The 144,179-nt window shown below is 34.1% G+C and overlaps 2 protein-coding genes across 7 annotated transcripts in view; one reads left to right on the top strand and one right to left on the bottom strand.

Moving 5' to 3' along the window:
* DDX4 (DEAD-box helicase 4) overlaps positions 1 to 45,613 on the bottom strand; it is a 57,745-nt gene extending 12,132 nt beyond the window's left edge. The window contains exons 1-16 of the mRNA XM_031445273.2: positions 45,542 to 45,613; positions 40,467 to 40,527; positions 27,918 to 27,995; positions 25,271 to 25,348; positions 23,502 to 23,552; positions 20,294 to 20,353; positions 11,918 to 12,019; positions 10,873 to 10,953; positions 9,813 to 9,860; positions 8,038 to 8,085; positions 7,885 to 7,932; positions 7,512 to 7,654; positions 6,714 to 6,866; positions 5,427 to 5,581; positions 2,396 to 2,525; positions 901 to 1,067 (exon numbers count right to left, since the gene is read on the bottom strand). Of these exons, the coding sequence (XP_031301133.2) occupies positions 901 to 1,067; positions 2,396 to 2,525; positions 5,427 to 5,581; positions 6,714 to 6,866; positions 7,512 to 7,654; positions 7,885 to 7,932; positions 8,038 to 8,085; positions 9,813 to 9,860; positions 10,873 to 10,953; positions 11,918 to 12,019; positions 20,294 to 20,353; positions 23,502 to 23,552; positions 25,271 to 25,348; positions 27,918 to 27,995; positions 40,467 to 40,527; positions 45,542 to 45,613 (1,475 nt within the window). The remainder of the gene's footprint in view (positions 1 to 900; positions 1,068 to 2,395; positions 2,526 to 5,426; positions 5,582 to 6,713; positions 6,867 to 7,511; positions 7,655 to 7,884; positions 7,933 to 8,037; positions 8,086 to 9,812; positions 9,861 to 10,872; positions 10,954 to 11,917; positions 12,020 to 20,293; positions 20,354 to 23,501; positions 23,553 to 25,270; positions 25,349 to 27,917; positions 27,996 to 40,466; positions 40,528 to 45,541) is intronic.
* A 9,679-nt stretch (positions 45,614 to 55,292) lies between these two features.
* SLC38A9 (solute carrier family 38 member 9) lies at positions 55,293 to 137,311 on the top strand. Of its 6 annotated transcripts, none has more exons than XM_010977761.3 (15): positions 55,293 to 55,709; positions 74,483 to 74,626; positions 93,392 to 93,524; positions 96,047 to 96,168; positions 96,304 to 96,367; positions 96,605 to 96,698; positions 98,034 to 98,204; positions 102,971 to 103,030; positions 105,650 to 105,844; positions 107,823 to 107,930; positions 119,831 to 119,937; positions 127,648 to 127,761; positions 129,309 to 129,457; positions 133,144 to 133,233; positions 134,538 to 137,311. In XM_010977761.3, exons 2-15 carry the CDS (start codon positions 74,514 to 74,516, stop codon positions 134,701 to 134,703), a joined length of 1,686 nt encoding a protein of 561 aa, XP_010976063.2. In that variant the 5' UTR covers positions 55,293 to 55,709; positions 74,483 to 74,513; the 3' UTR covers positions 134,704 to 137,311. The 6 variants fall into 6 exon arrangements, 5 of the variants coding, with proteins under 5 accessions (XP_010976063.2, XP_064336754.1, XP_064336740.1 ...); XR_004134447.2 differs by having other exon boundaries at positions 55,294 to 55,709; positions 129,309 to 129,516; positions 134,538 to 134,567; XM_064480670.1 differs by having other exon boundaries at positions 55,294 to 55,709; positions 133,144 to 133,242.
* Positions 137,312 to 144,179: the final 6,868 nt, after the last annotated feature.

Genomic DNA, 144,179 nt, shown 5'->3' with positions numbered 1-144,179 from the left:
AAAAACAACAAGGATTGGCGAGGATGTGGGGAAAAGTTACCCTTGTGCACTGCTGGTGAGAATGTAAATTGGTACAGCCACTATGGAAAACAGTACAGAGGTTCCTCAAAAAATTAAAAATTAACTACCATACAGAGCAATTCCACTCCAGGTATATACCCAAAGAAAATGAAAACACTAATTTGAAAAGATACATGTACTCTAATGTTCATAGTAGCATTATTAACAATAGCCAAGATAAGAAAACAACCTAAGTTTCCATCAACAGATGAATGGATAAAGAAGATGTGTATATATACATACACACACACACACACATAGATACATACCTACAATGGAATATTACTTGGCCATAAAAGAATGAAATTTTGCCATTTGTAACAACAAAGACGGACCTGGAGGGTATTATGCTTAGGAAATAAGTCACAAAAAAACAAATTCTGTATGTTTTCACAAACACAATGAAACAGAAACAGACTCATAGATACTGAAGACAAAACAGTGGTTAATAGAAGGGAGGAAGTTGAGGGAGGAGTAAAATAGGTCAAAAGGATTAAGAGTTATGAACTACTAGATATAAAATAAATTAAATTACAAGGATGTAATGTATAGCTCACTTGTGCTTTCTCTCACACTCTCGCTCATGTGCGAGTGCGAGCGCAGCGCACGCACACACACACTACTTAAATAAAATGTGACGCTAATGTGAAGCTGGGAATTCAGGTAAGATACAGAAAAATATGGCAAACTTTTTAGAAACATTTATACTTTTTAAACTACTTATGTTACAATCTTAAATCTTTTAAAAAGTAAATCACTCAAAAATGAATTCACATTGTTTCTCCTTCCATAAAAGAATCTATCTACATAGCAATTACTTTTAAAAAGAAAGAAATTTACCTCTGAATTTCCTCTGGAAAAGTTGCACTGAACATAAGGGTTTGACGTTGTTCTTTTGATGGCATTCCTGGGCAGGAAATTAACTTCTTCATTTCTGGTCCAAAACCCATATCCAGCATGCGATCAGCTTCATCCAAAACTAAATATTTGACCTGTCTTAGACCAATCTTTAAGCAGAAAAATGCATTCTAGTTAATATATTAAACCAAAATATTATCCACAATGCCAACTATTCATATGTTCTTAATGATGATTAGAAATCAATGCATAAAATGATGAGTCATTATGCATGTAATGCTACTGTTTATTTCAGTTCTGAATTTTCTCTTATGTTATAAAACATTTTATAAGATTAAAACTAAAACACCTGGGTTAGTACTACACAACAGACCTTTCTGCTAGTACGTAAAAAATTCTCTGTCTTCACTGTTAGCCACTGGCTACATGCAGCTATTAAGAACTTGAAATGTGGCTAGCATGCTTGAAGAAATAACCTTTAATTTTGTATTATTTTTAAACTTAAATAGTCACATGTGGTTAATGACTAGACTAGACTGTGTTATCTGACATGGTCAGACTCTTTAATGTAAGAAACAAAATTTCCTAACAGCATGACATATTCCAATGTCTTATAACTGGTAAATTTATTTCTAACTCCTTTAAACCCTTAATATATCCTCCACTCTCTAATAACTCGGGAACAACTAGGAAATTTTTCTTACCTACCACGAACACTTAGTGCTAAAAATAGAAGCACACATTTGCAAAAAATACCAAGTGACTTTGGTACCCCACAAAAGATGTTTAGCGGTAAATCAAGGTGGATTTCTCTAGATACTCTTAATAAGTATCCTAAGAAAAGTTCCTTTATGCAGAAAGAGCACGTTTTGAATAACCCTTTTAGAGAAGAGCCTAGAAAAGCAAAATCAGGGTCATAAAAGGAATTAAAAATACTGATACAGATGTAATAATGTAGTAATGTGAATACAAAAAATAAACACATACCCCTAAAATCTCTTTCTAAAGACAGAAAATTAACAACCCTGGGTAACATCACTCCCAGACTTAAATAGGAGACAAAATTACTGATGCCACAAAGGCTTTTTTCCAGGTAAAAAATTATTTCTTCAAGATATATATGAAACTAGATAAAAGCACTTATTGCATTTTTCTCCCAGAGTAGTGGGGTATAGGATATAGATTCCAGAATCAAATCCAGATTCTAACCCTAGCTCTACATTTACTAGAGCTATCTGATGGGTTTTAAGTAAATTACATAATCTCACTAAGTTTGTCTTCCCAAGTATAAAATGGAAAATACTATTTACCTCCCATTGGGATTAAGATTTATATGAAAACGTATTCAAAGAATCTGATGAGGGCCTAATACATAAATTGTGCTCTAATAATTGTATGTATATTTATACCATTCTCTTTCCCATACAAAATAAATTATTAATCAATCCCACAATTTTGTTATCCCTCTAGAGCCTACCTTTTCTTTACTTATGATATCCATCAGTCTCCCAGGAGTAGCACATAATATATTACAGCCTTGCACTATTTGTCGAATTGAATGCCCGAACTGGGTTCCCCCATACGTAACAACAGCTCTTACACAAGTCCTATTGACAAGAAAAAATATCATTTTCTAGTTACTTGAAAATTAGCCATTTTTTCTAACAAGATGTAAAAGAAAATCCATAATGAAAAAGCTAACACATTTAACCATCTTTAAAAAAATTAAATTCTTCCCAGAAAGTTGAAAAACTGTAGGGGAAAAAAATTTACAACTTGTCTGATAAAGGTCTCTTCAAACAACAATGATAAACATGACCGGCATCCACACAAGAATAGGCCAAAAACATTAACAAATGGCTCATAAAAAATACAAATGGCTTTTAAACACTGTAAGTTCAATATTATTTTTAAAAGCTAAACATATGACTAAAGACATTTTCCCTCAAGTATAATAATACCATGTTAGCCAGCGTGTAGAAAAATTGGCACTCAGGATGATAAACTGATACAACCCCTTTCACAATTTTAGTCTCTATAAAAATTTGAAAGCTTATCTTTTTCCCAGTAAATTCACATCTAGGAACTTACCCTTCAGTTATGTCCCCACAAATGGATAAATATGACTATACAGTAACAGTCACTGCCAATATTATTTTTAGTATCAAAAGATTATAAACTATCTGTCTAACAATAGAAGACTTAAAATTACAGTCCACCCATACAAAGGAATATTGTGCATTCATAAGGAATACAGTTCTGGAGTAAGTGTTAGCTCCAACATACACTATTTCTTAAAAATTGGGTGACAACAGGCCTAGTATGCCACCATTTGTTGAGAGGATGATTTAAGTGCATATATGTGCACCAGCTATTTCTACAATAATTCATACAAAACTGTTAATGGAGGGTAACTCTGAAGAAGAGAATTAAAGAACAGGGAGCCAAGGGTTTAAGAAAATTTTTGTTTCATTAAATAAATTCATTGCTTTAAATGGATTGTTTTCCACTATTGTGAGGACTAAATGAGTTCACATATATAAAACACTTATAACTTAGCATATTCAATAACTTAGTTATGATCATTATTATTCTAAATGTACCATAATTTAACCAGTCCTGGACTGACATTTAGATACTTTTCAGTCTTTTGCCACAACAATTTTGCAACAGATATCCATGTACAAATATTCATTTTGTGCATATATATTATCTGAATTTCCCATGTACATATTTTTGTTTTTTGAAAAATAAAGTTGTCATCTTTTGACTTTTAGATTTAAAAGCCTGAAGAGCAACATAATACACAGGGATCAGCAAGAAGTAAACACTGTTAAAAGCAATATTTATCTGTTTTTTCCAAAAGACCTATCAAGCTTGACATTAAAGGGATTTTAGTAGTTTTAGGGTTTTTTTCCTCTCATTTTAAATAAACTGACATACAAAAGGAAAGGTTAAGCTTCTACACAGAAGGTTCTAAAAAAAACTGTAGAGGAAAAAACACTAATATCCCAATAGATAAACTGGTAGATAACAAATGGATAATTCACAAGGGAAAACTTACTAAGCATTCAAAAAGTAGTTCAAACTCTCAATCAAATAAATGAAAATAAATGAAGATACCTGTGGTAGTTTTAAAATGTGTACACAAATTCTTAGATACTCCTTTCTTCTTTTAAATATAGATCCTAAATCCCTTCCCTCTAAGTGTGTGCAAGGTGGCTTCATAGGTGTGCAACCTGTGCAGTCAGACAGGGTCCCCCAAGCCTAGAAGAGCCTTGAACTTGGTTTTATGCTCCATTTGCTTCCTTAAAATTTATAATAATTTTTCTAAAAAGGACGCTGCATTTTCATTTTGCATTAGTCCTGGCAAATTACACAGCCAGTCCTGACTACAGGTCAGGCTTAGCGACTTGCTTATTTAGTAACACAGAATACGGCAAAAGTGACTACAGCTATTTTTTAAAAGCCACTGCAACCTCCCCCCTGCCCTTTCTCATTGATCAATCTAAAGAAGTCAGCTGCCATTTCCTAAGGACAACTAAGTATCCTTACAGAGATCCAGTCAAGCCTTCAGATGACTGCAATCCTAGTTGATATTCTGTTTGCAACTTCATAAGAGTCCCCTAAAGCCAGAAGCACCCAGCTAAACTGTTCCCCAATTTCTAACCCTCAGAAACTATAAGATAATATTTATTGTTCTGAGCAACCAGATTTTAGGGTAGGCAGCAACAGATAACTCATACAATATCAAATATTGGCAAAGTGTATAGTGAAAGTGGCATTCTTGTATATTGTTGGTAGAATGAAAGCTTTAAAGTAAGTCCATAGTCTAACATTAAATTTATAAAAATCTACTCTAAGAAAATACTCAAAACATAAAAATAGAAAAAGTTTATATAGCAGGCTGTTCATTACAGTAAGAATTATTTTTATTTACAGTAGTTCCAATTTAGAAACAACCTAAATCCCAAAACAGAGAAATAAAATACATACATACGTGCAATCATAAAGTCACTAAAAATTAGGTCTAATTGTCAAATAAACAATTGTCCATTTTATGAAGTTATATATAAAAGAACAAAAAATTATAATGAACACCCTAAGCTCATTTTTTAAACATGCATTAAAAACTATCCAAAAAACCAATATGTTCACTATTGTCTTATATTTCTACTTCTATTATCATTTCATATTTTTATGTGTTTGGTTTTTTTATTAATAGACTTCATTTTTTTTAGAGCAGTTTCAGGTTCACAGCAGAATTGAGCAGAAAACACAGAGTTCATCCCCTTCAAAAAACAAACAAAAATCCAATTTTTAATAAGCACGTTTCTTTTAAAAAATAAACAGCTTCTATAAACAAGATTATGAAAAAGTAAATTTCAATCAAGTAACATTAAATTACACGAGTGCCTTATTACTCATGCACTGAGTTATTCCCAAAATAAGTAAGAAAAATCTCTTAAGTAAAACTTATTTGTGAGTGGTATTCCAGATGCACTTACCCAAAAGAAAATTTTCTGGCTTCCAAATAGATCTGATTGATCAATTCTCGAGTTGGTGCTACAATAATACACTCTGGTTCCTGTAGCTCTTTAAAGCGACTGGCAGTTATTCCTTCACGCATCAGATGAGCCAAAATTGGCAAGAGAAAAGCTGCCTAAAAGTTAAATTGCTTAATTTATAAAACATCATCCTTCTCCCTATGGCAACCTATTGCTCATGTCCTTATACCTTTTAGATACTTCTTTCACCTTTTTGGTAAATATGAGAAAGGAAAACAGTTTTTATTTCAATTAGTTTTTAACATTTAGGTCTTTATGCTCAAAATATACAATATAAAATGTGTGATAAAGTTAATCTACCCTATCAAAATATTTTTTAGTTCTTTTTTTAAAAAGCACAGTCACAGATTCTAAATAAACATTAACTTATAAAGGTGAATGTAGCATTTAGTAGTTATTCTATTGGAGGTAGTAATAAAATTATCAATCAGAATTCATGACAAATGTGGCCCACAAGCAGAGCAAATATTGAAAAACCATTTATTTGGATTACTAAACATATCACCCTTATTAAAGTTACATGTGGCAAGAGAAATTTTGTGCTATAGTTTTCTCATTAAGCAAGTAAGACACTAAAATCTACCTCCAAAACCATATTTAAGTCACACACCAGCTGCTGTATTATACAAATCACCTATTTTCCCTTCTACTCTACTTTGGAGGCTAATTATTAAGACTAAAATAGTATGAACCAAGACTCTATGATCCTGAAAATGACAGTCTTTAAGACTCATCTCATGAAACCCTATTTAACAGACTAAACTCACAGTCTAGTCCTAAAACCAACCTGGTCTCACCCGAGTTGTTTTAGAATTAGTATAATCTGAGGTCACTTCATACTAAGGACCAGGTACAGCATATAGCTATTTCTCATTCTTTTGACTCCAAACTTGTATCAGCTATATTACACAAATTATTTTATCCCTTTCTCTGTTTCTTATAACCTCTGGTGCTTTGACCCTCAATCATTTTGTTTTAGATATTACCATGTTCCACAGAAGGAGCTGAACACAGAAAGAGATTAAACATCTATGAACTGCAACACTACTCCAGAAATAGTTGAAAATTCTTTCTTCCAAAGTACACAAACCCCAGTAAAGCCAGAAATCAGAAGCAAAAACACGAATGTTTATGACAGTTCACTAAAGTCATCTACTTGGGGAGAACCAAAGTTCAAAAAGTAACAGTTTGAATATGGGACAAAATACATGTAGGAAAACGACTTACAGTCTTTCCAGACCCTGTTTGAGCACAAGCCATCAAATCTCGTCCTCCTAGTATAATAGGAATACTGTATTTTTGCACAGGAGTAAGCTTAGTATAACCAGCTTTAGCAATGTTACTATTTAGTGTCTGACAGAGATTAGCTTCTTCAAAAGTCTTAGAAAAAAAAAAAAGAAGCAGGAGGTAGTGATTAAATTCCACATATCATATGCAAATCATTCCATAAACATATTCCATTTGAATTAGTTTCAAGTTGTTAATTCCACTTTATATACTGAAGTTAACTTTACAAATATGCCCCCACTCAAAAGTAATATCCAGAAACTTTGTTATTACTTGATAGAAATAAGAAATATTCCTTATAGACAGTGGTTCTAAAAACTTTTTCCACCCCTTAAAACCTGTGAGATACAAACAACTCTGATCAGTAACAACTGCTCATTATCAACAGGGGACTCAGGGCTCCCCCACTCCTTAGAAAATCAATCCCCTAAGACACACTTTCTTACATACTTAGGAAACAGAAATCTTGAATTTCTAAGAAAAGTATCCTTTTTAGTAAATTTAAATAAAGTTCTCATTCTGGTTGGGGGAGGTGGAGAAGAAATATAATATCCTTCCTTTCAACATAGCAATTAATCCTAACGTAGATGGTAGACAGGGTTCTAAATTTCCAACCTAAGATATTAGATATTCAATATGAAATGTTTGTAGTTTTTAATATCAACTTTAAAAGAGTACTAAATTTTTTTAAACCAAAGTTCGCTACATGGTTATTATAGGAATAATTATTATACTGACCAGAATTGCTGGTGGTGCATCATGTCCAGATACTTCTACAAGAATAGTATCATATTTGTCAAAGTTTATGCCTGTCTGATAATGAGCAAAGATGGAGTCCTCATCCTCAGGTGGAGGAGGTGGTATGTAGGTCACTTTTGGACCTTAGAATTTAAATAAAACAGAAAATTATATTCTACAAGTACTAGAATAAAAATAAAAAGGAAAACAAACAAAAACTGATAAACTCAAATTTTAAATACTGTAGAAATTCCCAATGTCTACCATTAAAGTTTTCATTTGAAATTTTTAAAAAGTTAACTGTTTTTAAATATTCTGCATTTGTATTAAAATGCAATATACATTCATGTGGATCACACAAAAATTAATATACCTTGAGTGTCACCACTTTCTCCTCCTTCAGCTTCTGACTTCCAAGAATCTTAAAAGGAATCAAATCCAAAAAAGAGATAAATATTTTTAAAAACTGAAGGGTAAAAGAACTCTCAATATAAAAATCAAATATCCTATCTAAAGTAAAACTTACTCTTTCCAGAGCCTGTAATTACTTCTTCATTTAAACCTTTGTAACCACCTATTAAAGAAATCCACAGTGAAAGTCAGTCAAGATACAAAGTTGTGCACATTTTTATTTTTATTGCTTGTCTTCAAAGAGAACAAGTTCTAAAAATGGAGACATATCTGTAAAGTCCCTTTGTACAAATGATACTTGAGGCAATTAAGACAAATAGAACCCTGAACATTTTTAAGCTTCCTCAGCATTCAAAATGCTGATTTTATGAAGATTACACTGTTACAATACATTGTTATTTTTTTTTGTTTAAGCTATTATGTCTCTTTCCTAATTCCTATATTCCTCAGCAAAGGAATATATTTTCTAAAAGGAACTGAAAATCTATTTGTATTGGGATGTCCTCAGTACAACCCATAGGTTTTATGATTTGCTAGGACTCAGAATATAATCATAATCACAGCTATGACTTACTACACAGAAAGGAGAGGGAGCAAAATCAGCAAAGGAAAAAGGTGTATGGGGAAAAGTCCACAGAAAACCAGGCATAAACTTCCAAGAGTCTCTCCCATGGTGTCACATAGGACAAGCTTAATTTCCCCTATATCAAGCTGTGGCAACACTTTGGAAATGCTGTTTACCCGAGAAGATTCAGTACCCAAAGTTTTTATGAGGGGTTGATAATGTAGGCACCTTCTGCTTGGCATATACCAAAATTCCAGACTCCCAGAAGAAAAGCAGGAATTCAGCATAATCCGCATTGTTATACAAACAGTTCAGGCACAGTGAGCCACTCATATCACTTAGAGTGGTGAGAACCCTTCCCAAATCCAAGTTCCCAGATGCCAGGCAAGGACCAACCTTATAAGCAGGACTTTCAAAGAATAGCCTGTCATGTAAACTCTTTACTATACACTATCTTTGTGATTTTTAGACAAGTGGTCATCTATTGTTGTCACTTTCGGGTACTATTACAAAAAAGAATAGGACCACATAGGATTTGAAAAGCTAACTAGATACAGCATTTTTACATGTGAGCTCTCTGATTTTTTCCTCCTTCAGGTCCACAGGTCTTGAAATCTTTTTTTCAAATGAGATATGAACATTTATAGAAGATATGGTTTCACCTTTAATAATCTCTTTCTATAATGAGGAATCCAAGAATCTGAGGGAGGTGAGGGGAGAAAGCACTCCAAGGGAGTTGCCACTTTGAATGCTCTCAGAATAATAATGATAACTGAGAATTGTTTCAGAGACATCAAACAATCTTCACTGTTTTACTAGTTTGGAAAACATTCTAACTTTTATATGGCATTTAAGTATTTATAACTCTGAAAAAGATGTTCATCGTAAAAAGTCATCTATACTAAACTGTATTCCCTATATGAAACCAAATAATTTTCTCATAAGAAAAAACATATTTTAACATAATAAGGATTTGTACATATAGATGTATCTCAACTTTAACACCTTCATGGTATCTCCCAATTTATGCTTATATTATTTATTCTTTATTGATGAATTTTATATAATTTTCAGTTTTTACTTATTATACATAAAGTTTTCTTTAGTGGACATCCTTGTACAAGTATTGAGCAAATACATCTACAATATGTAATTCCTATAATAGAAGTACTGGATTAAAGAGTATTAAGTAACTCCCCCAAACTGGCTATGCAATGTATACTCCTCAAAGTGTTAAAAGCAGCAACTGTTACATTTAACTTCAAAAATCAAATGTAGATTACAATCATTTTAACCACTGATAGATAAGTCAAACAAGAACTCACCTCGTCCACTTCCACTACCACTTCTACTTTGATAAGTATCACCATTACCTGTAAGGCATTGTTTTGCAGAATATTTAGAGCAAACACAGCTCCTCCTCAAGTACATAAATCATACAGCTATTTCTATTCAAATATTGAGTAATTAGGATTTCTAGTCCCTTATTCTACCCATCTCTTAATTCTGCACTTAGCTTAAACCGTTCTCTTATTTGAATATTTTGTTTAAAGACTTCATTTTTTTAGAGCAGTTTTAGGTCCACAGCAAAATTAAGGGGAAAGTTCAGAAATTTCCCATATACCTCCTTGTCCCCATACTTGCAGAGTCTCCCCCCATTATTAATAATCCCTAATGATCCTACACTGACACATCATAACCACCCAAAGTCCACAGTTTACATTATAGTTCACTCTCCATGTTGCACATTCATTACATTTGAACAAATGTATGAGATGTATCCACCATTACAGCATCATACAAAGTAACTGCACTGCTCTAGAAATCCTCCATGCTCTTCCTATTCATCCCTGCCTCCAACCCCTAACAACCACTGATTTTTTTTAACCCTTCTCCATATAGTTTTGCCTTTTCCAGAATGTCACACAGTATGTTGCCATTTCAGATTGGCTTCTTTCACTTAGAAATATGCATTTAAGATTCCTCCATGTCTTTTCATGGCTTGATAGATCATTTCTTTTTAGTACCACAGCTTATTTATCCACATTTGAACATTTTTCCATCAACAATTTTTTTCACTTTCTCCTCAAATTCCCTAATTCAGAATCCTTTCTCTGAAACCAATGCAAACTTCATTTTTCTTCCTCCAACTGAAAGTATAATTTATCTCTCAAATTAACTGGTAGATAAGAGAAGAAATAATTCACGGTGCACAAATTTTATAAGAAAGGTAAAATTGTCCTCGTATTTTTGCTTAAAAATCTAAAAAGCAGATAAAATCATGAGCCAATCTAATATATTTAAACATATCTATTAGGTTTACTAATCCCAGAGCTAAAAGCATACATGAATGATTAATATTCAGTAATAAATTCTATTTCTCACCTGTACCACTCAATGCTGATCTTCTAGAACCAAAAAGGCCACCAGGGCGCTGGGTCCCCTCATCCTGTTCATATTCACTATCTAGATTTATAGATAATGAAATTAGATTATGTTACTTTTAGGAAGATTTTAAATCATGCAATAAAGAGGAAAAAAATCAAGTTATGGCATCAGAAGTTAAAAAATGTGGGATAAAATAATTTAACTGGAATCACAGTATTTTTCTAAGTATCACACTGAAGGATTTCTCCACAAATTATTTTCAGTAATTACTAATTACTTCCTCAAATTTTTTTTCAAATTTTTTAATTTTATTAAAATTATTTTATAAAAGTAGTTAGGGTCAATGCTATGCCAAAATATGATACAGGCAAAAGTTAAACCACCTCTGAAAAGTAGTACTGTTACTGCTCCCAGGAACTTCACATTACACCATCTCACTGCTTATTCTCCAGAAGAGCACCCCTTGTTCCCACTGCTGCCAAATCAAACTTTATCAGCCTGAACAGCAACCCTCCAGATTCCTTCACTTTTTAAAAAGTGACAATTCACTAATCTGCTACACATCTATTGAATCATTATCATAAATTTATTTTTTTTAGCTTCCACTAATCTGTCCTCATCTGTTGAGACACATGCAATTGAAGAGTGACTTCAGAAGACCTTCACCAAAGAATTATGAGTGGAAGACTTTAGGTAGAAAGCCACATTGCTGAAAGAAGGTATACTGGGAGGTAGAGCCATAGAGAAGGCTATCTATTTATAAGGTCAGCCATCATTATCAAAGCTCAAACACTTCACCACAGTATATAACATTAAAGAACTGAGTCACACAAACTTCTAGAAAGATTTATATATTCCAACTGAACCAGTATGCAATTACACGTGCGCCTAAAAATAATATTTTACATAATATAAGTGATTATGTACCAGCCATTATGCTAAGCTATCCTCATATAAGCATCATAACAACCTTATGTGATAGATATTTTTTATCATTTCTTTCTTAATAGATTAAGCACACCATTTGCAATCCACTACTAACTTGAACTTCCTAGACCAAATCCTCCACGGCAACCTCGGAAACTACCTCTTCCACCTCTTCTAGATGACCCTGAGGCTTCTGAATCATTGCCATCTTGATAGCCTATAACAGTAAAATACACACACAAGAACAACACAAAACAACAAAGAAATCTTGGGGATTAGGTGACCAAGTTAATTTAAGCCTTGCATAATTCAATGACTGTATTTAAATATTGTAAGGCATTAACAGTTATAAAAGAACACCACAAACCTACAAATGTTCAACTTTACTAGTATAAATAGATATAGCTACAATTTTAAAAAAACTCATTGATTTGGGAATAAAAACTAAAAATGACTAAAAGGAAAAAGTGACACTTGTAAAAAAAAATACTAAAAGCTGTCACAACTGAATCATTAATAGGATTTCCACAAGCCACAGAAAAATTAAATAAATCCAGGCTTACATTTGTTCCCTGTAGGAAATAGCAAACATTTTACTCAAAACACAGACGTGGAAGTGCATACAATGTCTGTTCCTGTTATAAACAATGCGTTTTTAATTCAATTGAATACCAAAAAATCAGTATACAGTTCAGGTAATATTTGATCTCACCTAGAGCAGAATAAGATCAATTCAAAACAAAAGTGCCAACTGGGGAGGAAATTAAAAAACTATGATTATTTACTTTATGAACTTGTAACTATTACACCTAAATAAATTGATTAATAAAGGTAAAAAGTCTACATACGGTATTTCTTGATATCAGATTATATATACTTTTGAAAGCTTTATATAAAATGTGGCAGAACTAATTCAAAGTAGACTCATATGTATGCATCTAATATGTAAACCTTCCAGAGCACTCTTCAATCTGGCAATAATCTATTTGTCAGTACTTACATACTTACATCCACTTTTGTATTCTAAATTATTTGTGCCTCTTTATCTTTTAAGAAACCTTGTCAGGGTTTCTCTCTTTTCAAGAAAGTTTACTTTTTGATTTTTTTTTTTTTAGTGTAAAGTTACTTTTGTATGTGTGCAAATAAAATATATAAAATATATACACATAAGTTTAAAATATAGTGAACTGAAAATCTATGGACCCATCACCCAGCTGAAAACTACAATGTTCCCAATACAGTACCTCTGCAGCCTGTGTATCTTTCTGTCCTATCGTGTTTCCTTTCCTTTCTTCCCAGAGGAAACTACCCCCAATATCCTGAATTTTCATCTCTTTGCTCTTATTTTAATTTTACTAACTATGCACATATCTTTATGCAACATATTTTGGTTTTGAGCTTTATGTCATGGAATCATACATGATACGTATTCTTCCTCTTGCTTCTTTTATTTACCTTTTTGTTGATGTGTGAGATTGCATTTTATTCACTTTTAGTGCTGAATAAGCACTCCATTGTATCTGTTTCTATTTCATTTGTGTGTATCTTTTACTTTTTTCTGTAAGTTTTCTCTGTTCTTTTTTTAAGCCGAACACTTAGATTATTATTTTCTAATGAAATAATTTTATTAGGTCTTAATTTATTTTACTTTATTCTACTGTTTTGTATTATTTTACCATTATTTTATTTTACAAATGTAATCTCTTCCATATGTTCTCTAAATGTGTGTGTTATGGGAAGCTGTTAATTTCTGTATGCTGATTTCACAGCCTGACACTTTATTGCAATTATTTTCTGTGGTTGAAAATCCATGAATTCTTTGGGGTTTACAAATATATAATCAAATCATATGTTGTAACTTCTTTTCAAGTTCTTATGTCTTTAACTCCTTTTTCCTATCTAATTACAATAGTCTTCCACACCATGTTAAGCAGAAATGGAGATGGCAGACGTAGCAGGCACTGATGATGCCCTTTTTGGACCCCCTTCATTGGGCCAGTGCATTGTCCCCAGCTGCTGGTGGCTCATATTTTGCATACTGCTTTGGAGAACTGCACTCAACCAATGGGAGTGGCATCCATTGAATGGCTGGGAGGTGGTGCACACCCCGTGAGGTAGGCTGTAGCCACGACAGACATGTAACCCATAAATTTTGATACACTCTGTTTTTATTGTCATTCAGTTCTAAATATTTCATTATTTCCATATAAATTACTATTCATAAACTGAGAAATTCTGTTTCCAAACCACAAGAGTTAGACTTGTTATTGATTTCTACTTTTATTGTACTTTAACAAGAGGACCTGGTCTATGATACAAATACTATAGTGTATTTCGGGAATTCCTTTGGAGCTAAAAGATGGTCAAATGGTGTTTATTTCCCATGTGCCAGAAAAGAACGTGTAATTTGTAACTTGGGGGTGTATTATTGCAAACAGAACTATTAAATCAGGCTTAGTAACTTGTATTCAAATCCTCTATAGTCTTACTCATTTCTAGGCTGCTCAATCTAACAGTTTCTAGGGGAAAATGGTTTAAAAACCTAAGATTAATGGTTTAACTAGGATCTGCAAATTTCTCCTTATGTCTATTTTTGCTTTATATATAAGAATATGTTGTTAGACTCAAACTATGTTCCAAACTGTAATGTCTTCCCAGTGAACACACATTTTATCATTAAGTAACTATTTCTTTATCCCTAATATGTCTGCCTCAGTCTATTTTTGTCTATTTCTATATCAGTTTTGTTTGGTTAATACTGTACTGACATCTTTTCTCTTTATTTTCAATACTGCATTGAAGTACGTTTACATATATTGTAGTTACTGATACACAGATTTTTATTCCTACCATCTTACTTTGTGTTTTCTCTGAGTTTTTTCAATGCTTTTTGTTCTCCTTTCTGACCATCTATTAGATTTCTCCAAAGGCTATATTTTATGCTTTTATTGATGTTCTTCAATTTTACCATAGATATTTAAGAAATACTTATTTTCAACCTAGTCTCCTTCCTATGAAGTGCTCTCCTCCTTCTACTGTATTTCTTCCACTAGAAAGTTATCCATGTTATCATTTTTATGATTACCCTTCAATTTTACCATATTTAAGAAATCTTTAAATTAGTTTCAATCTACAAAGCTGACAAAGAACTTAAATGTTTTCATTTGCTAGTATTTTATTTCCAAAACCCCTAAATTAGTCATTATTATTACTAGCCTGTACAGTCAATACTTAGTTTATCAATGTTTACCAATTATAAAATTTGTATTATTTTAGCTCATCATTGCTTCCTACTCCTTTCTTTCTGAATTCAGTTTTCTTCTTAGTAATACATATGATTTAATAGTTCTTTCCTCAATGATCTGAAAGTATTAAACATCATCTTTATCTGAATGGTATTATTTCTGACATCTAAATTATCTGACTATAGCAGTTTGGGTTCAGAGCTATTCTTCCTCAGCATTCTGAATTCTACTATACTTTGACCTCTACCCTTACTGAAAAAAAATGTTCCTGCTATTAATCTATTGTTCTTTTCCAGGTGGATCTGCCTTTCTTCCTCTGGTGGTTATACAGGATTTTTGCTTTTTTCTAATCTTTGTAATACTCTAGTTTCAGTACATGCAAATGGGAGCGAATCTGCTTTTATTTAGTTTGCTCAGGACTCCTGTACCTCTTTTACTCTGGAAAAGTCTGATCTATTATCTTTGAGTAGTCTCCTTTGCCTCCTCCCATTTTTTTTCTGTTCTTTCCTCAAGAGACATTTAGACATATGTTGGAGTAACAGGGCTTCTTATTCTATTTTTTGTATCTGTTAACAGTTTTCATGCCTTCCATTTCCAGATTTTAGAGAACTTCTTCAGATCTATCTTTGGATTCATTTATTCTATTCATTTGTGTTTAATCTGTTTAATCCATCATGTTTTTAATCACTCTTCTTTTCTATAAATTCAATTTGGTTCCTTTTCAAATCTACCTTCCCTAATGAAACAACAGTTGCAATAATGCCTCAGTACGTCTCGTATCTATAGCTTAATGATTCCATACATAACAGAAACTCAAACATTTAAATGATCAAGCTTTTTTTCTCATAGTTGATACCAACTGCAAGTTATATAAGGAGTATAATAACTAGAGATGAAAAGAATATGGATGTTACGTAGAATGAAAAGATTGTGCAACCTTCCTGTTTGAAGGTAGGGGCAGAAACTTCACCTAACCTACATGGTCTTAAAAAATGTTTACCTCTGGGAAGGGGAAGATGTAAAATATAAAGGGAGAATGGGTCTCCAACAACTGTAAATTTTTTTTTCTGTATTGAAGTAAATATGACAAAATGATCCTGTTAAACCCAGTTAGTAATATATGTGTTTCTATTATAGAGTTATTTTGTGCTTTTCTGAGTTATTGAAATATTTCAAAATTCACCACTCAAAATGTAACTTTTCATAATATAACAGGAATACATTTTTAAAGGTGACATAAGTCCTTCTATGAGATATATTCTGCATTCCATAAGGAAGAGTTGACAATTTCTTGCAGTTCTTAAACATGTCTAGTGACAATCTTCAGAAAGAAATAAGTTTATAAATCATTTAAACTTTGGTAAAAGAAACACGAGCAACTTTTTTTCATTAAAAAAGTACTTACCATAAGTTTAGTGAGGTCACCGAAACGTCAATATACAAAAGTCAACTGTATTTCTACATACTAGCAAACAAAACGAAAATTTTTAAATGGTATGTATCACTGACATCAGTGAAAATGGCAAAATAAGGGACTCCAAATTCTGCTACTCCAAAAAGGAAAAGAAAAAAACTGACAAACTGTCAGTATTAACATTTTCTAAACTGAAAATTAATCAAGGACTTGCAGCAACCCAAAGAAGATTTTTTTTTTAAAGAGGCTGATTCTCAGTAAGAACAGTGACTTTGTGGCACATTTTAATTTACCCCAGTCCCATATCCTGATAATTCCACTCTAGACATAAACCCAAAAGATGCAAAACCAGTGACTCAAACAGGTATATGAATTCCATTGGAGCATTATTCACAACAGCCAAAAGGAGTAAAAACCCCAAGTGTACATCAACAGATGAACAGATTTTTTAAAATGTATACATACAATGGAATAGTATTCCACCATAAAAAGGAATGTAGCTCTGATACACGTGAAAAAAAATAGATGAACATTGAAAATGTTAGGCTAAGTGAAGTAAACCAAACACAAAACAGCAATGAACACGAATAAAGTACTATCACATGCTACAACATGAACAAACCTTGAAAACATCATGCTAAGTGAAAGAAGTCAGACACAAAAGACCACATATTATATAATTTCATTTATATGAGATATCAGAATCAGCAAATCCATAGCTACAGAAAGTAGATTACTAATTGCCAGAGGATGGGGAGAGGAGGAAAAAATGAGACCAACTGCTAATAGGCACAAGGTTTCTTTTTAGGGAAAAGGAAATGTTCTCAAATTAGATACTGGTGATGATCACACAACACTGACTATATTTTAAACCACTGAAGAGCATACTTTAAAACAGTGGAGTTTACATTATATGAAGTATTAGCTCAATAAAAAAAATACACATCACAAATATCAAACACTCAAGTACAGAAAGACGTATAAGGACTCTACTGATAGATACAAAACATAGCTAAGAAAAATTAAAGGCCTAAATAAATGGGGATATTCATGGATTGGAAGACTCAATATTGTAAAGGTATTCATTCTCCCCACAATAATCTACAAATTCAATGCAATCCCAATAAAAATCCCATTAGGTTTTTCCTTGAAAACTGTTAAACTGATTCTAAAAATCACATGGAAACTGCAAAGGACTAAGAATAACCCAGGTAATCTTGAAGAACAAACTTGGAGGACTAAAACTATCAGATATCTGGACTATTATGTAACTACAGTAACTGGACTATATGGCAATGGTGCAAAAATAGAGTAAGTGACCAATGAAATGGAACCAAGTCCAGAAACAGTTCCATAAGTCTACTGCCACCTACTTTAGGACAAAGGCAGCCTTGCAGTGTAGAGTGGTAGGGACAATCTTTTCAATAAGTGATACTGGATCAACTAGATATCGTTATGGGGAAAAAATGTACTTTCACCCCTACCTTAAACCATATACAAAAATAAATTGTAACAATTCATCTGGGTGAATTACAATCTGAATGTGGAAGCTAAAAAGATAAAGTTTTAAAAGGAAAACAGAAGAGAATATCTCCATGACTTTAGAAGAAGCAAATAGCTCTTGAACAGGACAAAAAAGCAAGCACTAATTATAAAAGACTGGTAAATTGAACTTGATTAAAATGAACAACTTCATTTCATCAAAAGACTCCAAATATAAATGTCATAAAGAAGCAATCTGTACTATTCTTGCAAATTTTCTGTAAGTTTCACATTATTTATAAATAAAAAATAAAAATAAATACACTCACAGAAGAGTAAGCTAAAGACTTAAACAGGCATGACACAAAAGATGTCCAAATGGCTGATAAACATATGAAGCCTGCACATTTCATTAGTCCATCAATGAAATGCAAGCTAAAACCACAATGGGATTCACCACTACCCACTCAAAAAATGGTTAAAATGAAAGAAAAAGAAAATAGTAAGTGTTGGTAGGAATGTGGGAGTGTATCTTACTGTATCTACTTTGAAAACATTTGACAACAGCTACAAAAGCCAAAAATAAACAGAATCTATGACCCAGCAATTCTACTTTGGAATATATACCAATGTCACAGAAACAAATATACTAGAATGTTCAGAGCAGCAGTTTCAAAACAAGAAATCTATAATACCCATCATTAGCAGAACAGTAAAACAAAAGAACACTATAGAGCAATGATAATGATCTACAGCTACAACCAACAAGAATGAATCTCACAATTACATGAAGAAAAAGCCAGACACAAAAGAGTACATACTATATGATTCCATTTATATTAAGTACAAAACAGACCAAAAAACCTATGCTGCTAGAAGTCAGAATAGAGATTAACTGGGGGAGGGGATGCTAGTGATTGAAAATGAGCACGAAAGGGGCTTCTGAGGTGCTAGTGATTTCTATTCCTTGATCTGGATGCTTGTGAACACACAGAACCCAGATGTGTTCAGTTAGTGATCTACTAGTGTTCAGCTATATACATTTATGATATATGCACCTATCTGTTGCTGTATCATGCCATGCTTCAATATATACTCAGATATACTTATATTTTCACATACATATTTATATTTACTGAGTGACCACCATGTGCAAATTTCCAACCTCAAATGTATATATCTAAAGAGAATAGCAATCAGGTATACCCTGAAAAAATGACTGTTTCTGCTAGTCACCCTACACTAGTCAATAAACCAGGATCAAGAACACAGAGCTACAACTGGCTTTTGACTGCCTTATTTAAATATAAATTAAACTGATTTAAAGAAAATTTAATAGTAAGGAAGACATCAACTGTTCTGCAGAAAACAACCAAACATTTTCAAATACGAGCTATGTTTTAGGAACATTAGTGTCAAAACTGAGTAAGGGGGGTGAGGGGAACAATGCTAAAAAGGAGTCTTTCTTAGCTAAATTTCCTCCCCACCATTGCATGGCCCCCTGCAATTGTCATAACATTTTTCAACCTGTGAGGTTAATAAGCCATCCCCCCATTCACCACCAAATTCCTCCCTACCTCACAGCCCAGCCAAGCCTACACTGAAATCCACAGCAAGTCTCAGCTTCATGAAGGAGGGCCTGCTATTCAATGAGCTGACCACCTAACGCACAAGGGAAAAGGATATTCCCAAGTTGCAGCAAAAGCAATGAGGTACCTATTATGCAGTTCTGAACAATAAACTCTTCTCAGAAATAGATTTGCTCATAACACTGATGTATCTAATTACTATGCAGTTCCAAACAATAAACTTATCATAAACAGATTTGTACATTTGTAGCAATTTTATTAGTTCACTGTGGTTTTTTGTGGGTTTTTTGTTGTTGCTATTTTAACATGTCTGCCTATAAACAATCAAAAATTGGGCATAATTTTTATACCACCTCATCTCAAATTCATTAGAGGCAGGATTAGAAGAGTATTGCAGAGTACTGATAGACCTGAATAAAAAGTAACCTACAATTTCTTCCCTCCCCCATATCTTCAATAATCCTATTCAGAGAAAGACATTCTAGTTCATCTATATTGTGACTGACCAAGATTCACAGTCTCTCTTTTGTACTTCATAGCACACTCTGGAAGTCTTAGAAAAAAAATCCAGTGACATTAGAAAGTAGAAGAAGGGATAGCTACTGAATATTAACTCAAATATTAATAGCATAAAACATATGCCAAAGTATTCTGCTTTAAAGGTTTTCACCACCAAAATTTTTCTTTTAGTTCTTCCAAAATCAGTTTTGTCAGGTTAGTATCTCTGTCAAGTACAAATTGCTGCAAAACGTGGTCCTTACCGCCTCTCTTGGAAAACCTTCTGTTCCGTGTTTGATTATCTTCACAGTCATTATTAGACTCTTGAATAAAAATTTAACATGTGAATAGCATCTAAATAACTACTTTAAAACTTAGATTAATGTAGTATCTAAAGAATAGCACTGTCACAAAAGAAATTAACTTTATGTTAAATTATAAACATTTTAATTCTTGAAATAATTATAACAGAAATATAGATATTTATTCACTCATTTCTCTATATAAATCACCTAATATATCTAAGTATTAAATGTTAAGTGTATAACTTGCCAAATACTGAGCACAAGCCAAAAAACAAGAATTTCATAAATGTCAGTTTAACTAAAAATGGTTTCAGAATTAAGTAGTCAAAGTGTTCTCAGATGTGGTCCACAAACCACCACAAACGCATGACTTCTTTTTACAATGTCATCGTTATGTCTGTAACTTGCCTTTCTTAATAAATCTGAGATATTACTGTGTTTTTTAATATACGCAAACTTTTCCTCATTCATCCTAATGGGAGAATTTGGGAATATACTGATTTTCTGTTTTTAGTGACTTTATCAAGTAACATTACCAGGGTTTCTAAATAGTAATATGAAGATCACTACACTGAAGGCTGCCTAAGAATTATCTGGAAAGTTGGTTAAAAATAAATTCCCAGAACGCACCCGCAAAGATGTTTATTTTGAATGTGTAGAGTAACAGCAAGAAATGAGTAATTTTTCTGAATTAAAAAACTACGTATTATTAATATGACTTTTAATAGTAACGTTAAGCTTTCTAGAAGATTCCAACAAAGCCATGTTTGGGGAAATAGAGAGATGTTTCAAGGGATCTTTGAGCATGATATTATTTAATATGTGAGAACTTTAGGTCCCAGTGATGATATCAAGTGGCTAAACAGAAGCTATCAGTTAACTTTCCACGTAAAAGTACTAATCTACTTAATTAACATTGTTTTATAACAAACAATGACCCAGAGCTCTTGTTGCAGGCTCCATCTGAGCTGATGTCAACAACAGACAAATATTCCTAAAGAGCCATCTAACATCAAGATAACTTTCTTTTCTTGGAAAGAAGGTTTGCCCTGGAACAACGACAGTGATAGCTAACATTTATTGCTTTATAGGAAAAAAAAATCTATAAATTAATTTGGGACCTGGCAAGGAGAAAGAGGTCTCACATGACCTTTGGCCGATTATTTCCCTAAAGCAAATTCAGAGTTATTTTGACCACAACAGGAATTAAAACACGCAACATTAGGAGGATGTGGGTGAAGGGTACAATTACATTAGGAAAAGAAGGGTGAAGGAAACCCTCTGCACTATTTTTGAAACTTCTTTTGGTCATAAATTATTTAAAAATAAAGTTATTTAAAAAAATAACCTCTGTAGAGCTAACAAATAAAGCCAAGCACAAACAAAAAGATGATCCCACGATTACTTATCGCCTCTTAATTATATTAAAATAATAGTAATAACAACACATGTACAACTTAGTATGTGTCTGGCACTATTCTAAATGAATTATACTTTAACTTTTTAAATCCTCCAAAAAACTTATGAGGTGGGTATTATCCTCATTTTATAAATAGAGAAAAACACAGAGAAGTTAACACATTTTCCAAGATATACAACTGAGAGGAAGATGATGATACAGGTCTCAAGCTCAGGGGGTACAACTCCAAAATCTGAGCTCCTTATTGCTATTCTATATCAGCTAGGGGACATAGACGGCAGGGAAAATAACCACAAAATACGCCATACACTGGTGTGCAGAGAAGAAGCTTCTATCATGACATCAAAATCTGCTCTGGGGCTTGCCAGTAATAACTGTGAGAGTGAAAGAATTTAATCCATACATATATACACATACACAAATTTGTAGTTTAGGGGAACTAAAAATGAGAACAGAAGAAAGCAGATTAAAGGGGGAAAAGTAGACCCATTTTCGAGGAAAGAAGTTCTCTTAGGTGCTGTGAGAACTGGAATTAGTGCTCAAAAGCACTCTGGCCCACCAGTGAAAAGTCATGTGGGGAGGAATGTCTTTGATGACTAGAAATGATCTTGAATATTAAATAAAAGTGAGATAATTACAATAAGGAGAAATGGGAAAGAATGAACATAATGATGTTTTTCTTCCCTCAAATATTATTTCTATGTCAAGTATGTTCCATTTGAATCGGACAGGAGAAAAAAACAGACAGAAGCAGGGAGAATGAGACTGGCAATAGTTTGGGGAAACAGTCCTAATTGATATATTAAAACTCCACCTTTTTCCAAAAGGGTTTTAATTTGATCAAGTCTAGGTTTGGTTTTGATTTTGAGAGTCACTGTTAAGATCAAGTCCTAAATATTTAATGAAGATAGATGATGTATATTGTTTATTATGAATAAAGCTTACTGGTACTAAGCTTCATGCTTTAATCCCCATACTCATTCAGTGTGCCTAACAGTATATAAAATGGATGGCCTCCATTCTACACAATAGGAAAATGTGGCTCTGAGAAATTAAGCAACTTGTTTAAGTCTTTCAACTAGCAGACAGCAGAGCAGAGACATGAAACAATGTCTGTAATTCCAAAGTATATTATGTTATAAAGACTGCATAGATTAGTGGTTACCAAACAAAAGCAGCATCTGAATCACCAGGGATGCTTTTTAAATACATGTTCCAGGGCCTTACCCAAATCTACTCAACCAGGGTCTCCTGGGAAAGCACTGTCAATTATTGTATTCTATCTTCTGGTAACACTACTCTAGTCTCATTCTTCTTGGTATTCCTCCAAACCAGAGTGTCAGTACCTTTCACAGAAATACCTTTGATTTCAGCAGTGATTCACATTCTCATGAATCTTTTTCTACCATCAATACTTAATTGAATCTGAATAAGGACCTACATGTCCCAAACTGTGTATATGGAAGTGGAGCTTTGATTTTTGACTTGCTCTTTCTACAGTCCCCTTCTTCTCAAGGTAGCACAGCATTCAAAAGCTGCACTTCATAGATTAACTAAGGCAGGTGAAAAAAGGCCAAAAATTAGGATGCCTGAATTCTTCACTAAGGCTCTGGCTATAGCTTCTTTATAAAACTAGTTTTAAACAAATTAGAATTGGAACAGATTAAGATACTTAATCTTAGTTTCTCTTTAACATGTACTCTGGACATTAAATTTTTAAGTCACTACAAAAAACACTGAACTTACCTCTCCAGGAACCAGAGCTATCACCTTCTTCAAACTTGTTATTTGGAAAACCTATATAAAATATAAAATTAAACTTGCAAATTTCTCAAAACAACAATTACCTGTACTTCTGCAGTGGAAGGAAGAAAGGAAGGGAGGGAGGGAGGAAGAGAAGGAAGGAGGGAGGCAGAGAGGGAGAGAACACCTTACAGGGACTTCTAGTCACAATGCCCCTTTACAATAGGATAAACCACATACAATTTTATATAAAAATACTGAATTAGAACTCACAAAAGTTGTATTAAAATTTCTGCCTTATGTCAGTTCATTCAGGTTAAAATCTCAGCCAATGTTATATTACCTCAAGTGTTGTATATTCCTCTATATGTACATGGGTAAAACATGGGTATAAATATCACTATAACCCCTATGTACTTTCTATTCAAAATACCAAAATTTTTAAAAATTTTATAAATTAACTTGCAGTCTCTTCATCTGCTAGAGGATAATACAACTAAATTGTAATTCAATGTTCAGTAGTTTTTCCCATCTCAGTAACAAGGATATTCTTCCTACTTCTAGTTACAAAAAAAAAAAAAAAAAAAAAAAAACCTCTCATCAGGCTCTGCTTTCAAATTTCTCATTTAATAAAAGCCTGTATCTAGATTTATGCATCTCTGGGCATACAGATATGTCTCTAAAATTAAAAGTATCCATTAGTAATATTTCATAAAATTTTTAAATGTTGAGAGTTAATAAAATAATCTTTACTGGAGAGATATTCAGGGAATAGTATAACTTAAAATTAAATGTCAATATACAATGCCTATCAATTAGTATCTAATCTAAATAATATTAAATATTGGCTTTCAGTACTATAGAGACTAATCAATTACTGTTTGACAGATGTTTGATTTATATGCAAATATCTACATATCAAGTCACTTAACATCTCAGGTTCAACAAAGCCTAATGTCCCTTCCAGCGTTAAACTCTATAGAAATTTAATACACAATTAGCATATAAAAAGTATCCTATAGCCTCAATATATGATTGGATGACAGTTTTTCCCTTGAGCAGATACTAATTTCAAAATAAAGATATTCCCTACAGAAAGAGTATGTATCACAAAACCTAGGTTTTGAGTTATTTTATCCATTTAATTTGCAGTCTTTCAAGTTGGTTCAGAAAAGGATTATATTCTACTGCCCCCTACAATTGCCTCTTCCCCTCCATACATCTCTCCTAAAAAAGGTAAGTGCCAGGTTTCCAAAATGCTTGGGAAAATCTTCCACTTACACACTATTGGTCTTGATCTTAAACTCTGTTTAAGTTCTAATCTACAATTTTTAAAGTTTTTATGGAAAAAAATGTAATTTCAAAGCATCTACTGGTTCTTTGTTCAAGGGAAGATGAAGACTCAAATGCACCCTTGCAATTATAAGACAGATCTCTTGTTTGGGTGGCAGGCAAGGGAAGGAAGTCATGAGTACACAAGAAAAGAACTGGGGGTCACCTGCGGGGTAAATCAGTTTGAAGAGATGCTGCAGCAAGTAGCATGGCTATTTAAAAAGAGGAAAAAAAGCTAAACAGAATAGCAAATAGGCCCAAAGTAGCATAAACTACTGCTCTAAACTATGACAAGGAAAGTGAAAGCATTCCCTTGTGATCCGTATAAATTCTCAGGAAAGGCACACACTTTCTATGTACATTCAAGGGACATAGAATTCAGACACTATAAAACTTGAGGTCATTCAATTTTTGACTGTAAGATATCATAAGCAGATTACCTCTGTTTCCAAAACTCTTTCCAATTCCAAAACCCCCCACTGTAGACGTGTTTTCTCTTTTATTAGACTCGCCAGGATCTGAAAAAGTTCAGATAGAGTTAAAACTCTTTTACATATAAAATTAAGTGTATCATCAAAAACTACAAAAATTAGGAATTAAATGAATCTTTGGAGTAAGGGGACTTCCAAGGATGGAGAGAGAGTAGTAAAGGAACTTATTAAGATATAATATACCTGCAACTTCTTTTCAAAAATTATAAAATTATAATATCAAGGTAAAAACAAATTGACTATTGGTGAAATGCAGCCATCTACTAGTTATTTTTCTAGTGACCTTTAATCAAGAAATTTAACTCTCTGATTTTCTGTATTCTGAAACTTTACCCTGATAGAATCAATTATTTACATTACACCCCTGTGTGAAAGTCACAGCTATTGAAAATGTTATACTCTTGTACTATTTTTTAAATTATTCTATTTATTATTTATTCATTTTTCCAATACTTAAACTGCTCTCAATCTTTCCACTTATCAAATTAAAATTAGGAAGGGACTACATAATAAAGGGAAAAAGGCTATGAATACCATTCCCCTTCACCTCCCACCCCTCACAGTATTTCCCCACATTAGCCTTCTTAGCTTTAGCTTCCACTACACAACTCTGAACACCCAACATTTTAATTCATACCAAACAACTTCCCACACATTGTGAACTTACAGTATTTTCTACCTTCCTACATGCTGTTCCTTCAGACTGACATTCCCTACTTTCATATTTTTCCTAGCAAAATTCTTTTCACTCTTCCAAAGCCCAGTTCAAAAGTCACCTCCTTTGTGAAGTCCTACTTCTGTCCTCCAGCCATTATCAATCCTTCAGCCACATTCTGACAGCACACTATGTATTTCCCCTTTTTACGAATATTTCTATGTGTTTCTATAGCATTAAATTAAGAACTTTGAGAGCAGACACTACAGCAAAGAGCATGGTTAATTTAAAACAAAAAATTAGAAAAGACATCCAAAACATCATAAACTGCTCCTTTAAACTATCACTGAGAAAAATTAAAACACTGTCTTATAATCCTCATGAATTGTCTTACCTATAACACAGAGAAGTTAAAAAATCTGTAAAACTGCTAAAGCCATGTGCAAAAAATGTGTATAAGCAACTATCAGTATTTTCATCAGATTCTAAAGAAGTGTGTGATTCAAGAAGTTAATGCTTTTTAGGTAATACTTCATAGAACATGAAAAGCTAATCAATGTTAAACAATCTAGAATCAATTTTAAAACCACATTACTTGATACGGCAAGTTCTGAGAAAAAAATATCGTAGATATTGAAACTGTTAGATGAATTATACAGGAAAAATATTCATGAGTTTATGAATTTCCTGGATTATACATAAAGTACTAACATTTTTAAAGTACTAATATTCAACAAAGAGCTTTGATCAGAAGTTTAATGTAATTCAACCTACAACATATGGAATTAACAATCTGTAGTAAAATCTGTCTCAGTGATGGTTTTCTCATTTAAAAAGGTTTTATTCAACAATGTTTACAAGTCTACATCAAAAAGTATCACATAACCCATTCTAAAATAAGATTTTAAAATATATCTAAATATTAATGATTTCCCTGAATATAATATTAAGATATTTATTATTTCTAACATTAGTTGTAGCAAACAAAATCCATACTTGAATCTCTTAGCACAACTCTACGGTCCAAATAATCAATGCCTCTTACTTAATAAGCAGCTTAAAAAACAAAATATATATGCATATTTAAAGAATAAATTATTTCCATTAGTAGTAGGAACATGTTAAAATATAAAATTCACATTTGTGTTAATTGTATCTAAAAAATTAAGTTTTCCAAATATCAAATGAAATACCACACAGCAACTTTTTTCCAATGAATAAAAAACTGAGAAAATATCAATAAAGTTAAAAAAATAAGTTATTAAATTCAAGAATAAATATCATGTATATTTAAAACTACCAATTAACCCTAGTTTATGGCATCCCATGTAAGAAATAAATGGATTTTTAAATAAATTTAATATGAGGTTCTAATAATAATTATTCTGTTGCACTATAATAAAACATAGTACAGAACAGTTTCAGCATTTTAATATCAAATCTAAAAATGGACTGTAGGAAGGTATTCTGCTGTGTCATTATCTGCCAAATCTAGTGCTGGTTGTTCTAAAAATAACAATAAGAAATTCCAAGTTTGGGAAATGACCTCTTAATACAAATGAGCTAACAGAACTGCTTCTCATATTGCCTTTTCTTGAGAAACATAAAATTAGGAAAGAGGTCCTTTGCACCCTAATATCTGAAGCTTTTACAAACATTCTCCCATGCCAACTATTGGAAATCAATAATCAACACATTAAGAAGTAGCTCTGTGAAGCAACTATCTATAATCAATCTATCTAATCAATTTAACTATTTCTTATTGTCCCAAAAAAGTAAAACAGCAAAAAGACTGATATTTTTAAAAAAATGAATTCATTATTCCCAAAGTCTATTGTACACAAAGTTGTAATAGTTTAAGCTTTGCACTAAATAACCATAAATGCCTCTATTCATTCTACTATTCAACTATTTGACAGAAGATTAAGGAAAGATAATTACCTCTGTTTCCCAAACTCCTTCCAGAGGCAAACCCACTTCTCATGAAATGATCTCTTCGAGAAGATCCGTCATCCATTTCTAAAATAAATAACATCTGAAGCAAGTCAAAATAACAAAAAATATCTTGGTGGTATGCAAACTTTAAGCCTTTTCAATGTGCCATCCATATGGCAAAGGAGGGATTTTATATAGCAGTAAGGAAAATAAACATCCTACCAGAAAAATGGGCTATGAATAAAAATAGGTAGTTCTCCAAAAGAAAAAATGACTAAACCTCACTTACAATTAAAGAAATTGGAAATCAAAAGAAGGATATAACTTTTCTCAACCACGACTTACTGGAAAACAGTTTGCTAATACTGAGAACAGTCAGCTACAGAAAACAAACTAGTGGTTTCCAGATGGGAGACGGGAGGGGATAGTTATGAAATATGTGAAGGGGATTAAAAGATACAAACTACAAGTTATAAAATAAATAAGTTACAGAGATGTAACTTACATCATAGGGAATAGAGTCAATATTTTATACTAACTTAGTATGGTTTGTAATCTATAAAAACATCAAATTGCTGTTATGAACCTGAAACTAACATTGTAAGCCAACTATGCTTCAACTTTCAAAAAATTAGAAATTATTAAATACCAAAAAAACTTGTTTAAAACCCTCTTATATCTGGAAATACACTTTTAAAACACTTATCTATAACAAAGCTCAAAGAAAAAAACTGCAGTGGAACTTTAGAAATACCTAGAATTCAATAATAAAAATGTTCTACATCAGAACTTAAATTTCTATGTAAGAAAGAACTCAAAATTAATGAGCTAATAAGCAGCCATCTCAACTAGTAAGAATGTTAGAAAAACAACAAAATAAATCACACAAGAGTAAAGATGGAAAAAAAATGGTTAAGAGCAGAAATTAATAAAACAGGAAACAAATATATAATAGTGGCTCAACAAAGCCAAAATCTAGTCCTTTAAGATATCAATAAAGACTTGCCAGAGTGACAAATCACTAGAAGTCTGATGGGGGTGGGAGGAAGGAAGAGAAAGAAACAAAACAAAACAAAACAAAACAATGGGAGTTGCTGTTCTGTGGGTAGAAAGTTTTGGTTACCTAAGATAAAAAAAAGTTTCTAGAGTTCTGCTGTACAACATTGTGGTTGTATTTAATAACAACACTGTACTGTACACTTAAAAGTTTGAGAATAACTCTCATGCTCTGAGCTTTTTATAAAAAAAAAAATCATCATAAACTACCTTGTACTACTACATTCAAAACTTAAACAGAAAAGTTCCAAGAAAATTAACTTACCAAAACTGATTCAAGAAACAATAAAAACAAACCAAACTGTCCTATAGAAACTGAACCACTACTTACATCTCTGGATCATATGTAAATACAGTTTCACAGGTGAGTTTTACCACACTCTCATAGAACAAATCATTCCAATGTCATAAATTTCTACCAGGAAATAGGAAGAGAAATTATTCCCTAACTCATTCCACAGGACCAATGAAACTGGAGTCTACAAAAACAGATGGAAAGATATATCATGCTGCTGGACTGAAAGAAATCAATATTGTTAAAATGACCATACTACCCAAGGCAATCTACAGACTCAATGAAAAATCTAACAAAATATCAAGGGCATTTTTCACAGAACAAAAACAAAGAATTTTAAAATTTGTATGGAAAAACAAAAGATCCCAAAGAGCCAAAACAATCTTGAGAAAGAATAACAGAGCTGGAGGAATCACACTCCCTGACTTCAGACTATACTACAAAGCTAGAGTAACCAAAACAGTGTGGTACTGGTACAAAAACAGACATATAGGTCAATGCAACAGGATAGAGAGCCCAGAAATAAACCTACACACTTATGGTCAATTAATCTACAACAAAGAAGTCAAGACTATACAGCGGAGAAAAGATGGTACCTTCAATAAGTGGTCCTAGGAAAACCGGTCGGCTACATGTAAAAGAATGAAATTAGAACATTCTCTAATACCATATACAAAAAAAAAACTCAAAATGTATTAAAGGTCTAAATGTAAGACAGGATACTATAAAACTCTTATTAGAGGAAAATATATCCAAAGCATTCTTTGACATTTATCACAGCAATATTTTTTGGATTCATCTCCTAGAGTAATGGAAATAAAAACAAAAACAACAAATGGGACCTAATTAAAATTAAAAGCTTTTGCACAGTCAAGGAAACCATAAACAAAACAAAAAGACAATCTATGGAATGGGAGAAAATATTGCAAATGATGTGACTGACAAGGGCTTAATTTTCAAAATATACAAACAGCTCATACAGTTCAATATCAAAAAGCAAACAACCCAATCAAAAAATGGACAGAAGACCTAAACAAACATTTCTCCAAAGAAGACATAATTGGCCAACAGGCACATGAAAAGATGCTCAACATTGTTAATTATTAGAGAAATACAAATCAAAACTACTAGGTATCTCCTAACACTGGTGAGAATAGCCATATCAAAAATTCTACAAATAATAAATACTATGGAAAGTGTGGAGAAAACAGAACCCTCCTTCACTGTTGGTGGGAATGTAAATTGGTGTAGTCACTATGTAGAATAGTATGGAGGTTCCTTAAAAAAAACTAAAAATAGAGGTACCATATCATCCAGCAATTCCATTCCTGGGCATATATCTGGAAAAAAATGAAAACTCTAATTTGAAAAGATACATGTACCCCAATGGTCATAGCAGCACTATTTACAATAGTGAAGACACAGACAGAATGAATGGGTAAAGAAGATGTGGTATCTATCTATATATATATTATATATTTACTTATATATTATTTATCATATTTATTTACATAATTTATTTATATATTATATATATAAATACACACACTGGAATATTACTCAGCCATAAAAAATGAAATAATGCCACCTGCAGCAACATGGATGGATCTAGAGAGTATCATACTAAGTGAAGTCAGTCAGACAAAGACAGTTATCATATGATATCACTTACATGTGGTTTCTTAAAAAATGACACAAATGACCTTATTTACAAAACAAATAGATTCACAGACATAGAAAATAAACTTATGGTTACCAAAGGGGAAAAAAAGAAGGATAAATTAAGGAGTTTGAGATTAACAGATACACACTACTATACACAAAATAGATAAACAACAAAAACAGAAACAACAAAGATCTACTGTATAGCACAGAGAACTATATTCAGCATCTTATAATAATCTATAATGGAAAAGAATCTGAAAAGAATATATATATGTATAACTGAATCACTTTGCTGTACACCTGAAACTAATATAACATTGTAAATCAACTATACTTCAATAAAATAAAGGCAAGATCTTAGAATCAACAGCAATTGTTTTAAGCTCAAGAAACAGACTAACATATCCTTTACTCAACAAACTGAAGTTTCTGTATACTCTTCCCAAGATTTCCTGTCTCTGTTAGAAATCAGAATACTCCTGAATAGAGGATTGGTGCCTTGAAGGGAGAGACAGGAGAGCTTGTAGGTTTCTGCTTCAATGTACTGTTTATTGATCTGGGTACTGGTAAAGGAGTGTTCAACTCATGAAAATCCAGAGCTATGTATGTTTATGATGTGTAATTACTCAATTAAAAATACTGAATCTGTGTATACACTATGCTTCAATAAAAAAAAAAATTTAAAAAGAAGAACCTGGCCTGGCCTAGACATTTCTGTGGACAAATTCTACTGAACTTGCAATAAGTAGGTAATTTTCATATTCCAGAGCTTATCTTTTAAAAAGATGAAATGCTTGAAAACAAAATCAAATGAGAACAACATGAGAAAAGAAAACAACAATCTTACTGCATCATTGAAAAAGTGCTAACACCTAATTTCATCCAATATTGCAATAAAATAGCTATGTTCATCCTAGGAACAAACTTATCCTAGGAATACAAAGTTAGTTCAAGTCTAAAAAAAAAAAATTATTTCCCTACATTAACAAGTTTAAAGAAGAGAGATAACAGAAATCAGTAATTCCAAAAAAAGCACTGGCTAACCTTCAACTGCCATTCTGGTACAAAACTAATATCCAAGCAGAAATGAAAAGAAACTCTTAGCATGGTAAAAACAAACAAACAAACAAAAAACAAAAGCCCACAATTAACAGAAACCTAAAGCAAACATCATCCTTTAATTATAAAAATTGTGGATTATTCCCACTGAAATGAGGAAAAGCCTATACTGCTGGTTATTTCCACTACTATTCAATGAATGGTAGATTTATCCAGTGCTTTAAGACAAAAAAAAAAAAAAAAAAAAAAAAAAAAGAACAAAATTGTGTAAGAGATGAAATCCACATCACACATCAAGAAGGAAAAGAGACTGCTTAACAGATGGTGCTGGGAAAATTGGGTTACTATCTGCAGAAAAAAGTCTCTATTTCACACCATATTCAAAAGGATAGATTCAGCTTTACATTTAAAAATTGTTAAGATGAGGGAACTTACTGAACTTCATAAAGAATAGCTACAAAAACCCTACAACTAACATCATACTTAGTAGGGAGAAACTCAAAGTTTTCTCACTAAGATCAGGTATAAAGCAAAGATGTGCCATCTCATCACTCATTTTCAACATCATACTGGAAATTCTAGTTAATGTAATAAGGCAATAGAAGAAAATAGAAGGTATACATATTGGGAAGGAAGACATAAGACATAAAACTGTCTCTTTTCACAAATGACATGATCATCTATGTAGAAAATCCAAAAGAACTAACAAAAAAAAACCTCCTGGAATTAATATGTAATTTTAGCAGGATACAAGGTTAATATCCAAAGTTAACCGCATTCCTATACACCATCAATGAACAAGTAGAACTGAAATTTAAAACACATTACCATTTACATTACACACCAAAAATGGAATTATTAGGCATAAATATTTAACAAAATATATAGATCTATATGAGGGAAACTTGAAAACTCTAGTGAATAAAATCAAAGAACTAAATAAATTGAGAAATAATTAAACATTCATAGACAGGAAGACTCAAAATTGTCAAGGTGTTAAGTTCTTCCCAACTTGATCTATAGATCCCACAGGATCCAAACAAAATTTCAGCAAGTTATATATTTTGTGGATTATCAATAAATTGATTCTAAAGTTTATATGGAGTGACAAAAGCCCCAGAATAACCAACACAATAGTGAAGAAGAACAAAGTTGGAGGACTGACACTATTCAACTTCAAGACTTACTATAAAGCTGTAGTAATCAAGACAGTTGTGTTGGCAAAAGAACAAACAGATCAACAGTATAGAATCGCCTAGAAATAGACCCATACAAATATTGTCAATTGATCTTTGACAAAAAGCAAAGGCAATACAATGGGGCAAAGAAAGCCTTTTCAACAAATGGTGCTGGAATAACTAAACATCCACATGATAAAAAAAATTGAATCTAGAATAGACAGTCCTTATATCCTTCACAAAAATTAACTCAAAATGGATCACAGACCTAAATGTAAATGCAGAACTAGATAACTTCTAGAAGATAACACATGAGAAAACCTAGATGACCTTGAATATGCTAATGACTTTCAGATACAACACCAAAGGCATAATCCATGAAAGAAACAGATAAGCTGAATTTCACTAAAATTAAAAACTTCTCTGTGAAAGACAATGTCAAGAGAATGAGAGAACAAGCCAAACACCGGGAGAAAAATATTTGCAAAAGACACATCTGATAAAAGACTGTTATCCAAAATAAACAACTCTTAAAACTCAACAATAGGAAAATCCAATTGAAAAATGAGCCAAAGACCTAAGAGACACCTCACCAAAGATATAGAGTAAATAAGCATATGGAAAGATGCTCCATATGACTTGTCAGAGAAATGTAAATTCAAACAATGAGATATCACTATATACCTATGAAAATGGCCAAAATTCGTAACACTAACAACATCAAATGCTGGTGAGGATGTGCAGCAATAAGAACTCTCATTTATTGTTGGTGTAAATGCAAAACGGTACAGACACACTTTGGATGACAGTCTGGTTGTTTCTTACAAAATTAAACATACTCTTAACCATACTATCCTGCGCTCCCTGGTATCCACCCAAATGAGTTGAAAACATATCCACACAAAAACTGAACATGGGATGTTTACAGTAGTTTAATTCCTAATTGCCAAAACTGGGGTACAATCAAGATGTCCATCAGTATGAATGAACTTTTTAAAAAACTGTAGTACATTCAGACAATGGAATATTATCCATTACCAAAAAAAGGGCTATCAAGCCATGAAAAGACTTGGAGGAATCTTAAATGCATATTACTAAGTCAAAGAAGCCAATCTTAAAAGGCTACACACCATATGATTCTAACCATATAACAATCTGGAAAAGGCAAAAAATACAGAGACAGTAAAAAGATCAATAGTTCCTAGAGTTCAGGAGAAAGCAGGGAAGAATGAGCTGAGAGCACAGAGGATTTTTCAAGGCATTGAAAATATTCTGTATGATACTATAATGATGGATACATGTCATTACACATTTGTCCAAACCCACAGAATATACAACACCATGTATCAATGTAGGTTCATCAATTGTAACAAATGTACTACTCTGGTGCTAGATGTTGATAGAAGGGGAAGCTGAGCATGTTGGGGGCAGGGAGTTTATGGGAAATCTCTATACCTTCCTTTCAATGTTGCTGTGAACCTATAATTTCTCTAAAAATATTCAGTATTTTTTTATTTTAAAAAATGATTAAGATGGTAAATTTTATGTTTATTTTTACCACAATTCAAAAAAACCCCAAAAAACAAAAAACCACCTCTCCACTATAATTGAAGACCTATAGGCCAGGTGGACCAGAAAAACACTAATGTCAAAGAATCTTTTCGGGGAGCCCTGTATGTACACTCATACTGCATACATTATGTCCTGATCTTGAACTCAAATAAATATGGCCACCATGAATTAAAAAAAAAAAAAAGACAAGTTCAGAAGAATAAAAGCTAAATATGAAAGGTGAAACTAAAGATAACTTAGGTGGTTACTTTTTTGACACAGAAGTAGGGAAGAGCTTCTTAACTGAAACTGTAAAAGCAAATCAGAAAGCAAAAAAATTAGTTTAGTTTAAAGGCTTCAAACTAAAAATTCAATAAGGAATATCAAATTAAAATTTTTGATCAGTAAGGAATGTTATGGGCCAAGTTAAGAGATAATAAATGGAAGGAAATATTCACAAAATCTAAATCAGAAAAAAGTGTAAAATCTAGAACATCAGAAGAATGCTTACCAACCAACAAGAGAAAGAAAGCAAGCCCAACAGAAAAAATGGTCAAAAAGATGAATAAGCAACATACATAAGTGGAAACCCAAAAGGGTAACAAGCATATGAAAAGACAGTTCAGCTCATAAGTAATCCAATAAATGCATACTGAAACAATGAGATTTTACTATATACTCAACAGAGTGGCTAAAAGTAAAAGATTGAATAATATTTTTGAAGAAGAATTAAAATGGCCTCACTTAGGCTAACAGATTGCTTACTTTAATGCTTGCCCTTGAAACAGTCAACTAACCGGACTGACTACTCACAGCTCCAGGCCCACTGTTAAAACTAAAGGTATTAATTTTAATGTTTCTACTTTATTCCAGTAATCGAAAGTAATAATCATGCTTAGTTTCTGAGCTGTTTTCCAAGGAGAAGGTCATGGAACTATAACCTTACAAAATATATCAAATTACCAAAAAGACCACGCCGTGGATAATTCCAAGATAAAAAGATTGAAAAAGTGACAACCGCTAGCCTCTATAGAATTGGTCGCCTGGAGACATCATGACACCACTCTAAGTCTTATGACAAGAAAATGATTCTGTTGATTGTTATCAATGTTTTATTGTTTGAGCTATGGCTATATAATCACCCTACCCCATCCCCAAGGTGGGTTCACAGTTTTGAAGGCACTAGCCTGCTGTGAGTCCTCTTTGCCTGGCAAAGCAATAAAGCTGTCTCTTTTCTTCTATGCTCTAAGACCCTGTCTCTGAGTTTCAGTTTGGCTCATCAGGGACAGAGGCTGATCTTTCGGCAACAATATCAATTGTCAGTGGGACTATAAGAACTCTCATGTTCTACTGATGGGCATATAGATTGATAAAGCTATTCTGGAAAACAATTATTAAATATTTAGTCAAATTAAGTACATATACACCTGATGACCCTGTAATTCCTCTACTGAATCCATTACCCAAAGAAATTCTCATTCAGACCCATAAAGTGATATGTGCAAGACTGCTCATTCTTGTGGTGGTGGAGGGGAACAGGAAATATAATCACAATGTTCATCATGAGGATAAGGAGGTAGACAAAACTTGGTGGTACTACATGCAGTAGTTAGAAATAATGCAATCAATTATCAGTTAGTAATATATCTTAAACATAGTAGGAGGCAAGAAACAAGAATGAGATCTTTAGCAAAGCAACATTTTTCAAATTAAAAATATAAGCACACAAAAAATACACACACATAACAACATATCTTTTAAAACACACAAAAAGAATGGCTCCTTCAGGGAAGCAGAGGAGTAAGAATTCCCTGACAGTTCTCTCTCACAAATAGCTAGCCTAGGAAGAATTCAAATCATTCAAAAATGGGTAAGAAAGAAATCAGCACAGGCAGCACAGGATCCGTACAATACAATGAGGAAAGAGAGAGGGAAGGATGAAACATGAAATGAAACAGAAAGCAGTTCAAAAAATTTAAATCCTCTAGAAAAGAACTAGATGATTCCTCTCTAAGGAAACTGCTCTCCCCAACAAAACAGCCTAGTCTGGCTCAATCACTTAATAGTAGAACCCATTAGTCAACAAGCTGTGTCCAGGCAGAGTTAGTTTCCTGTCAGCAATTTAATGTTCCACTCTTGAATACAAAAAGGCAGGCAAGGATCACCAGACTTTTCACGAAAGTCATCTATACAAAACATATACAGGAAAAAAAGTCTAAGAAGCAATAAAGGGAACAGAGACAACATTCAAATTAAATTATAATAATCCTCAGAGGAAAAAATAAGAAAATTTCTCATCTGAGTGTCTTCTACAATAAATATAGAAAGTCCCATATCAAGGTACATAATCATAAAATTTTCAAAATACGTAAGACAAAATAAGGTCCCAAAATCTTTAGAAGAGTTTAGAAAAACAGTAACATACAATGGGCCAGGATTCAGATAATTGAACTCAGCAGCATCACCAGAATTTCATGTACAATGAAGCAGTTATAGTTTGGGGAGAGAACTATTTCCAACCTAGTTTTACTCTTAACTATGAATTAAGTATGAAGGTAAAGACATTTGCAATCTCTTAAATTTATTTCCTATGCTTCCCTTCTCAAGATGCTGTAGAAAAATGGGTTCCTTCAGTGGGGAGGTGGAGGAATCAAGATAGAAACATGGGATTCAAGGAAAGTGGAATGTGACACAGGAATGTGAAGGATAATTCTTAAGATGAGACCCTAGAAAGCAGCAAGCCTCTACTGGAGAGGATGGAGGAATCAAAGAAAATGAAACTGATCACTGCGTATGTGATAAAAACTAACTATGAAGGTAGTTTGATGGATATCCATGCTTAGAAAGATGTGTCAAAAATCATAAACATAAATAGTTACGAATGGATAGCTGTGTATCTGGCAGAGGGTTTGGAAGTGAATTAGCAATAGAAACACAGATCAATTAAACAAAACAAAGTAATGATTAACCCTAGTAAAAAACAAAACAGAAGACTGAATAATAACGGAAATGTAACCATAATATATTATATAGTTCTTATGTGAGTTATACAAAACCATGATATAAAAACTGAATACAGATTTTTATGCAAAAAGTGTGATAACTATAGGAGAATGGGAAGGGAAAGATGTGTGAGTGGTGTATACAGGGGGAAGGGGAGGAGCTAAATATTGGAATTGGAGTGGGATTGGATCCAGGACCCACCAAACCCCTAATCCCTTCCACTTACCGCTACCCCCAGGATACCAAAATCTCTGGATTTACAGTTTCCTTACATAAAATGGGGTAGTCTTTGCATATAACCTAACATCCTCCGCATACTTTTAAAATCATCTCTAATCACACATAACACCTAAAACAATGTAAATGCTATGTAAATAGTTGCCAGTGAAGGGCAAATACAAGTTTTGCTTTTTGGAACTTTCTGGAATTTTTTTTCCCAAGTATTTTTTATCCAGAGTTGGTTGATTCCACAGATGTGGAACTCGTGAATATGGGTACTCATGCTAAGTACCATGCTAAGAAGTTAAATGAATAAGAAAGGGGGATTAAATGTCTTCAATTATAAGGAATGAAGTTATCACTTTACATTTTAAAACCAGGTAATGTCAATTCTCTACACTGAATTTTGGAAAGAATTACGTTATACCAATTGATTTAGAATGGTTTCCACAACTGTCATTAAAAGATGTAGTATTCCAGGGTTCCATTTCCGTGAACAGATGATGAAAAGGAGTATCTCTAAATACAATCATAAGATCATAGAAAGAGTGTGGAAGACAAGGGCAGGTAAGGAAAGGAAAAGCAAGACAGGTATTTATGAATACTTGTATATATATAAATACCTATGTGAAAAGGACCATGTATAAGTATGCCAGTGAAATACAACTATATATATGGCAATACCTGCAGAAATCCAAAAAATCAGTCAAACTGTCAATGGTGGCTGAACCTGGGAGCCAAGATTTCAGATAATTTTCTTTCTTTCTACCTCTGTCTTAAAGGTTTTTACTTTTTTTGGTTTTTTGCCGTAACAATACTTAGGTATTGGCTTAGTAGAGCATTCATTGGCGTAGTTTGTATTTCTGCAATAAGAAAATCTATTTTCATGAAAAAAATTTACCTAAAAAAAGGGTTACCACAGTATTTGTTACTCAGGAAGTAAGTAGGCAATCTATATTTTTCATTACTTGATTTTATTTCATTAGTCTGAATATTCAAGATCTAATGATAAGAAAATTCTGGCTTTTAGTTGGTGGTTATTTCAATCTAGCTTCTTTAAGATTTCATCTAAAGGTAATGTTATACCTTAATATACCAAACTTCCATTCCTTTATAAAAATTGTCTTTGACACCTCACAGAACAAAGCTGAAAAAAAATGATCTATGCATATAGATGTGTTAGAAGTATGAATTCCTTTTACCTACTTGTCTTTTTGAATATTTCAAGTACACACATGCATGTGGTTAGCCTTTTGTGGGGGTTTCAGCAGGCAGCAATTTCATAAACTTTTGAGAATCTGAATATTCAACATGTAACCACTGCATTTACATGTTTACTAAAGGTAAATGCATCTTGACAATAGCAAAAGCATCTCTTCTAAACTTAACTTCTTTCTATCAAGAGAATTACTCTGAACTTAAGGTGAACATGGGAATTAAATTTGTTTCAACATGATGAACTCTCACTCTCAAACTTCCCTTCACATTTTAGAAACTACATCTCCATAGGTTTTTTTTCCACTTTGGGATAGGCTTCAGTGAGCCAGTAGCTCTCTTGACTACAGAGTTTTACCTCATCCACTGATTTTTGATGACAGAAATGATGAAACTACCTGATGTCACCAGGCCTTCTGTTCTTGCACTAGAGTAAGACTTTACAAAAGTAGTAGTTACTCAAATTCATAGAGACTAATAGTAAAATCACAGGAACTCAAATTTATGGAAAGTACATGGTGGTTGCCAAGAGCTGCAGAGAGGTGCTGTCGGGGAGTTATTTAATGGATATGAAGTTTCAGTTTGGGAAGATGAAAAAATTCTAGAAGTAGATGGTGGTAATGGCTGCACAGCAATGTGAATATACTTAATGTCACTGAACTGTACACTTAAAAATGGTTAAAATGGTAAATTTTGTGTTAGCTGTTTTACCACAATGAAAACATTGTAGAAATAGTATTTCAGCCTGCTTTGGACTTCAACAAAATGAAAGACTACTGCCATGAGTTTAACTTCCTAGCCCAAGTCCTATCACTTACACTCATTCACATCAACTCTATAAAATACTTAGGCAACTCAGATAAAAACAAGTGATGGGGAAAAACAGCAGCTCCTTTATCTTGATTTATTTCTCTTATTTGCCTAGGACTTCTCCTAAATTAGTTTCCAAATCCCAAAGAAACTCATATCTTGAGGCTATGGCAGGTTGAGTTACCACCGCTGCAAACTTACAGTCCGATTTCCTACTGTCTATGTCAGGAACCCTGAGAATTCCCTAGCAGCCTGAAAACCAAACATGCAACTTCCAGTCTGGGCAAAGGTTTTACAGAAAAATCACTAGATCTAATGACACACTCTATAGCACTACTCACTCTCCACTCTCCCTTTCTCTAGCCTGAGGTGACCCCCATCCTAAAATACTCAAATCAGAATGAATTCCCACTAGGAAATTTTTAAAATATCCTCTACAAGATGTCTACTAGTCTGTTCCTCATCCAGTGGGAAGCCCTTTCACCTTTTTGCCTTAACACATACCTGATGATGAAGCTGGAGTCTTGTTAAAAGAGTCTCCATTTGGTCCAGAAGAATACCTATCCTGCAAGAAGGAAGAAAAGACTAGTTTTCTACTTTGAATAGTAAAAATGCACCATGTATTTCACAAATACTAGAAAATTTTAACTGGACTTTGTTCAGAACAATTATAGAATGTAAGATTTTTCTGAGTCACTGAATGTTCCTTTATTAATTACTCCAAAACATCTTCACTTGGAACATTATATGTAAAGCATAGTAATGTATCACTTAAAACAGTGGTCAACAAACTTCAGCCACAAGCCAAATTTGGCGGGCCACCAAATAAAGTTTTATTGGAACACAGCTGCTCTCATTTATCTAGGTACATCTATTGCTGCTTTTGTCTTTTTGAAGTAGGGTTCCTTTTGGATACATGTCCAGGAGTGGGACTACTGGGCCAAATGGTAAGTCTATTCCTAGTCTTTTGAAGAATCTAGTATGGAGATTTCTTTAAAAAACTAAAAATAGTTGTCATATGATCCAGCAATCCCACTCCTGGCCATAAACCTGGAGAAAACTCCAATTCAAAAAGATACATACACCCCAGTGTTCATAGCACTATTTACAGTAGCCAAGACATGGAAGCAACCTAAATGTCAATCAACAAATGAATGGATAAAGAAGTTGTGATATATATGTATACAAAAGAATATTACTCATCCATAAAAAAGAATGAAATAATGTCATTTGCAGCAACCTGGTTGGACCTAGATATGACCATGCTAAGTGAAGTAAGTCAGAGAAAGGCAAAAATCATACTATATCATTTATAAAAATGTGGAATCTAAAATGACACAAATGAACTTACTTACAAAACAGAAATAGACCCACAGACACACAAAACAAACAAACTTATGGTTACCCAAGGGGAAGGGGGAAGAGATAAATAAGGAGTTCAGGATTAGCAGCTATAAGCTTCTATATCCAGAATAGATAAACAAGATCCTATTATATAGCACAGGGAAGTATATTTAACACCTTGTAATAACCTATAATGAAAAAGAATATACATGTGTGTAACTGAATCAAGGACTCCTATAACCACCAGAAGCTGGAAGAGGCATAGATTCCCTCCTAGAGCCTACAGAAGGAGGAAGCACTGCTGACACCTTGATTGTAGCTTCTGGCCTTCAGAACCGAAGAGAAAATTTTCTGTTGCTTTAAGCCACCTAGTTTGTGGTAAATTGTTAAAGCAGTCATAGGAAACTAATACACTGTACTTCTCCCTGTTGCCCTGATACCCTAAGTTTGCTCCCTCCTCAGAATCTTTGCACATGATATCCTTCTGGGACTCCTTTAGGTCTCCAGCTCATGAGTCATTTGTCTCAGGTAAGCTTTTCCTCTCCACCTGATCTAAATCCCAACACACTTTCCTGATTTTTTTTCCACAGTACTTCTATTTATATTTTATTCTCGATGTGCTTATTCTGTCTCCTCCAGTAAAATACAACTTCCATGATCACAAGCCCCTATCAATCATGTACACTACTATCTCCAGCACCTGGTAAGGCTCAATAAAAATTTACTGAATGAATCACAGGTCATCACATTAGTTATTTTTAGAACACTTAGCTATAAACAATTTATAACCTCTACCCACCCAAATGAATCAATTTAGACATTTCAAATATTTTAAACATAAAGGTTCTCATATACAACTACAAATAACCTGTTTGCATTCTGGTGAACACATTTCTTTTTATCTTGTATGTACACTTATTATTTTTCAATTCTGGAACACCATACTTTTATTTTTTAGGCCTTTCATCTATTTAAAAAATGAATACTTCTATTAACATGGTAAGTTGTGGTTGTTGCTGTTGTTGTTAAATATGGTAGAGTTCTGATCTCAAATACTTGTCAGTTTGCTACTCAAATGAACTTTTATCAGGATAACTTATGAACTCTGCAGATGCTTCTTTCCTGTCCAGTTTAGGGTCCTAAGCAGACAGTTCCATGTGTTCCTTCCCCAGTACTTTAAGGGCCTTTGCAAATATCTTCCATTTTATGCCCAGAATCCCCTGAACTGCATCAGAGTATTACATCAACTTGTATAGAATACAATGATCTCATTTCCTATTTTAGTTTCAAATAAATGATTTCAAATAAAACTGAGACAAACTGTCCAAGTAAACTGACCAGATTGATTACATCAGATAGTGCCACCTAATATTTAAATTTTGAACAAAATACATCACTTCTCCTTTGATCTAAAACAAAAATTAAAGTCCCAAAATACAGACAATACCATCTTCCATCCCTTTTTCTGATTCATAAGTCTAAGCCAGATCAGCCCATTCACATTCCCAGGTGAAGTCTGGTCCCTTCCTCAGTTTATCCAGCAACAGTTGCCTGGAGTCATCTTCAAGAATTAATGCAGCTTCTTCGGCACCTCCAGAGCTAGAAAACTCCAATTCTGAGTGACACGTACCACATACAGACCTAAAGTTTCAGTGACCTACCAGGTCACACAAGAAAGAGCAAAACACCTCAAAATTTTCAACCATCAAAGCCCAGGAACAAATGTGTCTGTGGCAAGCACTTATAATCTAAGCCCTAATTCCTGTATGTGAGGGAATTTTCCAAATAAAAGTTACTTCCCCAAACAAGAACATTTAACAATCCAAACTCATATTGAAGTTATCAAGTGCAGACTATACCAGAAACCTACTCTCAGGACAGGGTATATACAGAGGAAAAAAGGAGAAAACAAAAGGCTCTCTGGTTTTAGCTCCTCCTGCCAATCTCCATCAGTTGATTAGAATCCTTCAGCCATAACTGCAGATCCTCCCTCAAAAGGATTCATTTTTCTCTATCCTCTGGGCTAGCATGACCAACATGTCTGCCATCTCTGCAATCTCTTTAGCCTTCTCGCATCTTTTTGTCACTGTGCCCTTGACACCATCATTTAGATTCTGAAGATGAGTCAGAGCACTTCCCTGGGCTTTTTTTTGGATGAACAAATTGTCCATCTCTCACAACTTGCTCCTATTCAGTACATACGAATTAACATGCTCTCAAGTAAGAAACACAGTATCTTCCTACATCTCCTTTATGTCTAGCAGCAGAAATTGCTGGAAATTTTTCTCATGCTCCAGCACTTCAACTTCCTTAGATATGCCAACCCAACGACGTCCAAGCCATTTTCCCCTGCTTTTTCAGAAACTACTGTATGAATGTGAACAAAGATTCCACAAATTTTCTTATCTAAACAATTATTAGAAAATCTGCTATTATTGCTTAATAAAATTATAATTGTAGATGGATTAATTATCTCAAGCTGTTCCCTCTTTAATCACATTGTGAAATGTGCCACAAAAAGAGGCAAATAGATTAGACAGAAGTGATCACTGGGTAAACTCACTCCCATGATCATCTAACAAAAAGCATTACAGCTAACAAGCAAACCCAATATCCTATTACAGTCACCATACTCATCCATTTCAACACTCATCCCAACAAGTTTGCATGCAATGCACAAATGTCTAACCACTGAGATTTATGCACTATCTAACTGCTAGATTATCAAATTTCTCTTAACCTCACATCTTTTACTGTTCTATCCCCAGGTGGTACACTCACTTCAAAAACCAGAATTGGGAAGTTCTAAGAGCTACCAGAATAGTAGCCTATTAGTTCAAAATTATATAAGCTTGTGTCAACATTAAATTCCAAATAAAGATCCTGATAAATACTGAGAAAAGGCTGATCACAGATATTGCTACCAATCCAAGATGGTGTCAGAACCAATATAAATTTAACAAAAGGGAAGTCTAACTGTCTCTTGAAATAGAAATTCAGTTAGAACAACCAATCAGAATAGTGACTTAAAAAGAAAATAGGCTATAGAAAAGACCTCAGATTTCTCCTACATGAAAATGTCATTGTATTCATCCTTAGTTTCTACAGTTCTTATTCAACCACGGCAGTGAAATAAAGCCACTGATTGCGTCACATTCCGTCAAGTCAACTAGGCCAAATAACTAATTGCACAACCAGTACCAGGTGTTAAGTTTTCAGACTAATACAAAAGTATACTACAAATTGGCCCCACACAAATATGTACTAAGAATCATAAGGTAGAATTGTTAACATAAATTAATATTCAATTTAGTATGCTCAATATCAAGAAACAAGATATGCTACTGAGTAGCAGAAAGATTCTGAAAAGATAAATTTGAAAGACTGACAGTCAACTATCCCCAATTTCAGACACTCTATACAATAAATATGCACATGCTACAGTGCACTATACTGTCTGAAGAACACTTAATGAAGACAAAATCTCAGACTAAGAAAAAATTAAAATTAGGTGACTATTAAAATCCAAGTGGAAGAAAGTCTGTACCTGTGAATCAGGCTTTGTATTAGAACAAATCTATTGAAAACCAGGGGGGAAAAGAGCCATAAAATATCCTTTGATCAAGTAATTCTGTTTTTGAAAAAATCTCTTAAGTCAATTTCATTTTTAAGTCAATTTTTCAAATCAAAACTGAAACCCAAGAACCCACTTCATGATTCCTTCTTCTGAATTAATAGTGTAACTCTTCAAAGGTCATTGAAGAAAAATATCTGATGATTTGTACATTTGAAGATCAAGCTGATGTTACCATCTCAATCACCTTAATGTTTTTATCCTGAGACTCTTCCTCGTATAAAATCAATTTTCAGAATTCAAAATGTCACCCAAAACCAAATTATATTTTTCAATTTTCTATATAAGTCTCTCTCAGAGACATTCAACATTAGCATAGGCTTGCTTTCACCCATAGTTAAGTCCCAAATCACTGAGATTTAAATTAGGTTGTTAATAATATTACATATATTTTTAATTAGCAAATTACCTCAGAATACTGTATTCTATTTGAGGCTTACCATGCTTCTTCATCATTCCCCATAAGATAGTTAATAACAACCACATGGAGATAAGCACAGCATAATGAAATAGATTGTGTAATCTGGAACTTTCCCAACAGTGATTTTCAACTCGATAAAATCTGTAGCATTTAATAACTGCAAACTTTAAATTTTACTACCTTCTCAAACACAGGAACATAGTAAGACATACGAGGTTTGATTATTTCTGCTTCCCAATCTTCATCTCCCATGGTGGCTTCAAGTTCTAATTTTATAAAAATACAAACACACGTATTTGGCCTTAATTAGGTCAGAATCGTATCTTTAAAAGCATACACCCTCATCATTTCACATACACTCCTTGAAACTACTCAATTAGGTGTTGATCCTCCCCAAAAGTTTTTGCAAAAGGGGCAATTAAGCTTTGTTTCTTACCTAGAGACAGCATTTACATCCATCCATTTTTTTCATTAAAAATTAGTTGAACCACTTACCTAATCATTAGCAATCGCCATGTCCCCACTGACGCTTAGGCTTTCCCCCCAAATCTGTTCTCCATCGAAGGGTTCCCAAACCTCTTAGTGGATATTAAAAGCAGGGGAAATTTTTTTTTCAGATATTACTCAAAGTTTCTCCCTTCACACACCTACCTTCAAAAGTAGGTAAGAGATTTGGTTTGGCGTTTTCGATATAGTTTCTTGGTAAGGGGGGCCGGGGGGCAGGGGGGCCCAGGGGCCCGGGAGCCCAAGGCCTTGAAATGTGGCTGGGACTGGAGCGGGGTTAGGTGGCCCGAATGCCTCCAACAAGGGACTAGTTTTGCCAAGGAGCGTTTATACACAAATGGTACTACAACCATCCTTGTTCAGAGAAGAAGCCGCGCAGGGGCTGCTCAGAAAGCTTCCTCCGCCTCATCTGCAGGCCTCGACCCCAGAATTCAGGCACCCACGGTTCTTTTGGACCCTCAGGCAGGAGTCAGAAAGACCCCAAAGGATGGCTTCACACCTCTGCACACACCGTCCATTCTTCGCTTGGCCCAAAGTCCAGCTATTGGGAATCCCCCAAGGTTAGGAGGAGACCGGAGCGGTGAAGAGAGCCCCCAGCACACTCACCTCTTCACTGTTTCCTCTGCTGGGGTCCTCGCAGGCGCCGACGCCGCTTAAACGGCTGCACGTGCACGACACAGGCTGCGTCATGTGCGCAGCTCCAACAACAAATGGCACCTGGCGAGTAGCGCCATCAGCCAATCAGCGCTCAGGCAACCCGCGTCGTCCCGCCCTCATCTCCAGCCACTCCTACCCTGTTTGCTCGCAAGGCTGCAGTGGCCAGAACCACTAGTTTACTCAGAGTGGTCCGTTAAGCCTGGAGGTACGAGGCTGGCTGTGGGCCTCTTGTCTCTGGACTTTTGGGTGGGGTCCTCACTCTGAAAAGGCGATAGATTTTTCCCTGTGCAAGCACTGCAAGCCAAAGGAAAACATAAGAGTAGAGGGGTAAAATGCCCTCCCACCTACTACCTCCTTAACTTTCTCTCGTTTCTTACTGCAGTCCCTGGCAGTTGGCCGCTCCGGCTCTTCATTTCTGGGGGATTCCCGGGTGCCTCAACGAATGGCTGAGGCCAGTGGAGGTGTTGCATTTCTCTTTTCCTCTTAATGAGGGCGGGGATGAGACTCTGTCGCACTGATGCTCCAGGAAGCTGTAAAGAAATTAGCTTACTCATACATTTGGGGATCCAACTTTGGGAAGGAAATGCCCCATGATCCAGAATAAGGAAATTGTGCTGGCATAGGTCTTTTATCAAGGATTGGATTTGTGATCCAACTGTTTTCTATATCCCTAGGGGTACTGGCCAAACCTAAGGGTGATATAAGGTTATATTATTACTTACGCCCTCATTAATCAGGTATGCTTTTTCTGCCCCGCAAAAAGTCAGGGAAACCCTCCATATTTTCCCATCCCTCCAAAAGCATAACAACGGACAACTTAAAATGTGTAGTTTTCGTTTTTGGTTTTATTACCAATATTTTCCGTTCTTTAGATCTTTGAATAAATTCTTGAATATTTCATTCAATCTGGCACTCAGGTACAGAGGTTGAAGCACTGTATAAACTCACCTCATAATTTTCAGCTCTAGAACCACCATTATTGGTCTGTCTCTTCCATCAAGAATATGTCAGGACATAGAAAACAAACTTCTCGTTACCAGCGGGGAAAGTGGGTAGGAGGGATAAATTAGGAGATTGGAATTAGCAGGTACAAACTCCTATATGTAAAACAGATAAACAACAAGATCTTACTGCATAGCACAAGGCACTATATTCGATATCTTGTAATAACCTACATAGAAAAAGAATATTAAAAGGAATATATATATATATATATATATATATATATATATATATGTATAACTGAATCACTATGCTGTACGCCAGAAACTAAGACAATATTGTAAATCAACTATACTTCAATTAAAAAATTGAAAATAAAGAATATGTCAGGATTTATTTTTTTAGCACCAAACTTTGTCAGACTCTTGTCAAGGTGAATTGTTTTTGAAAGATTTTATTAAACAATGGTCAATCCAGAATATACTTTTAAATAATTGTCATTTTTAATAATTTCTATTCTTAAACATTTTTATATCATACCCTTGAGGGGCTAATACCTTCAATCACTGTATACGTGGGGTGGGGGGAGACCACCAATACTCCTTTGTATTTGAATTTGTATATAGGATTCTCTGAAAAATTCACTTTGAATTGAATGTTGTTCTTTCAAAAATTTTTATGTCATGGGAGAATATGTATTAAGTGAAAAGAGCAAAATATGAAATTGTGTAGATAGAATGATAACCCGCTAGATTTTTTTAAGTATGGAAAATTTGAAGATATTTTCTAAAATGGACATATATTTTAAGACACTTAGCAAAGGAGGAGGGTATAGCTCAGAGGTAGAGTAAAGCCTAGCTTGCACAAGGTCCTGAGTTCAATCCCCAGTATCTCCATTAAAATAACTAAATAAATAAATAAACCTAATTACCACCCCCCCAAAAAAAAAACACTTAGCAAATATTCTCTGCTATTCACTTTTGGGAAGAACAGATTTTTGTTTATTTCAGGTATTGCAATGAAATGATTCTTTGAGAAACATTCAATGACATAATTTTCGAGAGCTAACCGTAGTTAAGAAAAAGTGAACTCTGATGAGAACTGAAGGCCAATACTGAGGAAAGGATGAACAATGGATGAAAATAATATAATTCAATAATTCAACATAAACAGTGAAAAAGGACAGCAATTCAGTAAATACTTGCTCCTTAATGTGTCCCAAGAAAGTAAAGCCACTATATTCTATTCTCTGGTTCCCTCTAACAGATTTTAAATTAATAGTGGAAATAAATCACAACATAGGGGAAAAGCAGGAATTCATTAAGTTGTTAAATAGGCTTTAAGTGAGCATCTACTGTATGCCAGGTGCTATGCTAAGTGCTACAAGTAAAATTAGTCTATCTCTCAAGGAGCAATCTAGTAAAAACAATGGCAGTGGCTAATGAAATTTAAAACTTTAAAATTCCTGTCTCAGAAGTTTTTCTGGAAAGTTTAGAGTTTCTCCAAATTCTCTAAATCCCTTGTAATCAGGTAGGACAAGAGTTTCCTCAAAGATGGCTCTCAGTTGGAATCAATGTTTGTAGTTAAGTTCAAAGTAATGCAGATAAAGAGAACTGATTTTTTTTTACATTTTTTTATTGAGTAATAGTCATTTTACAATGTTGTGTCAAATTCCAGTGTTGAGCACAACTCTTTAGTCACACATGAACATATATATATTCATTGTCACTTTTTTTCGCTATGAGCTACCACAAGATCCTGTATACACTTCCCTGTGCTGTATAGTACAATCCTGTCCATCTATTCTGCATTTTAAAATCCCAGTCTGTCCCTTCCCACCCCCCCCAGAGAACTGATTTTTTTTTTAATTGAAGTATAGTCATTTTACAATGTTGTATCAACTTCTGATGTACAGAATAATGTTTCAGTCATATATATATACATACATATATTCCTTTTCATATTCTTTTTCATTATAGGTTACTATAAGATATTGAATATAGTTTCCTATGCTATACAGTAGAAACTTGTTGTTTATCTATTTTATATATAATAGTCAGTACCTGCAAAACTCAAACTCCCAATTTATCCCTTCCCACCTCCTTTCCCCCCTGGTAACCATAAGTTTGTTTTCTATGTCTGTCAGTCTGTTTCTGTTTTGTAACTAAGTTCATTTGTGTCATTTTTTTTAGAATCCACATATAAGTGATATCATATGGTATTTTTATTTCTCTTTCTGACTTACTTAACTTAGTGTGATGATCTTCAGGTCTATCTATGTTGCTGCAAATGGCATTATTTTATTCTTTCCTATGGCTGAGTTGTAGTCCATTGTATGTGTATGTATGTATATATATATATCACAACTTCTTTATCCAGTCATCTGTCAATGGACATTTAGGTTGTGAAAACTGATATTTTAGACAACAATTTTGTATAGTGTGACTATGTACAGATTAAAATATAAGAATTTCATGACAAAAAAATATAACAAAGACAAATGACAAACTGGGAAAAATATTTCCAACATAATCCAGAAAAAGGGTTAACATCTGTAATATAGAGAGCAACTACAAACAAAAAAAAGAAAAGATCAACAAATCTAAAGAAAAATAGCAGAAGATATAAACATAACAAGTCACAGAAAAAGGAAAACAAACAGCCATTAAATACATGAAGAAATATTCGATTTTATTCATTTTATGAGCAGTGCAAATTAAAACTATATTAAAATGCACTTTTTCACCTATTAAAATGGTGAACATTTGACTTGGTAAGTGGAGTGCAGGCTGAGTTTAGCTTCTTCTTGCCTTTTGGCTAGGCCCCTTTGTGCAGAGCCAGCCTCCAGAGCTGTATCTGGTGGCCCTGGCTAACCCCATTTTACAGAGAGAGAAAGATGAAATAACTTGCCCAAGTTCACATTATTAATAAGTGGACAACCTGAGATTACCAACGCTGACTTCTCAGCCAATTGCTAAGGTTTCTCCCTCTAACTTTTTGAAAGCACCAACCCTTCAGTCTCAGGAGGGGTAGAAAAGAAGAGATTCATTCTTCATCTAGATTCATGGACAGGACCTGGTTACTACTACTCTTGAGGTGAAATACTTCCTTTTTCATACCTAGGATGACTGACAGCAGTGACATCCACAAATCACTTTTCTTTTGCCATTTGGGACACGAGAAATCAGCTTTCTTTGCTAGGTATAGCTAACATCTAGTGGAAATGTAAAGGGTTAGACGTTGGTACACTATGCTTTCCTAGTGACTGTTTATCAAATTCCCCATGATTCACTGATGATACATTGTTTTGCAGCAAAGGGCCAAGAAGACACCTTAGTCTTAGAAAGAATTGTCCAAGATTCCCTAACACAGTATTTGACTTCTTATCCTTCACTTTAAGTTCTCATTAAATTTACTCGTAAGAGTGCTTCAGGGCTGCTGAATGCATTATGTCATCTAGGAGGTCTGGTTGATTACAAGCAGGATCTCTCTCAGGAATGCTAGTTACACTCAAGACTGATTTCTAAACCAGAATCTCAATGTATGTATTCATAATGGGGAGCAAGTAAGGCTTGTATGTCTTATTCACTGCACCTCCTTTCTCAGTATCAAAACACTGGGAGTATTTGAATTATTAATCAGGAAGTTGCTAAGTGAGCATGGAATCAGAACAAGTGTTGATGAAATATCTTTACTTCACAATAGAGAAAACCTCTCTAGTCACCAGTGCCCAGACCCAGTCTTCTCCATTTGTACCAGTTTCCCACACTTGAGTCATTTGAATACCACATTCATGATACTTGCCATTGGTTGCATACTATTAATACTTAGTGTTTCTCTAATCGAATAAACTGTTTAAACTTGAATATTAGCCTCATCTAAGCAATTATACTTCTGAAATCATAAGTTTTATGATTTCTAATACATTAAAATAAATATTAAATATAAACACTAAAATGATTATCAAAATAAAAATTGTGCATGAATTGCCTAAAATTAGTGGTATATGTACCACACTTTGATCAATATTGCCTTAGCCATTACTGGAAAAATATGGGTATTTTTTAGCTCTCAGAACCCTACTTGGTATGCTGAAAACCCTTTCTGGTTACTTTCTTCCTCAGATGTTTTACTAGCACAATAGTATCTTGGAGACATTATAATCCACCACCCCCCTTCTTTTTGTGTTGATTCACAGGGCTCCAAGCTACAGTATTTAATTTCTTAATATTTTGTATGGTTATGTGCATAGTAGGAGATTCTCAAATATTTATAATACTTAAGAATGAACGTTACCTATTTAAGGTAATCCATTTTTGGACTACTAGTAGATTAAAACAACTTTTTCATAGCCTTGACATGGTGCTAGGCACAGACCACATCAATCAAAAATGATTATTTGAATAATGTGAAGATAATGCTGAAAACATAAAGTTCCCATCGTGGGAGCACCTTCAAAATACTTAGATAACTGGGATCCTGTTTCCTAGTCTTTCCTCTGTAGTAAACAACAATTTTTGAACGGTTTAAACAACTTACAGCACAAGTGGTTTAATTCAAACAGCTTGCAAAGCAATCCCAGCTTGTCTTAAGGAAACAGCTTGGTCTCTGAGGAGCCAGGACAAAGGTTTTTTAATTTTTTAATTTTTGTCAGTCTCCAGGAGAGGTTAAAACAGCAGAGGTTCATTTGAAGCAGCCCCTTCCCAAAGGAACTGGGCCAAAGTAATTTTCAGCCAGCTTCAGTTGAAACATTCTGATCTTCAGATCAGACCAAAGTGCCTAACAAGTACTCAGAACAAGGCCATAACTAGAAAGATGAAACCTTTAAATAGATCCTGAATAAAGTCAGGAAAGCTTCAAATGTAAAAAAGGGAGTGAGCTTGCATGGGGGAGAAAAAGGGAAAAGTCCTTTCCTTGGAAGAATTTCAGTTAAAAAATGAAAATCTCCACTCCGTACTCTCTAGGCCAGGGGTCAGGAAACCACAGTCCTAGGAATAAATCCAGTCCAAAACCTGTTTCTATAAATAAATAAGAATATAGCCACCCCATTGGTTTACATATTGCCTGTGTTGGCTGCATTTACACTATAAAGGCGGAGCTGGGTAACTGCTGAAAGAGACTATATGGCCACAAAGCCTAAAATATTTGCTACTGGGTGCTTTACACAGAAAGTTTGTCAAATCTTGCTGTAGACCAAGAAAATAATTGCTAGTGACTTGTAGTTCCTAAACTATGAGGTCACTACAGAGAACACAGGGACATCACAGAGCATTTTAAATTTTTGAGGAAGACATAGCAACATCTGTTAGATACCATGTGAGCCAGCTTGAAATACTGCACAGTTTCAACACTAGATCAAGTTATTTTTTTGGATAACATCATATCTTTGCAAAGCTGAGTTTTCAGCAGTTGCTATGATCTCAAGCAAGTATACAAAATCCAGTGTGGAACAGGAAGTGAAGATCATGATGTCCCATCTGATACTAAGGTTTGAGAAATTATGCAGTGCCCAATAGGTGTACACATCTAATTAGTAAGCAACTGTGCTCATTTATGAATAAAATATTTTTCTTTCAATTTATACACATATTTAAATGGCTACTAAGTTGTTAGGGTATAAACATGCATTAATTTGTTTAGACCTAACTACTTAGTAAACAGAAACTAAGGACACTGAGAAAAATTTACTCAGACACTAAAGGTGACATGCACCTTTGCTCTAGCAGATGATCATCAATAGCTACCGATCATCAATGACTGGTGCAGAGCTGAAGGGGAATTTTGGAAGAGATGATATCTGAGCCCACTGAATAGTCTTAATATCACAAATGAAAGACCTCCAGAAATCATATGCTTCCTGATGTGATGGGAAGTATAAAACACCACCTATAAAGGCTTGATTTAAAAAATCAAGTTCAAGTATGATCAAGCTTCTAGACTTAATTACCAGTCTACTAATTCTATAAAGCCTATATTCTTTGTTGTGTGACCACTCTATTCCATTAGCTTAGTGGTCAGCTATTGATTTAACAGAGATGTCTTAATTTAATGACTGGAAACAAAAATTTAAAAAACAGCCAAAATGCAAAAAAACCTTTCTGTCTTTGCCAATTAGCTGTGTGTTGTTGGGGCATTCCTTCATCGCTTAGCAAGATGCTTTACTGTTTTGCATTAGCCTTCACGTTCTGCTTGCACAGACTCTGAAGGTCAGCCAGAAATGAAAGCTTAGAGTATTCTCAGGTCTTTTCTGACCATGTGTTCAGACCAAGGCATGCATGTGGCATTCTAGATTTCCCAGAATAAGAGGAAGCTTTTCAAAACCCTTATTCCCCAAGTATCTTCTTCCCCAACCTCTTCCTTCCTAGGCTGTTTGGTCTGTTTATTGCTTGCACCAACTGTAATACCTTGTCCTGGTGGCAGTGGCTAATACATTTGCTTTATATTCTTTTGACCAACACTGCCTAGGAAGCTGCCTCTGCCCAGGGGAAGCTCCAAGGCAGGCAAAATAAAGGTAAGCCCTTGAACCAAACCTTCAGGGAACCACTAGACAGGTCAAAACACACAATTAGAATTCCTTTAGAATAAGGTCCATATTGCCCCCTCTGCTACCAGCAATCTACACCAAGAATGTGGGCTGTTGTCTTCAATGCCACTGCCAAGCTGGAGATGATCACTGAGCTCTCTTGTCAAAATTCAGCAGTCTTTCTTAAGTGTTCCCCTGGTTGTTGGTTTTTATTACATTCTAGAGCTCAAAAAAAAAAAAAAGTTTATTCTGACAGTTTCACCAGCTTATTTGTTGCTTTTATAAAGGAACGGTTTTCAAGTTCCCTATTCTGCCATTTTTGCTGATGTCATTCCATACCATTTACTTTTGTGTTTCTCAGCCTTGCTAAAAATATTTTCTCAGCTTGTAAAGTGGAGAAAGAAGAAATTTTTGCTATCACTGGCACTGTCAAAAGAATGTACTGCTGATTTGAAGGCAGGCTAAAGAGCAGTTGCAAAAGCTTTTTAACAAGGATACCACTAGCGAAATAACTTTTATCTGCCTTAAAGGCAATGTTCATCATATCCCCTGCCTTGCATTTGTCAAACCTTCAATAATAGAGGTAGTGTTTGATGGTGTTTGAGAGCACAGGCTTTGGAATAAGACCTCAGTTTGAATTAGACCTCAGTTTCAGCTCTACTGCCACTTGATAGTTGCTTGGCCTTGAGTGTTCCTTTTCTGTAAAATAGGGATAATACATACTTTGAAAATCACAGTAAAGACTTAAAGAAATAGTGTATGTAAAATGCTTGGCACTCAATATTAGCTACATGTTAAACTTGGGTTGTTTAATTTGGGGTTCTTAACACATTACAGTACATTGTCAGTTTCTTCCTGGTTGTTTTGTCAAAAAAAAAAAAAAAAAAAGCCACTGGCTTCCTACCTAAGAGGGGCTTAGGTATTGTCATACGCTTTTCAGGAGACTTACCTTGAGCTGACTTTTTATAACAAGCACACTAATTCTACTTAGATTGTATGTTTATTTGGGGTGGATTTGGGAGAAATTGTTAGGGATGGGGAGAAAGTGCTAAAGCCCTCCCAAAGCCCCTCCTTTAGCCTAATGACTAATTGTCAACACGTAAAAAATAAAAACAAACAATCTAAGTGTCTAGACAAGGGAGGAAAAATGTCAATACAACACTTCTTTTTTTTTCAAGCCAGCATCACTTGGTATTCGCAGGCTTCAAGCACGTGACGAGAGTACAGAGCACCAGCCAGAAAAGCCTCATAAGAGAGACAGATAATGGGAAATTAGCCCTAGATGGAGATGTCACATCAGCCCTTTCTCATGTGGCCTCCAGGGCTGTAAGGACGGCAGGAGATCGCGTCTCTCCTCCTAGGTATCTTAAGGGCAGCAGGCGGGGAACCGACTCTGTCGCAAATGTCAGGCGGCAGATGAGATGCGGTCTACCCACTTGGCTGTCCTCCCTTCCAAGGCCGGAGGGCTGGGCTCTGCGGCGGGAGGTGCGCTGGCTGTCGCAGAGCCCTCTGGGAGTTGTAGTCCACGGCGGCGGGAGGTTTGACGGCGGAGGCCGGCTTAGCGCTCTCGGAACTCCATCCCCCGCCGGCCCCCGCGACCTAGGCCGTTCCCTTTTCCTGTTCAGGAGACGAGGAGCCTCGCTGCAGCAAGTTGAGAAGATTGGGGAAGGGGTGTTCGCCTTCCCGCCGAGTTCTCTGAGAGTGAGGGCTTGGCCTGCTCAGGTAGAGCACGTTCCGGGGTTTGCAAATTCACCTCTCGGGAGTGGGGAGGTGCGGGGAGCCTAGGGAACAGAGGGGAAGCGGCGGAGCGGGAAGAACGGAAGTTCTTCGGTGAAATGCGTCGGAATAGCAGCTTATTGCGGGAGCGGTGAGGCCAAAGCCGGGGCCCGCGGAGACCCCTCTGGAGAGGCGGCGCGCGCTCCTCACACGGCGAGCGTGCTAGCAAGTCAGGGCCTCCTTCCGGGGCTCAGTAAGCTCGAGGGGCTGTGGGGGTCGATGTCTGCTGGAGCCTTAGGGAAAAGGCAGGTTTGCCGTAGGTGAACACTGGAATGAGAGAAGGACGGAGGAGGAGAATTGGGGGAATTGCGGGAATGGGAGCGCTCTTCTCTGTCCAGAGTAGGAAAGACCTAGAGAGGGGAGATGGGGAGGGACCCCCATGGTGCCTTAAGCTTGGACCACAGATGGAGTGAGGGCCGAGACGAGTCCTCGCCACGCTCTTCCCCTTTCAATTGTGAAAGCCAGTGTCCCGATAGTAGATTGCTTGACATCTTCCTATCTTAGAATAATAAAGCTGGAAAGGGCCTTTGACAGCAGCAAGTCAAGCGAATTCTCTCACTTTACAAATGAGAAAACTGAGGTCTACTGAATTGAAGAAACTGGCTCGTTCACCACCAGACAACCAGTTAATGGCCAGCTTGACTAAAACTTTTTTCATGTTTCTCAAGCAACACGTTACTTCATTGATGAGATCAGTAGATTAGCAAACTCTAACCGGTTCCCCCTCCTTTTTATCTTTTTACTGCTGTCATACGCAGGATAAACTTTTCTACAGGTCAGGGAAACCCTTGTCTTAACTTGAGCAAAGATCTCCTTGCCTCACAAACAACTACGAACTTCATATTAAGACGAAAGGTTGATCACAAACTAAGATGTCACCTATAGTTTCTTTGCCTTGAAGAAAATAAACTTCACCTTTTCTTTCCCAGTGTTTGCCTACTTAGAGCTCTGAGAACAGTTAGCCTTAGGTTTCTTCTCTCAATCTTAAGTGCTGCATATTCTCAGTTACATACATAAAAATAGTATGCTGTTTATTGTGATTTTTATAATACCCTAAATATTTACAATAAAGGGTAAACAGCATAGGAGGATGAGAATACCAATGTGAACTACAAATTAAAATTATAATTTATAATATTTTTTAAAAAAGGAGATACGGGCATAAAAGTTAAAAAGAAAAATCATTAAGAGGTTAAACATTTCTTCCAGGCCTGAATTTTATAATACACCTAAGTTTCAGTTCTCTGTCAGTATTTTCTTTCTACTGTCTAAACTTCACTTGAGAGAGCACTTGAGAGTGTTCCTAGTTTCGGAGGAGAGGTTCTTTGGTGCCATTGCATTGTTTTGACTGGTAATTTCTTCATTAGATCACATTATCCTCCAGCACTGTCAAATTTAACACCTTTTGAAGATTTATTGATCAAATTGGAAGCATGTTCCAACTGTCACATGAGAATTTGGGCATTACAGCTCCTCTTGGCTGACCATTAAGCACCTCGTAAGGAAGAGGTTTAGATGTGTTACTGGACTTCATAGCAGATGCAGACTTATACAGAAGAACATACATGTACATAACATAACTGCTTTCACCAGAGTACCGTTTAACAATATGGTTCCATTTGCTTTTATATGTATAGCATTGGCATACTACAGAGGTGGGTAAACTATGTCCAAATTTGACCTGCTGCCAAATGTATTTACTTTTTATATAGTTTTATTGGAACACAGCCATGCTCACTCATTTATTTATTGTCTTTTGTGCTGCAAGGCAGAGTGGAGTAGTTGCAGAGACCATGTGGCTAGCAAAGCCTAAAATATTTACTATCAGGTCCTTTACAGAAAAAAAAAGTCAATCCCTGGCCTAGTAAACTGAATGTAAATATAGTATCTAAAGTGCTACCATATGCAGAAGTATTAAGTAATAGTAATTTTTACTCATAAAAAACTTGTATGGTGGGTCCATAATACATTTCTTTGGCCAAAAGGTAGTGCCTCCTATTGCAGATTGATGCTGGCATCTTGGCATAGATACTATAGATTTGCTTTTGCAAAGAAAGTTTCTGAACCTAGTGTGAAAAGGGCTGACATTCTTTGAGATATATTGATATTCACAGTTAATACCTTTTAAACATAACATTATACAAGCTTCCTTTGGTTATTCTCTGTTTTCTTTTTATGGCGATGAGTGCTTCAGCATAGGTACCAGCAAGCAAGTCAATAAGCTGTTTTCATATTGAGACCCCATACTAAAACCAATCTTCAAGTAAATGATTTAGGGATGCATTATTAAATGACTTATCTTTTGACGTCTTGCATTTGGGACTTTGTTTTAAAGGTCGGAGGATTGAATGAGATGTTGGAAGTGAATATATCTGTTTATATCAACTTGTTTATTTAGCTCCCTAAGTTAGTGTCATGTCTATGGCAAATTAATGCCATAGGAATATTTAACATTTTAGTCATTGATAGCGCTCTTTTGTGTTATCACTTTTATAATATTAGATGGAATTCCAATTCACCTCTCAACCTACTTCATCAAACTTCAGGATATCTTATAGTTCTCATCAAGACTTTCAAAGAGGTATTAAATTTCCTTTGAAACAGCATTCTTGAAGAATTTGAAGTTCAGGCTAGTTGACTAATTGAGGTAACTGAAAAATTACCAATTTCCTTACATTTATTCATATTTACTTGAATATTAAATCTTTGATTGAAAGGCAGTAGAAACTTTGGACTCATTTACAATTTATTTTAAATCATTGAACTATCAATTTTCTGCTTGTTTGGAATAAATAGCTAATTTGACAATGCCACAGAATTTCATGTTTGTTTGGAACAAATACAGGTATGTGATTAAAGTGGAAACTTTATATCAATAAGTGAATGTTCCTCATATTTTCCCCAACATTGATTATCACTTTTTGTTAAGGCTGACCAAATTCCGAGGGCCTTTCTAGATTTTCCTCTTTTCTGGTGTCTACTGAAAAAAATATGCACAACCTAAAACTAGAGGGTTATGTTTTATTCGGCTGACTTTCTGAAGGCTCGAGCCTGGGAGGCCTCTCAGATCACTCTAAGAGACTGCTCCAAAGAGGCAGGTGAGGAGCCAGGATATATGGGAGTTTTGTCACAAAGACCAGGTGGTCGGAACTCCGAACTCGAAAGATTACTGTTGATTAAAGAAAGCCAGACATCTCAAGTTAAGGAATTTAGCACTTTTCTATGTATGGGAGGGTACAAAACCCTGGGCTTACTGAAATCATTCCTTTGATATGCACATAGCTTTCTAGGGCCAATCCTGTTCTTTCCCATCTTGAGTTCCCTCAGGGTGCACTTTTGGGGGTGGCAGCAGAGGCCAGGCTGCCTCCTTGTCTGCATCCTGAGTTCCCGTCGCTCACTGTTGGCTGCCACTGTTGGCTGTGGTAGCGGCTGATGAATTGATGGCCATAGCCTTTGTTTACTGATACGGCCGGCAGTAATTTTCATCCACACTGGTTTCCTAACATTCAATATTGAGTGACAGTTAATCTCTAGGAGTTAAAAGAATCCTGAGTTTCTAAACTTAGCCATATTCTCAGTTTAGTTTAGGAACTTTATAGTGGAGGGTATTGGTTAACAAAGTCAGTCAGGAAAGTAAGTCAGGAAGTGTAGCCATATATTGATGCCTTTGTTTAAACAGATATTTTTTCCTACTCTGACTTGGCTGTTGACCTTTCCTCTGTTTCACGCCTCTGGAAGGATTATTGCTGGCTAAAGAAATATCTAGCCTTGAGACAAAGCAGTTTCATCAAGAGAAACAAATTTATGTAAGCTACTTTGCTTCAAGAAGAACATGTGTTAAATTTGTAATCCAGATGCTTGGGTGCACATTTTCACTCTTTCTAGTCCTAGGTTTGTTTTAAAGAGTTTAAGGCCATTTGGCACTCTAGGTATTATTGCTTTTTTGCTTATAAATCTCAACAAGACCTGATTTTTCTGATGCTTCTTCTGTCTTCCCAATAGCCTGCCTCCTTCTTTAAGGCAGACATCACAGTATAGTGGAAACAGCATTTGGAATCAAAGTGACCTGGTTTCATTCCCAACTGTGGCTTTATCAGCTAAGTAGTTTAGGACAAGTTACTTCTGGGCTTCAATTTCTTTTTTTTTTATAATTTGAAGGTAATACCTATTTCCCAAACTCTAAAGGATTAATTGAAATTAAACAACATGTGAAACATTAGGCCAGAAGTAGGTGTTTAATAAATGTTAGTTGCATCAGCCACTACCTTTCTATTGACTTACCTTTTTCTCTGAGTTTTTCTCCAAAGTGACACCCCATTTTCTTCTTCAGAAATGAATTATTTCCCTTTCAGTCTTTTCTTTTTGTGACAGTTCAGTAATTCTATGATGCTCAACTTCTTTATCTTTTTTACCTCACCAAGTTTACTCACTTTATGCTAAAGACATGTAGGTATATCAGCTGATTTTATTCAGGCCACTAAATTAAACTAAGATATATTTTTGCTCGTTACTTCTAAGAGCCAAATTCATAGTAAAAATTTTAGCTATGTGTTTTTTGAGCGCTCACTGTGGGCCAGGTACATTTTTATGTGCATTATCTCATTTAAATCTTAAACCCTGTAAAACTAGTACTTTTATTATCCCTAAAACTCGTGAATCTTAGGGAACTTAAGTTTCCCAAAGTATAACCAAAACACTGCTGTACGCCTGAAACTAACACAGAATTGTAAATCAACTGCAGTTCAATAAAAATAAGAATAAAATAAAAATTAAGTTGCCCAAAGTCACACATTAAATCCATGCTTCAAATCCAAGCAGTCTTACACATGAGCTATCAACCACCACATTCTACTTAATAGAGCCAGAATAGGCCATATCCCAAATTAACCATTGCGTGTAATTCAAAAAAAGGATACATTCTGAAGGTGTTTTCATCAGTTTTTGGAGATTTAGAAGCAATAAGGTTCTGCCTACTTACTGATATTAAAAATTTTCTCTAGAGGAGAGGGTATAGCTCAGTGGTAGAATGTATGCTTAGCATGCATGTGGTCCTAGGTTCAGTCCCCAGTACTTTTGTTAAAGTGAACAAAAAAATAAATAAATAAACCTAATTACCACCTCCCGAAAAATAAAAATTAAAAATAAATAAAAAATAAAAAGCTATTAAAAATTTTTTCTGTAGCATTTCTGTTGATAATGTTTTCCTTCCACAATATAAGTTTCATTAAGCACATTTTATTAATTTTATTAAGTTCACACACACAAAAAATAGCACATTCCTATGTAAAGCTTGGAATGGTTTTAAATGCTTACACATACTAACTTATAGATTTATATTATGTGCTTTAGATTTTCTTGAATAAATTTCCCCCAAATTCTGTATGTTACTCTTCTTGATGAAAGAATACTAGCTTTCTGACAGTCATATTTTCAATTTCTAAGGTATTTTATTTTTTTAATTGAGAGAATGTTTTAAAAACTCTATAAAGCTAATAACTTCTCTATAATATGTTTATTTCTTTTCCAAGCTTTTAATTCCTATGCTGTATTCACCTTATTAATTTTTCTTTACTTTTTAAAAAAATTGAGATATAGTTGATATGCAATATTATATAAGTTACAGATATACAACATAGTGATTCACAATTTTTAAAAGTTATACTCCATTTATAGTTGTTATAAATTATTGGCTATATTTGCTGTATTGTACACTTGTTGCTTATTTATTTCATACATAATGGTTTGTATCCCTTAATCCCCTGCCCATATCTTGCCCCTCCCCAATTCCCTCTCCACTGGGAAGTTTGTTCTCTCCATTAGTTTGTTCTCTATATCTGTGAGTCTGTTTCTTTTTTGTTGTATTCACTAGTTGGTTTCAGTTTTTAGATTTCACTTATAAATGGTATCTTATAGTATTTGCCTTTCTCTGTCTGACTTACTTCGCTTAGCTTAATACCCTCCAAGTCGATCCATGTTGTTGCAGATGGCAAAATTTCATTCTTTTTTAAGGCTGAGTAACATTCCATTATAAATATATACCATATCTTTATCCACTCATCTATTGATGGACTCTTGGAAGCTTCCATATCTTGCAAATAATGCTAACGTGAATGCTGGGTTGCCTGTATCTTTTTGTTTTTTTCAGATCTATACAAAGGAGTGGAATTGTTAGGTGATATGACAGGTCTATTTTTAGTATTTTTGAGAAACCTCTGTATTGGTTTCCATAGTGGTTGCTCCAGTTTACATTCCCACCAACAGTGTTCAAAGGTTCCCTTTTTTCCATATCGTTGCCAACATTATTATTTGTGGTCTTTTTGTTGATAGCCATTCTGACAAGTGTGAGGTGATATCTCATTGTGGTTTTAATTTGTATTTCCCTGATTAACAGTGTTGAACATGTTTTCATGTGCTTCTTGGCCATACGTATGTCTTCTTTGGAAAAATGTCTGTTCAGGTCTTCTGCTCATTTTTAAATCAGGTTGTTTGTTTTGTTTGTTGTTGTTGTTGTTGTTGTTGTTGTTGAGTTGTATGAGCTGTTTATATATTTTGGACATTAATCCCTTATTGGTCATATCATTAGCAAATATTTCTTCCCATTCAGTAGATTGTCTTTTCATTTTGTCGATGGTTTCCTTTGCTATACAAAAGCTTTTAAGTTTAATTAGGTCCCATTTGTTTATTTTTGTTTTTATTTCCTTTGCTTTAGGAGACAGATCCAAAAAAAATGTTGCTACAATACATGTCAAAGAGAGTTCTGCCTATGTTTTATTCAAGGAGTTTTATAGTTTCTGGTCTTACATTTAGATCTTTAATCCATTTTGAGTTTGTTTTTGTACATGGTGTGAGACAGTGTTCTAATTTCATTCTCTACATGTAGCTGTCCAGTTTTTCCAGCACCACTTATTGAAAAGACTATGTTTTCTCCATTGTATATTCTTACCTCCTTTGTTGTAGATTAATTGACCGTAAGTGTGTGGGTTTATTTCTGGGTTTTCTGTTCTGTTTCATTGATCTATGTGTCTGTTTTTGTGCCAGTACCATACTGTTTTTGATTACAGTAGCTTTCTAGTATAGTCTGAAGTCAGGGAACATGATTTCTCCAGCTCTGTTCTTCTTTCTCAAGATTGTTTTGGCTTTTCAAGGTCTTTTGTATTTTCATACAAATTCTAAAATTATTTGTTCTAGTTCTGTGAAAAATGCCTTTGGTATTTTGTTAGGGATTGCATTGAATCTGTATATTACTTTGGGTAGTATGGTGATTTTTAATAATATTAATTCTTCCAATTAATGAACAGTATATCTTTCTATCTGTTTGTGTCATCTTCAGTTTCTTTCATCAGTGTCTTACAGTTTTCCAAGTATGGGTCTTTTACCTCCTTAGGTGGATTTATTCCTAGATACTTTGTTCTTTTTTGCTGCATTAGTAAATGATACTGTTTCCTTAATTTCTTTTTCTGATAGTTTGTTGTTATTGTCTAGAAATGGGACAGGTTTCTGTGTATTAATTTTGTATCCTGCAACTTTACCAAATTCATTGATGAGCTCTAATAGTTTTTGGTGGTATTTTTAGGATTTTCTATGTATAGTGTCATGTCATCTGCAAACAATGACAGTTTTACTTCTTCCTTTTCAATTTCAGTTCCTTTTGTTTCTTTTTCTTGTCTGATTGATGAAGGTAGGACTTTTAATACTATTTTGAATAAAAGTGGCAGGAGTGGGCATCTTGTCTTTTAACTGATCTTAGATGTCCACTTTAATTTAAAATGTGTTTCTCACTGATATTTTATATAGAATGTTTTTACTCATTACATAAAAGGGATACTTTTTTCAAGTTATTTAGTCAAATTGACAGTCTTAAACTAAGGACATTTAATAGGATTATCAATTCTAGTTTTATAAATTAGTGGGTCAAAGTAATCTTGAAAAATCCTGCCTTTAGTTTTAGAATGTAAGACCAAAGAAGTCAACTGAAATAATAATCAATTTTATTACATAAAGAAAGGAACTGAAAGCTCAGGCTTCTGTTTTTTCATATCAACCACAATGATGAAATTACTCAATCTCAGTTCCTTCATCTTAATGAACGGTGTACACTTAATATTCAAGACCACTTCTGATGTTCTATGTTTGAATATATACAATACATTATATGAATCTATGTTTCAAAAGATCAACTACACTTTTTACCTTAAAATAATAAATCTTGCACTAATCTATTACAGAGCTAATTTGGGAGCTAGAACCAGCAGTTGGTGTAGATTAGAGCTAAAAGTGAAATGATAAACTGAAAATCAGAATTGGTTATTAGCATCCTACTAGGTTTTATTATTTAAGTGATTTAGGAAAAGTTACCTGACTTCTGGGCTTCATAAATTATATTTTTTAAGTTTGTTGAAGATAGAGACCATGAGTTTTTAAGATTTTTTTTTCCTATTTTTCTCAGTATCTCAGCTCATTGAGAACTTGTAGAATAAATATATTCTTGGAAGTTTACTATTATTCAGTATTTTAGTTGTCTCATCTTAAAATGGATAATTATTTTTATGTTCATACTCTTAATAAGGCCCTTCTTGACTGAAAATGGTAGTACAATTGACTTTGAACAACATAGGTTTGAATGCACAGGTCTACTTATATGTGGATTTTTTCAATGAATGTATTACGGTACTACATCATCTGCGCCTGGTTGAATCCATGAACTGCAGATACAAGGGCCAATTGTAAAATTAGACATTGATTTTCAACCGTGCACACAGTAAGGCACTCTTAACACCTCCCACCCCCATGTTATTCAGGGGTCAAATGTATTTTGGTTTGGCTTTTTTTTTAAACTTACTATCATAAGGTAATACTTTTATTTTTTTTAACATTATTTATTCATCTTCAGTAGAACTAAGTTAATGAAAGCTTTGGCTTAAATGTCAAACAGAAGAGCAGAAGAGGGAAATGGAAAGGAAAGAAACAGAAAAGGAAACACATGTATTTGGGGAATAGAACATGTTACCAACATCTCTGTCACATGACAGTGGCATGTTGACAATATTTGCCTAGCTCTTTGTTACTAAAAATTTTTTCTTTAAAAAAATAGGAAAAACCTCATGAGACTGCATATGTTAAAAATATAAGTATTTTCATTTGGTTTTTGAAAGGAATGGTAGTACATTTGAACATTCCTTTTTGCGTTACAAAGTACTAAGTATAATATGCATCATATTGTCTAATTCTCAAACACCCCAGTGAAGAGGATGTTATTGTTTCCATTTTGCAAGCGGGAAAATAATCTTATGGAGGTTAGATGGTTAGTCTTAAATTACACAGGTAGTAAGTGGCAGATTCAGGATTTCTCTTCAGAAACCTCATTTTCTTCCTACTCTGCCATTAATGATGCGCTTAGAAAATAAGAACAGTGGACATAAGACTCCATTAAACAAATACAGCAATAATACAATACTTATAAAGTAGTCTGGACTGTAACAAGAAGCAGAAGAAAAGGTGAAAGATAAAAGAGAGGAAGATAGGGCAAAGAATAGGAAAGACAGCACAGCATAGCGGCAAAGAATACAGGCTCTGGACTTTAACTGCTTAGTTTTGAATTTCAGTTTTGCATTTTACTAACTTTGTAATCAGTTACTTAACATCTTTGTGCTTTGTATCCTTAACTATAAAATGAGGACAATAATATGTAACTTACAGTTAAGGATAAAAGATAAAGCACTTGGCTTTAAGTGTTAAAATCTATTTACTTCATTTTATGGAGTTCCCTTTTAAAAAAATTGTGAAATATAACATCTATGCAGAAAAGTGCATACAACATGTGTATATTGAATAATTATAAAGCAAATGGCCATATAACCACAATCAAGTTGAAGAAATAGAACACTGCCATTACTACATTGGGTCCCGTCCTATCCTTCCCTAACACAGCTTCCTATACCTAGAGCAGATTTCTAAACCTCAGAACTATTGACATTTTGGTCTGGATAATTCTTTGTTGTAGGAAGCTGTCTCGTGCATTGTAGAATGTTTAGCAGCATCCCTAGTCTCTACTCACTGAGTGCATTATAATAGCACTTCCCTCAGTTACAACAACCAATTGGTGAGACCAAATTCCTAACTATACCCCTCTATAACTCTACCTGCTTGTGTAGAGAGTAGACGGTAAGGGTACAAGCAGAGAGCTCCACTAGCAAACTCTTGTAGAAATCTTGGTAAGAAATGATAGTGGTCAGATTCTAGATGTATCTGAAGGATATCTGAAGGAAAGCCAGCAAGATTTCCTAATAGGTTGAACATAGACTGAGAAAAAGAAGTCGTGGGTGATTCCAAAGATTTCAGCCAGAGCAACAAGAAAGATGGCAATACTGTTAGTTGAAATAAGGAAAACAATGCATGGCATAGTTTTTTTTAGAAAAAATCAAAAGTTTAGACAGGTTTGAGCTGTCTATTAAATCCAAGTAAAGACGTTAAGTACGATATATACATATATCAAATCATGTTGTACATCTAAAACTAATATGTTATATGTCAGTTGTATATCAATTTTTTAAAAGGCATCAAGTAGGCAGTTGGATATGCAAGTCTGAAATTCAAGAGAGGAGTTTTGGCTAGAAATACAATGTGGAATTTGTTATTATCTAGATCAGTAGAATTTTCTACAATGATGGAAATGTTTTACATCTATACTTTACGATACAGTGGCCAATAGTCACATGTGGCTTGAGTGACTCGGGTACTGAATTTTTTAAAATTTAATTTAAGTATTCACTAGTGGCTACTGTATTGTATATCACAAATAATGATATTAAAACCACGAGATCGTTACCTAGCCATTGGGTGTAGAGAAGAGTACCAAGACTGACCCTTGAGATGCTACAAGTTTAAGACATCTGGAAACAAGGAGCAAACAGTAAATAAATGCAACAGAGAAGGAGGATGGACCAGAGAGATACTGAGAAAACCTGGAGCCCTAATGAATTTAGTTTATTAAGAAGGAGTGTGGTCACAAATATTTCTGAAAGGGCAGGTAAGTTAAAGATCGAGTAACTGAGTTTACCAATGTGGAGGTCTTTGGTGGTCTAATAAGAGCAGTATTTGTGTAGTGATTAGGAAGATAGCCTGATTAGCATGAGTTTAAGAAAGAGTGGGAGGATCTTATCTATTTTATGCTTTCTATTTGTCCTACCTTTTTTTTTCTCCTTACTTGCCTTGTTTTGGGTAAATTATTTTTTAACATTTTCTTTTCTTCATCTCCTAGATTTTAAGTTATACACTGTTTTCTGTTAACTGTTAAGGTAGTTACCTATAAAATTATAATATACATCATATCAAAGTTTAATGTTTTAAAAAAAATTTTATTGACATAGTTGATTTATAATTTGTTAGTTTCTGGTGTACAGGGTTTTTTTTTCATTTTTTATTGACAATTAAGTAGAAATTAAGTTGAAAATTAAGTTGATTTGCAATGTTGCAAAGTATAATGTTGATCTGGACGATACAAAAACTTTAGATTTCTAATCCACAGAACTTCAGTTGACTTTTTTTCCCCTTTGCTTTGGAATTTTAGTTCTTCTTTTCCCCAATTCTGTGATATATTGTTTATTAATTCTGCTTGAATTCATTAAACTTCTTGAATCTGCAGATTGTCACAGATGGCAATATTTCATCTTTTTTATGGCTGAGTAGTGTTCCATTGTATGTATATTCCACATCTTCTTTAACCATTCATCTATTGATGTGCAGTTAGGTTGTTTCTGTATCTTGGCTTTTGTAAATAATGCTGCTATGAACATTGGGGTGCTTATATCTTTTTTAATTTGTGTTTTTGTTTTCTTTGGATAAATGCCAAGTAGTGGGATAGCTGGATCATATGGTACTTCCATTCTTAACTTTTTGAGGACTCTTACTGTTTTCCATAGTGGCTGCACCAATTTATATTACCACCAACAGTGTATGAGGGTTTACTTATATCCACAGCCTCACCAATGCTTATTATTTCTTGCCTTTTTGATAATAACCATTCTAATGGACATACAGTGATATCTCATTTTGGGTTTGACTTGAATTTCCCTAATAATTAGTGATTTTGAACATCTTTTTATGTGTCTTTTGGCCACCTATATGTATTCTTTTTACAATGTTCAGCTCCTCAGCCCACTTTTAATTGTGTTGTTTTGTTGTTGTTGTTGAGTTATAAGAGTTCTTTATATATTTTGCATATTAACCCCTTATCAGACATATGATATGCAGATATCTTCTTTCATTTGGTATGTTGTCTTTTCAACTTGTTGATGGTTTTCTTTGTTGTACAGAAGCTTTTTAGTTTGATGTAGTCCCATTTGTTTCCCTTACCTGCAGGGACATATCTGCTAAGCCTGTTGTCAAAAAGTGTACTGCCTATGTTTTCTTCTAGGAGTTTTATGCTTTCAGGTCTTACATTCAGTCTAATCCATTTTGACTTGATTTTTGTGTATGGTGTGAAATAGTAACCTAGTTTGTTTTATTTATTAATTTGTTTGTTTGTTTCTAGTGGTTGTCCAGTTTTCCAACACCATTTATTGAAGAAACTGTCTTTCTTCACTGTATGTTCTTTGCTCCTTTGTCGCATATTGTCCGTATATATAAATGTGGGTTTATTTCTGGGCTTTCAATTCTGTTCCATTGATCTATGCATTTTTCTACCAACACCATGCTGTTTTTGATTACTATGACTTTGTAATATAGTTTGAAATCAGAGAGTGTGATACCTCCACCTTTGTTCTTTTTTCTTAGGATTTCTTTGGCTGTTGGAGTCCTTTGTGCTTCCATATGAATTTTAGATTTTTGTTGTTATTGTTTTATTATATTTTTGTGAGAAGTGTCCTTGGGATTTTGATAGGGATTGCATTGAATTTGCAGATTGCTTTAGGTATTATGAACATTTTAATAATGTTAATTCTTCCAATCTATGATCACAGGATATCTTTCCATTTATTTGTGTCTTCTTTAATTTTTTAAGTGATGTCTTATAGTTTTCAGTGTTCAGGTCTTTCAACTCCTTGGTTAAATTTATTGCTAGATATTTTATTCTTTCTGTAGCAATTATAAATGGAATTGTTTGCTTAATTTCTCTTTCCGGTAGTTAGTGTATGGAAAGACAGCAGATTTCTGTGTATTAATTTTTTATCTTGTGACTTTACTGAATGCATTGATGAGTTCTAATAGTTTTTGGTGGTGTCTTTAGGATTTTCTCTATATAAAATCACATCATCTGCAAACCATTACAGTTTTACTTCTTCCTTTCCAGTTCGGATTCTTTTTATTTCTTTTTCTTGCTAATTGCTCTGGATAGAACTTCCAATACTATGTTGAATAAGAATGGTGAGAGTGGGCATCCTTGTCTTGCTCTTGATTTTACAGGATAGCTTTCAGTTTTTCACCACTGAGTATGATGTTAGCTGCTGGGTTTGTCATATGTAGCCTTTATTATATTGAGGTACATTCCTTCTGTACCCACTTTATTGAGGGTTTTTATCATAAATGGGTATTGAATCTATCAAATGCTTTTTCTGCATTTGTTGAGATGACCATATGGATTTTATCCTTCATTTTGTTAATGTGGTATATCACATTGATTGATTTGCCAGTATTAAACCATCCTTGCATCCTTGGAATAAATCCCACCTGATCATGGTGTATGTTCCTTTTCATGTATTATTGTGTTTGGTTTGCTAATATTTTGTTGAGGACTTTTGCATCCATGGTCATCAGAGATTCTGGCTTGTAATTTTTTTTTTTTTTTTTATGTTGTCTTCGTCTAGTTTTGGTATCAGAGTGATATTGGCCCTGTAAAATGAGTTAGGAAGCATTTCCTTGTCTTCAGTATTTTGAAAGAATTTGAGAAGGATAGGTATTAAATCTTTGAATGTTTGATAGAATTCACCTGTAAAGCCATCTGGTCCTGGACTTTTTTTCTTTTTTTTGGAAGCTTTTTGACACTGTTTCAATCTCTGTACTAGTGACTGGTTTTTCCAAATTTTCTATTTCTTCATGATTCAGTCTTGGAATATTGTGTGCTTCTTCTAAGAATTGATCCCTTCTAGGTTGACCAATTTGTTGGTGTATGGCTTTTCATAATATTCTCTTATAATTGTTTTTATTTTTATGGTGTGTGTTGTTATTTCTCCTCTTTCATTTGTAATTTTATTTTTCAGAACCTTTTTTTCTCACCAAGTCTAACTAAAAGTTTGTCTATTTCATGTTTTCAAAGAACCAGCTCTTAGCTTCACTAATCTTTTCTATTGCTTTTTTTTTTAGTCTATTTCACTTATTTCTGCTCTGATCTTTATTATTTCCTTCTACTGACTTTGGGTTTTGTTTGTTCCTTTTTTTCTAGTTCCTTTAGGTGTAAAGTTAGATTGTTTAGTTGGATTTTTCTTATTTCTTGAGGTAGCTCTATATTGCTATAAACTTCCCTCTTAGTACCACATTTGCTGCATCCCAAAGATTTTGGTATAATATATTTTCATTTTCATTTGTCTTCAGATTTTTGATTTCTCCTTTGATTTCCTCTTTGACCCAGTAGTTGTTCAGTAGCATGTTGTTCAGTCTCCACAAATTTGTATTTTTTCATCTTTCTTTATATAGTTGATTTCTAGTTTCATATCATGATGACTGGAAAACATGATTGACATAATTTCAATCTTAGATTTATTGAGACTTATTTTGTGTCCCACCGTAAGTTCTATCATTGAGAAAGTTCCATGTGCACTTGAGAAGAATGTCTATTCTGCAGCATTTGGATGGAATGTTCTTTACAAATCTATCAAATCCATCTGGTCTAATGTTTCATTTGAGGCCATTGTTTCCCTCTTGACTTTCTGTCTGAATGATCTATCCCCTGTTGTAAGTGTAGTGTTAAAGTCCTTATTGTCATTGTGTTGCTCTCAATTTCTCCCTTTAGGTCAGTTAATCATTGCTTTACATATTTTGATGCTCCTATGTTAGGTACATATGTATTAATAACTGTAATGTCTTCTTGACAAATTGTCCCATCCAGCCACATTGAGTCTTTTGATTGGTGAATTCAGTCAGTTTATATTTAGGTTATTATTGATAGATGAGGACTTAGTACTGCCATTTATCTTTTGTTTTCTGGTTGTTCTATATCTCTATTGTTTCTTTTTTCCTTGTGTTTCTGTCTGCCATTCTGTTTTGGTGGTATTCTATGATGTTCTTCTCAGTTTCATCATGTTTTATGTGTCATGTGTCTGCTCTTGATTTATATTTTGTGGTTACCATGGCATTTTAATGTAATGTGTCTTGGAGAAGTTATTTTTGCATTGAGGTAATTAGATGTTCTCAGCTTTATGGACCAAGCTTGGGAATTTTGCAGCTATTATTTCTTTAAATAAACTTTCTGTTCCCTTCTTTCTCTCTCCTAGGATACCCATTACCCTAATGTTGCCCTTCCTGAAAGAATCAGATAGCTCTTGTAGGATTTCCTCATTTTTAAAATATCTTTTGTCTCTTTCCTCTTCTACTTGTATTATTTTGAGATTTCCAGCTTTGAGCTTGCTAATTCTTCCGTTTGATCTGCTCTATTTCTGGTGCTTTCTAATTTATTATTCATCTCATTTTTTGAGTTCTTCAACTCTAGAATTTGTTTTGTTCTTTTTGTAGGGTTTCATTCTCTTTGTTAAAATATTCCTTCTGTTCGTTAATTTTATTCCTTAGCTCCTTGAAACTGCCTTTCTGAGTTTTTCTTGCAGCTTGTCAAGTTTCTTCATGTGAGCTATTTTGAATTCTCTATCAATTGGTTAACAATATTCCTAGACTTTAAGTTTGGTTTCTGGAGACTTGTCATTTTCTTTTTGTAGTGCAGTGTTACTGTGGCTTTTCATGGTGCTTGATGAGTTATTCCTCTGCAGGCCCATTTGAAGTGACAACCATCTTTTTGTTTGATTCTAACATGTTCAACAGATTAAAATTTTGAGGCCTTTTGTTTTCCACTAGGTGGCACTATAGCACAAGCTTTTAGTTTCTCTTATCTGAGCTGCCACTGCTTATATTTGAGAGTCTAAACTTTCCACCCTCCATCGCCTCTGTTAGAGAAGTTGTCCTGGGCCCTCATTATTGCTTCTTGTGCCTCCAGGTGCCTTGGTTGTTGGTGCCTTGTTTCTGCCACTGTCACTGGCATCACCACCTGGTTTACTGAGATGGGCTCTTCCTTTGCATCCAGTGTCCCTTGTTCTTCAAGGGGAGGGAGCAGAGATCTGGGAGGAGCTGGTATTTTGCTGGTTCTTCTGCTGTATTGTAAGTTTCTCCGGTTCTGCCTCTGTGGCCACAGAGACTGCTGCAGTAGAAGTCATGTGCCCTACCTCCCCTGTTGCTACTAGGTTCTCTGGCACTGTGGTCTCAGCTGCTGCAGCCAGAGGGCTAGGATTACAGGCACCAGCTTTGCTGTTGCCTTGGTTCCCCCTCCTTCACTGCCCCCTCCTTTATGTATTCCAGTCCACCCACTTTTAGATGTACAGATGTGTGGAATTCTCCAGCATCCTAATGTACTGGGCAGGGGCACCTTTGTTGTGTTGAGGATGTTTTACAGGTTGTAGATTGAAGGGGAGAGATAAAGGTAGCTTTTCACTCCACCATGTTGCTAACGTCCTCTCTTCAACTTTAAACACATCCATTGAGTTTTCCATTTTGGTTATTGTATTTTGTTTTATTTATTTTGGTGTAAACATTCCCTCTGGTCCTTTTCAAACGTGCTAAGTTATTTTTTAAAAATGTCCACCTTTTCCTTTATTTAAACATAGGAAGCATTATTGTTTTGTGATTTCATTCTGATAATGCCTATAGTTGAAGCCTTTGGGGATCTATTTCTACTGTTTCTTTTAGTTCTGATAGTACTTTATTTCTTATATGCTAGGTTATTTTTGTGTACTGTTCCTTATTCTTGAAAGATTGTTAGCAAGTCTTTTTTTGAGGCTTAGGATGAAACTTTTCTGTGTCCTCATAGATAAGATTTATATTTGCTTCTGTCACTTTCCTGGAAGCTCTACCAAGCAAGTTAACCTGAAATTACATTTACAACTTTAAGTGTTCTTTGACCACCTTGCATCCACATGAGGTGCAGTTTGTGGTATATAATATTTCCTCCTACATACACACACACATACAGAGGCTGTGGTCAGTGTCAAGAAAACTTGTTTGTCGTTCCCTTGTGAGGGATGAGGCACTTTTACCTGTGAACTCCTAATCTTATGGTAAAGCTCTTTGTACTCCCAGCTGTGTTATGGGAAGCAGGGAGAGGGGATGATTTCTTCCTACAATCATTCCTTATTTTGGGTGAGTCCTGGGTTGTCTTCTATTTCCCTAATACTTCACAAGGCCTTGAAAATCTCAGCCCAGTTGCTCCTAGCACAGCAAATACCCTTAGAGCAGAAGCAACTTCCTTGAGCTATTTACTTTGTAGGCTCCTCAACTTCACCTACAAATGGCCTGATTTTCCTTACTGTTTTCAAAAAGGTATTTTTCATAAAAATATATTTTTTAAAGATACTTTTCAAAAAGATATTTTTTATATTTTATCCAGTATTTTTAATTGTTTTCTGCAGATAAGTGGATCCAAATAGCCTAATCTGTTTATATTATTGGAAATGAACTGCTCTATTTCTTTTTTATTCAGCTGAAAAATAAGTAGTAACTCCATTTCAACTTAGCAAGTTTGTCATAATATAAATATTTTAGGCATAAAATCAAAACTATAATGAAGTATCATTTCCCAGCAGTCGGAATGTCTCCCATCATCAAAAAGCCTACAAATAATGAATGTTGGAGAGGGTATTTAGAAAAAGGAACTCTCCTACACTGTTGGTGGTAATGCAAATTGATGTAGCCATAATGAAGAATAGTATGGAGGGTCCTTAAAAAACCAAAAAATAGACTTACCATTTGTCCCAGCAATCCTACTCCTGGGCATATATCTGAGAAACTCTAATTTAAGAAGATGCATCACCCCAGTGTTCATAACACCATTTACGATAGCCAAGACATGGAAGCAACCTATATGTCCATTGACAGATGAATGGTTAAAGAAGTTATGGTGTATATATGTACAGTGGAATACTACTCAGCCATAAAAAAGGAACAAAATGATGTCATTTTGCAGCAACATGGATAGACTGAGAGATTATTATACTGAGGGAAGTCAGTCAGGGAAAGACAAATATCATATGATATCACTTATATGTGGAATCTAAAAAAGTAATATAAATGAACTTATTTACAAAACAGAAAGAGACTCACATAGAAAACAAACTTATGGTTACCAGAGGGGAAAGGTGGGAGGGAGGGATAAATTGGGAGTTTGGGATTGGCAGATACAAATTACTATGTTATGTACTATGTACAGAAAAGATAAACAACAAAGTCCTACTGTATAGAACAGCCAACTATATTCAATGGCTTGTAGTAACCTGTGAAAAAGAATATGTATATATTTGTATAACTGAATCACTATGCTATATACCAGAAACTAATATAACATTGTAAATCAACTATGTACTTCAAGTTTAAAAAATGGGAAAAAGATATTTTAGGCATATATCTCATTAAGATATCTTCAGCAAATTCTTATATTTTTTCAATTTCTTATGCATGCAAATGTATTACCTATTAATAGAAAAATAATTTTTAAAGTAATCTTTAAATTATTTCTCTTTTCTGATTTATTATAGGACTGACTTCAGTGCTTAGAGTCTGAGAAAAATGGCAAATATGGATGGTGATTCTAGGCATCTTCTCATCCCTGAGGTAAATCATGAAATAAACCCTGGACCTATGAATATCCAGTTTGATTCATCAGATCTAAGATCCAAAAGGTAAGTGTTTAAAATAAAATACTTCATAATTAAGGTTTTTAAGATAGAACTAATTATAACTAAACATACATAGATTTGATTATAAAATATCCAGTTTCTTATGGGATCTGTATATTTGTATGTGGGAGGGAATAAATATGAATATTTCTTCGTTTATTGTTGACTTCTTTGACTAAACATCTCTGTCACGGGTGGTTGGGGCAAGTTTTGTGAAGTAAGATGCGTTCATATAATCCATTTAACAAATATATATTGATCATCTGCTTTGTGCAAGGTAATATGGAAAGTGCTGGGGATAGAACAGTAAAAGTAACACGGTAAAAAATAATATACAATGCTTAATCAAAATGGAGCAAGTCTCAGCTTATTTTGTTAACTGAAAAAACTGAAGTGCAGAGCAGTGTGTATAGTGTACCACCATTTTGATTAAAAAAAATCAACAAGTTATATATAAAATATAAATATGTATAAATGACTCTGAGGGAATAAATAAACTGTAAGAGTGATTGCCTCCTCAGAAGGAAACTGAGTGCTTGAATTGAGAGGTGTGGCAGATACTGTTAGGTAAATACTCATATAGTCAACAACCCCACCTATTTGTTGCCAGCAACATCCTAATTTTGTTAAGAGTTCGAAGTAGTTTCTGGTTCAGGAGATGAAGGAGTGTTGCTTTAAGCTAGTCTTGATAATCCTGTTTCCATTTTCCAGATACTTAATTTTTTAGTCTATTTTTCAGCTAGAGGTGGCGATGTGAAATTTATCACATGAGAAATTTATCACTGTCATTTAAAGTGGGCATCAGAGAAGATAATGAAATGAATCTTGTAATTTTCACTTGTTTATTCCAACATCAGTGAATACAAGAACTAATGAATGCTGATTAAATGCTCAGGGTTTTCCTGAACCCTCTAAATTCTATGATAAATAATTGACCACTGTGACAATAGAACATAGGTCAGTAAAGTGCATTCCATTGCAATCAATTGGCAGGAGCTCAAACAGTTCTCTGAAAATTTGTTTAACTGTGTAGATTAAATGGAAATGTATTTTCTGTAATGAAACTTGTCAAAATAAGAGGGAATCAACTATTTACAATCATGGGATTACTATCTAGGTAAGCATGTTTAAGCAAGGCAAATATTTACAGGGATTTAGCAGTATTGAATGCTAATTTGTTTGCGAAATAAATTTTAGCAAGTATTTGATGAGAAAACAATAGGATTACCTTAAAACATTGTTATTTCTACTAAAATGTGGGTTATTTCACTTTATATACACAAATAAAACTCAGACACATTGAGGGAAAGGTGTCTTTGATTAGAAGAGCCAGCTTAGACAACTATTTCCCAAACCTCAGCCATTTTAGAGTCACCCTGTAACTTTGGTAATATCCCATTACCACCTGTATATTATTGTAATTTAATATATGTTTTTAAAATTTATTAACTTTTAAAAATTAGGGTTAGTTTAACCTTTACTTCACATTTTTGTGAAATAATGGATTTGAAGTATTATTTACACTTTTTTCTCATATATATTGCAATAAATACTAAGTAGTGAAAATAGCGTTCATCCTTTTGCTACCTAAAATCTTCTTACAAATAACCACACTTTCAGAAACTATCTTCAGCTGTCAGAGTATAGAAAACAATATTTAATACTTTTAGATTGCTTATCCTGTTTAGCTTGTGGTTAATTCTGTCTCTTCCACTAGGTGGCAATCAAAATCATGTATCAGTTCAGATACAAGAATTTTAAGAACTACTCTGGACTGAAAAGATAGTGTGTTGGATCTGCTTATCATTTTCATGGGACTGGAGTCTAATTAGACTTAGGCAAAGGAAGGAACTTGTCACTGTAGAGTAAGGATGCATGTCATAATCATTTGGATCATTTGGGGAACTTTTGCAGACTACACAAATCTACTTTTCTCTCTGCGTACCTCCCCTCCCCTCCCACATTTGTTTTCCACCTGGTTTGGGGTGGAGTGAAGAATGTGGGTGGAGGGACAGAAAGGTTTAAAAATCTGCTGTACTGTATTTGATATATTCCACTGGCAATTACTGGTCTTAGAGATTGTTTTTCTGCTGTTTCCAGACTTTCTGGTAACCAAAGATTAGACCTGGTATTCATGATTGCATCATGCTCTGCTGCTGCTCTGGGATTATGCCCTTTGGGAGTTGACCATTCCAGCCAGCCTGAAACCAAATTATGAAGTGGTTTATTTGGTTTTGAAATTCCCATTTTCAGTTTTCTCAAACTCTGTTTCCTCTTCCATTTTCCCAGGACCTACGTCTTTTATGCCCCTCTCTCTGTGCTCTTCCTAAGGGAATTCACTCAAAAGTTCCCTGTAGATAGTGCTTTGTAAACCATACTTTCTCTTCTTCCCCTTATTCACCAGTGCTTATCTCTCCTATTCTTGTAGGGCTCTGTTGTCTGTTTAGTGTTATAATGGCAAACAATCTGAGGTATCAAAGACCTAGTCTATTACTTTTCCTTGGCTATTTGCATTTTAATATGGAGAATTCTAGAAATATAAAAGCCTAACCTAAAGGTTAGATTTTTCTAATTGATAACATTTCAAGAGCTCTGGTTAGCCAGTGGGGTAGAGGTAAACACATTTAAAACAGGCAGCTTTCCTGGTGCCCTTCAAATGTACTAAGCATGCTTATGGACCCTGGCTTTTTAGAATGTCTACTTGTCTGCACATCTGTAACTGACCTCTCTCACTTTCATCTGTCAATAATATTATCACTGAACAGCAGCCCAAAGTGACTCTTTTTGGTACTTGTAGTCCTAGGAGAGAGAGGGCTAACAAAGTGAAGAATTTATTTATTAATGTGTCCTGGACCAGTAACAGTGATTGGAAGTTTATTGAGGCTTGGTAGTTTCATAGTTTCATATACAGATAGACAACAAAAGATAGAAAAGTAGTTTTCCCAGGAGTGTTGGTTTCCAGAGCTGCATAAATTACATTTTGAGGAGCTCGCCATCCATGTTAAATAGATGGGACCAGGGCCTTGACCATTTATCAGTGCCCTGGAGCTGATGGGCAAGCTGCTGATAGTATGACTACTTCTGTACCCTTCCCTCTCTTCCTTCCTTTTCTTCCTACTCTCTTCTCTCACCATTTTTCTCTCCCTTTTTAGTCCACTTCATTCACTTCTCATCTCCCCACCATTATTTTTCCCCAGGGGGACTCTTTTTGCTAAGTGCTTAAAGAGGACAATCCTGGCCATAGAGTTAGAGATGCTTTAAATCTAAATATGGACTTTGTTAGAATGAGATCTTATTTCTAATCTCATCAGAATCTTTTTATTCTCTCAAATTCATAGGTTCTTTTACTTCTACCTCCCTTTCCAAATATCTTTCTTTGCTTAACTATCCTCTTGTACCAATATCTGCTTGCCTAAGTTGTTTCCATTTTCTTTCCTTAGATCTGTCTGTTCTATTTGGTTTTGCTGTTTCTTTCATTGCCTATAAACTAGCTGTGCTTTGTTTTCTTCCCTTTCTTTCTCCCTCATTAAGATTATTTGTAGAAGCCTAAATAAGGAAGGAGCCTAATGGGGTTTGACTGGTGCTCATTAGGGCCAATCAGGTGTATTTTGTTGGGAGGAAAGGCTGTAAAGAATTGGGCTAACATCTTTTTCTGTCTACTCAGTTCTACTTAGTATTTTAATGTCTCTAAGTATATAGTCAAAAAAAGTTTTAGTGTGTCAACCAAAAAAATAATGCAGAAGGATGCAAATAAGAAAAGAGTTTATTTGGGGGTCTTAAAAATTGCAATTCGGGAGACACAAGTTCAGATAACCCCGAAAGAGTGTTCTGAGGAAGAGAAAGAATCAGGGGCTTATAAAGACAGAAAGCCATTGTTGTTAAAAGTTGCCTGGAAAGAATTGTGATTTGTCCTTAAGGAATCACAAGTTGATTTAGGATAGGAGTCCTATAAGTAGATAGACTGTCACTAGTTATTTTAGAGTAAGGGTCCAGTAAGGATCTTGAGTTTCTGGCAGATGTTCTGGATGACTTGCCTACCATGTCAAAGGTCAGAGTCCATCCAGGCTGAGACATGCATAGGCCATATTTCTTTAATGGCTTCCCAGCACCACTTTGGAGAGTTCTCTTAGTAATACCAACTCCATTTTGATTTTCTTTTCACAGATGCAATAGTATAATTACTGCAAAAACAATGAAACTAATTGCAAGTGTACAACAAGGGAATTGAAACTCCTTTTGAAAAACAGACTTAAACCCAAATATTTTTAAATTATGAAGGCACATGAAATTCAGGGATCTTGTTAAAAGCCCAGTGGATGACTGTAGCCTGAAAATAAGGAATTGATGTTGTAACAATAACATATTGATATATTGAAATTATGTGTCTTTGGCTTGCCTGTTATTTTTTAGTCTTAGTCTGAAATTGACTCCAAAAGTCTACTACATAATTTTTCTATGGCTTCTTGTTTTAAGATTTATTCTTGCAATCTATTCTCTATTCCTTTCTCACAAGATACGGTTTCCAAGATCTTTTAAATATTAGAAAAATGAATGCCTCAACATTTCAAGTTAGGAAATATGCTTTCTTGTAAAGTAACATAGGAAATTACTTTGGTGCTATATTTATTAAAAAAAAAAAAAGGCCCGACTTGTTTGCAGCATCATACTTCCTCATTTTTTCTATTTCAATTAGTTTGTAATTGAACTTTGTCTTGGCATGTTATCACTACTTCAGTTAAGATTATTTCTCTCTTTCATCAAATTTATATCTGATTTGTTATTATTTATTCCAACACTAGTTTTTATGTCTTCCAATACCTCTGATTTTTTATTTTCTTATATTTCATCTGTAGAAGAGTTTCTAATCTTCTCTTAAATTCTGGCTTGTTTATTATAAATTGATACAGGCACTGGTCTTCATATCTTTAAGTGTAGTTGTGCCCAAGCACTTGCATATTAAAATTTACATTAATTTATTTTGTTATTTTATTTTGTTTCTCCTTCATTATAGTTAGAATTATTTTTATTTTTATATAGATACATATTTTCTACTTTATTTATTTCAACTTTATTGAGGTAAAATTGATCTATTTTAATTTACTAAATTTGGATGTTAATTCCTTAAAAAGAGGGCATGGTCTTTAAACATTGCTAGTGAGATTGAAGCATGGTATGGCCACTTCTTTTTCCTTCCAGTCTTACTGAGAATAATTGACATCCAGCATTGTGTAAGTTTAAGGTGTACACCATAATGATTTGACTTAATAAATCATGAAATGTTTATCACAATAAGTTTATTGAACATCCATTATCTCTTATAGATAAAAATTTTTAAAATAGAAAAAAAAATTTTCTTGTGATGAGAACTCCTAGGATTTACTCTCTTAACAACTTTCAGATATAATATACAGCAGTGTTAATTGTATTATCATGTTGTACATTACATCCCAAGAACTTATTTATCTTACAACTGGAAGTTTGTATCTTTTGACTGCCTTCATCCATTCCCCTGCCACTGTCCTGCCAGCCTCTTGTAACTGCAAATCCAATCTGTCTTTCTGTGAATTTGTTTGTTTTTGAAGTATAACTTACCTATAGCCCTGTGTTAGTTCCTGTTACACAACATAGTAATTTGATATTTCTATGCATTTGAAAATGATCATCATGATAAGTTTGGTTATGGTCTGTCACCATGCAAAGATACTATGTTATTGACTATATTTCCCATACTATTCATTTCATAACCCATGGCTCCTTTTGCAACTGGTATAACCACTTTTAAAAACCAGTTTGACAACTAGAATTGTTAAATATAGAGTTACCATCATGACCTAACAGTTCCACTCCTACATATATACCCAAGAGAATTGAAAACATGTCTACACAAATACTTATAAACAAATGGTCATAACATTAGTAATAGCCAAAAGTGGAAACAATCCAAATTTCCATCAGTTGATGTACGGATAAACCAAATGTGATATATTCATACAATTGAATATTATTTGACCATAAAAAAGGGTTAAAGTATCAATATATGCTACAATGTGTATGAACCGTGAAACATGCTGTGTAAAAAGCCACAGGAAAAAGGACACATATTGTATGATTCAGTTTATATGAACTGTCTAAATTAGGTAAAGTCATAGAGAGAAAGCAGATTAACAGTTGCCAAGAGCTGACGAGAGGGAAGAGTAGAATCTGGGATTGCTCTGAGGAGTGATGAAAATGTTCTAATTGATTATGATGATGGAGGCACAATTCCAAACTATTAATTAAAAACTATTGAATGTTACACTTCAAAGAGTAAATTTTATGGTATGTGAATTAATATCTTAATAACTATTATTTAAAAAAAAGAAAAGAGGCCATGGGGATTTCTGCTTATGACAAGGGCAGACTGAAGAATTTGGATCAACCAACTTGCTGAGAATAACTAGAAAAGCTGACAAAAAAAATTTTTTTAATCTATGTAAAGACCTTGGAGCACTAATAAGATAATGAAGAATAATGAGATCTGGATCAAGGAGAAGGAAGAAACCAAGAAAGGGGAGTCCAGCATTTCCTCAAGAATATCTGCCAGTTCCATTTTACTAGCTGAGAGGCCAATAAATTGATAGAGCTTTTGACAGCTAGAGGGAGAAACATTGAAATCCAGGGTTCACTGAGAGTAGGTAGGCCCCATGGTAACTTTCTGTTGGAAGCCCTGAGACCTATAAGCCTAGAAATATGAGTGAACTGGAAATAGAATGGCCTTCTTGCAGAGACTGTAGCTCAACTTTAACTCATCCAATTCCTAAAACTGGATTAAGGTGATCTAGGATTGCTAAGTGTCTCAGATTGGCTCTCAAAAGCAAATGTAAACCCTTTCTAAAGAAAATAATGTTACTTTAGGCTTGAACTTATTTGTACTGTTTTCCATATACTAGAATTCCAGTAAGTACAATTCCAAGTTCTTAATCAAAAATAGCTAGGCATAAGAGAAGACAAGACACCATGACTGGAAATTGAGACCTGATACACAATAGAGACTGACAGGTGATCCAGATAATGGAGTTATCAGAAACAGATTTAAAGACTATGTTTAATATGTTCAAGGAACTTGAAATAAGGCTGAGAATTTTGGCACTGGCTAGAAATATAAAAAAGAACCAAATTTATGAAAAATGTTTGTTGAATAAAGAAAGACCCAGATGGAAATTCTGGAACTAAGAACTAAAACTGAAAAACAAACAAAAAACCCAGTAAGCTAAGGTAAAAAATCAGCCAATGAGGAAAACAAATGTTGGCAAGGATGTAGGACAATGGGAATGATCATGCAGTACTAGAGTAGGTGTAAATTAGCACAACTGCTTTGGAAAAGAGTTTGTAATTGTCTACTAACGTTGAGTATACACTGTTTGTAATCAATAGAGCGTGTGTGCATTTCAACAAGAGATATATACAAAACTATAGATTACAACTTACTCATAACAGTGCCAGACTGGAAACAACCCAGATACCCACCAATAGGAATGTTTAAATAAATTGTGTTTTCATGTAATGGAATATTATACAGCTATGAAAGTGAACAGTCTACAGCTGCAACCAAAAATATGGATGAATCTCAGAAAGATAATGTTGACAAAAGAAGCTGGATGGAAAAATACATATTGTGTGATTCCACTTTACATAAAGTTCAAAATTCAGTAAAACTAGTTTCATCTGTACCTACGTGCATGTATGTGGGTCTGCACTCATTTGGAAATGTATTAAAATGTCAACTGATTGGTTCTAATGGGTGATTTTTTACTTTCTTCTATAACTTCTATATTATCCTCAATATAAATGATGTACTACTTTTATAAAAAGAAAAAAGCTATTCAGAAAATATAGCATTCCTGCAATTTAGGATAAAAATAGTATATGAAAAACCCATTTTCTTACAAACATTGTTTAAATCACCTGTGCTTCTAGAAATACAAATTAAAGACACAAATTATCTTTTTTCTCTACTTAAGGAAGGTTTTATTTTGTTTTGTTTTTGATGTATAAAGAAGGTTCTGGAAAAAAAAGAAGCATAAAGAAATATAATCCTATCACATAAAGGCAAGTGTTGTTAAAACATTTTGGTATATTTTCTCCTATCCTTTTCTATGATTTTTTAATGTGAGATTACATGCTATATACGATTTAATGTGCTGCTTTTTCAATTTAAATTTCTGTTACATGCTGTTGTTACTTATCCAAGTTATTCCCTAGTTATCTCCCTGCCCGTTTCTCTTCTCTGCTTCTGTCCCTTCCTCTCTACTCCCTCCCTCCCTTTCTTTCCTTCTTCTGTTTCTTCCTTTTGTCAGTAAACATTCACTAAGCTCCTGTTGGTGCCAGACACTTTGGGGAGGGAGATAGATACTCAGGTTAAAAAGAAAAAAGCACTATGATGAGGGGTTATAAATATTTGATTTATATATACATATTTTTTTCTTTTTAACTCAGTACTCATTTTTCATTAGGAAAGAAATTACTGATTTATCCCATCCTGATCCAGCATTACCAAGAACCCAGGGGATCATATCCCTATGAGTAATTATGCTGTAAGGTCTGGCTAAACCCAGCCAGGAGTAGAATGAGGTCATTTGTGGTACTGATGGCTAGGTGCTTTGGAGGTTTCTGTTCAGGCATTGCTCTGTGTAAGAACATTCAGTGGTCTAGGGCAGGAATTAGCAAACTTTTTTCTGTGAAGGGCCAGATAGTAAGTATTTTAGGCTTTGTGGGCATATAGACTCTGTTTTGCCATTGTGACATGAAAGCAGCCATAGACAATACATAATTGCATGAGCCTGGCTGTGTTCCAATGAAATTTTATTTATCAAAACAGACCATGGATTAGATTTGTCCCATCTGGCTGTAACCAGCTTCTGGTCTGCAGGGACTGGTGATTCAGGTGTCAGCAACCACAGGAACTGGTAAATCCTGCTGCTGTGGCCCCTAGAGATACCTCTTGTCTTGCTTCTGGAAAAGTTAAAAAAATAAGGCCCACTGACCTTAATTTCATTCTACCTCGGAGTTGCTTCTAATATTGTTCTAATCAAAATGGCCTTTTGGCTAACAAAACAATCTTGTCTTTCCCTGAACCTCATGCCCCTGCAGCATACCTAGAGTTCTTTGGCAAGGTCATCCAAGGATTTTAACTGCTGTAAATGCTAGGGATAGTGACTGAGTCTAAGAATGGTAAATAAGGGGAAAGTACCAGGTTTCAAGGAATAGTAAAAAGTTTTACAGTAAAAATTATCCTTAAGAATCACTGAAATGTGCCAAAAAGCTACATTATAAGAATTTTTCCATCTTAAGAATTCTTTCTAAATATCATTTGATATAAATATGTATTATTTAAATGTATAGTAATTTAACAATGTTTAATTATTAAGCTATTTACCGTTTTTATTATTCTAAATGATGTTTTGATTAGCAGCTTTCTACATACTGTATTTATACCATATTTTTATTTCTTCTAATAGAGTTTCAAAAATACAATCATTAAAATGAAGGATGTAAGCACAGTTAAGTCTCTTGATACCTACAGCCAAATTATTTTCTGGAAAGATTGTGCCACTTTATACTTCTACCAGCAATGTGTGGAAGTTTCTGTTTCAAAATCCCTTTTCTCTCGCCGTTTTTCTTTTTCACTAAAGTATCTCTTATATTTTGTTTATAAAACTTTCCTATATGTAAAAGTTAGTTGGTAAGAGTCAGTTGGCAGCAGGTTTCATGTCGGACCCTTGCCTTTACAGTCTATTCTGTTATTCTGGGATTTGTCTGCTGAGTAACATGCCATTCAACCAGCAATGGATTCTAGTCAGGCTACTGCAGTATTTGCCATCTGGGTTGAAAATACAGCCGTCGTCACCTTAGAGATCAATTTGTGTAGACCATTTGTTGCTAGTGTCTTTCCAGTGGCAAAGCAGTTTTCTTAGCCCATCTGCCTTTCTTGAGAGACATGATAAAGATTTCTAAGGCTTGATAAGTAATATCCCTTTAAGTTATGGGAGAGGAATAAGAAAGAGGCTTTTTTTTAATTTTTGGCGATCTGTTTAAAGAGTAGTTGAGTTTTGGTTTTTGTGTTTTCAATTTCTACGTAACAGAACTAAGATAATGAAGAGAGCAATTTTAGTATTCAGCTAAAGAATCACATTTATATATTAAAAAATCAGACTTACCTCAATATATATACTTAATGAAATCTTTACTTTCTTTCATTACCTTTCTCATTTTTGAGAAAAATAAATTTTAATTAAAATGCTGACCTGGGAATTTCTTCTTCCCTGCCCCTCACCTTTAAAAATGGGGAATAATTAGGTTTTGAAGCTGGAAATTTCATTTCTTTTCCAGAAATTCTTTTGGTAGTTTTGTGTAAGAAGGAGAGTAATAATTAGCATAACATTGCAGGTTGAAGCCTACAATGTCTTTATATATAAATATATTAGTATTTATTTATAATTAACATAAATAATTATATTATTTATAACCAAGTATGTAATTAAGCTTATCTTAATTATATTTTATAATTAAGACAAGCTGTTTACTTCAAAATAGTAAGGTAATAATACTCTTACTTTATTGCGCTTAAATAAATTGAGACAATTTGTGATTTATTTTGGCATTCTCATAAAGTAGATAAAAGAAGGAGCTTCTTGAAGAACTACCCTCTTGGGATTTTTTTCCCACATTCCTACTCTTTCTTTATGAAATTTCACACACTGTGTTCCATTGGAACTGCTTTTTCTAGGTGGAAGATAGGGGTGATGATGGTGGTGATTTATATCAACCTAAAGAAAAACTGAAGAACTATTATATTTGTGTTTACTTGTAGGTGCTTCTAGCATCTTGACTTGGTTGAAATGTTCCTGGTGTTTATATAATTCTTTTAGCCTCATACCAGTGCTGATACTAAAAGTGAAACAAACAAACAAAAAAACTCTTGCGTTTCTGTTAATGATCATTTTGTAACCAAAAAAGAAGAGATTATTTGTTTTCAGGTTAGTAGAATTAAAACAATTTATGGATTTTTTAAAAACCAAATTTTGAAAGCATGAATTTCATTGAAATAATTTATAAATTCATTCTTAGCAGAATCTATATTTAATTAAGTTATATGTAGGCCTGAGAATTAATTTTCAGGTCAAGTTTTTGGTCCATATGTTGTTGATGAAGATGTCTACTTGTGGCTAAATAACAGCTTAGAATTCTAAAATAAATAATCCATAACCTTCAGCCAGGCGTTTGTTAATATTTACTTTTTTCATCATATCACCCCTATCAGTTAAAAAAAAAAATAGTAATCTAAAAAATTGGGACTGTATATATTTATATGTGTACATTCAGTTGCAAATTATATACATATACTTCTGTACTTATGTATTATGTACATTATAAAACATAAAAATAGAAATTTTTAGATTATAAGATGTAATCATCTTGATAAAATTAACTTTAAAGTTTATTAACAGTACATTAAAATTTTTGTTTTTACTTTATAATGTTAGCAATAACAAGAGAACATGCTTTATTATTTTTGAAAATCTTTCAACACCTTGGCACATAGTAACTCAAACTGATTTGAAATTCATTTCAGTCTCATCTAATAATTATGTAAAAAATTTCGTTGAAATTTGCCTGGTAAATTTTCATCCTCCCTGATATGACCCAATTCTTGCATTTAGTGATTGCTGCACTACTTTGTATATTCTGGTATCCCATGCTGTTTTAAAGTCTAACATACTCCTGTTTTTGTTGGTTTAAATACTGTTAATTTGGAAACAACCAGTAGCTTTGTTCACCTTTCTTGGCTTTCTCTCCAGTCTATCCTCTGATCTCTCCTCTCCTTCGACCTTGTCATCCTCGTACCTTCACCACTCAGTTCTAGCAGTTACACACACACATCCAGGATAATGGAGAGAAAAAGCACTGATTTCGAGAAAGCCTTCAGAAAGCGACTAATCCCTGGAGGAAGAAGAGGAGTTAATAGACAGAACTATCCTTTCCAGGTTAACTGGGAGTAAAATTAAAACTGCTACAACCTGGTAGCTTCTGACCAGAATTGGAGGAGTTGCCTGGCTGGTCTGAAAACTCCATTGGAAGGGAGCTAAACACTTCAGGAAAGTCCTTGTTTTTCTCAACCAATTATTTCAGGGGTGTCCATTTGGAAAGTACCCTGGTCAGAATAAAAGGGGAAAGAATCATTAGATACAGTCAAATCTAATAATTTACATTAGAGTTATAACTTTTTAATGTTTATGTTTTGATACTTTATAAATTTCCATATTTTGAAATAAGTTGAATGTTTAATTTCGCTAATTTTGAAACATTTTATACTCTGAAGACTTTTTAGTGAAAATATTGGTACTAATACTTGTATTTACATGGGATAAATACCAAGATACTAGTATTATCATTTGCTTCATTATTACAATTATTACTTTTATGTTTTTATGTTTAATAACAGGTTCAAAGACCATTTACACTCTTTATTTGAAAGTTCTTAAATGTTAGAAAAATTTTAATCCATGTCTATAAGATTGCAGTTGTGAGTTTTTATTGGTAACAGACATTATTCTCAGCGATAAAATCATACAACAATGGAAACATTTCTAAACATCCATTATCAGAATATTCTCTGTATGTCTTTAATAGCAGCTTCTTTCTCAGTCATTGTTAAAATATCTTTACTTTGAAGGGAGACAGATTAGGTATGTGGGGGCTTTTGGTTTTTGATACCTGCTGTGTACCTATGTAGTATACTGTTGACAGCCACATGCCATCATTGAAGAGGTCAATAAATTTGGAACAATTGTCTTTTTATGGAAGAAAAGTAGGTAATCCATTTTTACGTTTGATGAACCTTTAAGATATTTGCCACAAGATAACCAGCAAATTTCTGTGTGGTACAAAAGATTTTTTTTCAGTCCCTCTTGATATCATTACTAAATTTTGAATGAATATGTTACTTTAAAATCTGTTTTTAGTTGGGGGAGGGTATAGCTTAGTGGTAGAGTACATGCTTAGCATGCAAGAGGTCCTGGGTTCAATCCCCAGTACATCTATTAAAATAAAACAAACAAACAAACACACAAACCTAAACAAACAAGAATACCAAAAACAAAAGACCTGTTTTTAAAGTTCTTTTATCACATGCTGTATCATGTAGAGAAGAGTGCGTAATACATCTATATAGTTTAAAATATAATTATAAAGGCAGCACCCATCCAACCAACAGCAAAGTCTAGAAATTAGCCACATTTGAGAAATTCCCCATGTGTCCTTCACCAAACACATCCCTCTTTCTCCCTATAGGTAACCATTCTCATGACATTTATACGATCATTTTCCTACTTTTCTTTATAATTTATTGTCTGCATATCCCTAAATACTGAATTCACTTTTACCTGTTTTTGCATCTCATGTAAATGAAATCTGTATGCATTCTTTTGTGACTTTTATTTAGCACTGTAATTTTCATCCACATGTATATAACTCTTTCATTGACAGTGGTTTCTAGCATTTTATTCTATAAGTATCTGCAGTTTATTTATCCATTCTACTTTTGAACATTTGGGATGTTTCCAATGTGGGACTCTTAAAAAGAATGCTTCCATAAGCATTATTATATGTGTCTCCTGCCATTCATATGCAAGAATTTTTCTGGATATATACTTGCGCATGGACTTGCTTGGTGGTAGTGTATGCATATATTCAACTTGACTGGGTAATGCCCAGCTATTTTGCACAGGGGTTATACCATCTTACATTGCCACTGTAATGTGTAAGAGTGTGTATTGTTCTACCTCCTACTGGTGCTTGATATGTCAGGTTTTTAAATTTTTGCCTTCTGATGAACATATAGTGGAATTATGTTTTTTCCAAGAGATTGAGGTTTATAGAATGTTATTAATGATTACTGGTTGCTGGTTGTAGGATTATCGGTGATTTTTCTATTTTTTATGCTTTTTAAGTATTTCCAATAGTATTTACACTTAACTCCTTTAGCTACCACTTCATTGCTCTCATTCCTTTTTGTAGAAAACTTGCAAGGATTATTTGTACTCACCATATCCAGTTCTCTTGAACCCAGTTCAGAAAGGCTTTTGCTCTAACCACTCCACCGAAACTGCCCACATGCAGGTCACCAGTGGTCATTTCATTGATCAGTCTTCAGCTTACTTGACTTAGCAGAAGCACTTGAGACAGTCATTCTCTAACCCTGAGAAGTCTTTAACTGGCTTGAGGATACCACACTAAATTGATTGTCTTATGGGTTACTGCTTCTCATTTCATAGAGAATTTGATACTTTGATTATTCCCTCCATCATTTCTCCCCCAAGTATTTATTTAAAAAATTTTAAACCTACAGAAAAGTTGAAAGCATTATCCTCATAATTTTCCCTTACTTTTTTTTCTAATTATAAAAGTAATATAAGTTTTAATGATCATACTATGATTATATAAGATACCACCATTGGGGGAACCTGCGTGAAGTGTATATGGGGAACTCTTTGTACTATTTTTTCCAATTTCTGTGTGAGTCTAAAATTATTTCAGAATACATTTATTCACCATATTTATTCAGCCTTTATGATATGCCAGGTACTATTCTAGGCCCTGGGAATGTAGTAGTGATCAAATTGACGAAAATCCCTGCCCTCACAAAGCTTCTATTTATTGGAGGTGATCAATAATAAATAAATTAAAAGTATGTATTAAGTTACATAGTATAAATGCTAAAGAGAAAATGTAAGGCAGAAAAGCAGAGATGGTAGACAGAAAATGACAACGATGGAGAAGAGGGGTTAAAATTTTTTAAGTGGTGACAAAGATAGCTAAATGCCTCATTGAGAAAGGAGACCTTGAGGAAGGACTTGAAAGAATTAAAGAAGTAAGCCATGCAAATATTTAGGGGAAAGGCCTTCAGAGCCTTTGTTGCTACCTGAAGTTGATAACAAAGGTCCTGAAGTAGGTACATGCTTGCAGTGTTCAGGACTGGTGAGAAAGGCCGGTGTGGTGAGTGTGGTAGACAATAAAGTTCTAGAGAGGGGGTAGGGATGGGGTGGCAGAGAGCAGTTTGGTATATGAATCAGGAATTCAGGCTGGAGATGCTAGTTTGAGTGCCATTAGCATATACATTATATTTAAAGTTATGTGATTAGATGTATCCACCGAGAGACTGAGTATAGACAGAAAAGAGAAAATGTCTGGATTAAACTCTGGGTTATTCTGACATTTAAGGGTTTGAGGTTTGAGAGGAAACAGCAAAGGAGACTGAGACTGAGAGTTCTTCCCTTTAGGATTATGTCCTTTGTTGGCACGTGAGGTTCTCCAGGTCCTAGCCCAGATTTACCTCGTCTGTTACTACTGCTCTTCTTATAGTTTTAAAAAATATATCATGCTCTCTTTCTGGGTTCTTTCTACATGCTTTTCCAACTTTTGAAGCACTCCTTCTTTCCTCCTTTTCCCCTTCCCCGATTAACTCCTTTGTATATTTTAGGCTTCACCTCTATTACAGTTTCCTCAGTGGTCTGCCAGACATGATGTAGCTTCCCTTTCTGTGTTCCTTGCACGTACCCAGCATCACACAGCCTTCTTGCTCCCACTGTTGCTCATAAGCACTTTCTCTCTTTTTCAATTTATCTCTCTGGATTGGAATTGTTTACTTCCTACCTCCTCCAGTAGATTATGATCCTTGAGGCTCTGTGTCCTATTAATCATTTAATATTTAGCACAATGCTTAATACTTGGTTGGTACTTAAATAATATTTAATAAATTTGAGAACCAATTAATTAATTAGCCATAATAAAAAGAGAAGAGCCTTATATAGGCCCAGCCTTTGGAGACAGTGAGTAAAGTTGAAGTATAGAGCACGGTTTCTGTGAAAGAGGATGTTGTTTAGGCATCAGAGGAAGCAAAAAAAAAAAAAAAAAAAATGTCAGCAAGCCAGAAGTTACCAGTATTTTTCTTGTAGCAGTAAGGAATTTCTAGGTACAATGACTTGATTAACTTCTTCTCTGTCTTTACTAAAACACTGCCTGGCAGACATAGTGTTTTACCAAGCAGGTAGAAACAAGTACAGTGAGTTCATTATTTCGAGTGTTTATTTGCATGAGATTTTTTGAATACTTGATCCCCTTTTCGTTTTCTAACAAACTACCCAAACCTGGCAGGTGTTTGAGTGCTTCACCTTTCACAGAGAAGTGAATAAAGGAATAGTTTTAAATCAAGAGTCTTTGCATTGAGTATGAACCTTCCTAAGAGTTGAAATTGTTATTACATTTCAGAGAAGCATAACTGGTCAGTTGAAGGGTGGAGACAGATTTAAAAGCCAAAAATTTTTAAGGAATTTAAGGAGTGGAACCTAGAAAAGGTGTTAGGTAGAAATAAGGTTTCTTTGTTTATAAGAGTATTAAATGAAAATATAGGGCTCTGAGTCACATTTTAGAATATTTTTAAAATTTTGCTGAATGTTAAAAGCATTTTTTCTGTAGCATGACCATAAATATTCATAAGGTAAGACAAATATAACTTCTACATGAAATACCATAATTTATTTTCAGTGTGGCACAGCTCAGTGTGGCACAGTTCAAATGGAAAGTAACATTGATAGGGAGCAGTCATGTGAAACTGTTCAAAAGAAAGTTTTTTTATTCTGAATATTGTTCTCTGTATAGTATTAATTTTAAAAGATCCAACTAAAGTTCAGTTTAGAAATATAATTTATATTTTTTGCTTTCTCAGATGAAGCTTTAAGCATATGTTTCTAATAATTCAGTTAAAATATGCTGAGTTGTGTATTTTTAAATAGAATCTGTATTGAAAAGATTCCAAAATATTTGTTTGAACAGGCACTCAGCATCTCGATGAAAACTGTTGGAAAAGAAAAATTTTCAGAGTCATTCTGCTCTCTTGAGTACCCAAGCCAACTAAACTGGTACAGTTAACACTTCTGTAAGAGGCCAGGAGCCAAGAAATGTAGCGCTTCCTGGACTGCTTTTCAACAGGCCTTCAAGCCAACTTAGTGGTTGATATTAATACCGTTGAGTTTTCAGAGTAATAAGCTACAAGTAGAACATCTATATCTCTTTCTATCAATATTGTACTTATTAGTCTCTGTTAGTAATCCTTGATTAGTTTAAATCTCTGCTTTATATTGGCATTAAAGATGTGGGTTTGTTTTTTTTTTTTAATTTTATGGGGTATCATTCTTACAAAACAAGAAGAGAATTGCCCTGTAGAGTATGACCTCAAACTGTTTCCCAGAAGTAAATATTTTTTACATTACTTTTTAGTACTAGTGAGTGTCACAGTAGAGATGTAAGTTACATAGACTACCTTAATGCTTTGGGAGAAGTGTTAGTTATCTCAGACCATCCAATTTGTAAGTAGGGTTAGTTTATTCAGTCTCTGACCCTTTTGTTTTCATTGTATTCCCTTGAGATTTATTGACGCCACTGAATTCATTTAGCAGTTATATGCTTAATATAGATAGTATGTCACATTGATCTCTATGTCCACGTGTTTGCTGTAGTAAGTGCTCTTCGATACTTGTGTTGAACTAGAAAGTACCCACCATATTTAGGTGTTGTGGTGAAGAGTAAATAATGAAAGAAAGATTAATAGATTCTGTATGCTAACTAGGACTAGACTAAATTTAACATCTATACTACCATTTCGCTAATGTCACAGAGTTACTTGGAGAAACAGCAGAAAGTAAAATTCCAGTCACTTGGTTTTTCAAGTGCTTCCCACAAGATTAGATTAATTGTCTCCAAAAACAGTTACCATACTTAAATTTTAAGCTTCTTTCAGAAACATAAATGTAGAGGATTTATATGGACTCAATGATAAATCTCCTGGTTTTTCTTCTGTTTATTATTTGGATCTATGTATAATCTGAAATAGCAAATTATATACAGTGTGGGACACAGTGTCATTTGTGACTTCAAGGGATGCGAGAAATAGCAGAGGAATGCAGTCATTTCATGCACCTCTGTCTCATCTTTCCATTTGAGGTAGTTTATTACTGGAAAGAAAACAAATGGAAGGAGTTTCAATAAGGAACTGAAGGGGTAAATGACTGCAAATGTGGTAGAAAACCAGAATCTGCAGTTGATTGAGACACAGTTATGAGAAGGAAGCATACAAATAAATAGTAGCATTTTAGGGTATGTTTCTGAAATTTGAGAAAAGTAAAATAAGGCAAAATATATTTAGTGTCTTGAAGTTCCATTTGATAGTTCTTTGGGTAAGTTTCACAAAAGATATGGTTGAGATCACTAACCCTTAGTACATGAACCAAGAAATAGGAATTGGCCCATAAAGAAGTAGAGCCTCTTTAGTAGAGGAACGTTTTTGTCTAATTTCTCTGATTTAGTGCCAGATGCTTTTTGAGAGAATATTCAAAGCTGTGTCTGTCTAAATTTCATTGTTGAAAACTGACAGCTGCTATATTTCTTTTTAATAACTGATTAAAGCTTTTTCTGTTATTATGTCTCCTCTATTGCCAAATTCCTTAAGTTTAAAACAGTGTTTAAAGTAATAGCATCATGAAACAAAAGCTTTATTCTGTGGATTAGATAATACTTCTTTTGTGACATTTTCTTTTCCCACCAAAAGTGAGAAGTGAATGCCTTGCCTTGGTACATCCCATTTCTAATGAAGGACAAGAAGTTATTTTCTTCAATGGCTGACTTCCAGAATTTCTGGCTGAACGTTCTTTGTCAAGCGTATATTCCCTTCTCTAGGCCTTTCCATATAGAGCCCACAAACATCGTCAATGTGAATGATGTCATTCAGAGAGTTAGCGACCATGCCTCTGCCTTGAACAAGAGGATTCATTACTACAGCCGGCTCACTGCTCCTGCAGACAAGGCACTGGTAAGGGGCAAAGCATTGCTAATTGTCTAAGGTTAAGTTGAAACTAACAATGAACAACATAAGCCAGGGCAATTCCCAGTGGTTGAACTCTTTGCTGGCCATATTCCAAGGACAGCATCATGGAAGGTCAAAGACATTAATTAGTACATGTTCTACATCTTAGGCTAGTTCATTCCTATTAGCCTGGCATAGAGAGATTTGAAACAATCTATGTTGAAACAGCCTAGAGATTTCTTGGATTAAATTCTTCTAATCCACAATCCTAAAGAATTATTGAAGTAGTTTAGGTTGTTGATTAATAACAGATTCTACTTAGTCCATTCAACTTTTAATTTTGAAGCTACAAGGGAAAAATGTTTTTAGAAATTTTCTACAGGAGTGGGAAACTGAAATATATATATATATACATATATAATATTTCCTTATTTAGCAGTGACATTTTATAGATCAAAAACAAGAGTCAAAGGGCAGATAGTAAACATTTTAGGTTTTGTGGGCCACATACTATCATATATTCTTTTCCACCTTTGTTTTATAATCATTAAAAATATAAAAACCATCCTTAGCAAAAGAGTTGTGAAAAATCAGGTTTAAGGTCAGATTTGGCCTATCAGCCATAGTTTTTTCACTCTTGATCTTACAAAATCTGTATTATTATCTTAAGATCAAAAATATGTAAGTAATTTTGTTACTTATGAGAATTACCATGTATGAGAAATTCAGAAATTTGAAAGTTTAAAGAAAAATGAAACATTCTGGGAGAAAAAAATAATGATTTTTTTAATAGGTAACAGTAAAAAGGGAGAAGGGATTCAGTATCCTTTAGATATTTACTGAGGGGCAAGGACTGGATTAGTTACTTGAACACAGATGAGTCATTTTATGCCCTGTGAATGATTAAAATCTCCTTTTGTGTAGTCAAAATAGGGACTTCCAAAATATTCTGGGTGGGATAATTGTTTTTCCCGAATTTTTTCACTTTTTCCTCTCCTGCGTCTTTACATCAGTAGTTGTGGTAAAGTCTTGGTTCCATAACAGAATTACCTAAGCCCCTGGGGAGTGGAAGTAATCCAGTATCTCCAGGTCTAGTTCAGACATCCTACAGGCTGTACTTGTGGAAACAAACTTTGGAGATACCCAGCGGGCCAGTCTAGGCCTGAGTGTACGTTGTTTGCCTGGAAATTGAGTCAGCATTCTACACTTTTGTTAACTGCCAGTGAGATGACTCTAATTAATCAAAATATATAAACAGTGATCTATGATTAACAAAGTGATATGACCATTTTTAATGAATGTGTGTGTATATCCACACTCATTTTCTGAGAATCTCAAAATTATTTTTCCTAAAAGATTTTTAAGGGAAGAACAATATGAACCACGTATCAGGTCTTTGCAGAGTTATACCTTTTTATTTCTGAAAATTTCCCTTTTTACCTTAATCTTTTAATTCTAAATTGAAGAAGTACAGTATGTTATTTGGCTGTCAACATCTCTTAGATTCTTACCAGTAAAAAGCGTGGCCTGCCCAGCAGCATCAGCATCACTGAGAGCATGTTAGAAATGCAGACTCAGTCCTTATACCAGACCTACTGAATCAAAATCTGTATTTTGGCACATTCTCTGTATGAATCACAAGAACATTCAAGTTTGAAAAGCACTGTCCCAGGCCACTGACAGACTGTAGGATCCAATCCTCCAATTTTTCTGTATCTCCTAAGAATTTATCCTCCAGCCTCTAATCCTATTCCCTATAATTTTCAATTTTCACTCTTCCTGAACTTGCTTTGTTAGATGTCATGATTTATCTCCTGCCTGATGCAGATATGGTCTGGTCCCTTTTTAGTTTTTTACTCCATGGTAGAAGACAGCAGAACTCAGACCCATGAGGGTTGGGGGTAAAAAGAAGATAGCAGTTCTCTTTCCATGTATGCTTTTGTATCCCTAGGAAATAGTTGTTTCCAAAGCCACACCAGTCATAGTATTCAAGACGTTCTTTGCCTACAAGACAGCACCAGTCATATACATGAATAGAGAAGGATTTGACACTTTTTCTTTTTGTACAAGTTTATATCCAGTCTATGTACTGAGGCCAAATGTTCCATCACTTCCTTGAAGTTTTTCCCAACTCTTCCCCTCACTTAAGGCCCAACTCTCCTTCATCTAGAATTACTTAATCTCAGTCTTTCTGGCTCTTCTTTCTTCTAGCTCATGAATGAAAATAAAAGTATTCTGACATTTGCACATTCTGAGAATTCATTCTCATTTCAGATGAACAATTTTTTATTGATAGTCTTTAAACTCTTTCTCCTTTAGATCTTCTAATTTTAGATCTGCTATATTTGAAAAGTAATTTTCATGTTCATTAATCAGGAATACAAGTTTATTTGTTGTATAATACAAAGTTTATTTGTTCATGATATTTGGAAATGCGTTTAGAGTCAGATACTTTGATGTATTGAAAATATCCTGTTTTGAACATTTACTGGTTCTAACATTTCTCTACTTTTTCTCTTTTTCACCAGATTGCCCCAGATCATGTAGTTCCAGCTCCAGAAGAATGTTATGTATATAGTCCTTTAGGTTCTGCTTATAAACTTCAAAGTTACACTGAAGGATATGGTAAAAACACCAGTTTAGTAACCATGTGAGTAAAACTACTTTTTGGAGCATAACTTAAACTTTATGTAAGTGAAAATTATTAATTATTTAAATTTTTGCCTTAAAAAATGTTTGAAAAGTCAAACTTCATATTTTTACTCCTATTACTCTGTGTTTTCAGTTTTATGATTTGGAATACCATGATGGGAACATCTATACTAAGTATTCCTTGGGGCATAAAACAGGTAATATAATTTTCAGCACAATTTTTGACAGAATTTTTTTCTCTTTGTATTATAAGTTTTACAGTAGAGGTTTTAATAAATCTATATAAAATTTATTAAAGAAAATATATGATTATGTTTAATTTTACATTAGTTGTCAGAGTTTTGCCATAATTGTTTAGGATAATGTATTATGAACCATATGAATTTATTCTAACATGACAATATATGTTGTTCTGTATTTTTATTTTTAAACAGGCTGGGTTTACTACTGGAATATGTGTCATCATGCTGATGGGCCTTTTAACACTTTATTGCTGCTACAGAGTAGTGAAATCACGAGCTATGATATGTAAGAATTTGCCACAGTAAAAATACATTAGTGATATTCATATTAATATATAATATGTTTATGTAGAATTTCCTGTTGCAGTAGATCACTAATGTGTACATTTCACAAGTGTGTTAACTATCTATTTTGTGCCTAAAGATTTACTTCTCTAATTTATAGCACTTGGTTGAACTGATCTGTTAATAAATTTAGTTAGTGGTTACTTTTGATATTCTGAGAGGCTAGAAGTTCTCTGCAGAATGCATTTATTTTAGTGCTAATTTCCTCTTAAGAGTAATTTTAAAACTCATATTTTAAAAATAAGGTCTTTGCCAGAACTAAATTGATAATTCTATGATTCTTATCGGTTAGTGATAACTTGTTCTGTCCTATCCTGCCCAAAAGATCTAAATGTTGGAATCTCCTGAAAGTAGAAATTGTAAATACGAAAATGTGAGCAATATGTCCTTTGTCATGAACTCTCAGAGTTGTACCGACACATTTCTTCCACTCACCTCTATAAATTTTGGATCATTTTAGATTCTTTTAAAGTGGTTTATGACCTAAATAGACATACATTATTTCATTAAATCTTAGCAAGTATGAATCAACAGACCAAGCTTTGCCTCCAATTTTCTTCTGCCTCTACTAAGAAATGGTATATTTTCTCTTAATTGTACTATTTATTCATGTCCCTTTCCCATTATCCACAAGTCCCTTGGTGCTCTTACAGATCTGCTAAATTCTATATATGATATAGGCAGTTAGCCCTTACTTTATTATTTCTTGTCAATTTCTTTCCCATTCACTGTTTGAATGAATTTTACATCATGTTAGTTTGTTTGTATCTGCCTATATTTTCCATTGTAATTTCAGTTGATTGTAAAGGATAACCTTTCAGGTTCTGTTTTTACATGTCTTCTCAATTTTCTGTTATTTAACTTTTAAATTCTTGACTCATTTGAAATTGAAATTGGCATTTCATATGAAGTATGACTCAAGAAAATTTCCTTCATATTGTTATAAGTATAATAAATATTATTGGATAATGTCTTCTGTCCCTTATAATTTTGTCTAGCCTTGGTTAATCACTTGTTTTTATTAATTACAAAATTTTGTGATACTACAAATCTACTTCTCATATTATCTCTACTATTGCATTGATGTACATTTTTTTAAAGTATTTGTTCTATAATGTTTTACTTACTGTTATTTCATAATATGGTCTAATATTTGGTGGTGGGATAACTATAATCTTTTGCTAAATATTTTGAGTTAATTTGGAGAACACAAATTATGAATATGGAATATATGATTAGCATCTAATTTTATTCTTTCTCTTTCATTTTCATCTAGCATCAGTGGATACCACTACATGGGAATATCCAGATGTCTGCAGATACTATTTTGGTTCCTTTGGGCAGTGGTCGAGTCTCCTTTTCTCCTTGGTATCTCTTATTGGAGCAATGATAGTTTATTGGGTTCTTATGTCTAATTTTCTTTTTAATACTGGAAAGTTTATTTTTAGTAAGTATCCATCATATACTTTAATACAGTTACTTTCAGATACAATAATGTTTTGGTTTCAGCCTTAAATCCTGGATTTGGGATTAATAAAGTAGAAAGTAATATTTGCAATTCTGGGAGATGTACTTGATTCAGTTTGTTTTCTGTGATTATGATCTCAAATATAATGTGTATGTTCATTTCCAAAAATTAATTGTTTTAAGCATTTCTTTCAATCTTTACCACAAAATGTTAGTCTAACGGAAACACTTAGGAAGTTCATTGTTATTTGTTGCTAAAGAATTTGATCTGTAGAATCTCAAGGAAACAAATTTCAGTCACTTATTTTCAAAATATTAAGATCTAAAATTAGGAAACAATAGAATAATGGAATTTACGTGGTAAATATATTCCTTACATACCGCAGAATTGTTCTTTGCCCAAATCAGCTACTTGAATTCTAAAAGGAGTCAGAAAGTTCTTAGAAATTCATACCAGATACTTTTTATAATATTTTTAAATTGGATAGAGAAAGTTTATTTTATATTAAATTAAGAGTTCACATTTTTTTCCCCACTCATAGGCTTAAAGTTTAATATATGTTTAGCTGGGTTTAAATAAGCCCTGTATATTTAAACATCTAGATTTGCATGAAAACCAAATTTCAAAATAAATTCTAACATAATTACAATAGCTAATTTCCCTAAGAGCTTTTGAGGGGCAGATGAGTGAGGGGAATAAATTCTATTTTTATTGTATGAAAGATTTTGAAATATTTCAATCTACCAAAAAAATGCAGAGGCTAATATAAACACAAGTGTACCCACTAATGAGTTTTCACGTCTTAACATTTTGCCAAATTTACATTAGTTCTTTATTCTTACAGGCATAATTGAAGCCTCAGTTGTACTCCTCAATTTTGTTTTCCTTCTTCCCTAAATTTGGTACAAAATATGGTACATACATGGCTTTTGTTCTCTTACTGTATAAACATATAAGCAACATATAGTATTATTTTGCATGCTTTTAATCTGTATAAATGCTTTTGCAACTTGCTTTTTTTCTGTCATCTTCTTTAATAATACATTGTTCTCATTCATTTTAACTGCTTTATTCCGTAATATAAATGTGCCATGACTTTGTCCATTCTCTTGCTGATACTTGTTTTCAGTTACTTTGCTGTTCAAACGAGACTTTGTTAAACATCATTGTTTGTCTCCTTGGGTTCGTGTGGGAGAGTTTCTTCAAACTGTATACCTATAATACAAATTTCTGAAACAAAATATCCGCATTTTCAACTTTACTAGAAATTACCAAATTGTTCTTTATGATTCTTATACTAGTTACACTCCTGCCAACAGTTTATGAAAATTCCCCTTTTTCCACACCCTCATCCACACTTGGTATTATCAGACTTAAATTTTACCAATTGGGATATGGTTTTTGCATTTCATGAAGTGACATTAGACATCTTTTCTTAGTTATATTTGAACATTAGATAGCCTTTTCATATCCTTTACCCATTTTCAAACTATTGGATTGTTGGTCTTTTTCTTATTTATTTATTGGAGCTCTTTGTAAACTTTGGATACTAATATTTTATTTATTTTTACATGCAAATATCTTCTAGTTAGTGGCTTATCTTTACTTTGTATGTGGTAGCTCTGTTGTTCAGAAGTCTTTTTTTTTTTTTTACTTTCCAATTGCTCATTCTTTTCCATTATAATTTATAACTCGTCCATATATATTTTAGAGTCAACTTGTCAAATTCCACAGAAAAATGCCAATCAGAATTTGACTGAAATTGTATTGAATTTATCAATCAGTGTACCATAATGTATTAAACACTACCATATTTGATGTCATTAGGGTACTGAGTTTAAGGTTTGATTGGAATTGCTTTGGACTTATGAGTGTGGAGAAAATAATATCATTAGGATACTGAGTCTTACTATCCATGGCATGGAATAGTTTTCCATTTATTTTGGTCTTTTAAAATATCTTTTAAATTTTTATTGATAAAGTTCTTGCATATCTTCTTTTTAGAGTTATTTTATTCTCTGTACCTTAATTTTTTTCTTTTTGGTAAAGCAGTTTTAGTTTAATATACAAGCACACTTACTTTTTATTATAGAAAATTTCAAACATGTACAAATAAACAGGACAGTATAAGAAATCCTCATGTTCTTCTCACCGATTTTCAACCATTATCAACATTCTCCCATTCTTGAATCAGATGATACCAGTGTTTCTCAAATACCAGTGTTTTTTCAGTATTGCCTTAAGAAGGCTGTTTTAGACATTTTTATTTCCTAATTGCCTTCCCATGAAATTTTAATATCACAGATATATTGTATATGCATTTATAAACTATATATGTATCTGTGTTTTATATGTAAAAAGAGTAAGTTTTTCTTTCATCCCTTAGGAGTGAATTTTCCCCCTTAAGTAATATAGTATCCATTGAGAAAACATGATTTATGTACCCACTCCCCACCCCAATTAATATGGTTATTATATATAATAATATATAGATTATATTATTATACAATAATAAATACAGTTCTCTTTTTTAGATTGAATTTATATTCATTGAAGTACACAAATCCTGGCCATACAATTTTGACAGATGGATACATCCATGTAACCCACACCCCACCCACTTCGTGAAACATTTCCATCTTCCCAGAAAGTAGTGATGCGTTTTTTAATTATAAAAAATTCAGATTATTTGTTGCTGTTATAAAGAAACCTAATTCATTTTTTAACATCTTTATCTTGAATCTAGGAAACATGTTGAACTCTCATTGATTATAATTATGTAGATTCACTTTGAATTTTCTATGTAGATAGTTATGTCATCCATGAATAATGAAAATTTCTTTTTATCTAGTTATTATTTTTATAATAATATGTATATACACACATATTTAGTATATACATACACATATTCACACAGACACATACACCATATATATGTTTATATATGCACATATACATATTTATCTTTTTTAAACTGAAGTTGTATAGACACAGTGCTGGAAGACATCCTTACATTGTTTCTAAGGAAATCTAATGTTTTACCATTAAATTTTATGTTAGTTGTGGGTTATTGGTTGTATCCTTTAATAATTTTAAGATGTTCCAGCCTATTGTTTTCTAAAGCGTTTTTATTAATGTATGCTGGATTTTACCAAATATTTAATCTACATCTCTTGAAACGATTGTAAAGCTTTTCTCCTTTAAATTGTTAATATGGTGAATTAAATGAATACATTTTGTAGTGTTTAAATCATTCTTATATTCTGGGATAAACTTAATTTATAAGTCATGATGCATATTTTAAAATTTCTTCCTGGATTCAGTTTACTCTGTGGGTGAGTGGGGCTCATATTTTATTTAGAACTTTTGTGTCTTTTCATAAGAGATACTGACCTAGAATTTTTCTTTTCCTACTGTCCTTGTTGAGCCTTGGTGTATTAGGGCTGCTGTAACAAATTACTGTAAACTGTTTGGCTTAAAACAAGAGAAATTTATTTTCCCACAATCCTGGAAACTCAAAGTCCAAAATCAAAGTGTCTGTGGAGCTCTCTGCTCCCTCTGAAGCCTTTAGGGAAGAAACCTTCCTTGCCTCTTCCTAGTTTCTGGTGGCTGGCAATCTTTGGCATTCCTTGACTTGTAGCTGTGTGTGTCTTCACTGGCCATCTCCTCTCAGTGTCTTTTTTTCCTGTTCTTATTAAGGACACCACTCACTGAATTTAGGGCCTACCCTAATCCAGTATAATCTAATCTTAACTGATTATATTTGCAAAGACTGATTACAAATAAGGCCACATTCTAAGGTTCCTGATGGACATGGATTTGGGGAGAACACATTATACTTGGTGTAAAGGTTTTACTAGCCTTATGTAAGTCTTTGGCATCAGGAATTATATAAAGATTCATAACTTCCAATTTTAAATCACTAATAACCCTTGAAGATACTGTAAAAACCTAGAGAACTAGACTACTTCTTTAATTCTATCTTGAGAAACATACAACGGAGGTGAATGATTCACATATTTAACTTACTTTATGACCTTTAAATCTAATCCAACATTTTTTACTATCTTATTTAACTTTTACATCACTGTTATGAATGCTTACTAAGGGTACAAAAGGTTAACATCAAACAGAATAAAGTAAATTCCCTCAGGCAAGTAAGAAAACATTCTTTACCCATTCTCTTATTCACTATAGAATAATATGAATGCTCAGGTATCTGCATATACTTTTTATTTTGCTATAAGTGTAACTTAGTGGTGCTTGTGAGCAATAATTACTATGTAGCCTTCAGTTTATAAAAGCATGGCCTATACTTTGTGAAAACTTTAAGTATTTTCCAGATAAATTCAACTGGTATAATTGTTGGCTTTCCCCCTTTTACAGACTTTAGAACAGTACTACGTAAGACATTTATATAAATTAGTGTGAGTATGGGGGGGGGTTATATACATTATCTTTATCCCAGGGATTTTAACTAAATTCAGCCTTGTAGATTTTTTTTTTATCTTCAATTGTGTAAAAATTTTCACAGTGAGACTGTGACACCAGTAACATCATTCCTATAAGTCAAAAAGCTGCAGAAGGTAAAGCTATGTTAACAATGAAGTAATCTTGGTTCAGTGTACTAGATAATGTTACCACACATTAGTCTTAAAAGATTTTTATAGATAAAAGACTTTAGAGGATGATTGATTTAGCATCTTTCACTCAGTATTAAACTATATGTTCCCCTTAACTTTTAGATTTTATTCATCACATTAATGACACAGACGCTATACTGAGTACCAATGATAGCAACCCTGGTAAGTAGTTTGGAATTGAAAGTTTGGCTTATTTCTTTATTCACCATCTTGCTTCAAAAAGGATTTAAGGTAGAATATCATTTTATTTTAGGTAAATAACCAGCACAAAATCATTATCTTTACATTAAGCCACTAAGTTGTTAGCAGTCAGTATGTAAAAAACAAAACAAAACTCCACAAAAGTTTGTATTAATGTGAGCTAAACAATATTTAGTTCATATTATACAATTCACAATTATAGCTCACATCTATAGTATCCATATTTGCCTATGAATGATCAGTACATATTTTCAAGGACCTCTATCACTGCTAATTGTTTTGGAAGTATAGAAGCATAGTTCTTAGTTTGTTAACTTAGTTTTTGACATTTATTGTTTTAGTTACTAATATTTAAGGTATACAAATCTGTGTCCTAAATTTCCTAATAATGAACCAAACTTATTAAACATGGAAAAATAAATTGAAAATATGACCCAAAACAGTCTTAATTTCTTAGAAAAGTTTCCTTTAATCAATTCGTTAAAAATAAACTTTCACGCCTATGGGTTTATCCAACATGGCAGTCACAGAAAAAGTGGATGGAAGAGCTAATGTAACCTTAACAGTCATACTGTTAACCTTGAACATCACCTAAAGCTTTTATGTATTTATGTTTCAGAGATACTGAATTGATATCATTTTGATGGAGGTACACATTGATCACTAAGGGGACAGTTCATTCAGTATGTATTTATTAAGCCTACTGTGTGTCAGGAACTGTCCTAGGCTCTGGAATACAACAAATAGATAAAGAGTCTCACCTCTCATGAAGCATATATTCCAATATTTGCTATTCAGTGTCGTACTTTACCCCTTAATAGAACTGATAAACCTGTCATTTGAAAATTAGTGAAGTACTAGCTTTTATTTTTGTGAACACACACCTTTGAATAATTATACTAAAATGTTTTATACTTGTCTTAAAAGAAACATTCACTTTACTATTGCTGTTATGATATCAGTTGATGAAACTAGTTTATTAATATCTAATGGGATTTCTTCAGTAGAGAGTCAGTTGATTGTTGAGTTCATGAATATCACAGCCACACTGATAACTTGGAGAGCACCATCAGCAAAGTCAGTTTACTTTGCATAGTGTTATGTTGATACTAGCACTTCTTGATTCTTCTGTTTATTTTGAACAATGGGTTAAATAGAGTATGAAACAGTCCTTCCTTGTTGTGTTTTTTTGGGGTTTTTTTTTTAGGGTTTGTTAAGGTCACTTTTAGCAGTAATATTCTATGAAGTGTTCCTTTTTTTTTTTTTTATTGAGTTATAGTCATTTTACAATGTTGTGTCAAATTCCAGTGTAGAGCACAATTTTTCAGTTATACATGAACATACATATATTCATTTTCACATTTTTTTTTTCCACTGTGAGTCCTTCCTTGTTAATATAAGAAATTACAGCTGACATTGATGGGATACTTACTGGGTACAGGCATTGTTCTAAATGTTTTACAGCAGCTCAATATGGTAGATACTGTTCTCTCCATTTTCTAGGTACAGAAACCAAGGCACAGGGAAGTTAGTGATTTACCTAAGGTTACATAAACATTCAGTGAGAGAGCTGAGATTCTTTATTCAGTCAGTTTACTTCCATAGCCTGTGTCCTTTACCACTGTAATAATTAGCACAAGAAAAATTCAAGTGAATTTACTTCTGTTCGGAGCATAGAATAAAAAAGTACATGTTAAAATGCTGACCAAGAAAGAAAGAGAAAGAAAATTATTTGGCTTTGTGGCATGCCAAATAATGGATAGAGAATAAAATTTAGAACAGAACTTACAGTGACTATCACTCTCTCTTTGACTAGTGATGAGTGTGATTGTTGCTCAGCATTTTTCATTAGCATTAAGCATTCTTTACAAAGAGCCGATTACTAGCAAAAGTACCATTATCAAACTAGAAACACAGTGAGAATGATTTGTATTCTTTCTGCTAACAGAAGAAATTGCCACTTGTAGATCAGTGTTTAGAAAAATATATTTTACTCACTTCCCAGTTGTCTGGACTCTTGATTTCTTGAGCTGCTATAAGCTATGATAAAAATCCAGGAGAATTACTCTGGATTGCTAGAATTCAAGATTCTTAAGCTTACTATAAGCAATAATTGGGTTTTGGCAGTACCATGGCAGTTATTTCGGTGATGTCCGCTTTTTATTCCAAACCCATAGGTTTTATTTATTATTAGGAGCAACCTCTTCTTTGGCCTTTGTATGAGCACAACAATTACCCTGAATGATATTTTTCATATTATTGTATAAATAAGATCAAATATCATCCAACCCAGTATTTTCTCTCTGGCAATGGAATCAAAGGATATTTGGTGGGATAACTATAGTTTCCAGTAGAGATTAAGGATATACCTCAAAATTTTCCAGCATCCTCCTACCATTAATTATTTATAGGTAAAAGATTCCAAATATATCTAAATATAACCCTCTATTTTTTTTTTTCAGAAAGGAGAAACTTAGTATTCATGGTAAAAACTGAGGTTGGTAGAGCAAGTGTCAGTCTCAGGGGTAGTCATTTTCTGCTCTTTGTGGTCTACTCTAATCTGATACTTTCCTATTGCAGTGATTTGTCCAAGTGCCAGGAATAGTGACCATCCTGACAATGACTCTATGATTTTCTACGCCAATGACACGGAAATCCACCAGTTTGAAAAATGGTGGAATAAATCCAAGACAGTGCCCTTTTACCTCATAGGGCTCCTCCTGCCACTGCTTAATTTCAAATCTCCTTCATTTTTTTCAAAATTTAATATCCTAGGTAAGCTGAAGCACTGTGTTATAGAACCTCTATGTAGTAGAATACGTGCTGGATTCTGTGGAAATATGATCTGACTAGGGAAATAATTACCTTCCAGGCCTGTTCATCTATGTTTAATTTATTCATTCATATATTACCTTGTTTTTTGGTTTTCTTTATGGAGTTTGGCACAGAGAAAAATGTAGATGACTATTTCAAGTCCAATCCCTTTCTTACGATGAATTGTTGGGATTCCCATTCTTCCCTTACTGAACAATTATTCCTCATTTCCTCTAAGAGTACAACTTAAAAAAAGTAGACTAAGATTCCAGGAAGAGAGATCCAAAGTGGATATTTCCAATTCTAAGGGTTGGAAATATTTGAACTTAATAAGAAAGGTTATGGAATATTTTCCCCTACAATTTGTATTTAAGAGTATAGCACAGAATTATCACTTGACTTTCGATCTGAGATATCATTCTCTAGTGCAGATTCTTTAGGCTTATTATGCTTTTGCTCTCTTCCTCAGTGCTTTTTCTTTCTTGGAACACTGTTGCGTCCTTAAAGGAACAGACTTCTTTTTGTGAGACCAATTTTTCAGAAATTTCTGAAATCACAGAATAAATTTCAGAAATTGCTGAATCACTAAAGGAATGTTTTATCTTCTTTTATAACACTGAACCTTAAGATGACAAAAGGAACCCCCAGCGAAAGCTCATATCTGGTTAACTAAAGACAAGGATATCATTCATAAAGAATTGATAACCCCAAATAGACCTTAGGATTTCCCCTCCTCCCTATAGATCTGATCTGGTAGGCAGCCTAGAGTACAAAATAAGTGGGTTACTCATCACATCAAGGAGACGACTTTTGGGTTTTCAGAAGACCAAAGGAAGAGGTAAGTGTATTTCTCTGCACCTATGTCTCACAACAGAATTCACTATAAGACAACCACAGACACGCACAGAAAATGAAGAATTGTGATTATATAAGCTTTGGCCTCTTGTTTTCATCCTTTCTGAATCAGCTAACCTCCAAACCCACAGTAGAGCTTATAAAGCTCATTTGTGGTTTCCTGATTTGCTTGCCAACTTTCCTATGGAACAGATTTTTAAAAGTTAGCGTGTAAACTTACAGAAGAATTTGCTCAATTGGGCAGAACAATCACTAGACTTCTAACCAGCTTGATTATCCTCTGCCTCCTTGAGGATATTCTGCTTTCCCCTTTTTTCTTGATACTTTCCCTTTTAAAACTACTTACAGCTTCTTTAGAGAAATTAGCATCTAATTCCTCTAGAAACCTTCCTGGATTCCTTGACTCTACTCCATAATGACTGGACTTAATTCCTTAAATCCTCTAACTTCCAGACTACTAAAAAACTCTGAAATTCTGAGTGCACACTTTATCCTGTGTATAAATACCTGTGAATGGCATCTGTAATCTTTCCATCTAGCAAATAGTACTACCCAATCAAAACCTCATCTGGGTACTAGATTAGATTGCTCATGGATTATTTGGCTTATTATTGCTTTTCTCAAGTAAGTTTATGATCCACATTCACTACTTTTCTTTCTGTCCTTTTACACTAAGTGTTGTGACAGACTTTTCCAACTTACTGACCATTTCTAATACTTCCAATACAAAGAATAAGAGACAGTTTCATGTTGGGTTTTTTCTCTCGTATATAACCTTACAATTTTTAATGGACTGTCTACATGTATCCACCACGAAACTTAGCTCATCAATCAGGCAGTTTTGCATTCAGCAATACATGAGCTACTTTCATCTAGTTCTTCTTAGGCCTACTACATAATGTTTTGCTTTGATTTCTGGTAACTCGCAAAGCTTGTTTCTGTTTTTTAGATTTCACTTGGGTTTTAGTGGGCATAGCCAATTAATTTATCAAACTTCTCTGAGAATGGAGAAACAAAGCTTGATTGTAAAATAGTCTGTAAAGCATACAAAGATGATAAATGGTTTCTGAATTTTTCCTCACAGGCACAGTGTCCGTTCTCTATTTGATTTTTCTTGTTACCTTGAAGGCTATTCGCTTGGGATTTCATTTGGAGTTTCATTGGTTTATGCCAACAGAATTTTTTGTCGCAGGTGAGCTATTTTGGCCAAATAAAGAATTAATAAATACAATAATGCAATCTTAACTTAACTATTGTTACTATAAAACAAGTAATGGTACTTTTTGTGGTAAGCATTTTTATTAATGCTGTTAAGCTAAAAACAGGAGTACAGTTGAAAATACACTGATTTTTTTGCAGTTAGGGATTACCAGGGCCCTTTGTCATTTCTACTTGAGAATTGAAGTTCATTGAAGTTACAATGCAGCTGAAAAATCAAGAACTCATTCTCTAGACTTCTGAGAAAACATACCTCTAGAATTTCATAGACTTAGAACATAGTGATAAATATATGTGGAGAATATAGCTAATTAACATCATCATTCACCTTGTGGGTTTTTTTTTTTTTAATATTGCTGGTTTTCAGGCTAATTAAGATAGTGATTATTAAGTGTTCCCTTCCTCCTTTTTTTTTTTTTTTGTTATAACTTGGCAATATATTAATTTTCACCTAGTTTTAGGGGATTTTGGACATGATAGAAGCACCATGGAGTAATGAATGGATAATGCTAAATGAGGAGACAAACTGGAAAATGAAATGACTGTTGTGCTTGTGTCTTAAAAACTAATAAGGGGAAAGTAATACAAAATTCTGTTGTTGGTTTAGAACGACTGCTTTCTTTCCATTTTTCAACTGTTGATTCTGGCAGTCTAGCATCTCAAGTCTCTATTCAGTATCTGATGATACTCTCTAAAGTCTGTAATTATAGTTGTCTACACTCCTTTTGTTTTTTTTCATTACAACATTCCTGAGTTTTCCAGGTGTGTTAAGTCGGTGATCATTGGAAGTTGTTGTTTATATTACCATGATTACTTATTTTCAGATCATCTGGATGCATCAGCTTTGATTTTTTTTTATTTCTATTAGAAGCCCACAAAGACTAAAAAGTCAGTGTAATTCAGGATAAAGGAAGTACTGGGGCTTGAAAGGCATACTTCTTTCCCAGATTGTATTTAAAATTAGACACTGATGAAAATGGCAACTTTAAACTAGTTCTTCCATTGATTAATAAAAATAGTCTAGAATATTATTTTCTAAAAGTAGATCTATACTGATTTATAATGAGTCTTAGTGATAAAAGTTTATGATAATCATAGGACATTAAGAGATAAATATGAGGGAAAGGGAGAGTATAAATAGTTATTTAGGAGATGGAAAAGAGAACATATTTAAATAGATACCAAGCCATTTATTTCACTTTACTTCATTTCTAAATGACATGAGGGGAGAATCATGAGGACTAAAAGAGGTTTGTATAAATATTTATGGTCCTGAAATTAATTACTTTATTGTGATTGAAGACTTTCTCAAGAATGAAAATGTGTCATAAATCTTTTTCAGTAAAGGCTAATTAAAAATCAGCGAATTTTGGAGGGTGTGAATCCTTATAATCCTGATGAAAAATTCTCATAAACTTGCAGTTCTAATTGTATCTTTATGCATTCTTGTTTCTAAAAATTTATTTTTCAGTTCGGTAGATCCCATCACCATTCCTCCCAGGTAATTGGAAAAATAATGAGAAAAATATCTACTCATGTATTTCACTTTATCTTTTCCTGCCTACTCAAGGACTTTACTTTTGCAATTATCCTTTCTTTATCCTTAATCATGTATGATCAAATTTTTCCTACTGAATTATTTCTACCAGTATACAAACCTATCTCCTAATCTAAAAACAAAAAACTCGTATGACCCTTGTGTTCCCCTCTAGCTTTTGCTTCCTTTTAAAGAAAAACTGTCCAAAAGAGTTGTCTGTGTTCGCTGTCTCCACTTCCTCCATTTTGTCTTGAACTCACTTCTGTTAGGCTTTTGCCCTAATCACTCCACTGGTGGCCAATTACTCCATCTTGCTAAATTCAATGACCAAATCTCATGCCTCTTCTTACTCAACCTATCAGCAACATGGAGCACATTTGGTCACTCCTTCCATCTTAAAACAGTTTTTACTTAACTTCTAAAACCCCATTCTCTCTTGTTTCTTCTACGTAACTGTTCCTTCTCTTACTTCTGACCAGTAAATGATAGAGTCATCTGGGGTTTACTCAGACAACTCTCTACCTTTATTCCCTAAATAATGTCACTTATATATTGTCTATATGGTGACTAGTCCCAATTTTTTATCTCTAGCCCAGATCTTGCCACTGAAATTCATACTCATATATCTCATTGCTCCTTCTACATCTCCAGTTGGATGTCCACTGGGTATCTCAAACTTAAATTTACAAAAATCAAATACTTGTTTTCTTCCACATTCACCTCCATCCCATCAACCAGCTTAACCTATTCTTCTCCCAGGCTTCTCTATCTCAGAAAATGATAGTTCCAATTTACCACTTGCTCAGGCCAAACACTTTGGAGTCATACTTGATTGTTCTTTTTTTTTTTTTTTTTCCACCTCGTGTATCTTTAAAGCATGGTGGCTGTACTTTCAAAATGAATTGACAGACTACTTCTTACCATTTCCACCAAAAAGCACTATGTCGAGCTCCTAATCTCACCTGGATTATTGTGGTAGCTCCATAACTAATCTCACTGTGTCCACTTTGTCTCCCCATCCATGGTCTGTTCTACACCTAACAGATGGAGTGATGTTTTTAAAACATAACCTTTAAAAGCCTCTAATGGTCCCATCTCATTTGGAATTAAGGCAAGTCTTTATCATAGATTACAGGCCCTGTATGATCTGATTCCTGGCTTCCCCTCTGATTTCATCCCCTATTACTTTCCCATTTATTCAGTCTACTCCAGCCACATTGTCTTCCTTGCTGTTCCAGAAAAAAGCCAAGCACACTCATATCTCAGAATCTTTGCACTTAGTATTTCCTGTGGAGGAAATGTCATTGTCTTTTTCTCAGTTATCTACGTGGTTGGTATTGTTAGAGAGGTCTTCCCTGACTTCCTTCCTTCCTCACCCCTTCTTCTTGTGCCTTATTTTCTTTAGAGCTCTCATCACTACCATATCTCATGTGCAAGTATCCCTCTAAACCTGTTAAGTTCCTGCTTCTGACAATGAATTCAAACATTGAGGCATATCTATTATAATCCACTTGGTTCCTGAATTTCAGACATAAAGTAGCACAAGTTAAGACGACAAAGGATTTATCTAAAAATGTTTCTGAATCTATTTGGTTCTTGAATTCAGATAGTGAAAGTTTAGATGGTAAGGAACACCTGTATCTTTTTGTTTGTTTGTTTTAACCTATGTGTCTGTCTCCCTTAACTAGAATGTTAGCATTCTGAGAAAATAAATCTTTGTTTTTGTTTTTTTATACTTTTCTATTACTATTGTATCCCCAAGACCTATAAAACTTCTGGCATATAGTGAGTGCTCAATAAATAATTATTAAATGAATAAATGCTTATATCTCCTCCCTCCTAAATCCCATTAAACCAAGAATATAGAAAGAAATGTAAAAAAACACAAAGAATCTATAGAAGAGACAATGGCAAAGAGACAGCAGCAGATTTTTAGAAGCTAGAAAACTGATACATGGTTGGTAACTGACAGCAAAGCAGAGAAAGCTGAAATATAAGTTTCTGTAGAGAGGAGGTCAGTTTGAACTACACAATCCTTGAAAGCCTCAGCATTTGGAGACATTTGGGTAACTCGGAAAGTAAGGGTAAGGAGAAAGGCTTAAAATGGGAGAATTCCTTGAAAGTTTACATCAGAAATAATTAGATATAAGCCATCCCTTTTCCTCTTCAACCTACTGAGAAATAGAAGAAACTAAATCAGACAGGCTCTGGACTTGGGTTTGCCAAGCACAACAAAAGGGTAGGAATAAGCTCTAGTCTGAAAATGGGTTAAGTGGAAGCATATATGCTGAATGATGAGACCATACGCCCACCCTATGCCCCTCCAATTCTCTTTTCTTTACTGCTTGGCTCCTGGAGTGCTGACAGCATAGGGTAATAGAGGATTCTCCTCAGGAGAAACTGATAAGCCCAAGAGGAAAGACCCAAAGTCTCGGATATTTGGATTCTACCAAAGAAATGGCAGGTACCTTGCTTGTATCCAACCATTTTGATGTCTACTAAATATTCATTTTTTTTAGTACTTCACTTTTAAATATAAACAAACAGACAAAGATCACTTGTGGATATTTGTGGAAAGCCTCTTATATAAAAATAAAACAAGAGAGATTAAAAAGGAACTTAAAGGGAAAAGAATAAGAGGGAACAAAAGCAAAATTCTAGACATTACATCCTCAGAGTGACAAAAGGTAGTGATATATCCATGAAATGATATTTGGATGCAAAGGAAGAAAGGAAAGAAGGGGAGAGTTTTGTCTAGGATGTAATGTAATCGAAATTAGGAATTCAAAGAAAATTTGGAAGATAAAGCTAACTTCCCAAAAAGTAGAGTTGAAATTATGGATGGATGGATGGAAAGATGGACGGATGGATGGATGGTTGGAAAGAAGAAAGAGAAGGAGGGAGGGAGGAAGAGAAGATGGGAAGGAGGTAGGAAAAATAGGAAAGATAAGAAAATTAAAGAATTAATAGAGGTGGTCCAATATTCAGCTGAAAATAGTTCCATAAAGAAGAAAATGAAGGTGAGGAAATTATCAAATTTCCCCAGAACTGAAGAACATATATTTCTAGATATAAGGACCCAAAGTGCCCAGCCATGAATGAGTCCCACACCAAAATATATCATCATAAAATGTCAGAACACCAGGGTAAAAGAAAAGAGCTTTCTGGGGGAAGGACAAATCTGTACAAAAAGTCTGGCATCAGAATAGTATCAGACTTTTTAACAACTCTGAAAACTAGAAGACAATAGAAGTGTCATCGAAGGTCTCAGAATAAGTTACTTTAACCTAAAACTCTTAATCCCACCATACTCTCATTCAAGTGTTAGAGTACAATAAAGAAACTTTCGGAAAGTTAAGTCTCACAAAATTTTACCTTCCATGCACTCTTTCTCAGGAAAAAACTACAAAATGCCTCCACCAAAAAGAAGCAGTAAATCAAGAAGTTCCCAGAATAATGGTGAAGGGAAATCCTAGGATACAGCTGTATAGCAGGCCTAGCAAGCAACCAGCCCAGACAACAGCAGGTAGACAGATGGCCCCAGGAGGCATTTCCTCCAAGAAAAAAATTAAATGGAAAAGATTATTTGATATGTTGTATGGATGAAATTTTTTCCATTCTTTTGGAGAGTTTGGGAAGAATTAGTGTTAACTGGAAAATTAGGCAACCAAAAAGGAAAAAGTCAATTATTACCCCCAATAAAGCAGGTCAACAAAAGTATATTTATATAAGAAAGAAAGATGTAATAATATATTCTGTGACTTAATGATGAATAATACATAATAATCATAAAAAATAAAACATTGAATATTGATTCTGAAAAATCAAAATTATGGTTGTATTGGGATAGGAGATGGGAAACTTAGGGGTGGTAGTGATATAAAAGTTTCTGCAACCAGAAAAAAATAATTGTCTAACCACATACACTTTAAATAGTTTTGGGGGGAGAGTATATCTCAGTCCTGGGTTCAATCCCCAGTACCTCCACTAAATAATAAATAAACTTAATTACCTACCCTCACTCAAAAAAAAAGCTTAAATAGTTTTGTTATTTGCTTTTCATTAAGAGTAAACTACATTTTACCCCTCACTCAGTATTTTATAATGCCTCCAAATATAATGGAATTTCTCTTGTTTTACTTTTTATGTGTATGCCCCACATTTTTTTTGTTTTTGCTTTTGAACTTTTTATTGAAGTAAAATGTGCGTATACAAAAATGCACAACTCATAAGTGTATAGCTTGATTAATTTTCACAAACTGAACACACTAGACACCCAGCACCCAGATCAAAAACAGAAATTATTAGCACTCCAGCAATCCCTCTCATTCTCACTACCAGTCACTATGCTGTCTCCCTGCAGAGATAACCACTGTTCTAACTTCAAATGCCAGAAGTTAATTTTGTCTGTTTTTTGACTGAATATAAATGGAATATACAGTATGTATTCTTTTGTGTCTGGTTTCTTCAATCACCATTATATTGTGATATTGAGCCGTATTTTTGTGTGTATTCATAGTTTATTCATTCTCATTGGCATTTCATTGTATAACTATACCACAGTTTGTCTTTTACTGTTAAGGGACATTGAAATAGTCTCCAGTTTTTGACTGTTATGTTTAGTGTAGCACTCTTCATTCTCATATGTATCTTTTGGTGAACATATGGCTGCTTTCTCTTGAGTATAAACCTAGGAGTGGAATTGGAATTGCTAGGTCAAAGGGTATGCATGTATTCTGCTTTAGTAGATATTGCCAAACAGCTTTCCAGAATGGTTGTACCAATTTTCTTTCCCACCAGCAGTGTTTGAAAGTTCTTATTGCTCCATGTCTTCACCAACACTTCCGTTTTCCATCTGTTTCATCTAGCTTTCCTGGTGGGTATGTAGTGGTATGTGGTTTTAACTTGCATTTCCAAGATGGCTAATAAAGTTAGCACCTTTTTATATGTGAATTTGCAATTTGAATTTCCTCTTTTGTCAAGTGCCTCTTCAAGTCTTTTGCCCACTTTTATGTCTGTTTTATTCTTATTGATTTATAGGAGTTGTTTATACATTCTATACATGTCCTTTGTCAGATTAATGTATTCAATTATTTTCTCCCTCTCTTCTTCCTTCCTTCCTTAATAATAAAATAAGCAGTCTGAGAATGATTGAATGTTTGGGGTTTCTTTAAAACCACTTTTTGAAGGAATCCATCTTCTTTAATTTACTACACATTGATCATGATGTAAATGGGTTCTTTAAAAGGCATATTTTCCACACAAAAACTTGTACGTGAATGTTCATAGCAGCAATATTCATAATAGCCAAAAAGTGGAAACAGTACAAATACCCATCACTGATGAATAGATATATGTGGTATATCCATACAATGGAAAATTATTTGGCAATAGAAAGGAGTAAAGTATTGTGATGGTTGCACAACTCTGTGAATATACTAAAAATTCTTTAATTGTGCACTTTAAATGGGTGAAATATATGTGAATTATATCCTAATAAAGCTGTTAAAAATAATCTTAGGTTTTCAAGAAACTCACTCAAAAAGACAGTTTTTGTTGGTTAATGGGAAAAAGCTGGGTGATTAATTTGACAAGTTAGAAACAACAGTGGTTTCAACTGCCTTAATTAGAAAATAATCAACTAACAAGTAGGTTGCTTCAGGAGGCATTGGAGAGGTAATAGATGTTGATTGCTCTAAAAGACAGGGGAGATCAGCTAAATTGAAGAGAGCTTATTGAAAACTAATAAATCTTAGCAAAAAGCAAGATCATTTAAACTGTTTAAAATAGAATGTTGACCACTTCTGGGTCTGAGAGTCCTTTATTCTGAAAATAAATGAATGCCTTTGATTATGTGTCATACATTGTCCAAAAAGACATGGCCAGCTGCCTCTTGGGAGCTTACAGTTGAGCAGTCAGACCACATTGTGAATTAATGATTGTAGTACAAAGATGCAAGAGACATAGTATAGTAGTATAGAGAAATTACATGTAAATTAGGAATCAAGAGAAGGATCCTAAATAAGGAATGGTTTAAGGCCAAAAGGAGTTATTTAAATGAAGAATTGGAGGAAGGGGCTTATACCAGGTCAAGGAGTCAACATGTTTAAGTAACAATTACGGTCTGCGAATGCATGAACCCATTTAGGAAATTACAGTTTGGATGGCCGAAGTGAAAGAGTACTTGTTGGGGAAGTAATAAGAGATAAGGATAAAGCGGCAAAGGCCAGATCATGAAGAGCATTCTATTCCAAGCTAAAAATAACTCTAGTTGGCTATGAGACTCTCCTTCCCTTTATTTGGGGTTGGATGAACTAAGAGATAGGCTTCTATGTCTTTAGGTCAGTAGGGTAATGGAAGAATAGTCCTATAATTCCCTGCCTAAAAATAGAATTCATAATGTAGCTGCTATAGACCAGAATAAACAAGCCCCAAAAAGTTAAGCTGAGGTCAGAGGTGCTATAGCATCATTATTCGCTCTCTGAATCAACAGGATATGTAGAAAAGCAATGTTGGTGAAAACACTGACATAACCATGGGATAAAGCCAAAATATTGCTGAGATGATCATTCAGCTGGGAGATGACTGATCCTGTGCTCAGATACCATCTCACTGCCTGCTATCTTAAACCACTTCCAATACCAACTCTGTCAGTTCGAGTTCTCCAGTAAGCAGACATCAAAATGGAGTTAGATGTGCAAGAGATTAATTGATGGAGCACTTATAAAAAGGAGAGTGCGAGCAGGAGTCAGTTGCTACATCAGACCACATTGTAGCTCAGATCTGGAAGGAGAGAAGGAGGGAAGGACAATTGGGTAGGAACAGATTCAGAATGTTGTAGCCAACCCAATGTGAGCTCTGTCAAAGACTGCCTGCAGAGGAGGCCAGGGTTGGGCAAAAGTGATCAGGCCCTAATACCCTGCTTTGCACGGTCATTGGCTAGCGGCTGCCTAGCAAGAGTGTGACTTCTGCTTGATTAAATCTGCAGATCCCAAAGAGGCTGCAGCTGAAGGTTATTCTCATGGCTGAATACTATTTCATTGTATATATTTTACCACATCTTAATTGATTCATTTGTTGATGGACTTAGGTTTTTTCTAAATCTTGGCTATTAACAAATAATGCTGCATTGAACATAGTGCAGATATCTCTTCAAAATAACTGTTTTTATTTCCTTTGGATATATACCCAGAAGTAGGGTTGCTGGATCATATGGTAGTTTTATTTAAAGATTTTTGAGCAACCGTCATACCATTCTCCATAGTGGCTGCACCAATTTACATTCCTACCAACAATGCACGAGTTCCTTTTTCTCCATATCCTGACAAATACTTGTTATATCTTGTCTTTTTGATGATTGCCATTCTAACAGGTGTGAGGCAATATATCATTGTGTTTTTGATTTGCCTTCCCCTGATGATTAATGATGTTGAGCACTTTTACATGTACCTTTTGGCTGCTTGTATGTCTTCTCCGGAAAATAATCTGTACACATACCTCATTTTATTGTGCTTTGATTTGCACTTCCCAGGTATTGTTTTTTCTTTACAGATTGAAGGTTTGTGGCAACCCTGCATTAAAAAAGTCTCTAGGCATCATTTTTCCAACAGCGTTTGTTCACTTCATGTCTCTGTGTCACATTTTGGTAATTCTCACAATTTTCAAACCTTATTGTTACTATATTTGTTATGTTTTTATGTGTGTCTTTAAAGCTGAAGCAGGTCTCTTGTAGGTAGCATCTAGTTGGGTCTTGTTTATTTTATCCATTTAGCCACTCTTTGTCTTTTGATTGGAGAATTTAGTCCATTTACACTTAAAGTAATTACTGATATGTCTGAACTTACTATTGCCTTTTAGTTGATTTCTGGTTGTTTTGTAATCCCTTTGTTGCTTTCTTCCTTTCTTGCTCGCTTCCTTTGTGATTTGATGACTTTGAATCTTACTTGAGAGTTTTTTATTTGTTTCTCTACAAATACTATCTCCAAATAATAAATCATGTGTAAATAATAATTTTATCATCTTCCAAGAAATGGGGCTTCTATTATAATTATTTAAGTATGATGCTAACTGTTGATCTGAAGTGATCATTCTTTTTCTTGTGAAGAAAGTATCCTTCTATTCCCACTTTATTGAGTTTTTTAACAAAAGGGGAAGTTGCCCCCATATTTTATCTTATTGCTGAGATGTAAAAAATTTAAGATTATAGACAGAAAAAGGGAGAATTTTCCTAAGAAAAATACACTTGAATTGCTTCCACAGGTAAAAACTCAGATGAAAGCTAATAGACAATAAACTTGATAGAAAACAAAAGTATATAATTTTTTTACTATCTTACTTCTTGATTGATTTCTTCTAGAGCTAATGCTTGATTCTTAATCTTTCTCACTTCCTTCCCTAAACTATTATAGCAAAAAGTCGATGGACTTTCTTTTCTCATTTCTACTTTTTACACTAAGGAATCCCTTGAGATGGGTTGTTCTCCACTTTGCCACCTATGTTGCCTAGATCCATCACTGTTTTGAGTAAATCATGGTCTTATTCTGCATAAAAGCAATTTTTTCATTTTTATATTAGCAGACCTCAAAAACAGAAATTGGCAGTGCTTTTTAAATGTTATTTTTTAATTCTTATTTCAAAGTAATTTTGTGTTATTGTAGAAAATTTAGAGAATATAGGTAAGTCGACTGTTAGTTTAAAATAAGTCCCATTAGCCAGAGATAACCACTGTTTACACTTTGCGGCTATCTCTACAGTCTTTTTTTTTTTTTTTATGCACACACACACACTTCTTAAAATAAAAGTAAAATCATACTATACATGCTATTGGAATCATGAACATTTGCCATAGCATAAAGTATTTCTCTAGTACATAATTCTTACATACTGTATACCACTGAGCAACTGTATCATAGTTTAACCATTCCCCTCTATGTAGACAGTTATTTCCAATATTTTTAAGTGGTGCTTTTTAGATTAGCCACTGAAGAATGTTAAATGACCAATTCTCCCTTCCCTGATTACTTTTCTAAAGGTATTTTTGTGGCAAATTCAGGCAATAGAAGAAGAACTTTATTGAGTCAGACAGACCCTAATTTTTTAAAATGAAGTATAGTTGATTTATAGTGTTAATTTCAGGTGTACAATGTAGTGCTTCAATATTTTTACAGATTGTACTCCATTTAAAGTTACTACAAAATAACAGCTATATTTCCCTGTGCTGTATAATATATCCTCAGTGCTTATCTATTTTATACATAGTAGTTTGTATCTCTTAATCCCATACTCCTATCTTGCTCCTCCCTCTTTCCCACTTCCACTGGTAACTACTGGTTTATTCTTTGTGTCTGTGAGTCAGTTTCTGTTTTGTTGTTTTCATTTGTTATCTTTAAGATTCTACATATAAGGGATAACATACACTATTTGTCTTTCTGTTTGACTTATTTCACTAAGCATAGTACTCTCTAGGTCCATCCACATTACTGCAAATGACAGAATTTCATTATTTTCAATGACCAAGTAATATTCCATTATATATATATGTGTGTGTGTGTGTGTGTGTGTGTGTGTATGTCTCTGTGTGTGTGTCTGTGTATATATACCACAACGTCTTTATCCATTCATCTAGTTGATGGACACTTAGGTTGCTTCATATCTTGGCTATTATAAGTAATGCTGCTGTGAACATTGGGATGCATTACTTTTTTTGACTTAATGTTTTCATTTTCTTCAGATACATGCCCAGCAGTAGAATCATATGGTAATTCTATTTTTAGTCTCCCATAATGGCTGCACCAATTTACATCCTCCCCAACAGTGTACTCTGGTTCCCTTTTCTCAACATTCTCACCAACATTAGTTATTTGTTTATTTTTAATGGTAGCTATTTTGTGTGAGATGTGAGGTGGTATCTCACTGTGGTTTTGATTTGCATTTCTCTGATGATTAGTGATGTGGATCATTTTTTCATGTGCCTCTTGGCCATCTGTATATCTAATTTGGAAAAAATGTATATTCAGGTCTGCCCATTTCTTAATCATATGGACCATGAATTTTTATCTTGCTCTGCAACATACTAGTTGTATGACCTCAAACAGGAATAACTGATATAAAGTACTCTTGCAGAGTAGTCATTTCTTGATTCCTTTTCTTTCCCTTTTCAAGTATTTACTCAAGTATAGTGCTAGCCTTGAGGAACTTTGTGAAGACATTTTAATATTCTTATTCCCTAGACAAAACAGAGACAACTGATTTTAGTAAACAACTTTTGACTACTAATATTCATTTTCTAGTTGTCACTTTTAATGTGTTTCTTTCTTCCCCCTCTCTTTTTCTCCTAGAGATAAGATTTCAGTTTCCACAGCTGACTGGAGTGCTTACCCTTGCTTTCTTTATTCATAATTGCATTATCACACTCTTAAAGAACAACAAGAACCAAGAAAACAATGTGAGTAATTACCTGAAGAATAGACTTTTGTTACTAGATCTTAATATTTAAATTTAAACCATTAAAACAGTGATCAGCAAACTTATTCTGTAAAGGTTTAGGTGGTAAATATTGTAGACCTTGCAGGCCATGCAGTTACAACCACCCAGCTCTCCTGTTGTGTACATAAAAGTGACCACAGACAGTATGTAAACAAGTGGATGATGGCTATTTTACAGGAATACCTTATTTACAAAAACAGACAGTGAGCCAGATTTCACCCATGGGCCAGAGTTTGCCAACCCCTGCTGTAGAGCAATTACAAAAGAAAAAAAAAGACGTATAGCTAATAGCCAATAGTGATAATAAAATCTTTAAAAATACCAAAGTGATCTAAAAGAAGACAGGAAAAAGGAAAGAAAGAATAGATGGGACAAACAGAGAATAAATAGGAAGATAATAGATTTAAACCCAATCATATTGATAATTACATTATAAATGGTCTAAGTACTACAATTAAAAGATAGGGATTGTCAGGGAGAGGGTATAGCTCAGTGGTAGAGCATGTGCTTTGCACACGTGAGGTCCTAGTTTCAATCCCTAGAACCGCCATTAAAAAATAAATAAGTAAACCTAATTACCAACCTCCCCCCAAAAAAAACAAAAAATAAAATAGTTGCTTAAATAAAACTATAAATGTTTTTAAATAGGAGAAAAAGAGAAAAGAAAAAAAAGAGTAACCATGGCGGGGGGAGGGGGGTGGGAAATGGGGATTGTCAGTCTGATTAAAAAACAAAACCTAACTATATGCTATCTGGAAGAAACTTACAAATATAAGGATATACCATGCAGACACTAAACGTAAGAAAGGTAGAGTGTTTATTTTAATATCAGACAAAGTAGACTTCAGAACAAGGAGTATAGCCATAGATAAAGAGGGATGTTATATGATGATCTTTAGGGATCAATTCATCAAGAAGACATAATAATCTTAAAAACGTGTGCACCCAATGACAGAGTTTCCAAGAAAATGAAACAGCAGCTGTCAAAACTGCAAGAAGTAGACAAATCTATGATTATAATTAGAGATTTCATCACCCCTCCCTTAACAACTGATAGAAGAAATAGAAAATAAGGATATAGAAGACGTGAAAAACACTGTCAATCTACTTGCTCTAATTGGCAGTTATAAAAGTCTTCTCTCAAACAGCAGAATGCACATTCTTTTCAAATGCACAAGAAGCATTTAGCAAGATAGATCATATTCTGATTCATTAAACAAATCACAATAAATTTAAAAGGTCTAAAATCATACCAAGTATGTTTTTTGACCACAGTGAAGTTAGAAATCAATAACAGAAAGAAATTTGGGAAATTGACAAATATGTGGAAAGTAAACAAAATACTTCTAAATAATGAGTCAAGGAAGAAATCACAAGAAAAATTGGAAATCACTTTGAGATTACTGAAAGAAGATGCAACATGCTAAAATATATGGGGTGTAGCTAAAACAGTGCTTAAAGGGAAATTTATAGCTGTAAGCACCTACATTAAAAAAGAAGAAACCTCAAATCAGTAATCTAACCTTCTAACTTAAGATACTGGAAAAAGAAGAGCAATTTATAGTCAATTTCTGATGTACAGCACAATACTTCAGTCACACATGAACATACATATATTTGTTTTCATATTTTTCACCATATGTTACTATAGATATTGAATATAGTTCCCTGTGCTATGCAGTATGAACTTGTTGTTTATCTATTTTATATATGTTTGTATCTGCAAATCTCAAACTCCCAACTTATTCCTTCCCATCCCCTTCCCACCCCATTTTCATCTTTATTGTTATCTGGTAACACACACCTGGCATATTACCTGTGAATGGTGTTGCAATTGAGTAAACCTGGATTTTCCAAACTTCCTAACTTGGTAACCTTCTAATTTAATTCTCTTCATGTGTAAAAATAGTATTATTTGGTACCTTCCTTTCAAGGTTTTAATCCTAATTAAATATTATAAAACAGGAGAAGTGTTTAACCTGCTGTGATGTATAGTAGGGGCTAGAAATTTTTAGCTCTTCTACCTCTCTTACCCTTGCTTTCCTGACATTTACAGACTGTGGATCTTTATGTTAACAGGAGAAGATATCCTCCCCTTCAGATTCTTTCTAGTGCCTTTAAACTTGTTTTGAAATGAAACATATTAACTCTTCTCCAAAATTTCTTCCCTTGATAGTAATAAATTAGATTCCCAGAAATACACATAACTGAATCACATCAATTCTTTCTTTCATTCTCTCATCACTACACTGGATTTTAATGTTAAAAGTGGCTTTTTACCAAGGGTTCATGGTAGTACAAGAAAGCCATGTACAGTGTTGCTTCATTGTTTTGTAAGAACTGTAATTGGGATATTCTTTGTTAGATTGTTCAACATCCTTTATATAAAGATTGTGAGACAATTTTCTGTGTTCAAGTCTAAGAAAATTTCTCTTAATGAACTCATTATTTGGCAATAAGGATCATACAACTATTCTTGTTTCTGTTTTTGCCATAACTTTTGGAAAACTTAGATTGGGTTTTCTTATTTTCTGTGACTTTTCTTAGGCAAAATGTATTTTCATAGTTTTTTTCTTTCTCTGTATCCCTCACACTTTAGATTTGATTTTTATCCTGGAAATCTTTAGTCTTATTGTGCTTATACTTTTGTCATAAACAGATTTAAGTCTTTTGAAGGAATAGAAAGAAAAATCTTACTTATCCTAAATAAACATTTGGAACTTTACTATGTAGAGGGAAAATTGAAGATATACTTTATGGCCTTTATTTTTAAATCCCTTTCTCTTCACAAATTTCCTGACTCATTGCCACTTGAACTAAGCTGCCTACCACAAGTTTTAGGAAGTTTAAAGATATGTGGAAGGAGGAAGCACTGTTTAAACTACTCTTCATAAATTTTTACAAAGAAATAAAACACTTTAATTCTCAATGTTTCTGATGTTTTAAATTAGTATACTAAATTAATATTAGTTTTACTATTTTTTTCATTGCCTTATACATTTGTAACTGACAGTGAGAGGGTTTTTAATGTTTTGACAAAAATTGTCAAACATCATGGAACAATCTTAACTTTTCCCATCGATTATTATGATTGCACTGCACGGTCACTTTTTTTTTTTAACAACTGATAATCAATTTATTAAAGCATCTGCAGTGGTGACTGCAGCTGCTCAATACTGATGGAAGTAATGCTGCTTAACAGCATCTGAAGGACTGTGCAAGTCAATGAATCGCTTATGGACCCTCAATCCAGAACCAACTTGGAAAATCTTAGAGTCTTAGAAAACCATCACCTCAAGGAGTTTTTCTTGTAGTGACTCTCAGAGTCTTGGTTGGCATCTGAACTGGTCCTTTCACTTTTAGATTCTTTTCCTGTGTGCCCTTCTCCAGGGATTTTATGTTGTGGCTGGTTAGTAATTCTCATTCAGTGAGGTTTCACAGGTGTCTTCCCAGTACCTGCAAGCTTTGGCTGCAGTGCAGCTTCCTGACTGACTTATTACTGAGATAGCAAACAGTGGTGCGGCAGGAGCAGGAACAAGTCATCCCCAGCTGTGCTGTACCTGTAAAGGCATTTTCCTCTAAAAGGTGTCCAGGCACTTTCACAGTCTCATACTTCATGAAAAGAGAGGGCTGTCTATTCTTAACTTTGCTTCTGAAAATTCTTAAGTAGAATTGCTTTTCTGGAAATTCACATCAGTTTATCTGGAGGTGTGCATTCCTCATTGTGAGAAGCTCAGGACTGGATAGAGAGCTGAGAATTTCATGGTCCCCCAAGGACGTAGGAAGAGTCCTGCCTTTCTTCCTAGAACATTCAGTGGGCCTTGAAATCTGTATTTCATATGTAAATACCATAAAATGTGTTCTCATTTCTACTCAGTTTTAGGACTAGCACTTTGTAGAATTAGTATGTGAGATTCAGCTAATAAAATTTGACTCAGCTTTTGTCACTTGCGGAAAATATTTTTTAAGAAGACTTAAAAGTTTAAATGGATGATGTTTTCTTACTGTCTTAATTGAAACTAGTATATGAAGTGTAGCCCAGCTTTCAGAAACTCAGTTATACTTCATGTTAATTGCTTAAAATATTAATAATTAACGATAAGCTAACATTTATGATGCGCCATGTGTCATCAAAATTCTAAACACTTTAAATACTTGTAAATATTTACAGTTTCCTTTTGATTATACTGAATTGGCTTATATATTTGCATAAACTAAGCTAAATAGGTACTATATTCTGAGAAAAACGTTGTCATTTGATTAGTTTAATGATTATACTTTCAAGCAGGTTTCAGTAACTAATTTGACTCATAAGGTTCTTGTTAATATTGTGATACAATTTTTTTTGATGTTTAAGTCAGAAAATGTAAAGATTGTCTGGAACTCTTGATTCTTAATGTTGATATTGTGTTAGTCATTCAGAGATCAGTTTTTAAAAAGTTTGAAAATAGAAAAGAAGATGAAAGAATAGAAAGGACTTCATTCTCTTTTATAAAAAGTGTAATTGGATCTAAAGATGTTTGTGAAGGACAGGGAGGCTCCTATCCTAAACAGATATGGTAATCAAATTTTCCAGGTTTTCCAATTTTCACTTAATTTCGTGGATTTTTTTCCCACTAAACATAATTTTTATATGTATAACTAAATGAGATATAATTTCTATTTTTCAGTAAGGCATATCTTCACCAAAAAAAAAAAAAAAGTAGAGTTGAAGATCATCCAACTCATTCCTTATCATCAGAATATATAGTCTTATAACCACCCTGGATATGTGGACTAACCTCCTGGTGTTTCCTTGTCATGTTTGAATCAGAACCTATACAGTGTTTTTTGTTTGTTTGTTTTGATTTGCCTATCTTTATTTAGTTTTATACCCTGCTTAGTTCTTTAAAAATGATTTGAGATGCCTTATATATTAATTTATTTACTTTTTGCTTCTTATGAATCTGTGTAGTTTGTTTAACTATACATCAGCAGAAGTTTTTATGTAAATGTTTGGGGTAGGTCTGTCATCTTTTTCGTAAATGCACCACTGGATGGTATTTTCACTATCAGCAGTCTGTGGAACAGAGTAGAAATCATATTTGAGAAGCAGAAGGTGCTCCACATCACCTTGTGCCCCACTGTAAACCCAGTCCTCATTGTGAGTTGCCATTCTTCCTGTCATTAGTTCTCTACTGCCAGCCCTGCCAGCCATTGCTCGTCCGTGAGGCAGAGTAAGTTACCTCGTTAGTGTACAGGGTACTTGGCACATTACTAGCTCATATGGTCACTTGTGTCCATTTTTAAACATTTTTTACTTTGAGCTTCGTTTTCTAAAAGAGTTTTTTTCCACCCGTTTCCATTAAATAGGCTTTTAAGTGGCTATATCTCTAGGCTTAGAATAGTGGTGGCTTTTATTCAAGCCAGAGAATAGCAAAACCCACATGTGTGCATGCTATTCATAGGTGGCATGTTTCCCAGGACCATACTAAACCTCAGCTGCTTTTATATTAAAATACCATTTCTGTTCATTATTTTCTGATGAAAACAGATATGCAACTCTTGACCTAGTTCTTTTGAATGTACATTTGGGCTACTATGAAACAGAATTTTTCTGATTATAGTATTTCTCTAGTATTTTTCTTGCATCTATATGTATGCTTTATTGTATCCTCTGTTACTCACAACTTGTAACCTCTCTTTCATTTTCTTTGCTATTGTTTATTAACTATGACACATATATATTAGAAACTGGTTAGATCTCCATTGCAGTATCTAGGGGCATACAATTTGGAGCCAGAAAGTCTTTGGTTTGAATATTAACTTCCCCAACTATTCACTTTGTAACCATGAGCAAGTCTTGTAACCTTGCTATACTAACATATATAAAATGAAGAAAATTATTGTACTTACATTAAATGAGATAATATATGTAATGTGCTTTGCACAGAGCCTAGTACCTAGAAGCACTTAATATTTGTAGACAACATGGTTATTTTTATCTACATTTACTAAGTTCCTGCTATGTGGCAGATATTGTCCTGGGTATGAAGGATTTAAAGATGGAGAAGACACAGTCTTTGTCCTCAGGGATCTCATAATCTAGTAGTATGGACCAAATTAGATATAGAAAAATTAAAATATCAACATGATAGGAGGACTACTACCTTTGGCTACGTTTTGGGTGTTGAGGGACATTTTCTCTCCAGTTGAGATCCTCATACCATGAATATAGATTCTTCTATAATAAAAATTAATGACAATTACAATATAGGGTAACAGATGCTATATTTCAGATATGTATACAGTGCTATAAGAACAGGGAAGCAAGAGGGGAAAACTCTCTTATAGGGAAGGCCCTGCATCTTAGCCTTTTTGTCTTCATTAGATTTTCCCCAGAGTTTGCTGAGGTACACATCTTTGCAGGAAGCCTAACCAAAATAATGTGCAATCTCCATAATCCAGGTTCCTGTAGTTTCATAGGCATATCCACTGTCTAATTTAGGGATGGAAATCCCTGGTTTGTTTTCAAGCTGATTGTCAACTTAGACCTGACCTTTGAATTTCTCATAGTTTGTTACTTGCTTTTTAAGTCAATTTATCAACACTAAAGTTTATAACTCTCTACTATTGCTTTAGCCTGTTTAAGAAGAAGTGTTTTCCCCAAAATCAGAAATGTTCCCTAATATCAAATGTCTGTTGTTTGTGTGTGTGTGTGTGTGTGTGGTATCAAACTAAAGCAAAATGTGTATAATTTTTTTCTTGTCTGTTTTCTTAGCTTTCAAAGTAATTTGTGTTTAAAATGAAAAATGAATAGGGTTATTCCCATAATTTAGTTGTGCTGAATTGTTTGGCCATAACTTTAGTGGTGATGGAGACCAGATTTATGAGTTGCGGGATCTGTTCTGTTTGGATCTGACAGCTGGCTGCATTAAATATCTTGGAGCTTTTTCCTTTGCATGGGGATGGGAGGATGGGAGGTTGGGAGGATGGGAACAGCAGTGAAGAAAGCAGTCCACTTTATTTAATGTTCTGCATTTGTTTACTGGTTCCAGTCATAACATTGTGCAGCTGTTTGAACAGCTGCCTTTTGATTTCCTTTTGTTTACTATTTAGGTTTATTAAGCTTGTCTTTAATACCTGCTTACTGTCTGGTCTTTAACTAACTTTCCCTCTTAATTAAATATATTTTAATGTATACCAGTCTCTTTTGGTCTAGGCATGCTTTGATGATTTAACAAGTTAATTTACTAAAAGAAAATTTTTAATTCTGTAGGTCATACAGAAATTGGCTTATTCTTGCTTTCTTGTTGTCCCTTAGCTTTATTATTTTAGTATTTAGTATTTGTTTATTTTTTTACTGTCCTGGAGTACATAGACTAAGCTACCTGTTGGTAGACTTAGGAAGTTAACATAAACGGTGATTTAACATGATTGAAATTCTGACTTAATTTCAAAAGGTGTTAAAAAAAAAATGGTCAGACTAGTTGTAAAGTATGTGAATTTTGTTTTAACTGCTTTCCCTGAACAGACTGGATACCTCAGAGGTATTACACAGGCACATACACACATAAAGGTCAAAAAGATATATCTTCTATTTTTTTGGTCAGTCTTACTAGTTAGCCTATTCAGGCATACTTACTAAAAATTTCTTCAACATTGTGGGAATTTTATTATCTTTTTGCAGGTGAGGGACTTGTCCATTGCTTATATGCTGGTGACATTAACTTATCTCTATATTGGAATCTTGGTTTTTGCTTCATTTCCTTCGCCACCATTATCCAAAGATTGTATAGAGCAGGTAAGGCACTGAGTACCCTCTCTTTGTGATTGTTTATACTTTCATATCTGCAGAGCAAGCAAATACGATACAGTAGCAAAATATAATACCAGACCGGCCTGGATTTGAATACCATCCCTACTGTTTACTGTACATGTGAGAATTTAGGTACCTTCCTTCTCCCCTCTGCACTTCAGTTTCCTCTTCCATTAAATAGTATAATACATACTCCATAGATGTTTAGATGGACTTCCTGAGAAAACCTACTGCATTCTGGCACCTTGAGGTACTCAAATAAATGATTCCTATTATATGCATAGTATTTTTGTATGTGTGGAGAACTTTCATTAGTTGTAGTCTTGAATTTATAAACCCTCCACAGAGAATATAGTCAATTCTCTTATTTGGATCTGGAAGTGTCCTGAATAAACTGGTGTCTTAGTTCATCAGTCCCTAATAATAAGTCTGACACTCATTTTGGTACAGTGTGGCAGGCAGCAAAACAAAGAAAGACTATTTGTTTAAAAGACAGAGGGAGAGACAGGAAGAATAAAAGAAACATTCTTTTACTAAAAGATTGCCATAAATAACATTTTGTTTGATTTGCCCTGTCATAAACTTAGGAATAGTGTAGTCTCTAGTTTAATGTAACTGAAGAATTTCTTCCCAAAACATAACATTCACAGGTGACTTTCTTTCTAGTCAGAAGAAATTTCTCTAATAAAGTGTAGTAGAGTCTATAATGTGATTTATTACAGATGAGTTATAAAGACTATTTCAGCGTAATAGCATTAATAACATTCTCATCTTTAGAAGAGAAATAGGTTTGAGTTACTGCTATTATGATAGCTTGAAATGTTCTCTTGATTTCCTTGGTTCCAGAAGTTCTTTGGCAGCTAAATGTTTGCTGAAAATTCCCCTGATGTGAACAATCTCATAGAAAGCCCACTCCCTTGGGAATAAGAATATCTGTGGTATTTGTATTTGAAAGGAAAAAAATCTGAGTTGAATAGTTGTTTTTTTTTTTAGATGCCAAATGAAAATGGAAAAAAGAGTCATGAAAGGAAATAGAAATAAATCATTTTCTATTTATTAATAGGCTGTACATAATAATGATACTAGGTGATAAGATATAATCTCACCTTGTTCTGTAATCTTTTCTTTGAAAGTGCTGCAGTTCTTAAGAGGAGGAAAAGCAAGAGAACTATTGAAGATGAAATAGCATTGAATTAGCTATTTAAATATATTAAAACAAATTTATTCTTGAACCTTATAGAGCAGGTGGTGAAGGACAAGTTTCTCTTTATTGTCATTTCAGTGTCAAATCAATTGCAGACTGATACTTTTGTAAAATAGAATAAAAATACAGCAATGTCAGATTTCTGTAAGTTTCCAAACACGTTCAATTTCTGTACTTATTGAAGAGTAATACTTAACAGTTTGTGGACAGTCCACAGACCACAATTTGCGTGGCACCTGTGTTCAAAATAAGCAAAAAAATCCATTTTATAAATTTGTAGATACTGAATTTGATTTGTAACATCACTTTATTGTCTTTCTTGGATTAGAACTTTTTAGACAACTTCCCTAGCAGTGACATCCTGTCCTTCATTGCAAGGATATTCCTGCTGTTCCAGATGATGACTGTATACCCACTCCTAGGCTACTTGGCTCGTGTTCAGCTATTGGGCCATATCTTCGGTGACGTTTATCCTAGGTAAGGGCTCTTCTCTTGACCAGCAAGATGTGCCAAGCAACAAATGACTGGGCAAACAGGTCAGTTTAAAATGTGACTGATCCTTTTGCTATAAAAATTTGCCTAATGAAAATGGTTACTAAGGATAGATTGCTGGTGCTCTTTTCTCAGAAGAGCTTTAAAAATAGAAGCCACTCCCTGTCCAGAATGATTTAAAGTTAATTCCTTCCTGTGTAGTTATGTTGGCTCTGATACCAGTTATATTTATCTTATGATTTAGTTGCTATTAATCTTCTCTTTACCAAGAAGTTAATACTATATATAGTACCTGTGCTGGCTAATAAGAAGCAGCTCTTCTATTTTAATTATTGGTTATTAATATTTATTTGTATATTAACATTCATACAGTTTTACATAAAAGATAATTGTTTAGGATTGAAGGTGAGATACATAACAAGTTTAAAATTCTTATTTTCTTCTATACCTATTGCTGTAATTTTTGAACTCTGGTTGGTGATGGAGGAGTTGTGAGTCTTTTTGAAAATCTATTCAAAGCTAGCCACCTTCATCCAAGAGAAGTTTCCATATATGGCTTCAGGGTTTCCCTGAAACTTCCTTGTGGACACCTGGTTAACTCCTACTCTTACACTGAATTTATTATAGATTCATTCTAGTTAAAAGTACCTAGTCCTTGTCACTTATTTTATTAGGAATAAATGATTTTAAGTAAATAAAACTTTTGGATAAAATCTGAAAAAAATTACATTTACAGTAACCAGCTAAACAAGTGGTCTTAACCAGTTTGTTTGAAGTGAACTTAGAATCTTTCCCCTTATTAAATAAATGGTTGTAAATATGTAGGTTTAAAAACAAAAACTTTTAAAAGCAAAAATCAGGAGTTACCAGGTCCCTAGCATTGACAACAGCAGCAGCTACAATTCTCACATTGGATTTCAGTAAAAATAAGATTCTTGTGTTTATACCCCATGCTGTATTTACATTCACCAAAATAAAGTATATACAGTGAAGGCAGAGATGTAAAAAATTCTAGGTAAATGCATTATTCCTGTTTTCTGCCACTTTTTTGCATAGTGTTGGCTATTCGAATGCTTTTTCTTCTTATAAAATGTCTGGAATTTCTCTTTGTGTTCACATTACGTTTCTTACCCTACTACCAAGAACATTATCATTTATCCTACAGTTACAAGTACTATACAGACTGCATACTTTGGAGCATACTTTTTGGTTTCAGGACCCCTTTATACTTTTAAAGTTTATTGAGGACCCCCAGGAACTTTAGTTCATGTGGGTTATATCCATCAATATTTAACATATGAAGAATGAATACTGAGAATTCTAGAAATATTTATTAATTTCTTTAAAAAGCAGTAAAACCATTACTTGTTAACATAAATAACACATTTATGAAAAATAACTGTTTCCAAAAAACTTTTTTACATTTACATTTCAAAACTCTTCAATGTCTAATTTACTAGTAGATAATTGGATTCCGCTGTCTTCTGCATTCATTCTGTTGTAATATGTTGTTTTCATTTAAATATATGAAAAAAATCTACCCTTCAATAGACACATAGTTGGAACAAGAAGGAGTACTATTAATAGCCTTTTCAGATAATTGTGGATATTCTTCTTTGATATTATGCCAAACCTTGACAAGTGACAGTTTGTTCAAAGTTAGTTGAATCCAAAACTAAGTTACATTAAAACCCACCGGCCTGCCTTACACTTTGGCTCTTTTACCTCTGCATGATTTTGTAACATCAGGTTTAGTCATTTGGAAAATACTGGTTCACTGAGTTCTATATATCTTCCAATGTTCACACACTTCATTATATAAAGTCAAACCCACATTCATTAATATCACAACCAATTTCAATATAAAAGTCATTAAATATTAGAAAACTGTCCAGCTCTCATGGTAGGAAATACAAGCTCTCCAAAATTCTAATTTTACTTGAAAGCTCAAATTTTATCATTGGCAACACATACTACCAGTTGTTTTCCTTGAAGTGATAAGATCATATCATTCATTTGCAAGGAAATGTCTGTCAAATACCCAAGTCTGAAGAACCATAGTTTGTTTGCCTTTCAAGTAAAAATAGTCTTTGGAAACAACAGCCCAGCTGCACCCCAGCTCAGTTGCACAAGTACTTTTCCTCCAGACAACCACTGTACTTCAGTATGCAGCATATATACTTCACTGTGTACTTCCTGTTTGATCATACAGAATATTAAAAAGATGCATATTCAAAGTATGAGATTTACTCCTTAATCAAGGACAATTTTTAATAAAACTCTTTTTTTATTTTTCTAAGAGTGTTTGACAGTAAAGAATACAGTAGAGAATGCAGATAGGTGCACCTGCCCCTATCCATGCCAAGAGGCAGCGGTTTACCCACCATTGCTTTTGCAAAGCAAGTAATGTTTTGTCTGACTAGAAAATAATTCTTACCTCAGGGCTTCCTGAAAGGGTGTTGGGAACTTCCCCAGGTTTTGTGGTTATACTTTGAGAACCACTGCTTTGGAAAATGCACAAAGTTGTTTCCTTTTACAATACAGAAATAACAAAGGCCCAGCCAATGTCTGAGAGCTCTGAAGCAATTTTAAGGTTGGAGTTTCTGGATAAATAGTAAGATCTGGAAGCCTGAATATCTTTGTAATTCATCGAGATATATTACTAACCACTTATTTGTGTAAAGAATTTTCCTTATTTTTAATTCTTCCTGTAATCTTTATCTGGGATTAATTAACTTCTGATAACTTGGGCTCAAAAGGTTGCTTTGATGTAAAGATTTGGCTTTTAAGAATCATTTTTTGGGAAATGGAATTATTTCTTGAGCATCACATTCCATCTCCATTAAGTTTATTTGTGTCCAAAATTGATTCCCAAACTTTGAATTGTTAACATCTAGTTCAAGTATTTAGTAGATAGTCTATTCATGGTAAACACCAAATAGCTTTAAATAATTGAATTGGAAAAATAAAAACCTGCCCATTTTACCTTTTCTTTAACATAATTTATTATTCTAATTGTAAAAGTAAAACAAACACTTCACAAAGAAATATTGTAAAACATATAAAATTTGTTAAATATAGAAAAGAAGAAAAATTACTCCAAATCCCAAACTGTAACACAATCACTGCCTTCTCAGTATATTTCCTTTTGATATTTTTTCAAATGTTTTCAGATTTCCTTATGTAGTAAAAAATCTGGCTTGCTTTTCCCCAAGTTGCCTAGATGGATTTTACCATCCAGGTAACAGTGATTATTTATTTTTAATAATTTTTTCATATATTCCATTAAGTAAATTATTACCCTGCTGTATATAGGATGCTTCTGTCTTTTCACAAGTATCTGTTCATAACTTTTTCTTCTAATTATTTTCTTAAGATAGTCCATCCAAAAAGAATTATGGATCAAAGAATGTGAACCCTGATACACACTACCAGTTTGCTCTTACAAAACTTAACCTATTTATATAATTGCACAAAAGGGCCAGTATCACTGTCCCATCACCAGTGTTGAGTACTATCGTTGCTTTCTATTTATGCTGTAATTTTATTGTCAAGTTTAAGACATTCTTATTTTAAAGATGATAATAATGAATTTTATTCTCATATTAATTGTTATAATCTGCCTGTTTTTACACTTTTTCTTTCCTCCAAACTCTCTTCTCAACTTTTAGCATTTTCCACGTGCTGATTCTTAATCTAGTTATTGTGGGGGCTGGAGTGATCATGTCCTGTTTCTACCCAAACATAGGAGGAATCATAAGGTACTGCCTGTAAGAGAACTTTGCCGCTTCATGTATTGTTCTTGATTTTTATGCTTTTCCTGTTGTTGTTGTTGTTGTTGTTGTTGTTGTTGTTGTTGTTGTTGTTGTTTTGATTTAATTATATGAAATTCCTGTATTTAAAACAGCTAACACTCAAATATAGTTCCCTGGTATCACTTAAGATGTTTATTATCTTCCATTTCTGCTTATTCCTGACTCCAGAAGCCCTGTTAACCCTTAGCCTTAGGCACCTTTCCCTTTCTCTTATTCTTTTTCTCATAATTTTGTACTGTATTCCTGTTTATCCAAAATAAAGTTGTTTGGTTTTTTTTTCTTTTTTTTTTAGTGGAGGTCCTAGGGATTGAACCCAGGACCTTGTCCATGCTAAGCATGCACTCTATCACTGAACTATACCTGCCCCAGAAATAAAGTTATTTTTAATATATAACTTCTTGGGGTACCTGGGAGTTCTCTTATATGTCAAGACTACATCCTAACTTTTTTAATCCATTTCTACTCAAGAACATATTTCAGTGTCAATTGTAGTGAGAAAGTAAGAGTTTAGATCCCAGATGGCTCTTTCCTTAATATCCTTTCTCTAAATACACTGTGATAGGTTGAGAAGATTGAGGATAAAATTGTGACCTCAGATTCTCATGGAAGACTGAGATTTAGAATGATCTGCTTTCTCTTCCTTAACCTGTAGAAAGCAGGGCTGAGTTACTTTCCTGAAGACCCTTACCTAAGAAAGGAGCAAGAAATAAAAGGGGAGACTCTCAGCCTGATGCTTATTGAATATAGTGGATTTACAAGTTCCTATTAAGCTGTTTGTGCAGGTTCCTCAGTCAGTTATGTGTTTAGGTATTTTTATTATCCTTGATAATTATGCTGAATGCCAAGGAGGCACTCATCTGTTCTCAGTCTTAAGCAGATGTTAGCAGTCCTTCAGAAACTCAAGATGTATAATTAAGTTTATAAAAGATCAAAGGTAGGAAGCCTGTCTCCAGATGTTTCTGAGGAAGTAGCCATGATCACTGAGATACAGAGAACTATGGAGATTTGAGAGATGAATAAAAACTCTTTGTCAAGCAGATGCTATAAAGATGAACAGGAAATAATATTTCATATTAACTTAGCAAGTAAAATAAGTTTTAAATTCAAATGCTTTATGTCAACAACAACTGAATCAAAAATAATTGTGTTGCAATATCAGACTGAGAAAGGTTTAAATTGTACTGTATTTACCACAATTGTAAATCAGAAGAATGAAAGATGAATATTAACTCAAAACTTTTATTTTGCAGATATTCAGGAGCAGCTTGTGGCCTGGCCTTTGTATTTATATATCCATCTCTCATCTATATAATTTCCCTCTACCAAGAAGAGCGTCTAACATGGCCTAAATTAATCTTTCACGTTTTTATCATCATTTTAGGCCTGGCTAACCTGATTATTCAGTTTTTTATGTGAAATACTCAACTGTCGTCTCAAGAGCTTTCATGGTATTTTGAACTTTGACAACAGTTCCACATAAATTCACTTGTAAATGCTGTTGTTGCTGTAATTCTAAATGTTTCCTAAGGTAGTTTAAAAACAAGGGAAATAGTGGCCCATTAATAGGTAATTATTATTAGAGTGGGGAAAGGGTAGGAAGAGTGATCTTAATCTCTTTACTTTTCTCATATTCACTGATCTCTTCATTTTACTGTCTTTTCTGAGTAGAAATACGTGCCCCTAGGGAAAAATCATGCTGGGTTTTGCTTTTAGAGATGTGAGGTAGGTGGGTCTATTTTGGCTACAATAAGGATTCTCAGGGTGTCACAGCAACTGTATTGCCAGATCCCATTTGTGTTCTATGTTTCAATGATTCACTTTCATTTTATTACTTATTAGAGCATTTCTGCTGCTTGCCCAAACCTTTACTGTTTGGAACAGTAAACCAAATACCTCATTTTAAAACAGAAGTATCCATGACATCAGTGTTAGTGAAGTGAATTCTTACGTGAGTCCTTAATCTCTATTTTTAAAAGAGAGAAGAAAAAGCAATGTCAGTATAGGCCCCATGGTCATGAAATTTATACAAAATAAAGGAACTAGGAGAGTCTGTTGCTATCTGGCTCCTCTTTTGTTTCTAATCCAGTACCAGTTCCCCCAGCCAGATTTTGCATAGGAACAATTATGATTGTCCCCCTAGACCCACGGGGCTCTTTTGCTTCTTGGATCCCTGAGGATTGCATAGGATATGATAACAGGCCAATGGAGAAGAGTGTAGGAAGCATGGCAGAGAGGGATGTTTGAGGCCCTACAGGTAATGGAGAGGGGCCAGAAAGAGTGAAGCCTCCTTTACAGTGTCTTCTTTGGGGGGTGACAGTGATTTCTTTAACACAAGAAAGGATTAACTCTGTCTGAAGTATGATGTCCAGAAGGACACCCCTCTTAGCTTACTGCTATAACTGGCAGGGTAGAGGATTAAATCTCCATTAAAAAAACTACTTGAGTCTGAGAAGAGGATTAGGGAATCAGAATTTTTGGAATTAAGACTCTCCTCTTTTTCTTTCAAACCAAAAGCCACACCAAAATCCAAATCCATGTCTTCCATGTAATACAGCTTCCATGCTCAGCTGGAAAAGTTAGATTTCTCTAATTTTCTGCTAATGTTAAACAGTGTCTTGTGTTAATACACATCCCAAGATAGTGTGTATATTTGCGTTATTTCCTTCCTTTGAGAAAGATAGGTGAAATGGTTTTCAAACCTAGTAAAGTGCCCCAGATTCAGGACCAGCAGATATTTCTTTTAGCAGAGCTTTCTGTCTAGTCCATAAACCCATACCTATTTTTGATGAACTCTATTACCTAAAGCTCTTTTTTTTTAAATCTCACTAGGAAGATTCTCAAGCGTACACAAAAATAGAGAAAATAATATAATAAACCCCCCATATTCATCCCCTAGATTTAGTAATTATGAGACTTTGCCACATTGCTCACCTATCCCCCTTTTTTTCTTTTCCACTGAAATATTTTGAAGTCAGTCTTGGACATTATGTCATTTCATCTGTACAAATCTTAATATGTACTAATAGCCTCTTGAACTTAGTTATGTTTATTGAGAGAGACAGTCTTGGAAGTTCTTTGTTGTTGTTAGCAGAAGTGGCTGGTTAATTATAAAATTCTGCATTTGGTGTCCAGATTCCTGGGTTAACCTCTCAGAACAGGAGTATAAGCATGGAGAAGGTGTGTCTCTGTGCTTGGGGGCCTCTGAATCTTTATGACTTGAGAGTTTTGTTCAGTTAGAGATACAGGAATCGAAAGCTAGACCTTGAGAGATGGTCTAGGCTTAATCCCTGTTTATCCCTAGTTGCCTCCCGTGTCTTTAAAAGCTTCAGAGACAGAATTTTCATTGCCTTTTTTCAATGATATACTTGAATATTTTAACACATGGAAAAATGATTTCATATATTTTTGCCCGTTTAATGATCAAAGTGAGTATGACAATGAATGTATTATTTATTAAACTAAAAAGCAACATGGATAATTGCTTTTTGTTTTCTTTAAAAGACTTGATAATTCAGAACTTCTAGAATCCTCTGTTAGACTTATGATGACTTTGCCTTCTTAGGTTTCTTCTCACAGAACTGACTCCTTTGGCCTGTTATTTAGCTTGGTTGGAAAACTCTGAATGTGTGTTTCCTGGCTCACACGTTAGAATGATGAGATAAGAATTCATTCCGATCACATTACAGTTAACTTTATACTTTCTCTACTGTCATCTCTTTGAATTTTCTAATTAAATTTCTTTTACTTTTTGCTCTGACATGGTTAATCTTAGTTTCTTTGAATTTAGTTTATTTAATGCACAACTGAGGATGTGACAAAATTTAAAATGGTTTGTTTAAAGAGCTCTTCCTTGGAAAGGCTCTGGATGAATATGTGGTATGATAACACTAAGCCAGAAAGGCAAAGAAATATGCTTTGACATTCAACACCTGTGAATGATCATCCAAAATCAGTTTCATCATCACACCCAGAAAATGTATTTGAGTAAACAATAAATTTATCCACAAAAAGGGACTGTATTAAAGGGAAATTTTCACTTTATTTACATTGAATATATTTTGCAAATACAATACAGCTACTAAATGGAGAGGTCGAAGAGTTTTTGTTTCTACTTGGAGTTCATTAGGATAATTTTTTATCTGTATTTTGACTTTTTCATTTCCATAAATAGTTGAATAAACTACTGTTAGGGAGGAGGAAGTTTCCTCCCAATCCCTCTTGAGTTCTTTTGGCTGGTCTAATAATTAAATTGACCCAAGACAGATTAACAGGAGGAAAAACAAATTTCATTCACACACATGGAATTCTCATAGAAATGAGACCCCCGAAGTGGCCAAAGCAGGCTGTTTATATATCACTTTTAGACAAAGAAACATTTGTGAAGATTTAACTTGTGCTTGGGTAGCAAACTAATGAAGAAGTTAAAAAGTTTGTTTATATGGCTTTTTAAGCCTTGGATTCTCTAACTCTGGTGATAAGGATGCTTTCTATCTTCCTGGTATTGGGAGGATACCTTCACCTGGGAGATATATTTCTTGCTTTTAGGGGAAAGAGGGGAATCAGGGTGTTTTTTATACAGTTTTTTCCCACCAGCTATTTCTCCAGTAACTTTAATTCAGAATAATCAATATGCCACTATGGCATATCTTGGGGTAGCCTGCCCTGAGCCCCAACGCTGCAATGTTCAGTGCTTTGGAGGAGGCAAATATATATAAGATAACATTCATATCCTAAAGAAATTTTTAGTCTGGTAAAGGAACTATGCCTGTAGTTACTATAATCCAGGAGCCTACTAGACAAGGAGAAACAGATCCCTGCCAGTTGGGATCCTCAGGGAAGGCAGGGGAAGGAAGCTGAGTGGTAAAAATGCAAGGATTCTTTTTCAGTCTTCTAATAACTGTCCAAAATTTTAGATATTTGATACATTCATCATCAAGTGGGATCTGGTAAAGTGTAACTGCTTTTATTTTGGCAAATTGCCCTCTATGTTAAGTTTTATGAGACATACTTAACTGCTTCTGTGTACTGTTTATTCTCTTTGCATTTTTAACATTGCATTGTTCACTTCTGTGACTCTTGAACAATAAAGTACAATTGACCAAGAGGGGAAATAATGAGAAGCACGTTGGGCAGTACGAACAGGAAGGTTCTGTAACATTTTCTCTCCAAAACCTTGACTCATTTAAATGCCAGTATTCAAAATGTCAAATGTTTGAGCTCATTGATCAGAGTCAGAAGATACTGATGCTGCTTGTCTTCTCTACAAAGCACTGACCTATTGCTTTTTAGAATCGGTGGTGGTGGTGGTTTGTTTTCTCATCCCAGTTTGAAGGTCCAAAACAAAATCCAAATCCAGCTGACACCTAAACAATAGAATTCTACATGAGCTTGTTGTCCAAAACGAAATGCGCACAAGACGGCCTGGCTGGCCCCAGTTTCACAGTCGACTGCCGGCTTCGCTTCAGATTATGTAAACACGTATTGCAAAACAGCCCTGATGGGAACCTCATAACCTAAACAGTATTCTCTGAAATGTAATTTGTTGACTTTTTATATAGAAGAAGAAATTAAATCAAAATTATTTTTAGGGAAAACAACTCTGGGATTTTGTTTAATTGAATTCTGCCAGGAAGTGCTGTTGCCTAGTAGCACTGACCCCGCAGCAGAAAGAAGCTGGAGTCTGTCTTTTACAGGGTCAGACTGCTCAAGGGACTTCGCCTGTATCACATCAAGTCACTCAAGTGACGGATGCATGTCTCAGGGCAAGCCACAAGGAGTCCTCCCTCGTGTTCTGATCCTGGAAAAGCTATATGCTACTTTGTGTTTACCGAAACCTAAAATGATTGTCCCCTTTTGGACAATAAACTGTTGTGACTTCTACTCCTACAAGCATTTAGGAATGAATGTGGCACTTCAGAAAAGTGTAGCCCAGTTTCTGGCAAAGAGCTTAGTATCATAATCTTCCAGAGCCATTAAGGCAATACAGAGCTCTAATTTTCTGCCTTAAGTAAATTTCCTTTTTTTTCCCAATGTCATTTTTCTGTATTTTTCAACTCTTCTGCAAAGATAAAATAAGGCTGTGTCTTTTTAAAAGATTAAAATTTTCTCCATTCTCCTTACTCATCTTGGGCCATAAAGTACAGGACTGGAATGGGGATTAGAAAGAGCACACACTATAGATTTTTCCTCCTTTGGCTCTCTCTTAACCCCAAGTAATCCAGTTGTGTTTGGCCATAACAGGCACTTAATATACACTTGTTTAATCAATCAGTTAATTAATGGGGCAGGAGTCCCCTTTAATGGAAAACAATAATTGCTATTTAATTGCTATTTTTTAAGAGTTTTTTGTTTCTACTTGGAGTCCCATACCAAAAAAAAAAAAAAATCAAAATTGGGTTAGTCAAGTTCAGAACTAGTCCCTCAGTCAATATTTAAGTACTAGCTAGATGCTGGACCCTGTGCTAAGCACAGAGCACCCAGTGGGGAACAAGCTGGATGTGGCCCTGACAGTGTCCTTTGCCCACCTTCCTGAGCTCTGGGAGCTGGTCGTTTTCTCCCTTTCCTGCTGCCCTGTCTCCTGTGAATGCTCTGATGTAGCCAAATCATGCACGTGTTTTGAAGAGATGAATATAGAATAGTGGTGCAATAAATGAAACTTTGTAAAGTGAAGCATGTTTTTCAAGATAAAACTTTAATTATAATCACATGAAGTTGTGTAGACATGTGGACAAAAACTGGAAGGCATCACCGAAGAATGAACGTGGGTGACCTGTTGAAGTGATGAGATTCTAGGTGAGTCATATATGTTATTAAATTTATTACTTACATGACAAACTTTCTAAAAGAATATCTGTTATAAATCGTGAAAAAGAAGGCGTGTAGAAATATATCTACACTCAACCCATGAAGTAAAGGACCAACTTACAAAGAACCTATGGAATGGGGGAGAGAGATCATTGGTTACATGGGCAGATCCAGGTTTTGTGGGGCCTAAAGCGTATATGATTTGGAGTTCCCTCCTGAGGAAAAACCTACAGAATTAGGAAGGAGCCCATATAAATGAGGAGCCCTTGCTTTAGCTTTTTTTAGCTTTAAGGTAAATCATCCACAAACCACAATGGAGACAGTATATAAAAGACTGAAGGAGATATGAAAAAAGTTTCAGCACTCTGATATGTCCGGCTTTGAATGCGTCTGCTACCAGATTTGAGCTCTTCTAGAAGAGTCTAATTGTATTTAGCAAAAAATAGCATGAGTTTGTATTCAGTAATGGTTAATTTGGAACCACAGTAGGACATTTTTCTTTTTTAGACTAGAGAGTTTTTATTTGGGAAGGCGTTTTGCAAGGTGGTTTTTTGGGGATTTTTTTTAACTTCACAGAAATAATAAAAGAAGTCGAAGATACTGTTTAATTGTCAAATAGCTATTTGATGTATATTATTAGGAACATTTAAAGAGCTGTTGATGCAGACAACAAGCTACCAAGTGCAACATTAGAGTAAGGCAACACTTAATTATTTAGACTTCACCTTGTTCCAGAAAGGACCTATTTCTACTACAATAAAGTAAAATCAGCTTTGAAGGATTAATTTGAAGATCTTTCAGAGAGTAAATTAGAAATTTGCGACACTTCTTAAGGAGAGGAAACTAAAATTGACTCAAATAATTACTCCTTGGTAATATATATATATATATTTTGTAGTTCATATTATAGTTCTTTATTGTAGGTGGATAAAGCCTAATTCAATGCAGTAAACGTACTGATTGTCCTAGATGTGGAAATGCAAGTGTAGAGTCATCCACAGTGCTACCAGAATTGTCTTTATGTAATATGACACTGATTATGTCCCTCTGTTAAATCCTTCAATGCCCCAGTAGAAAAATGGGCAAGGGACTTTGTAACAGTCAGCTCTCAGAGAAACAACTGCAAATAAACATGAAGAGAAAAAAAGTTCAAGGTCAAAATACTGATTTGTGTTAATTGATAAACCTCAAAAACATTATGAAAGTGAAAGAAGCTAAAATGCAAAAGGCAACATATTGTATGGTTCCATTTATATGAAATATCTAGAAAAGGCAAATTTATAGGAGTAGAAAGCAAAATAGTAGTTGCCTAAGACTGGAGGAGGGAGCAAGGGTTAGCTGTAAATGGATATGGGGGAAGATTTTCTAGGGTGATATAGAAGTGTTCTATAAGTGAACTATGTATGGTAACAGTTGCACAACTATATAATTACTAAAATCACTGAATTGTACACTTACATTGATTGAATTACATGATGTGTAAATTATCCCTTGAAGCAGTTACAGGGGAAAAAAAAGTTCAACCTCAGTAGTAGAAAAGTAATTTAAAATGCTTTCTACTTGTCAGATACTAAAATAATAATAATTATTATTATACCCTGACAAAGGTGTGGGAATGAACACTCAAATGCACAAGTGGTAGGTGTAAAAGTGGGTGCAGACTTTCTGAAGGTAATTTGGAATATGCATCAGAGCCTCAAAATGCTTGCATACTTTGACTCCCTTCCAGAGGTAGATCCTAATGAAATAATTGGACAAGTGTGGATATGTATACACATAGAGAGATATTCATCTCTTTACTATTTGTAATGGAAAAATTAGAAACAACCTAAATATCCAACAGTAGGAGATAAGTTAGGGAATATCTATCTAATTGAATACTATGTGGCTATTTAAAATGATGATGCAGATGCATATATGTAATAAATGTCAAAAAGATGTTTGTAAGTGAAAAGAGATTATAATTAAATATGAATAGAATCTAAAACATTTGTGTATATGTATATTATACACATATATAGCTGGAAGTTTATATAACAAATAATGAACATTAGGTATTTCTGGATACTAGGACTATTGAGTGTTTTTTATTTTGTTTATCTATTTTCTGAAGTTTTAAAGTGTATCATGTTTTATGAAAAAAAAGCATTGAAAGTTTTTTTTCTTAAACAAATATCTTTCACTGACTTCTCATGACTAACTCTAAGGACCCCTTTTGATATTAGTAAAATCTTCTGGACCCTCATATAATAGCAATTATATATTTAGTGTTTATTGATTGATAAAAATAATGATGAAAAGCTACTGTTAACTCTATACCACTTATACATAGCTTTGAATATATAATTAAAGTGTCTACAAACATTTACACACACACACACACACACACACACACACACACACACACACACACACACACACACACACACACACACACACACACACACACACACACACACACACACACACACACACACACACACACACACACACACACACACACACACACACACACACACACACACACACACACACACACACACACACACACACCCCTTCCAGGTGTATTCAGTCTACATTACAAACACTGAAACAGCTCTGTGGTCTGGAGGTTGGGAAGGACCAACCTAAAGCATAAAGTAGAAACGCTTTCCCTTGGTGTCCAAGGCCCTTTTTATTATGATCTTAATACATTTCCAACTTCACTCCAGCTCATACAAAACTACTAATTCTCTCACTGGCCATGCTGTTATTCCATCTACCTTTGTACATGCTATGTCCTGGGACTGGGATGTCCTTTTTCTTTTGTACACTTGACAAATTTTTATCTTTCAGGACAGTACCTGGAAATCACCTTTCTTAATTGCTTCCCAGGTAGTTTAGGTACCCCTTTTTCTGTGCTCTCCACTTCATACATGCTTTTATTGTAGCATTTGTCATGTTGTAATTACTGAGTGTGTATATTTCACCGGCCAGATGAGGAAGCTCACCTCTATACCCACTGGATTTTAGCATTGTCTAATAGAGCAGGTGCTTGCAATCTCAGTTAAATGAGTGCACAGAGAACGCTCAGTCACCCTTAGGGCAATCATAGTTAGGGAGACATGCATGTCTAACATGTGGTTCTTTAATAGGAGATGTGAATGAGCACACAGAGGGGATAATAAATTCTGACTGGGTGATTAAGAATTTCTTCCCAGAGTAGGGCCCATTTGAATCAGACTGACTTTGAGAAGTTGAGAAGAAAGGAGGAATAAAAAGCCTTGAGTCCCTTGTTAAACTTTAGAAATTCATTCTGTATAAAAATGGAAATGATTCACCAGTTGCTCCTTGAACCTCCAGCTCTCCAGCTATCCTACACCCTAGCTGGGCCTAGTTCCTACTGCCTCAACTTCCCTTTTCTCTCATCCTATTGTCAGAAATCACTGAAAATAAATTTCCCTTTTAGGATGCTGAGTTGGCACTCTAATCTGGCAAAGAGTTTGGTTACCTGGTTAGATACCTGTTGGGGTGGTAAGAAAAAGTGCTCGATGGGGCATGGAAGAACTGGTTTCTAATCCTGGCTTTGCCAGAGATTTACTGAATAGACTAGCTTTATGACACATTCATACTTAACTTCTGGTCCTGAGTTTCTTCTTTGGCAAAATAGAGATGGTTATAACAATTATACCTCTCTTACCTAACTCATATAGTTATTTAGAAGAATATATAACACTGTATGTAAAAGTACCTTATTGAACTGATAGACTGTACAAAAGCTCAGTTTGGGGATTATATCATTACATTCCTGAAAACAGAATTGGCCAGACCCCTTCTACTGTGGGACTCTACTGCTTAAGAAGAGAAGCATGGAAGTGGGTTAGGAAAAGAAATCTTCTCTGACTTGTGCAATGAGATCAGTGGTTTTCAAGTGAAAGTGGGTGATAAAACATCTGGAAATCATAGAAACAAAATATTGTTGTGTTTAATTACATCATACAAATCAGGACTATTTAGTCCTAGCTGGCTCTGATTTTGTATTTTTTGGTGAAACCATGATTATGTTACGTGTATGCAAATAAAGTTAAAGGAGATATCCTACCCACCTC

This window comes from Camelus dromedarius, chromosome 3 (assembly GCF_036321535.1).
Source record: "Camelus dromedarius isolate mCamDro1 chromosome 3, mCamDro1.pat, whole genome shotgun sequence".
In the NCBI taxonomy this organism is placed as follows: Eukaryota; Metazoa; Chordata; class Mammalia; order Artiodactyla; family Camelidae; genus Camelus; species Camelus dromedarius.
The sequence above is the reverse complement of the archived record's forward strand: the minus strand, read 5'-3'. Positions and strand labels throughout refer to the sequence as shown.

What these genes read in the sequence shown, in the direction of transcription:
- SLC38A9 (XM_064480670.1), top strand. Translation starts at nt 74,514, where the DNA reads ATGGCAAATATGGATGGTGATTCTAGGCATCTTCTCATCCCTGAGGTA. An exon ending in ACAAGAACCAAGAAAACAAT is followed by an intron (nt 119,938 to 127,647) that starts GTGAGTAATTAC and finishes ATCTTTTTGCAG; the next exon opens with GTGAGGGACTTGTCCATTGC. An exon ending in GGAATCATAAGGTACTGCCT is followed by an intron (nt 133,243 to 134,537) that starts GTAAGAGAACTT and finishes TTTATTTTGCAG; the next exon opens with ATATTCAGGAGCAGCTTGTG.